The 144,179-nt window shown below is 37.9% G+C and overlaps 1 protein-coding gene across 9 annotated transcripts; it reads right to left on the bottom strand.

The window, feature by feature from the left end:
* Positions 1-2,539: 2,539 nt before the first annotated feature.
* CHRM2 (cholinergic receptor muscarinic 2) lies at positions 2,540-112,945 on the bottom strand. 9 transcript variants are annotated; one of them, XM_072039076.1, is made up of 6 exons: positions 112,090-112,944; positions 29,051-29,171; positions 14,774-14,995; positions 14,028-14,098; positions 10,006-11,441; positions 2,540-6,765 (listed from the first exon to the last, which is right to left on the bottom strand). In XM_072039076.1, the coding sequence occupies exons 5-6, from the start codon at positions 11,400-11,402 to the stop codon at positions 6,741-6,743; spliced, it is 1,422 nt and encodes a 473-aa protein (XP_071895177.1). In that variant the 5' UTR covers positions 11,403-11,441; positions 14,028-14,098; positions 14,774-14,995; positions 29,051-29,171; positions 112,090-112,944; the 3' UTR covers positions 2,540-6,740. The 9 variants fall into 9 exon arrangements, with proteins under 9 accessions (XP_071895177.1, XP_071895182.1, XP_038041952.1 ...); XM_072039081.1 differs by lacking the exons at positions 14,774-14,995; positions 29,051-29,171 and having other exon boundaries at positions 112,090-112,264; positions 112,574-112,944; XM_038186024.2 differs by lacking the exons at positions 14,774-14,995; positions 29,051-29,171 and having other exon boundaries at positions 112,090-112,264; positions 112,433-112,944.
* Between the last annotated feature and the right edge of the window lie 31,234 nt (positions 112,946-144,179).

Consider the following 144,179-nt stretch of genomic DNA (forward strand, 5'->3'; position numbering starts at 1 on the left):
GAGTCTATATTTTTAAAGAAAAAGGTAACCTCATCACAGCCCAGCAATGAAACAATTAACCTGAGTGACTTAGTCAGGGAGGTGAGCAGTTTGACACCAACTGTATCCCCTTTTCCTTGTGTGTGATGAGTTTTCAAAATATGTGTGGTCAATGCATCCGAACCTTCTCTGAGAAGACAAACAACAGCTTCAGTGCTCTGGGTTTGCATGTACTCTTATTGTAGGCTTTATGTAATTTTAAATGAATTTAAAGCCTACATACAAATAAAAATAAAAAATAACAAAAAAGTACATTTTGGAAAAAAGGTGGGGTTGGATACTGCCCTCCAAAACATATAAAGAAGGGATTTAAGTCTTGGCCTGTCATGCTGCATTTCAAATAGGATTGGCAACTCTACCCATTTGGAAGTTAACCCTCATATTTGCAGAAACCTCTTCCATCTGTTACAGCTCTCACCATCAGCATCTTGAGGCCCCCCTGAAGCCATATGTTGGCAATTATAGATGGTATAATGTGTGTGTGAGAAAATTATTTGGACCAGAGTGGTATACTGACAAATCAAGTTATGCATATGGTTCTGTGACATGCTGGTTAGCAAAGAAGGAACTGAAACTGGTAATCTGCTGGGTAGGAGATGGAATTGAATAGAAGAACTGGAATTGAACAGAAGAGATGATTCAGAATTAAATAAATGGTGGCTTGTAAAAAGAGTCCAAGTAATTATTTGTGTCTCTAGTTTGATCTTGACAAGTGTTTTCTGACCATTGGGATCTATGTGTGAAAGACCTGTAATAGTATTTTCCCACCTTGCAGCACTATCAGTAAAGTATATGGTTTGCAGAGTGCAAGAGATTTAAATACAAGAAAAGTGAATGAATATATTCAAACATAAATTTATCTGATTATTTTAAGAAAAACACAGATGAAAAAGTGGCTTTTCTGTCTTTCAGTGTAGAAAGATTATGGACAGCAAGATGGTGAAATGGCTGAACTTGAGCTTGGACTAAAGGAACAACAGAGGGAAGAGCAGTGGTGGGAAGTCTCAGACAGAGGGCAAAGATGGGTTTAAGGTCTTCATAAGATAGAAACAGTAAGAATATTAAAATATTTAAAAAGGATATATTTAAGAGGAGAATTGAACATCTTATTAAAATTAATTCTTTCTACTCTGGAGTTGATGAATTAATATCCCACCTGTAGCAGTTACCAAAGTCTGAAGTATCCTTACAGAGCTGATGTACCCACTATGCCCAAGAGACCCTCTCTTGATGACAGTCACAGAATCACAGAATTTCTAGGTTGGAAGAGACCTCAAGATCATCGAGTCCAACCTCTGACCTAACGCTAACAGTCCCCACTAAACCATATCCCTAAGCTCTACAGCTAAATGTCTTTTAAAGACTTCCAGGGATGGTGACTCCACCACTTCCCTGGGCAGCCTGTTCCAATGTCTAACAACCCTTTCGGTAAAGAAGTTCTTCCTAAGATCCAACCTAAAACTCCCCTGGCACAACTTAAGCCCATTCCCCCTCGTCCTGTCACCAGGCACGTGGGAGAATAGACCAACCCCCATCTCGCTACAGCCTCCTTTAAGGTATCTGTAAAGAGTAATAAGGTCGCCCCTGAGCCTCCTTTTCTCAAGGCTGAACAAGCCCAGCTCCCTCAGCCGCTCCTCATAGGACTTGCTCTCCAGGCCCCTCACCAGCTTCGTCGCCCTTCTCCTCTGGACCCGCTCAAGCACCTCGATGTCCTTCTTGTAGCGGGGGGCCCAAAACTGAACACAGTACTTGAGGTGCGGCCTCTCAAATCACTTGTCAAATTACCAGACTGACTGTCCACCAAAAGCCCAATTTAGCTGGGCTGGAATGGTTTCCAGTCATTACCACTGTTTTTTTCTTCTACATCCGAACCCTGTTTTGTCCCATGTTGGGGGTGAGAGAGTGTTCTGAGACCCTGAGGAGCTAAATATATGCAGCCTATGTGCTTTATCCTATTCCCAGATACTTGCTAGGATTGCCATGCAGCTAGGTTTGTATTCATAAAGTAACGGTAGATCAAAATATATTTGGGTGCTAGTGGTGCCATCTTCCCCCAAAATTCACTACAAACTTCTTTCATTTTGATTTCACAGGATGGGTACAAAAGAGTCATACCTATTCCCTTTCAATACTGTTAGATGGCAGAAATATTTGGAGGAATGTCACCTTAGAGATCCTCATCAGATTACTGAGGAGATCTTGCAGTTAAAGGTAAAAATCTTCTATGGGAAGCAGAGTCACCAGAAGAGGTGAAGTGTATGGGAAAGAGAGATGTGGACAAAACAAGGACAAGTTAAGTACTTCTCTAGACATCTCATGAACTTCACACTTGTCAAGAAGACCAATGGAAAAGAAAGTTAGAATTATTCTTTTAATTACTACAGTCATTCACTGCTGTGGCTAGTGTACGGAAACTATTTTTCTTCATTTGTTATGCCATTTTGCATTTCACAGGGTATTTCACTCAGTAAAAATAAAATAAAAGAAAACAAAACAGGGATTCCACATACAAAAACATTTTTATTATTGTTATAACTTGCTGTTTAATTTAATACTTAACTAGGAATACAACTCAGCAGAAGTACATACATATATATTGCATGTAATTTTAGTTGTGTCTTCAAGATATTTCAAACCTCTGTCCTTCATGAGTTGTTTTGGTGAAGCACCTTCTTCCTTCATCCTGCATAACATTTGAATGTTGCTGAATAAAACATATATTTTTCCTCCAAATGGAGTACAACATTACATCCAATTTCCCAGTTAATATGACTATCAAACTTTGCTTTCATTGTGTGAATGTTGTATATAATATGTATATATCTATACAGCATATAAATATATAATGTATATATATAGTCAAATTGGTCAGCTTTACACAGCTAACCATAAACTTGTGCTTATCTTATTTATATGAGATCAAATGTACAGCATCAAGAATTTGACCAGTCCCCGACTTGTAAGAACATCAGTTCCCAGTCTAACCATATGACTTTGGGTATCATATACATGCAATGCATTCCCTTCTTCTTTGCAGTATTTTTCACTTTTGAAGAAAAGAATGCAGTTATTTAAACTTTTTATTTTTAATATATATATATAAATGAATGACAAGTTTGCCATACCCTTAAGTTAAAAAAAAATCTCAAGAAGAGATGAGGTTCTTCCTCATACATAGAGCTTGAAGAATAATTGGACATTCATTGAAGATATATTTACATTATAACCTAATCTGAATAGTAGTACACATACTGTATTATTTCTGTACATAGACAAGATATGCTGTTGGTCATGTTAAAACACACTTTCTAAAGGTATTTACAAACTGCTAGTCTCTAACTTACCAACCATCTCTGCAAAGTGCCACCAAAATTAAGGGACAATGTATAAGAAGGTCTGTTTATTGGAAACCATGGCACTCTCTCCAGTATTGTTTTTATTATTACTACCACTACTACAATGCTGTGCTTCAGAGAAGGGCTGTGTTTAGGGTAGAGGTGTAACGACAGAGCCTATGGTGGAGAAATATCTTCCCTTCTCCTGCAGCCTACATGAGCCAGGAGGGGTGGAAAAAAAAGCAATCCAACCATGACCCATCTATTCTTTTACAAAATTAGGGCATGCACTTTCTTTTGAGCTGCCAGGTGAACCTGTCCAAAAGCTAAAAACTCAGTGAAATCCTTCCTTCCCAAGTCCACTGTAATCATGACCTTACTGTCTCATACACCATCCACAGCTGGTTCTCTCAGAGAGTAAGAGCACTTTGGGGCATCTAAAAGAAGAAAGTTGCTATGTGCTTCTTTGCAAGTACTGTCCAAAGAAACCAAATCAAACCACCCCCCCGACTATTCCCCAAAACAACAAAAAACAACAAAACAAAAAACCTACATAATAACTCTCTGTAAAAATAGGAAAAAGATGTAATTGCATCCCACCCAATTTCATCCCACCCAATTGCATTTTTGAGGTTAAAAAAAGCTTTGGAAGGGGAAAAGACACTTTTTTTTTTTTTTTTTTTTTTTTTTTTAATTCAGTTGATACTGGAATGAAATACGTCTAACAAATCTACCCAGTATCCTGAAATATGAAACCCAGGAGGACTGATATGCATGTGTAAGCCACTAGTTTCTGTGATGTAGAAAAAGGGGCCATAGCAAAGGAAGAAAGCAAAAGTAAAGGAGAAATAATTGCATCGGCTGTGGTAAATGATTGATGTCTAACTCAGTCTTGCTATAATTACTTTCTTAGGCATGGTTTCTGAGTGAACACTCTGCTAGTAAGCTTGGGAATAAAAAGGGATTCAGTGGAAGGGAAGATTGCCTTACCTTTGCACAAGGCATAAAATAAATCCATGCATGTTGCTTCTTGATATTCCACTATGAGAATATTCAGTCTTTGCTATCATCCACTGTTATTTCTCATACAGACATAATAAAACTGGGGAGGAAGAGAACTGAATTGGCTTTGCTTCATGTGAGGAATTTTCTTCTTTCCAAATCAAATCCCATGCAGAAAGAATTTATGAAACTTCTCACTCCACAGAGTATGTTGGACTTCAATGGAGAGAGATTTGCATGCTGGAGAAGGCAGTATTTTTGGTGGGATTAAATAATTTGAATACCAGCATTCACAGTGTCTTAAAAGTAAGAGAAACTGCACACCTGTAGCTAAAACACAGATGACAAATAGTAAAGAGAGGGAGAATGTAAGCATGTTTTTTTTTCAAGACTGTGTCAAAAGAGGAAAGAGGCAGGGCAATCAAAAAAGAAGCTACTGCAAATTGAGGACCATCTATCAGCTTCTCTCAGGGAAAGATTTTCTATAAATTAAAAAAAAAAAAAAGATTTCTTAGAAGTCTTTAATGATATGCAGGAAAGATAAATGGAATATTGTATAGAAATATATAATTTCATTAGCAAGTGTTTCTAGACAAGTTGTATAAAAGATCTGTAGATCCAGAGGGGAAAAAAGGGAAAAATCTTTTTAGCTGATCAGTTTCTACTCTTTACCTTGCTGTCAACTGTGAGTACAGAGTCATCCAGGAGGAGAGATTTAAAAATATCTAAGGCTACTAGACTCTAGACCTGTCGACAACCTCTCCCTCACTCCCCGACCCAGAGATGATTTTCCTGCTGTTTCTTTCACAATAGTTTGGCTTTGCACAGGAAGCATCCTGATTTGTCAAAAAAAAAAAAAAAAAGATGTTTAGGAATTTTTGTAAGGTTAGGGAAAGAAAACAATTCTTAGCATCATGTTTTCTGCCTCCCACCAACTGCATAATGCCAACCATGCATCATAATGTGGCTGTGAGGACGCTTTAGAAACTTGGTCCTGCAAGGCCAGTACCAGAAATGGTTTTGGTAACAGGAGTGGCCAGGTGAGGTGCTGTTTTCTGAGAAGAAAAACTCAGGTTTTTCTTGAAGTGTGCCACCTCAGTGACATTGGAGAAACCAGGTGTTCTCTACCCACGCAGCTGCCACATCAATAGGAATGCAGAGCAGCGATCAACATTAAAAAAAAAAATATCTGTGGAAGTGAGTTTAATAGCAAGCCTTACTGCAGCACAGGCAAGGGACGTGTTCAAATCCATCAGGAGATGAAACAAAACAAAGCAAAAAAGGGTCCATACTCTTCTGCCTCTTTCCGATTTGTGATGGTCAGGAGCAACTGTGACAACCGTTAAGTCTTCTTTCTCAATAGTGGGTGGGCTGTTCTCACTCCAACCACAAGAGGCCTCCTCTTGTCAACATGTTTTCTTCCACCAGAAAGATATAAAACAGAGGGATGATAGATTTAGCTGTTGCTTTTGTTCCCATTGCATTGTGGATAACAAACAACTGATCTCTGGGGTCCATTTGAAAACTCCTGCCCCCATGAGAATTTGAGAGGCAAACCAGAAAGAAAGAAAGACCTATAAGAAAGAAATGTGACCTATATAAATGTGTTTGTTGGCTTTGGACTATTTTTCATCAGGCAATGTTCAAACACTGCTGTCTCCAAATGAATCCCCATGATTTCTAATAAATCAAATGAAAAATCCAAACAAAACAGCTGACAAATTTTCCTCAGGTTTTGTACACACTGGAAAACAAATTTCTCAATATTGCTTCAGCTTCTTCTTTATCTCTCTCCCTTTTTGTTCTTCTTTTTCTTCTCTCTCTCATTCTCTCTCTTTTTTTTTTTTTTTCCTTTTTCTTTTTAACCACAGTCGTCTTTAAAACTCAGAGAAGGTACCAGTTGGACTGACACATCTCTAGGCTGTTGTTCTCTCCTGGACAGAGAAAGAAGGGATGGCCCATGACAGAATGGTTCACCCCCAGTGGGCTGCCAATGGGACAAACCCTGCTGCAGCACAGATACTGTGGAGGATTGGGCCTTTTTGGTTTTAGCTGCTTCTGGAAAAGATTAAGAGGATGATAAGGAGAGGGTGAGAAGTGTTTGCTGCAGTATTTTTTTTTTCTTTCATGATTCATCCTCACAGTTTTCTCAATTTCTATGTGAAACCAAAGTGGCCAGTGCAGCATACGGTGTAGATATGCTGCTGGGATCCTCTGGCCAAGCCCGGGATGAAGACGTGGCAGCACCAGCAGCGGAGCCACTAGGGGCCATAGGGTGGATGGGGCGCGGGTAACATCCAGGGAAGCCAGAAGAGGTACCCAGGGAGCGCTGCTCTTCGAAACCGACATCTACATCTTGCAGAACTATCTTTCAGAAGGGAAGTGAAACCTATTGAAGGTTGTTTGGGACAAAAAGCAAAGAGATGAGAGCTTGAGAGATGTTCAAAAGGACAATTTCTTCTGTGGTCCTGAAAGATTATTCTCTGTTTTATCTTACTGAGCTATGACCAGCTACAGACCTGAGAAGTTCCCAGGCTCTGCCATCCTCTCTACCTTCAGGACAGGATACAGAAAGTCATTAGTATGAGCTGGCTCTGCAAATCCCACCAGCTGCCATCAAGCACAACGTAGACACAATAATCACATACAACATCTTGAGAGTTAGATGATTATTTTCCACGTATATAAAACATGTTGGTGTGTCTTTGCATGCCTGTCTGTACATGTGTAAGTACATTATTTCATGTATTTTTACATTTTCAATCAGATGAAAATGTTGATGTACCATAGAACAAGGTGGAAACACACAGGATTATGTCTCTTGCAAACATTTAAATATGCAATAATACACACACAAAGAAAGAATTTTGCCTTTTCAAAAGGATCAAAAGTATCAAAAGTGGGGGTGATTCTAAGGAAAAATTCCAGAAAACTTCACACTTGTCTGTCACTCTTTGTTTCATGAATGTTGGCCCCAAAATAAATGTTTCTGCATGGTGTGTTGAGTGTCATAATATCACATTAATTTTACACTTAACCTGTAGAAGGGTCCTCAGCTGTTGGAAAAATTCATCATTTATGAAAAAGTGAAAGCTTCAATTGAGAGAATAAATCATTTACACACCTGCTGGGAAATGGAAGCTATAAGGTGAAATAATAATCAAAACATTTTTCCCATTTTATGTGTCTGTGCTATTAATATCTTCATTACATTCTGAAAGGAACAGGTGAGTTTCTTTTGTGAAAATTTCTAAAGAAATGAGATTTAGAAAATTAACTCCCCCCCTCACCTGGATTTTTAACTCTCTAAGAGAATGAATGATGTAGAAATGATCATGTAACTCTTTCTCTTGACCTGTCTATGTAAGCCTAGTGGATTGAGTTTTGAAAGACAAGTTGCACTCAATTTTGCAAACCTTACCACTGAGTATTTTCTCCTTACAAGCAATAAGTTGAAGTTTATGATAGCAAATGTGGCTCGATGTGAGTGAGGGTTGCAAAATTAGATCCTTGGCTGCATGGAGACACTTAGATGCATTAGGATGAAGTCACTAGATGTATAAAATCAATGAATGCATAGTAAGACGTATTACTCCTAAATTTAATGTGGCCTTAATTTACTGCAGTTTAATCGTCTTCATTTTCCATTTCTGCTAGGAACCTGTACTTTGAAACATTAAAATTGTCAGATTGCCAAAGTGCTTTAACACTCTCTTCCAATAAGCTTGTCAAATGTAAAACTTCAGCCTGCAAGATTAATTTTCCCACAATCTTGAATGCTTCTATTCTAAAGTGTATTTTGGAAGACTCTTATGTGTTAACATGAAATAACAAAATGCTTTAGTGTCTCAGTTGGTTGGTGGCTTTCACTCCAGAATACAATCTCTCAGAAGACTGTGTATGCAGCAAGCTACTTTTTGGATAACAGAACGTGTAGGTGTAACTTCACTAGTGCCTGGAAGTGAGAGTTACAAAGAAGGAGGTAATTGGAATATGTAACACTCACAGACAATATCTGTTTTCAGTAATCTGATATACTTTGACCTATCTACACAGTGCTCAGTTGTGCTACAATAAATGTCAAATATTGAAATAAAAAATTCTTTGTCAGGTAGAAAGAATCTGGGTTTGAGCTGGTACAGAGTAACAGATAATATTTCAACATGGCTCTTACCAGCCCCTCTTCCAGACTATTTCAGTATCTGTCTTTTAGTAATTTCTGATTTCTTCCCTGCCTTTTTATTAGTATTATCCCTTGGCATATGGTGAAAATATTGCTCCTAGCTGGTACAAAAGGTGAAATAGCTAATATCTTTTCCACAAAGTAAACATCTTGTCCAGGATACACCTAGATAGGACCCTGGTTTCACACTAAGGTCTTAGGCAGAGCATGATCTATGTGGGCCTATCAGTAAATCTCATTTTTTTCATCAGTAAGTGAATGAGAATCACCTTTTGGCTGGTCAAGAGCATAGTCATCTAATATCGACTATTCATTCTGTAGCACCTAAACATACATCCTCATCTGTACATCCAACTGTAAAGGATTTACATCCTTTAATCTCTATTTTCCTAGTAATAAGCTTGTTTCTATGCTTCAGCTGAGGCCCTTCATTTGGCCACCATTGTGGCTGATCTGATGAGACCTTTGAATTTACAACTTCTTTTGATATACAGTCTTTGCATCTTAAAGAAAGTACAAAAGAGAGGGGAAGGTTGATGGAGGTGAAAGACAAATCCATGGGCAGATTTCATATGACAAAAAAAGTGAACAAAATAGTCTCAGAAGCTTTGGTTTACATGGATGTTGAAACAATCCTGGGATTTAGCCATCTGGAAAGGATGTCTTTTTTCACTTTTATTTTTACTTGGTGGAGAGATCATGGGACAAAATCCCCTAGAAGGGGACAAGTAGCAGACTTTGATACAGATGTTAGGCAATGGTTACATGTTGAGCAGAATTATGCTTTCATAAAGGATGCAGTTTTGGAAATGGGAGCATCATAAACAACATAAAATATCTTTCAGCATGATTTACATAACATTAAGGTTTTCAGATAACATAGACAAAAACTTTAGACAACCTTGAGCTTTGGAAACTTTTTGTTATGATTTGGGTTATGTAAAGTTCTTTCAAGCCTATATACTTCTTCCACATAGTTATTTTAAAAGTTACCTCATTTCTTTTCCATATATGAATACCTCTTAAACACACAGAAAAAAAAATAGATATTTTACACACAATGACAAAAAACAAAACAAAACAAAAAACACATAGATTCTAAAGCCCTTCTGCAAAATACTCTCAGAAAGTAACTGTGCCTCCAGACCATATACTTGAATAACTCCTCAAAACATCCCCATGTCCTCAAGATTTATTGTCAATAATTAAAAAAAAAAAAAAAAAAAAAAAAAAACAACCCACACAAAACAGTTTTAAGTGTAGTTCTCAGGAGTGGAGCAGATGATGCCCCATCTCAATATTTCCACTAACATCCTGGATTGCACATTCCATAGTAGAGCATAAAGTGCTATGGCATTGTTATTTGTTTGCTTTATTATTTAATTTCAAAATTCTTCACCTTTTCTGTTATTCTTTTTATTCTTTTTATTATTTTATTATTTTTACCTTGTAGCTCCTATATTCTTGTAATGGCACATAAGAAGGTGCTTAAACGTCTTCTTGAAAGTAGCATTGCAGAGCGCATAACAAGCAGGGTTGATGGTGCTGTTGATATAACAGAGCCAGTAACCTATGGTCCATACAGTACCAGGGATGCAGGATGTGCAGAAACTGTTGATGAGCACCATCACGTTGTATGGGGTCCAGGTGATGATGAAGGCCAGCAGGATAGCCAGAATGGTCCTTGTTACTTTTTTCTCTCTAGAAGGAGGTGGTTTCTTTTTGGCAGGCTGCTTTGTCATCTTGACAATTTTCCGGGCTACACTATTCTGTTTTTCCTCTCCATTGGTGCCTACTATCTCCACGGTGGTGTTTGTGGGAGCACAACTGTCACCCTTTTGAGACTTCGTGACTATCCTGATGCATGTCAGCTTGGAGTTCTCCACTTTGAGATGGTCTTGGGAAGCAAAAGTCTGGCTGGCATCTTTGGCAGATTCATCCTCTTTCATGTTGGATGCAACCACACTGACTGAGGTGGAGTCATTGGAGCTGTCCTTCTCCTCCCCTTGAACACAGTTCTCCATCGCAGTTTCTCCAGTGGTTTTTCCGTTCTGAATTTTGTTGTGCTCCAATCCATCCCCACTGGTTGGGATGTTGTTATTGTTTGGTTTCACTATTTTACCTTGAACAAGGCTGGGGGAAACTGGATCCTGGTTTTGGGCAGCTTCTTTTTTCCCTTTCTTTATCCGACTCTTGCTGGCTCGAGAGATTTGCCAGTAAAGAACAGTCATGATGATAACAGGTAAATAGAAAGCTGCAATGGCAGTGCCAAAAGTGACAGCAGGGTTGGAAAAAAACTGGATATAGCAATCCTTGTCAGGGACAGTCCTTCCTCCTACTATGAACTGCCAGAAGAGAATTGCAGGGGCCCACAGGATGAAGGACAGCACCCACGCAGCTGCAATCATCATGCCTGCCATCTTAGTGGTCCGCTTTACAGGATATGTCAGAGGCTTGGTGACACAAAAGTATCTGTCAAAACTGATAATAAGGAGGTTCATTACAGAGGCATTGCTGACCACATAGTCAAGAGCCAGCCAGAGGTCACACACCACAGGCCCTAAGGGCCAGTAGCCTATCACAGTGTAGAGTGTATACAGGTTCATGGAAAAGATGCCAATGATCAAGTCTGCGCAGGCCAAGCTGAACAGGAAATAGTTGTTGACAGTCTGCAGGTGCCTGTTGACTTTGATTGACACCATGACCAGGATGTTCCCAATTATGGTGACTAAACTGAGAGATCCTGCTACCAGGACAATGAAGACCACCTCAACAGTTTTATAGGGGCTCTCCAGAGCCATCACATTTTCAGTGGAAGAGTTTATGTATGTTGAGTTATTCATTTCTGTGCTGCTAACAAGATACTCAATTATGACTTAATCCTGCAGAGGAAAGAAAAGAAAACATATACCATTATGAAATCAGTCCCTTTACCTTTAGGAAATGGATTCCAGGAAAACTACTTGGAAGGAATTTAAAGGTAGAAGATCGAGTGCAGAAGGATCATTTTTCTCGTGCTAATGAAAACACATTGCAACATATAATATCCCCTTTGGAATAACATAGAAAAAAGGATTTCTGTAGAAGTGTGACAAAAGCACTATATTTGAATCCATGTCTAGATTTTTAAGTTGTACCATCCATTTTTCTCTTTGCCTAGTTATAAAACTAGGAATGACTTGAAAATTTTGTAACAAGATCTGCCTATTGATTCCTTCCCTACTAATATAAAAATTCAGTTTGCTCATTTCAAACCACCTCCAAGTAAAAAAAAAAAATAAAATAAAGATAAATACAGCCCTGAAGTCCTTATTCTTATAACCCAAGGTGAAGATGTGATTTACCATGAGTTGAATCATGAGAAAGTGACTTATGGTTCCATCTTCCCTTCATGTTCCTGCTGGGTATGCTTTTTTAAGGTTCATGGAGCAAGTTTGTGTAATTTCTCTCTCTAATTTTCTTGCACTGTTGATACCTCTTTTTTTTTTTCTTTTTTTTTTCTTTTTTTTTTTTTTTTTCCCATAATTTGCAAAGATTTTACCATTATGCCAAACTGAAGTTATTAGTCTTTTGATAAACAAAAAAGGGGCAGATCTATTAAAGTCAGCAGAATTGGTAGACTGACCTCAGCTGTGGATCTGGCTGTCTAGATAGAGGTTTACAAATAATTTTTTCTTTTTCTTTCTCTCTCTTTTCTTTATTTTTTTTTTAGTGAAATCAAAATGGTTTTGTACAACCCCTTGGCATTTGTGCCTAGCAAAAGTTTTTTGTTTTTTTTTTTTTTTAAACATGATAAAATTCACAGAATCACAGACTCACAGAATCACAGAATTGTCTAGGTTAGAAGAGACCTCAAGATCATCGAGTCCAACCTCTGACCTAACACTAACAAGTCCTCCACTAAGCCATATCACTAAGTTCTACATCTAAATGTCTTTTAAAGAACTCCAGGGATGGTGACTCAACCACTTCCCTGGGAAGCCCATTCCAACCCTCTCAGTAAAGAAGTTCTTCCTAATATCCAACCTAAAAAACCCCTGGCACAACTTTAGCCCATTCCCCCTTGTCCTGTCACCAGGCACAAATTCTTGATGCTTGCTCACTTGTACTTGCCTCATTTATTTATTTATTTTAAATCACAATGTTTTTAATTTATATCACACAAAGCTATGACAAAAGGTATAAAATGGATAGCAGGGAAAAGGTAAAGAAAGAAACAGATAAAATCGGTTCTGTTCATACAGAACAACTCTTTTTGTGCCCTGTATACCTATCGGCAGTACTCAATAAATATTAATTAAAATACTAGCAATATATATTTGATAGAAGAACAACAAAACAGCAAATGCTTTTGCCTTAAGGATATGTACTATCCTTTTGTGCATCCCTTGGAAATCAATAGAATGCACTGGAATTGTACAGCCAGTCTCCTAGCTCTCATTATTTATGAGCTCTGCTCAAGGGATTATTGAGGCATGAAGGCCAGATGTGACAGAGAAGTTAGATTGTTTCTAATTGGAGTATTTTCCTTTTTTTTTTTTTTTTTTTTTTTTTCCCACCCATAGGTTATCACTTCTTTAAGACTGAGATTCTAGAAGTGGGAGTACAATCTAATGAAGCCTGGAAAAAAAAAACTATTATATTATGTTTGGCTCCTTTATACTTCAGGGAAATACTTCTCTGTTCTCTGTGACAAGCCTGTTGATGCACAGAAGTATATAATCCATGTCACTTGGAGCGAAGCATTTTCATTGTCATTTTAGAACTGCATACTTTCTTTCAGATGCAAAAGGAAAAAGATGATGTGAAATGTCAGCACAACAGCAAAAACCCTTGTGAACTCTAAGAAAAATAAGCAAGTCCATTTCTGTGGAAAAGTCAAGATGCTACACCAGGGTGAAGGTTCTCTGGTTGAGTGGACTTCATAATCTCACAATTTTTACCAAAAGAGATATGACTGACAGAAGATAAGGCTTATGCATTTGTCTTTACTTTTAAAACAGATGAGATTTTTTAGCCAGTTCCATGGTGAGGTGGGCACATGATAAATATAGGAACATAAGGCTAGACAGACATTTTTTCCTACTAGTTAATCACAGGTACATCCCTAAAATCCTTGGGATGAGTTTCAAGGAAACAAAAAGCTGTGAGGAGAAATGCTTATTTAAATATGTGATTTGCAAGGTAAGACATTCCAAGGGGAATGCAGCAGAATTTATTCTTGGTACAAAAAATAGACATGAGAATACCCCAGACATCTTTAATCTATAGGACTGTCAGTTCAGCAATTCACCATATACTTTTCAGCCCCAAACTCACAGCTGAGCAGCTGGCTATCCAGCCAGATGTGTAAGCTATCAATTTTTGGGGACTTCTTCCAAATGTTTATGACCATTTTTGACCAAAAGCATTTTTGATGAAAAGATGAAATAACCCACAAAAACGTATTGATTTCAAAAATATTTCACCTGAAAAGAGTTTGTGATCCAGGGTTCGGCAGCTACCTCTGGTGACAGAGTGAGAGAGAGAGCAAGAGAAGCTGGAAAAAGAAGGGAAGAGGGTCAGAGAGAATCTGAGTAGAAAAAAAAATAAGCTTTATGATAAGAAGACAGATGTTTCTCTACAATTTCATTGTGACAAAATGTTAAGAATTCTGTTTTTATTCTGCTGGAGCACTAAAATTCATTTTAAAACCTTGAAACTTGTGAAATCAAATTACTACCTCCCAGTTAACTTTATTCCTAAATTTTCTCAGCTGAATTTTTTACCCAGTTTCAATGGAAATATTGGTAATTCCCCTGATTTTATTATCTGGGGTGCAAGGAGCTGAATGAGAGCTAAAACCTAGTTTTACTTGTCAAGAATAGAATTTCACTGTATTCTTCTGAATGGAAGTAAAACAGAGGAATCCCTTTCCCAATTACTTCCTTTTGCATGAAGCTGTCCTGTCATAGGAAGACTGATGGTCCTGCACTGCAAATTAAATTGACTGCCATGGCTTTCCTAGGTATGGAAAAACACAGAGGTGAATTCTGCCATCACATATGACGGTAAAACATTTCTTTTCTTGTGTCAATATGTTTGTAAAGTGAATCACATTTTCCTGTGTATGCTCATGAGAACTTACAGAACATTTGATTTCAACCGACATCTCTCATCACTCTGTATAGAACTACCATTCTACACATATGAGCAGAGACAGGAATATTCTTACCTCCTAATGCAAGATGCCCTGAATCTGCTGGACTGTTTCCTGCTGGCCCCAGTAGGGTTTGAATCACACCTGTAAGGAGGTTTCTCTCCCTTACTGGGGCTGGGCCGCTTGCTCCCTCAGAACAGTACTGTAGAATATTTTTATTTTTGTCATGCCACGGAGTCCGTCTCTCATGCTGGAGAGGCAGTTGTTATGGGAACAGATGTTACTCATCAGGCAGACCTACAGGCAGAGGCATTTTAAGGTAATATGACCTCCCATTATGAGAAGTACCAGATCTTGTTCTTGAACAAACAGAGCTCTCTTCTGCAAGCCCATGGGTATTTCTATGAGTTGCACAATATGGCACTGACTCCCATGGGCTACCATAATTTATTCTTGTATACTAAGTGCATTCTTGCTAAACAGAGAATAGCCAGAAAAGGCAAGAAGCTTCTCTTGTGACCTGGAAAACAACCAAGTTCATTTTCTGAAATATATATTATAATATATGACTTTGTGGAATGTAAACACCATAATAATTGCATGGAAAATGTCCAAGGCAGAGAAATCCACATATAAAAAAATTAATTGTTTGATATTTGATAAGTGGTTGGGAAACATTCTCAGTACAGTAGTTTCTCTTCTCTAAAGAGCTTTTTTGCACTGCTGAAAATTATTCCTGTCCTTTCTGTGGTTGGGGCTGGGGACAGAATGGGGGGATTTGGTGGGTTTCACAGAGTGTACACTTTTGGCTGGTATGATGCCAGGTCTTTTTTACTGTTAGTGCCTTCCAGGACAGGCAGAAGCAGGGTACAGATGGTTTGACCTGGATCCCCATCCTCACTCAAAACACAGCCTAGGCTGGCACAGGCTGGAGTATACTTTCACAGAGCATGCTGGCAGCCATGGTCTGCTTCTCAGTCCTTCATTTATCTCCCTAGCAGTCACTGGGAACAGCAAAACAAAGGTCTAGTGCATAAATTTATTTCTGTAAACCTTTTCATTGGAAATATGAACTGTGGTAAGGGTGAGGAACCAAAATGACGCCATTGGGGGTATTCAGACTAAAAAAGGGAAGGCAAAGGGAAGTGGTAAAAGCTAGATATCACCCTTCAGATTGTGAACTGCACACAGAAGGTACTTATCAATTACATCCTGCCGACTTGACTGTTTTCCACTTGCCCTGACAGGATCCATTCCCTTTAGTGCAGATGTATCTTGATGCAATCATTATAATTTTTTGTTGAGAACAAATCATCAACATCTGTCACAAAACAGACTATGGAGTTGTTTACACTGAAAAAAAATGACTGATACGCTATGGCTGTCAAGGTTTGTTAGATAAATCCTTCCTTTATGTTATGTTATGTTGCCAAGTTAAATATCGTAAGGATTTAATGGCTTCTTTCAATCCTCTGAAAGTGTAAAAAGGTCAAGACATGAAAGAGGAAGCAAATAATCTATACCTGAAAATGATATTGAAGATTTAAATTGAATTATCCAGCAATCTATGTGTATTGTTACTTTAAACATTTTTCAGCATTCAACTCTCAAACAAAAATAAAATATTTTCTAACTGTTATTCCCCTTTGATCCAGTTTGTCTCCAATCCAAACACATGCAAAATGGATTTTATTTTTGCTGTAGCAAGAAGAAAGTTTTGTATATTTCCCTGAGTTGATTTTGATTCTGAACTGCACTGGTTTTGATTCTAAATTCATTCTTGACTCCATTTAAAGCCACAGTGTGAAAAAAGAGAGAAACAAAAACCCGAAGCCCATGACAAATATACTATGCACGTTTGTCAGAATTTATTACAGACTTCAAGAGAAATGATAGATCTTGTCTCGGTTATTGGTAAAAAATACATTTCAGAAAATCCCCAAATATAAGAAGACTAATATCTTCACTGCATGGGTTACCTTCTGCAATCCATCTAAAACTAGAAACTGCTTTGGAAAATACTACTGCTTCTGTGTGGTCCATCCTTCTAATTTTCATACACTTTTTTTTTTCCCCTCTCAATCAACAATCATCACATCCTAGCAGAAAAAAAAAAAAAAAAAAAAGATATTTTGTGGGACTGCCTGCATCTACTTTTCCCCATCTCATCCTAACGAGTGCTTAAGGGTGAAATAAAGTTTCTGTGCATATCTTTAAACAATAAGGAAATCAGAGTCATGGAGCATTAACAAAAGCAAACTAACATTTTGTCAGTAACACAAAATAGCATAAATACTCCCCCAAAAGCAGTAGGGAATTTTACTTGAGTAGGTGGCAGTGTTGGCATCAACATTGCTGCCTCAGTGCTATTGTCAGGGCCTGAAGATTTGTACAACACTTAAACACATCTTGCTCACTGCTGTTCCAAGAGTCTAAAACTGGTGAATATAATGTCATAGGCCCAACTGGTTTGTATTCAGAATCACACAATGGAAAGTATAGGTAGCATACACAAAAATACAATTGCTCTAGTTTCAGGAAACAACTAAAAAGAAGCAATTTTTCCTCAAAGATCTGGATAATTATGTATTTCTACTAAATTTGTGCTGTTGTTACTATTACTATTGTGCTGATAGTCACCCAATGGTACTAAGACAATTACTCTATTATCTTCCTATAAGTATAGTTTTGGCTGTAGGTATGGCTTTATTTTTCAGGGCCTGGATAATCAAGAGAGTATTTGTTTTCTGTCTTTGAGCAGCTGACATTACTTCACTTTAACTCCTGCAACTTAATGCACTGTGCAAACCTGAAAAATAAACTTCACAGTCATGTTTTTATCTAACAGTTTCTGATTCACAAAAAGGGATTTTTACTTCCTGGACTAAAGACAGAGAGCTGAAACAAGGAAGGTTCAGGCTGGATGTTAGCAAAAGGTTCTTCGCTGAGAGGGTAATTGGGCATGGACTGGAACAGACTTCCAGGGCAGAGCCTGCCAGAGTTCCAGAAGTGTTTGGACAACACTCTCAGACACTTGGTCTGATTTTGGGGTGTTCCTGTGTAGAGGCAGGAGTTGGACTCAATGGTCCTTGTGGGTCCCTTACAACTTGGGATATTCTATGATTCTGTGACTAGAAGTGCCGTCACTCAAGTGTCACCTTCTTCTTGCTAGGATTTTATATAAGTAATCCTTGGTCCCAAAGTGTGCAAAAAGCCAAGCCTTGTGGCAAAGATACAGCAAGGCTTTTCTCTGTGCTCCTGTGGAACTGTACCAAAGTACACATACATGTATATGATATGGTTGCCCATACAGTAAGAGGTACAGAGTACAGTAGTTCATTCCCTTTGAGTATCACCTTCAGTATTCTGCACCTCAACCTGGAAAAGCTATTTACACACTGGAGGGTATTTGCAGAAAAGCAACTGAAAAGACTTCAATTTGTATTTGCTACATTTCAGGCAAGTAAATAGTTCAGATCCCTTTAGCTTTGAAAACTAGAAGGGACTTTTTTTTTTTTTTCCAAGTAAGCTGGGGTGTGGGGAGCTGGAAATCTAGTTGTTGAGATCAATAGAAGTTTATAACACAGAAATCAGAGCACAAAGTCTCTGGAGTAAGAAAGACAATATGAATCTGTTTTTAAGGGGAAAGGAAGAGGTTACTGCTGCTATCCTCAGGTCCTTAACATTGTCTGGTTTCTGTGGCATTTCACCTGATGTTTACAGCAGTTGAAAATACAGTATCCTGGAACATGAGGCTGACACCTCAGTGCCTTCCAAATGGGTGTCACTACATGTCCAAAGTGAAGTAAGGAGTAAAAGAAGAAATGAAGAGAAGGAATGGGAAAACGTATTGGGAGCTTTATTAACATTATTTTCAGAACTCCTTTAGGGGGTTGGTTAGGCAAGAAAAAGCCCCTAGTGAACAGCCAGATGCCATGTCAACTGAGGATGGGGCAGGACTTGTAGGAATCTCACAACCCATAATGCTGGGCTGTGCAAAAAGAGATGCAGTTGTGTAACAATGATCTATAACTAAAAGCTATTTTTAAGCCCTCTCTGTATGATATCCATGCATAGCCTAGTCCACACCCCCAGTGCACATTGCCAATTAACCAGGGAACTGGGGTTCTCTACTTAAAGAGAGTGTTCAAAGTGTATCTGCAGCTGCAGAGAGCTACAGCTCTTTAACATACATTTATATATAGGCAGTGTAAAGCTGAAACTGTGAATTGTATAGATCTCAGAAAATGTTATCCATCATTTGAGAGGTGGTATAACATGAATAAAGCATCTGAAAGTGGTGACTTCTTCATCCTCCATATAAAAGCATTCAGCGAGACTGCCCCCTGCAGTGTCCTTGTACTAAGATGTCACCACTCATCTCTAATCACTGAGTAAGGAAGTAAAAATTGAAACATAACAAATAGCCTAAAGCTAAGAAATACGTCGATGTACCAGATGTCATATCAGCCAACTCCTGCAGTGGAAACTGTGCAATAACTCTGCTGATAATTGGCATCTTATGATAGTGAACCCCTCCTCTCCCATTCTCCTAGGTTCTGCCTGTTTGTGTTCATCATGTGCTTCAGGGTCTAGCTCAAAATGTGAATAGGAGACTAGAATATGCACTACACATAGACAATGAAACAAATACCTGGCATGGGGGGCTCATAAAGAAAAAAAAATAATAAAAAGATATTAACAAGTATCTGACAAATGTCAGAAAAAAAAATACATTATTTTTATTTTTTTTAATGTGGTCTGTCTACCTTCCTCATTTAATTTGTAACTTAAGCAGGTTTCTTCAAAGCAGCTGCCTACATTTGCTATCTACCTTTTGAAGCATCCCACTGCTCTCTCCAGAGGGTTGAGTTAAATGGGTAGGATCTCCACCTAGAGGCACACAAAGGCAGCTACCACGCAAAGCAGTCATTTCCATCAGTAGTATGGACTCGGTATGTGCTGAAAAATTAGATGTAACTGAAGTATCTCAGGTGGAGAAGCCCCACATTTCATTACAATTTACATTCTATTACAATTTAAATTCTATTACAATATATATTTTATTATAAATAAGGATCAGAGATATATTTTGATAAAATTGGGAAACTATTAGAGTTTGATTTATTGTTAGTAGCAAACAGGCTGACTACTGAGGTATAATTAGACTGTGGTACCCACTACACAGACATACATGCTCAGGCCTGCACTTATGCACTACAACCAGTTTTATTTAGTCATCACTTTGAGCATGATTCAACTGCAGAGTAGGCTATAAAGAGTCCAGAAGAATTATTTCTCTTTCCCTTCCTGCACTGTACTACTGTTGGAATTTGACTGAAGTTCCTTACACCAGTCAACGCAAGCAAGGAAAATTTTATCTGACTACTACTATCTTCTTCAAGCACTTTGTTAAAATATCCATACCAGAATTCAGCCTAAAATTATAAATATTCATAGTCCTGAGAAAGGTTCCCTCGGTAAAAGAGTTGTTTTCTGTTAAGATTGAACTGGAGTTCATTAGATTCCAGAATTTATTCTCTAAAGGAACAGAGCCATTATAGGTAAGCTTTCTCTCTGCAGCCCAGTTTGAACTGGAGGCACAGCAGTTCATTATCTTCATATCAGCTATCATGCCTGTACTTTTAAATAGAAAAACCTTATGAGAGCTACACAAAGTTTCTGGGTGACAAGCAGCAAAGCTAGGGAAGAGGTGAGGGTTCAGAAGGCTGAGAGAAACAAGCTCATAATTTGTTCTGAATACCTGGAGCTAATGCATAACAGAAACGAATCCCTCATTTAAAATTTATACATAAAAGAAAAGAAAAGAAAAGAAAAGAAAAGAAAAGAAAAGAAAAGAAAAGAAAAGAAAAGAAAAGAAAAGAAAAGAAAAGAAAAGAAAAGAAAAGAAAAGAAAGAAAAGAAAAGATTACACGCTCTTTATGTTTGTGGGTGTTTGTTTTTTTTTCCTAGTTTGAAAGAGTTTTTTTCTGCCAAAGCCTGCAAAAATATTGATAATGAAAAAATAGTAAAGAATGATAAGACAGTAAATGGGGTCTATCAAAGAACTGCTGATTAAACCCCTCATCCTGCCAGTGTGTCCAGTAAAGATACTGTGACTGTGATTTCAGTGAATCTCTGCAAATCTCTCCAAGGTTTGGAGGTCCTTGTGGGACCCTGAATAAACTTATTTTATGAGTCTTAACAGTGGGAGTGGACAGTGGAGACTCTTACTGTTTGCTGCAAATTTTGCAACATTCAGCAGTGTCTCTGTCAGGAATATTAATATATTGTGGGCCCAAAGAGACTCTTACTGAAGTTAAAAAAATACTAATAAATCTTTCTTTTTCCCTTGATTGGAAGTGGTGCTAGCATGCTGCTTTTATCAGTGATTTCCTTATTCACTCACTTAGATCTAGCAGGCTCACTTGTGAGATGTCTCTAGCTTATCCCAAAACCTTCTTTGGAAGTATCTTTGCTCAGCAAATGCCTTTTAGAGTTCTTATCAGTCCATTATGGTCACTCTTATATGAAGTACTCAAGAGCTTTAAAATCTAATCCCTTCAATTTCTGTGTCCATTAATCTAGGGCATTTTTACACATCTTCCATCTTACTTAACAGCTTACCTAAGACATAGATTAGAAGTATAGAGAAGAAAACTGACTCAAATATAAAAGGATTTGGCCCAAAATCTTTGCAAGAATTTAAGCATATATTGTATTCTAGTTCAAACTTGTTTCTTAGAGGACAACTAAATTTTTTATTTTTATTTTTTGGTCTGGATTTCTGCAGACCAATTTAAGGTAATGGTACTGAAATGGGAAAGTACATAATTAGTTCTATACCTTACCAGAAAAAAGTCATACTGAAATTCCCATAACAGAATCCATATTTCCATGTCCATTCTGCAGTCTGAGATTTTTTGTTTTGTTTTGTTTTTGTTTTGTGAAAGAGATATAAGATCCAATACATACACAAGTTTGTGTTCCTCTCCTTTCTGGAAATATGGTAACAGTACTTACACTCATAGAACACTTTAAAATCTCAGATGAAGTGCTTGATATAGCTAATTATAAACATAGTTGATCACAGCTATGCATGTTTACAGTGAGACTGCATGATCATCTCCCCTTTTGTGGACAGAGAACCTCAAAGATTAAATATTCTTTGCCAAGAGAGGCAATGTTTATTTAGAAATTTGTGTTTTTTTTTTTTTTGTTTTTTTTTTTTTGTTTGTTTGTTTGTTGTTGTTTGTTTTTTTTTTTTGTAGTTTTTTATGTTCAGTTACTACATTATTATAAGCTCTCTAAGTCTCCGACTGTGTCACATTTCACTAAATGACTGCTACCTACTTTAATTACACTGGCCTGTTGCAGACTAATTGAATTTTTGCTCCACTACAGGTTTAAGAAATCCGTGTCTAATTCTAGCTCTGATGCATGGCTCCAGATATTGGTCTCAACACACTGCAGTTACACTTAACAAGGTAAAATACCTTAGCTTTGCCTATTAATAATTCACCATGGCATTAACAGAAGCCCCTATCTTATGTTAAACAATAATGTAATGTTTAACAAGGTTAACTTAATAACAGGAAACTGGGGGACTCGTCTCTGACCATGTACCTTCTGTTAAAATTATATTTAGCATCACTGGGCCAGGAAGACTGGAATGCATAAGCAAATAGTCTCAAGCTCTCTACTTATTTTGATTTTTAGAGAGACATTACGAAGCTTGATCATTTCAAACTTTGACCTCTTACATGCTTTTAAAAACTAAAAAAAAAACAAAAAACAGGAACATTTGAAATGCAAGCTTTCAAAATTGCTAAATGTGACTATTTGAAAACAAAGTTATTCAAAGCCTGAGGGGTAATAACTAACACAGTATAGAGAAAAGCAGGCAATTATTGTGTAAATAGATTTGCAGATCTGCACTGTGAGGCATGAAAAGGTTGCACAGAAAACTATCCCCGTGTACTATGGCTTCAGCCTCTCTATCATGCAAAGCAGTAGTTTATGACTGCTAAGCCTGATACCCTATAACCCAGCCCCTGTCACAGGAGCTGCTTGGAAACAGGTATGTAGAAAAAAGTGATTTTCCACAGAGGATTTTGCACATTGCTCTTTTCACTTCAGAAAGGAAGACAAAGAGATACAGAGCTGCTACTGGGTCATGGTGATAAATGTAAATTATGTTCCTTCCACATCTCATTCTTATTCCAAGATGAGTTAAAAAAACAACCAACCAACCAACCAAACAAACAAAAACTTCTGACAAATTTTTTGATTTTGAAATTCAGGGATAGTGCTGTTATATTTTACTATAGGGCATACTTTACTTTCACGGCAGAAACACTATGTCAGCTTCACTAAGACTGTTGCTAGATTTACTTGACATGTATGAAGTCAATTGCTATCCCATTTCTGGTTTTGAGGATCTCAAACTGTTTTTATTAATATCCTGAAATTCCATAATTGTGCTGTAGGTTACTCACTCCTTTCCTTCAGCAGACTTATCTGCTGTTTTCTGCATGTTTGCCATCTCTGCTTCCTTACCTGAGATCAGCTTTCCACAGTGAACTTATCTGAGGAAGAAAAGACTACTCTTCTGCAATGTCACCACATGGCCCAGTTCATTCAATCTAATACCATCTTTCTTCAAAACTCTTTAAATCATTGCTTGATGGTAAAACAAGCTTATGGGAAATGAAATGCTCTCTAGATAGGAGTACCATCTTGTAATATTCTTAGGGAACAATGTCCTCCATCAAACTGCTGATTCCCTGGGGTGTCATGTCTGAGATTAAATCCCTCCCATTGTGCCATGCAGCAGCAGAAGAATTGCTCAGTAAGAACTGCTGCATTGCAACATACCTCTGTGCAGCACAACCATATTTGATGGGCCTAAAGAAAGACCTACCAGGAAGTGTGGAGGAAGAGAAAATAAATGAAATGAAAACAAGAAAGAAATTATAGAAAAAAAAAAAAAGCTGATGACCAGACTGAGCCGTGAATGCAGAAGAAGGGAAGTAAATGAAGAGAAAGCAAGAATGACTGCAAGAGAAATGAAGAGTTCTGCAAGAGTGTTCACCTGGGCTCTTTGAAAAATATGAATGTATTTCTACAACCTCTGGATGTAATGACAATTTACATGGTTTTCAGTTCTCCTGACACTTGCTATTTTTCAATGAAATAATTTTAATCTTTTCTGTTAGAACTGAAGTGAATAACAACACAAATGAATATTTCTAAAAATTTCTTTGAACACCAGTGCCCATTTTAACTCCTCACCTTCCTTTTCTCCAGAGAAAATAAAAGAAACCAAACAAACAGATAATGTAAACCTCCTAAATAAAATACCCTCAATTCAGGGTATTGAATCAGGCCAATTTTAATTTTGTTTTGAACTGCTTCTTTGAAGTAGTGGAACATTTCCACACAAGTCTTATGAGGAGTAGCTAAGAGAACTGGGCTTGTTCAGTCTGGAGAAGAGGAGGTTCAGGGGAGAACTTATTGCTCTGTACAACCGCCTGAAAGGAAGTTGTGGGGAGCTGGGCATAGACCAGGGAGGTGGTGGAGTCACCATCCCTGGGGGTGTTGAAGGAAAAGTTGGATCTGGTGCTTAGGAACATGGTCTAGTGGGTGATATTGGTGGTATGGGGATGGTTGGATCAGATGATCTTGGAGGTCTTTTCCAACCCTAACGATTCTATGGTTCTATGATTTCAAACAATAACAAAAATATTAAGAAAGTTTCACGCAGATTAAAAAAAAAACTTTTCTGCTTAGTTTCAGAAGCTGTCTGTGTTATTCCATGCCAGCCCATGGAGACATTGATGAGCAGTCCTTTATGTTTCTTGCTTATTGATCAAAAGTCTCAAAGCATTGAGTGACTTGAGGATCTGAAATCTCACCTCCAAAAGTCATTCAAACATTTCATTTCTTATATCCTGCTGTCATTTACTGAGACTTGATCACCATAATCTCTTTGGAGAATGAGGTTGAAATGATTTATTTAAAGTTAGACTTCATTCCCTAATTAGGAATAGTAATATATTCAGTTTTTCTATAGAGATGATTTTTCACTCTGTAGATTGCTATTGCTGTTTCCTATGCTGATATTTATGGTGTGGATATTAACTTACTTCCTTCTTTCCCTGTCATTCTTTTCTTGTTCAGTTCTGCAAAAAAGCCATGATTTTAGATCCAGGACCCCTGACAATCAATTCTGTGATGGGTCTGCCTCCAAAAGGTATGAGATTCAGATAATACCAGCAGGATTTAGGTATTTATGTCAAGGTAAAGCTTATTTCAGAGGGGCTGAAATCATTGCAAATTGCATTTTTTTAGGATTTCTGTATTCTTGCTTGTGATCCCTTGTGAATACAAGTCACGCAAACATACAATGGAAAGAAATTACATGAAGTAAACAGTGAAGGAGATGTGTTACTGAACTCCTGGGACCCCTGGAGCCTGGTGTCCAGAACACTATGTCTCTGCTGTCTCAGATGAGTTGGCAGAGGCACAGCTCAGCACCACGGAACAGCTGCAGCTTTCCATAGAGTCACGTCCTGGGGATTTGAGTTGTCTTTGTGTCTCCATCCCTTCCCTGCCTGCTGTATTACTAAGTGCTGCCCCCACATCTCCTCTCCTCTCCTTAACATGGACACTTCTCCCTCAGATATGACTGTAGCCTATGTTCTGAGACAGACCCACATCACTCTTTTCTTGTAGCTTCCTTTTTTTTTTTTTCCTTTCAGCCTAGTGCAGCACTTGGTTCCCCTTCAGCCTCTCTCACTTCTTCAGCCTCTCTCACTTTTCTCATCATATTCTTTACTATTCTGCAGTTCAGATCAGTCTGTCACACTGTCACATTTTCTTAGGTTACACTGTATTGTTTTCCTCATCTTCTCGTTTTTCTTTAGCTTCTTCTTTTTGCTGGCAGTGCCCAGCTCCCATTCCTCTGAATAATTCCAAATGCAGAAAGGTGAGAGGGCTCATGCAGTCTTACAGAAACCTCCTAGAGCGTCTAGCAGGAATTGATGCTGTGATGACACACTATGGTGCTATCCTCCCACTTGAAATAAATATTGGGTGATGATGAGGATAAGTTCTTCCATACAGCTTATAGAAACTATCCTAACCTTTATTTTTTTTTATGGTTTTTTTTTTTTTTTTTTTTTTTTTTTCTGAATTTTGCAAGAAACTGTTACTTCAGGACTGACTGTTCCAAAATCATGAGAGCCAGTTTTGCTCCTTGTTTGATGACAATTAATACTAGAGCACTGTACCCTATATATTACTACCCTGTATGTTATGTAAGAGAAGTAATGGAAATTGTTTTGAATGAGAAATGCATCAGATCTGTGAGTGGAGCATCACATGTAGCCAGTCAAGACTGAGGTGCTCTGCCAAAACTTGTGTTTGACTCTGAAGTGAATCAGATCCATCTGAGAAGAAATTCTATTTAGTAAGTAAAAAGAATGGTGTATTGTGAGGTTAGATTGAAGGGTTTAATAATAGAACAGCAGAGAAGTGGCAATATTCAGTATTAGAAATGACAGTGCTGAGGGGAAAATAAAGTGGTATCCTTACCTAATTTATGTATATATAGTAAATAATTATATTAAATATAGAATGTATGTAATATATGTTCATTTTTTTCTCATAAGCAAATTACACCAACATAGCTGCTGTGCTCATTAGCAGTGATATGACCGGATGGGAAGGTAGAAACCGAATGGGAGGAATGAGAAGAACATCTACCTAATTTTTCTTTACAGAAATTTTTGTTTCTCAGCTTCTCTAAGAGTCTGAGACTGAACAAAGCCTCAGTGACACCACACTGATTTGCAGATGTCAGGTACCCCAGTCATATATGCTTTGTGGTAATCTTTTAGAAGTGTATGGCTTGGCTCAAAGGCACATTTCACAGCTTCTTGTTCTCAGTTACTCACATGATAAGACTGTGACTTCAAAGGGACATCTAAAGGAAATGTTTGGAGAAAAAAAGAGAAAGAATGTCTATTGTGTTGTGTCACCCCCCACCTTATTTTATTTTATTTTTTTCCAGTTCATGATATAACAGGCTTAGGATACTTTGGTATAGCTGCTTCTCAGTAGGTTATTTTTTCCTTCTTACTTGACAAAGAACACACACACAAAATTGACAGTCAGGGAGAAAACTGTGTGATCCTAATCCACAGGCAGTCATCTTAAAGTGGCTTGTCAAAGTGCAGGCAGGTGACTTTCATAGTATAAGCAGGCTCCTTGGGACAAGCTGGAATGATGTCCAAGGTAGTGACTCTCAGGCTTTTTCACATCAGGACTCATAAAGTAAATAAAGTCTCTGAGAGTTGTTGGTGTCTTTCCAGTCTTTAGGCAACATCTCAGAGATGATGTTTCCTCCTATTTCTAGGTGCAAATGATGTTCAGTTCTAATTCAGTCAATTTCAAAATTTTCAAGTTGTTATCCGTAATACCAATGTCCTTCACTTAAATGAAGTCCTAAATGGCTTTCAGCTTTCATGAAATATCTCGAATATATATATATATAAATATAATATATATATATATATATTTTTTTTTTTTTTTTTTTTTTTGGGGGGGGGAGAGATAGGGGAAGGGGAAGACAGACAATATAAAAAACATACATACATTAGGATTAGATTTTTTATATATTTTTAATGAGTTTGGGATCTTTGTGTTTTAGTCTGAGAAATACCATACAATGATATTGAATGGTTGATACACAGAATGACACTGAATGGTTAAAACACAGACACTTTTGTTTGTAAGGAGAGGTAATAGAGAGGTTTACAGTCAGGTTAATGTTTAACCTCCAAGGCTTTCTAATGCTATGGTTAGAAAATGCCCTTTAAATTTAATTATCTGCTTCTTTACATTTACTATTTCACAAATGAACATTTTAAAATGTCAGTCATCTCTCTTTACAGACGTCTATAATAATTTTGTATCCACTCATAATGATGCTGGTCATCCTAAGTAAATGCCACTTAGCCCACCATGCCATTGACAGCATCATTTATTCTCTTCTTAATTGTCTGAGGTTTGCATAATTCAGACCATGTAATTCAAAGTATGCTTTCTTCTTTACCTCTCTACACATTATAAACAATTCAAATCTTAGCAGATTGTGATTTTTCATCTAAATGATGACCATTTTAATAAGCCAAGTAGTAAAACTCTTGGTAGCTATTTTATATTGTCCTGAGAAAATAATTATTCCAGAAAAAGATCTAAAGTAAAAGTTGATTCTATGCAGTTATTAATGTTTTGACAAATAGAAAAGAAATCTCCGGAAGTAACTTAGTTTGGATTCTGCATAAGATACAATATATTATCTGAATACCTCATCTTAATACCAGCTTAATAACCTGTTGCCAGTACATTTTCTATATTGTCATATCAGTTTCTTAGATATTTGGAAGAACATATAACATTATTATTATTACTATCATCATCATTATTGTTACTGTTGTTGTTGTTATTATTATTCCATGGGGGATTTTGTGAGGGTCTGCTGTTTCTGAAAACAGGTGCAACAGAAACATGAAAATGGCATTGGCTTGACTGTGTGATAAGGTTGGTCCTTACAGGAATAGATGGCAAGGAAATATTTATCAACACAGTATCCAATATTTATCAAAATGGTGTCCAACTTCCTGCTTCATGTTACCAGCTTACAGTCCATGCTGACTGTCATCATTAGTTAGGTGATCAATGGAGAATGACAGCACAACTAGGTAAAAAAAATGCATGTCTTCCTAATTCTCATACTCCTGCATGAGATGATTCCTGGGGGCCTGGGAACCCTCTGCTGAGATGGAAAGGAAAGAAAGACTGGTACCATGGCTGCTTTATTTGCTCCAATGGTCTTGCTTATGTTTCTAAGACTTCACACAAGAGATGTCTCATTTATTCACAGAAGTTGGAAACAGGCAAAGGACAAAAAAGGTAAGGGATGTGGAAAAATACAGCACAATTCCTTACTTACACATTACAAAGAACTGCATTAATTCTCTCTTTTATTACCTTCATGGTAGGTATTACAAATACATAATCCATTTAGATCAAAGATAGCATAGTTGTATTATATTACATGTGCAAATAAGGTCAAGCACCCAAAAGATGGCTTTCCCAAATAACACTATTATTCCTGGTAACAAGATAAATGTCTTTTCTAGCTACTCCTGTTGGGTCTTGTGATTTACTTTATTTATGCCCCATACTTTTACACAATCTGTTTATAATGAAACATGGCAACACAGTTTGTGATTATTTTCAACTACTGATTTGGCAAAAAGACAAAGAGAACTGAACTCTTACATTTTTCCTGGGAAAATCTCTCCTTGCTGCCTTATAGTCTTCACAGGTGAAGGTGGTTTGATGCTCTACATCAATGGCTCAGTGCTCCAGACAGTGAGAAACTGATGCAATTTGACCTGAACTAAACAGAACCAATATGCTTTAAATTCCTGTATAAATACACATGGACTTCAAACTCAAATAGAAGTTTGAGTTTGAGGCATTCCATTGAATTTTTTATGTCCCTGTTGCCCACAGATTGAGATACCTTCTGTTCTTTCAATACTGGGAACGAGGATGATTTCTGAGAACAAGTAAATAGCAATCCAACGTATTCTGATACAAAGAGTGTATTGGTATTTGGCTAGGAATAACGGCAACATAGTAAAAGGAGGAAAAGTTCATGGCTTTCATACTAATGTTTGTTTTTCATAGTTATGTTTTGCAGTCTCCTGTGGTCAGAAAGTGGTTTAATCTGCCCGTGTTTGCTATTGTTAGTATAAAAGTCAAGCTTATAAAGTAAATGTGGATGGGTGAGCCAAAAGCTTTTATTTTACAAGGACATCTACAGGAAGTGATGAGGTGTTTCAGATTTTACTTTCTGCAAATGAAGCTCAGAAAGCAATGTTTGGGGCTTATAATCAAGCTGACACAGGTATTGATGATAAGGAATAACAAGAAGCTTAGTGCTTCATTTTAGATAAACCGTTCATATTTAGGATATGCACATATGACTGTCTTAAGCCAATGAACTCAAGAGCGCTCACGGCAATGTGTCATTTCTTGTTCCTGAACAGCCAAGACATGCTGTTTGGGGCTTCACCTCTTTCATCCCCTTGGGGCCCAAGAAAGGCAAGTAGAAAGTCTCCTGGGAGAAAAAACAGATGAAAGTTTTCTTTCATATAGAACATAAAAGAAAACTTGAATGAGAGATTGTTGTGAATAAGCTATGCTTGTCTCCCCCTGTCCAGGCAGTTTAAAATCAGGACTGAGGTTTAAAAAGTGTTTTGAATGTTTGTGAGTATATTTCTAAATGCTTTTGTCAGCTATGAAAGAATCATCCCACATGATTTGGCCTCACCACTTTGAGTGGGTAACAGTGTTCTGACTCTGATAGGTCTGTTTCCTTCAGAGTGAGACATTGGTGATACAAGGCAAGTGCTTGCAGGTGAAATTTCCTTATTTATAGAAACCCTTTCTGTCTCCCTCACCAGGGCCAACAGGATCACTAACAAAGTCTGTTTCTGGCAGGCACCCTGCAGGGATATCTGTGGCCCAGAAGCTCTCTTGGTTTCCATGAAAATCACCCAAAAATGAACATCCATCTCCACCCAGGCACAGCCTTTCCTTGCCAGCTCAGTTCTTGAGACTGCAGTTAAGTACATCTCTCAGAATGTGGATTTACCCCTGTGTACTTTGCAACAGGAAGCCTTGGGGAAGGACCTCATTAACCAGATAGGCTCCTGTGTTCCATTCATTGAACTTCAAAGATTGGGTCTCATCCCTCCTGACATTAACATGGTTTGTCATTATCTTTGGGGCCAATGGGCACCTTCTGTCCTGTGGCTTTCTTTAGTACTTGCTAGCTTCTAATGCCTTAATTTGAACCAAGCATGGTATGATGAGCTACTGTGCAATTTCACTGAATTTATGAGTGAATTTCAGCTGGGATTGTCTCTTGTGCAGCTGGGCAGTGCCTTGCACAGCAAGTTCCTTACACTGTCTGAAGTCTCTTGCTATTACTGAAGTAACAATTAGAGAATAATAGTGTTCATAACTTGTAAGTCATAGCAAAGGTATACAAAGAGATGTAACCTACAAAAGAGTTTCATATGTACTTGTCTCAAACTACAAGTTTAATTATAGTTCTTAAAAACATCCATGACTTGTCTATTCAGAAGATACCCATGTGCCTGTTCCTCTCATAAGACACATGTAGAAAATCTGTGAACAAAGAGCAAATGCATCCTGATGTTAGAGATCTCTGGCATATATTTTTTTTGTTTGTTTGTGCTGTTGTTATTGTCATTGTTATTATTATTTATTTATTTATTTATTTTTCCCCACGTGGTGGGAAGATTCTTTCCTTCCTTCCTTCCTTCCTTCCTTCCTTCCTTCCTTCCTTCCTTCCTTCCTTCCTTCCTTCCTTCCTTCCTTCCTTCCTTCCTTCCTTCCTTCCTTCCTTCCTTCCTTCCTTCCTTCCTTCCTTCCTTCCTTCCTCTTACAGCCTTGTCATTTTTTTTCTTATTCTATTTTCTTGGCTATCTCCTCTTATCCATTTTTTTATTCAAAGACCTGCTATAACATCAATAGTGGCCATAGCTGCCCCAGAAAATACAAAAGGTGGTTACAGATAACAGCTATTAAAACAAATATTTTTCCTGCTTTCTTAAGAAGAACCTTTACAGCCAAAGATAGAAAATCAAAACCCCACAATTCCTGAAAAGTATGATCTGTCTATCTGTGCATGTGTTTGTATGGAATGCAAATTTATATTCTGCTGTAGTTTTATAATTTTATAATTCCTTTTTGTCCTCTACTGATATATTTATTGATATAGTTTATCTGTGATGCATTGTTTTACTGTTTATATGTCTTCTTGTCATAATGAACAGAAGGGGATTTGGACAGAATTGTGAATATTAGACAAAGGATAACAAATCCAATGTATTCCAAATTATACTGGCTAATTAACAATAACCAGTGTTTCCATCAGAAAGTGCACACTTGTTGAGTGTGAAGCATCTCTGATGTCTGTTTCTCTGTATTGTTTATTTTTGAGATTCAGAGAATTAATCTGAGTCCTGTCTGTACCTAACAAAGCTCTCTTCATGAAAAAAAATACACAGTATTTGCTTGCATTAGATTCACCTAATCTAATCTGCAAACATGCTATTTTTGTACAAGTTTGTATTCTTAAGAATGAGTTAAATATCAGGGTGATTATGAAAACAGCAGCTGACAGGAGAATACTACAGAAGTTTTGTGAAGTGAGTTGTGAATTTCTGCACATCAACATTGGCAATGAAAGCCTGCCTTGGAGAGTGCTGAGAGTAGGGGTCTACTGTATAGGCTACATTACTCATCCAAACACCAGTTTCAGAGTCTGAAGTCCCATGGTATATTGCCCTGAAAAAATCAATAAGTCAAAACCGCTGCGCATGCCAATAGCAAAACTTCTGTTGCTCTTGGTATGTTCAGGATTTTTCTACCAAAAAATAAACAAACGGACAAAGCAGAATCGGTATCTGTGGATAAGTTCGGGGTCATTGTTTTATTGGATCCAGAATTATATTCCTGTGTTCCTTACTGTAAACTACCCTGGGATCATGTTTTCTGTTCATCACTTAGTTAGGGGAAAAGTCTTTCTCTAGTACACTCTTTGTAACATTCATAGTGTTGAACCAAGCGCTTCCTGCTTCCGAAAGATAGCACTCCCCTTTCTCACCTTAGCATAAGGTCATACAAAACTACTGAGGGCCGTGACTGTTGTCAAGAAGTTGTCAGACATAAGTTCAGGCAAAACAAAACTGCAAAGCAGAAGGCTGGGTTGAGGGTTGAGGCTCAATGTGCTCCAGGGTATCCCAGAGCTGTAGATGCAGTCTACTTTGTAGGCTTCTTTTTTTCAAGGGTATTTACTGGACAATGCTTGCCCACTTTTAAGCACCTGTTGCAGATCACCTGGCTGGCAATTGCAGTTTGTTTATGGTCAAATGGATCTCTAAGTATATAATCATTTTAAGTCATAAAGCAACGTAGAATCCTTAGCTGATAAAAGCATTTTGTGAATGACAGAGGATAGCAAAAACACCATAACAAAGGACATAATAATAACAAGAACAGACGTGATAAGCAGCAGAACAACTAAGGAATAAAATTCCATCTTTGTAATTCACCTGTTCTATGGAGAAGACAGGGAGAACAGACGTGCTTTTATAAATTGGGAATTAAAACTGAGGAATTAGCTGCAAGGATCAGAGCTACTGGAATTAAATAGAAATTTCTCATTTACTGCAAACAGAAGTGAGAAAAATTGCATAACTACCATGGGTAAATGTTTCTCTGAATTAAAATAAATAAATAAATAAATACTGAGTGAATTGGACAAAAGAACAAATAAATAACAGGAAAATATTCTGAACTCCCTCACCTCCCTCCTCCCCCTCCCCCCCCCCCAAAAAAAAAAAAGGAGAAATAATATTCCCTGTAGTAGAAACAGATTCTGACTTTTCTTGTGTTCCTTTATGCTACCCCTGTGGTGTAAAGTAATGGAAAAGCTGCCAGGCAACTAAATATTCTTTCCCTGCTGGAAAATCTCTGGGTGGCATAGACCTGATGTTTAAAAAAAACACTTAAAAATATGAATAACTTCAAGATACCACAGGTGGCCACTTCTAATAGTTTAACACAAAGGGCACTAATTAAAGTCCTCTCTGTGTAAAAGGAAAGACACAAGGCAGTGGTATATATGTTTTACTCAAAATAAATGGAGACTACAGGAAATTTCTAAGACACTTGATGGATTGGAGATTGGGTCTTACACTTCAGTCACTGAACCCATACAAAGCAGCAGAGGTAATGTAATATTCCCAGGGGCAGCTGTGCTTTGCTCTGCATCTAGCAGAGATGTCTAGTCCAAAAATGTTTTTGTCCTGTGGGAGATGCATCTTAGAAAGTAATTTGAGAGCAAGCCATAGGTAGGTTAAAATCAGGAATGGAGGATATACCATTTGATATCCTGAAGAGCACAGCACATGAGGGAATGTTAAGGGGCTTGTTCAGCATAGAGGAGAGATGGCTTTAGGGTAACCTGATAGAAGCCTGCCAGTACCTACAGGAAAGTTACTGAAAAGATGGGGCCAGACTTTTTACAGTGGTGCATGGTGGGATAATGAGAAATTGGGATAAGGTTTTAATGGGATTTAAGGAGAAATTCTTTCATCATGAGGACAGTAAAGCAGTGTACCAAGTTGCCTTGAGATGTACAGCCTAATCTCTGGAGTTTTTCAAGCTTAAATGGGTAAAATCCTGAGCATCCTGGGCTGAGTGTGTCACTGACTTTGCTTTGAGCAGGAAGTAGGAAGTGGAGATCTCTAGATGCTTCTTCCACCTGAATTATTGCCTCTGTAGTTATGTGATTCTAAGATATGCTATGAAGCTCACAGGTACAATGAGTCAGGGAAGCAGGAACACATTTTGTCTTATTTAATATGGAGTCAGATAATACAAATGCAACCCACATGATTGTACATAAAACAGTCTAGGAATCTGACAAAAACATGCTACAGAGTAAAAATGAATCAGCATAATGCAGATCCTTGGCTTCTTACTCAGAGGGGACATAAAAATCAAGGCTCCCATAGTATTGGAGCTGCACTCTAACTGTTCCAGGGTTTTCTCAGAGGTACTTACCAGCCTTTAGCCTCCATTGCAGGATATATGCTAATTCCTAGGAGCTGAAGATAACAGATAGATCACAGAATCAGAAACAGTGTCTACTTGTCCTGATTTCCTTATCTCTGACCTGTTGTTGATTACCAGTTGCCTAGTGCAACCAGTCTGAAAGAAAGAGACCCTCAGGATGGATATAAAGGCCTATGGAGGGTGATTTTAAGGAGCACAGATCAGACTCACAGATCTGCCTCACTTCCAGAATTTTCCTGGTGCAAGACACCATATGAGTGGGATATCTACAATGGCAGTGAATCCTTATGCTGGTGATCCTCAGCCACAAGAGTAACTCCTCAGGTACAACAGCTCACATTAAAGTAAATTGTCTTTAAGCACAGGTGCAACAGACCCTACACTTGCCCTTAGCCCTTTTTTTCTTTCCTTGCCCTACTGCAAGTTAACATACATGTTGTAATAAAGCAAATGGGAAGTTTCTGAACTCTGCACTGTCTTCCAAACAAGCACTAGCTTATGTATAAACTACAGAAATGACTCATTTAACAGGCCTAATGGGCTTACAGAATACTGGTGAATAGAATCAAACAGCCAACCCTCTCCATCTCTATTATATTATGTGTATCTTTTCCCTCCCTTCCAAATTACTTTTATCAGTAGCAATGACAGCTGTCCATCTCTGGCCCCAAACATACAAGCCTTGAAGGACCAGCTGTTTCCTCTCTAAGTATAATGGCCTTGACATGAATGCACTCTGCAATGATCATTTAGCTTAGATGTATTTTCCAGTGCAAAGGCTCATCACAGAACCATTGAGGTTGGTCACATACAGCTCAGCCACGGAGGCTTGCAGGAAAGGAGCCAGACTTCTTGTATTATCATCTCAACTGTTAACATGATTCTTCCGATTTTTATCCATCAACAAATTGGAAGAGGGTATACAGATTCACTCAATTTATATTGTAGTCCAAAAATGTTACAGACGTTCAGGGAATAGATACCTCCATAATTAGTTCAGCTCTAGTTACACCAAGGGCAGATTAGAACTTTTTTTTTTTTTTTTTTTTTTTTTTTTACAGAAATATAACCTGTAAAATACTTCAGAATGAAAGAACTTGCAGGGTGTCAGGACAGAACCACTATATTAGAAGGGATGATGATTAGAAGGCATTGACTACAATGACATAAAGCTTTGAAGGAACAAGGATTTTGAAACAAAAACAAAGACAGGTTAAACTTGTCTGGAATTAGTTTCTGTCCCTGTTGGTTCAGCACATCACCTCTAAAACCAAAGTCACCTCAGGCACCTGAATACTAATGTCTATGGCAAGCAGCTTCTCCATTTCATTCCTCCTTTTGTCCATTTTATCTTTATCCCCCACTCTAAGTTTCTCTTGCAATTCAGACTTGAAAGATCTACAGGGCCTGGGTGGTTTCTCACTCAGAACTGCACAGTGCCAGGCAGAAGAGGTCTTCAAGACACTAGAACTTCATGGCATGCCACAGTTGAAGGTACTGGATGGAGTGGGAGGTATGTTCACTCTTTGTTTGTCTCTTTTCAGGCTTGACATCTAGTGAAATGGGCTTTCCTATTGATACACAAAGCCTCTGCTTGCTGAGATCTGGTGAGATTTTAGGACACATCTCTTATGGTAGGCATTACCATGCCTGCTTATGTAGGCATACATAACTTTTACTAAGGGAGGACAAAAATACTCAAAGATAAAGGAAAAAGCAGGGTTTGAGAAAGGAGTGAGGGAAGGTAAGAGGATTCATTTAACGCAGTGGAGCTGAGCTAAAACCTGGATCAAAGCCTTGAAATGATACAATGAAGTTGGTGTGAGTCTGGCAGAACTGGCTCAAGTAAGACTGTTAAATAAGAAGTGATTCATGCTTATCATTCTACTTCTCCTTCACCTTTATGAGTGAAAGGTAAGTGAGCCCTCATTCCATACTGCTATGTTCAGTGAAACAGTAAATAAGGAAGTGTTGAGCTTCACTTGTAATAACAAGAACTGGCAAGAGCCTGACAGATTTGCAATGTTTTCCCTACATGGCAACAAAAACCAAGAAGCCCCCTACTTCCATCTCCATAATCTCTTCAATCCTTACATACTAGTGCCTCACCTACTGTGAAATGAGAGACACAGGCACTTTGATAAATGGATTGTAAAGTTGTTGTTCTTCACTGTAGCTTCTTTAAACACCCTCGTATTCTTATCCAATATGCAGCTTTGTAACTTCTGCCTCAATTTAATTCCCAGTGAATCACCACAAGGGGAATTCAGTCCCCTGCAGAGAGGGTTGCTGCAGAGTTGTCTCTTTTCTCCCTGTCAGGGCAAAATTAGGCCAGTCACACAAAGTGTTTGATAAATTTACTGGAAGATAGAGCCTCACAAGTCTAGTTTTTAAAAATGAACTTCCAGCCTGTACCAGAGCTAGATTCTAGTATCTCTCAGCTTTTCTATGTGTTAGATATCTATTCTGCTTAAGCATTTCTGTAAGCACCATTGAATGATTACATACATTTTCAGATACATGTATAATTCAATAATATCTGGTCTTAAGCTTAAAAATAAACCTCGTGTCATCAGTGGATCTGCATATGATCAGAATCACATTTCAGACTGCCCCAAAGGACCTGTGTAACATATAGTATCTATAAAAGTGTAAAATGGACGTGTTCTGGGACATTTTCATTCAGTAAAAAAGCATTGAGGAAGGGCATCAGAGGGAAGGCAATTTGGGTAAAAAAAAAAAAAAAAAAAAAGACAGGAAAATTATCCTAGTTTTTCTAATCAGATTCTAAATGAAGACTTTTACCACATAACTGTGTTGTTTGTTTAATTCTCTTCTTAATATTTTAATTCATCTTTAAACTGTAGAACTAGCAAACAATATTTGCTTTCAGCTTTTTCTGAATAGCAAGAAAAGATTAATTTTGTGTATTTGCAGAAGAAGGCTAGTTAATTATTAAGTTTTAATTTTGAGGAGACATTTGAATATAATTGTAATAACAGACACTTGCAAACCCAGAGAAGATTTTTCTACCCGATGAAAACACATCTCTGACAGTGTTTTAAGAGGTCAGCTCATGACTCATCCAGAAGACAATTTACCTCATTACTTTATGCAAGACTTTTCAATACTTTTTTTTTTTTTAATGAATCCTCCATAACATAGCAATGATGAAAACAAAGATTTAAATCTTTTTTATTTTAATTGTGTATTCACAGCTAATTCTATATGTTGTACAGGTATTTTAAAATGTAGTTTATTCTTAAAGCTTTTCCACTGCACTTTCATCCTTTGTCAAAATCACTAATATGTATTTAAATAAATCTTATATTTCACTAAATACTTTTGAAATTGCCTGAGATATTCATATGAAGAATAAAAACAAACAAACAAACACTAAGGTACAACAATTGTATAAATTTTGATTTGAATGTTCCAGATAAGAAACTATAATGTTTTGCTATTCTGGTCCTGAAGAAAGGTAAAGATCATTGCCTCTAGAGGAACTGCACCTATCCATACGTAGACAGAAACATGCAAGGGTAACCACCACCCTTCACCACCCACAGTGTAAATGAATCTTGTCATACACTTCCACACCCCAGAAGGGGCTTATAGATTTAACACCTTGAAATCTTGATTTTGGATTTACCAGATCTCATTTATTTTGAGAAAGTGGCCTCTGCAGGGCATGTGCTGTGGGATAAAATATCTTTCTATAACCTTAAGTGTTATCTAGAATGACAGCTTGCACTGGTGACTTTCTTTCATAGGAAAGCATCATGTGATCATCATGTGATCATTTTACCTGGCTTGCCTCTGTACTTTTATCACTGAAATGTTTGATCATAAATTATATTTGTTTGGAATGGTCTGGTGTATACTGAAATCTTTTTTTTTTTTTTTTTTTTTTTTTTTAACCAATGTTTTTATGAAGTATTCCTCCACTGCCTTCCTGACAAAGTTAAGTTTTCAGCTGCTATGCATAGTGTATGTGTCAAGCAGCCACTGGTGATGAAAGAATAGCATAAAAGATGAAGACAGGAACCTGATGGAAAGAGTATGAAGAATGATTGTGTTTCTGTAGGGCAGAGAGAAGTTTGGGATGATTTAGTGCCAGATATGCAGTAAGGAGCCTGAACTTTCTGGAGGAGAGGAGCAAAGTTATGGTAAAGAGGTAAAGAGTGGTAATCTTGGCGTGAACAGAATAAAGAAATGGTAAGGAATATGCTAGATGACAGAAGAACCAAAGTAGGAATATAATAGAAGACAAAGAAATGAAAACAAAACAAAACAAAACAAAACCAAGAAATAGTGCAGTAAAGCAGAGCTGAAAGCTAGAGATGTTATGTTACATATAGCAGAAGAAACAGGTAGGGAAGAAAGTAAAGAGTGAGAAAAAGCTTTAAACTAGATTTTAAAACGATGTTATTTGTTTATGGCTAGTTCGTACAGCTAGCAGGGTATGCTGTTATTTTTGATTATAGAAAGGGTAGTGGATGATACTTGCACAGATAAACAAATGTTTAAGTCTTTCCCTTAAAATACAATAAAATAAAAATAATAAAAATGTTAATCCCAACCCCCTAAATTATGTTATTATTATCAAGATAGTACAGTCAATTAAATAAATTAAGTATTTCTGGAATCAAAGCTACTTTCACATCCTTAAAGCAGTCTATATGTAGACAGACACAGTGACATTGTGCTATGCAGGTTTCCAATATGTTTATACTGAGGAACAGAGCAAACCCAAGGGAGCAAAATTTAGGTATACTGGAACTAGTACTGGGACAATAGCTGGTATTTATGTAACAAAACTCTAGGTCTATATCCAGTATGATGCTTGCATGGTAGAGACTATCAGGACCTAACTTCTCATCATTACTCATTCACAACATTTGCTGTCTTTTAGAAAAGATATTGCGAAGCATAATGAGCCACACAGAAGGAGAACAAAAATATTGCAAGGAATTTCTACTTTTCTTGATCAATTATAATATGTTTTGACAACACTGGGTTAGTAGTTTTTAACACAGATACCAGCTAGACTGTGTCATCATTAACACCTCTCTTTTGCTTCAAAAGATCTAGCAGGGAACACAGTTATGGAAAAACTCCCATGAATGTCTATACATTCTAACTCATTAATTCATCCATTTTCATAACTGGTCCTCTGATGACATTTGAAATAACTACTGAAAATATTCTAAACACATTTGCTTCCCTAAAGATTGTTTTATGCAAACTGCAGTATGTTCCATCATTTGTACCCAGTAAGCTGTGCACTGACTCTCTGTTCTGTCATTTGCTATCCTCCCTGGAGATTAGCAAAGAAAACGTATTTAGCATTTGAAGACTCCACAGGGCTGCTTTCAAAGTAGGTTTTTTTTTTTTTTTTTTCTTTCTCATGGCCATTTTTTCTACTCACAAGAAAAATCTTTCCTTCTGGAGCAAACTTTTGAAACACATTCTGCATGATATTTGCCTTTCCTCTCAGTCTCTGCTTCCAATTTTGTAGACATTCAGGAAATTAAAAGGACAGTTCTGAGACCTGAATTACCGTGGTGGTTAAAAGATGTTTAAGAATTGTCTTATCACATAGTTAGTGTTCTCTGGTTTCAGAGAGTTTTCCTTGCATTTATCTACTATTTCTGCAAATATTTGTACAAACATTCTGAAGAGCTCTCTGAGTCCAGCAAAAAGACCCTAAAACCAAGAACTCCTGTCTGTCTCTTGTAACTGATAGATGCCGTGTCTCTAGTTCCAGTCCTCCATAATTAACTAATGAACTAATTCCAAAGAACTAAGGCAGCTTATTTATTTATTTATTTATTTTCAAAATGATACTTGTGCCTTATATTTGTTGAACTTTCACATCATACCAGTTCTTTTCAGTTTTTCTACCTGTTACTGAAACAAGTAAACTGAGGCACCAGAGGGAATCTATTACCTGCAACCCTCCATTATCTGCAAGCACATGGCTGCAGCATTCAGCAGTGCAAGTAGTGTTCTCTGATCACTGACCCACTCACTTAGATCTTTGTCGCATCAAATAAAAAATGCCTGGTAGAAAACCATTAGGCTATTTCCTCCTTCCACCTCTGCAAGCCTTTCAGGTATTGTATGAGCCAGGGCTCTACCATTCCTTGCTCTCCTGTTATTGCTTGCCAGTCTACCAGACTGTGCTGGGAGTCTACCGACTGAAATTCCTCAACAAATCCACTGTCTACTTCTCATGTTATCTACTACTTAATATGTCAGAAGGATTTTAAACAGGTTGCCTTATCAAAGTGCTCTTTCACTTCGTGTTACATGTTCACATGTTCAAAAAATATTTGATTTCTGCATGGAAAAAAACTTATTGCACTTTTGTTTTAAAATCTTTTTTTTTTTTTTTTTTTTTAAACACTTGGATTATTTCATTCCTTAACACTGTTATAAATACAAGAAATAGCAGAATATCAGGTTAACGTACATCTTAAATGGAGAAACTCACACCTTTACCTCATCCAGATACCTTTCTAGTAGCCTCACATGACTGTGTGACAGAGACTACTTTGTTTTGGTTAAAAGGATCTGGTGTAAGTGCAGCTTCAGAAGGAACATAAAATGCATCAGAAACTCAATGAAGCAAGGGAAAAAGATAGAAACTGGATCACCAGCCACCACAGTTTCTAATTTCATGGCAACACTGATGATGATATACTATGCGCAAGAGGGGAACATATATGGCAGGACATTGCAAGTGAGATGTGTGATGTATGTCAACTTAGAGATTTCCTTTCTGTTGGGAAGCATAACTAAGCCTACTACCTTTACCCTTTAAAATCACTTCTGCATTGAAGGTAACAGTGATGATAACTGCCTTATGGATATTTTCAAACTTGTGAAGGGTGAGAAATGAACAGTCTCCTTTTGTGATGTTTCATGAACCAACCCAGGGTTCTCTACTCTGGGATAATGAAAATAAATTATAAGAAATAAAGAAATAAAGAGTAAGGAAATTTGGAAGTTAAAGTGAAGAGAAATCCGGAAAAAGTCCTTGCCCATAGATAGAAATAAAAGCTATGCATGTGGAATGTAATCATGACAGAGGAACACAAGCCTAGATATGTCAGTACACAGTTCAATATCTGTCTGCTAGCAACAGTTACTGGTTAATTACTGGAGAACAACAGAAGGATGGAAGAGAGAGGTTTCATAACTAGACTGGCTGAGTTCGGTAGTGGTACCTAACTTAGCAACCTAATCTTCAGTTTTATAATGTATAAAGATAAAGAGGTCCTTTCACAGAGATTTGTACTTCAGAGCTCTCAATTAACACCCTAAAGCCTTTATCTCCTCTCTCTTAGGGTTCTAACCCAAGGACCTCAGCTAGGTGTCTGAAGATGTGAAGCATGAATCCCCACCATGCCAGAAAAATAATTACAGAATGGTAGAATGGCTTGGGTTGGAAGGGACCTTAAAAATCACCTAGTTCCAACAACCCTGCAATGGAGATAGATGCCACCCACTAGATCAGGTTGCCTAGGACCTCATACAACCTGGCCTTTAACACCTCCAGGGATGGGGCAGCCACAACTTCTCTTAGAAACCTGTTCCAGTGCCTCACTGGAGTGAAGCACATATGAGTGAAGAATTTCCTCTTAACATGTAATCTAAATCTCCCCTCTTTTACTTTAAAACCAATTCCCCTTGTCCTATCATTTTCTGCATGAGCAAAAAGTTTCTCTTCATCCTTTTTATAACCCCCCTTTAAGTATTGAAAGGCTTCAATGAGGTCTCCCCCGAACCTCCACTTCTTCAGACTGAACATCCCCAGATCTCTCAGCCTTTCTTCATAGAAAAGGCGCTCCAGCCCTCTGATCAACTCCATCCAGGCCCTCTTCTGGACCTGGTTTACATCCTTCTTGTTCTGGGGGCCCCAGACTATGTCATTTAGTCTTTGCTATCCAGTTGTATCCTAGGGAGCATTTCAGGCTCTCATCTTTGTCTCATCTTCCTTCAACGACTTATTGTGCAACATCATCTGGAAGAAACTGACAGTCAATCAAGTATGTTATAAATACTTTGAAATGAATGGTGTAAACAATATGGCAATGACACTGACCAGCCAGCCTCCCTTGTGAAATGCTTTTTATTATGTTCAGCTGCAAGTGTCATTTCTCTAATGCTGTCTTGTGCTGGCTTGCAAATCATATCTGCATGCACTCATGGTCTCTTGGGGATAGAGAGACCAGCTCATGGCAAATAAACTGTGTCATAAAACTGCAAGGGTTCCCCTGTAATTTATTCACCCAACTTTTTGTTTTGTTGCTATGGAGGAGACAACTGCAACTGGATGTTCCTCAAACACATTGCCTTGGCATGTCAGGCTGCCATGCATCACTTGTTTGAGATGCTAGAGCAGTAGCAGAGGGACTAAGGGTAGGGAATAAAAACTATAATATAATCCAAACAGTGTGCAGTGGTGCCATAGTTGAAGGTAGATATGGGAAAATGAGCTTTAACTGCTGCTTAAGAGAGCAGTGTAAATTTACTGGTATTCTATTAGTGTAGTAAGTTACACCAGGGAGGGAGAAAGGTATATTTGTGTGTTTTGTGAGGGGCAGGGGAACAAACAAATGAGAAAAATTCAAGGCAATGCTGTAGAGGATAACAGTAGAAATTTCTATGAAAGCAGTTGCTCAATTTCTCACTCTGAGTCAAACTGAGGCAAGAGGTCAGTGAACACAGTGATGGCAGCTGTGGTGACAACTTAGTGTCTATTTCAATAAGAAGCGAAGTGACTTTGACCTGTTCAGTCTTTTGACATGAAGAAAAAATGCCTTGATTTTTAGTATTTAAACAAGTGTCTAGTTCTAGAAAGGTCAATAAACCTTTCTGGATAATGTATTTCAGAAACCCAAATCAAGTCATCTGTTTAATCTCAAATTCTAAAACAGATACTTCTAAAACTTCACAATATTTATATCTTTTAATCCTGGCACTACAGCAGGCAGAGGGTTTTTCCTATTTACTATAGAAGCTTTCCTTCTTCTTGTCTGTCTTTTGAATCATGAAAAGTTCCCTGTGAGAAAAGATTCAAACATCCCTCATTTCATACCCTGATTGAATTATGGTTTTCACTACCTCAAAAGTTAGCTTAAAAGCTCCCTGTTGTACAACAAGTAAGTGATTAAATAAGAAAATAAGTAATTTAACTAGAAAGGAAAGAAAAACTGCACCACAATATTTACCACAAAGTACGCCAAACTATTGTTTCCAATCTATATAGTGGCTACACCAAGTTAATATACTTCTCTCTAAACATTCCAGATTGAAACGTTGTTCACCTCTTCTGCATCTACCAAGATTTATTTAGTTTACCTACTGAGAGATCAGAGACTGTCACTGTTTACCTTGGAGAAAAAAAAACTACACTGTTGTGTAGTGGTCACATGAAAGACACCCCGTGTCAGACAGAGGTCAAATTGAACATTTATTTTGCCCCATCCCTCCCAAACAGGGGGACTTTAGAGAAATTTGAAACTGCATGTATAAGAATGTGATACAAGAAGATGGATTTTCACATCCTGCACACACAGCTACAGAGCTCACTGACACAAGACAGGTTGAACATATGTGCTCGTAATAGGTATATGCTAAATGATCATAATACAAGGTTGCAATGTGAAGGAGGAGATGTCATGTTGGCCTTCTAACTCACTCACCCGTGAGTGGATTTCAAGTTTTAGGATAATTTCTAAGCATTCTAACTTACACAGAGTTTGTTTGTTTGTTTTTCATCTTTGTTTTATTTTGTTTTGTAATAGAAACTGTTCACCTCGGCATTTATTTAGGAGATTATGGTATCTCTGATAAGATTCTTTGAAGCACTATTGGACAGGACTAGAGAGAGGATTACAAAGTCATTGGGCAACACCTGTGTTCCCTTAGGCCAACAACACTGTTTGGCTAGCACAATGTGTGCTGGATCACCCATGACCATGCACATCTTTCAGCCTTCGTTACACCATTGGATCTCCCAAAGATGTAATTCTATGGAAAAAAATATACTTGCCCTCTGTATCCTTGAGTGCTCTAGGGACCTCAGATTGGTCTTACTATGAGGATGAGGAAAGAAGGCTTGAAGAAGGTAACGTACTGGCTTTGTAGCTAAGAGTACTTACACTGACATAATTGCAATTATCAAGAGCACTGAAAGGATGTGTCCAATATATAATTTGAGGTAATGTTTGGCAATTTCAGTAATATGAATCATGAATCATTCATTAACTGAATAATGCTTTTTATTAGTTAACATTAATTTTAAGATGTTCTCTGTTATTTTATTGTGTAATTTAAGGTCACCAGCTTTATTTTATGTATATGGTCTGTTCTGAAAGTAGTAGGACTGACTTTTTCCTGGGCGAACGGGCAGACGAGAGGTGGTCTGCACGCACAGGATCAGTGGAGGGGGATATTGGGAATGCTGGGAAAAATCGGCATTTGGCTGTCAGCCATTGAAGAGAGCAAGTTGCTTGTATTGTGAACACCTGTTGAAACGCCTCATCATGGAGAATCATGGAGCGTTTACTGGAGCAGTGATATGTGATCAAATTTTGTGTAAAGCTTGGTAAAACAGGCAAAGAGACTCACGACATGATTAAGGAGGACTACGGTGATGCAGCCATGGGTAGATTGGGTGTTTTTGAGCGGCACAAGCTGTTCCAAGAAGGTAGGGAAAGAGTGGAAGACGACGACCGCTCCAGACGCCCTTCGACCAGCAAGACCAATGAAAACGTGTCACAAGTGAAAAAGTTACTGAACCGTGATCACAGGATGAGTATCAGAATGATTGCTGATGACTTGAACATTCCTCAAACCCAAGTTTTTGAGATGGTGAAAGAAAACTTAGCCATGAGGAAAGTGTGCATGAAGTTTGTGCCATGAGTGTTGTCAGAGGAGCAAAAGGCCAACCGGAAAACAATCTGCCAGGATCTTCTTCATCATGTGAATGAGGAGCCCGACTTTTTGGACAATGTAGTGACTGGTGACGAGACGTGGGTGTTTGAATACGACCCGGAGAGTAAGCGGCAGAGCACAGAACGACACACCCCTGCTTCCCCATGCCCCAAGAAAGCATGAATGATCAAATCCAAGCAAAAGTCCATGCTCATTTGCTGTTTTGATCGGCATGGAATCATCCACAAAGAGTTTGTACCACCCGGACGAACAGTTAATGCAGTTTTTTACGTGGAAGTCCTCACAAGACTGCAAAAATGCATTGCTCATGTCCGCCCAGCCATCGCCAACAACTGGCGACTACACCATGACAATGCGCCAAGCCACACAGCGTTCCACGTAGTGGAGTATCTTGCCCAGCACAAGGTGGCAACACTGCCTCAGACCCCCTACAGCCCCAACTTGGCCCCGCCAGACTTCTTTCTATTCCCGAGAATAAAATCAATGCTCAATGGGAAACATCACGCATCAGTAGAGGCACTTCAAGAGGCCGTGATGAGGGAGCTAAACAGCATTCCGGTCCAGGCATTCCTGGAGGTGTATGAAAACTGGAAAACTCATTGGCAGCAGTGTGTAGATGCAGAAGGGTGCTACTTTGAAAAATTCTAATCGTTTGTTCTATTCTCATGAATATTAAAAAAAAATAAAAAATGAGTCCTACTACTTTCAGAACAGACCATGTATGTTATAATTACATTGAGATTTATATACAATTCTCACTAAACACAAATACATTATTTGCTTTAGTTCAAACTGTTTTTATACTTGAAAAAGAGCCTGTGGGAATTGTGGAGTCTTACTGGTGCAGCCTGTGATGTCTTCCTTGTTTTATATGAAGTACCATTCCTTTGCTCACAGATCTGAGAGACTGAAAGCTAAGATATCAGAGGATGCAAAGTGCAAAGAGGATGCAAAGTTATTGATACATCTGCCTGCTTGATGTTTCATACCCTCTTTGGCTGTAAATTGGCATGCTGCATTAAAGATAGTAGAGTCTTACTGGCTTTAAAAAAGGTGACAATCTGGCTTTAAGCGAGTCTCTATTCCCCAGTCAGTAAATTTCCAGGCTGTCAGCACTCCTCCAGACACTGATAACTTCAAATTAATTGCAGTTCTTGCTGGTTGCTCAATCAAAGATTCCAAAGATTATGTGGCCCCAGAATATGTTCTCATTGTGTTGTAGCACAGAACAGAGGGGCTCAGGCAGAGGGGCTGATCATTTCAGAAGTCTGAACAGAGTATCTTTTTTCTGCATTGACTTAATTTCTATTTCTCTTCCAGCATATCTAAATAAATAATTGAGAAAGTTCCCTCTATTTTGTATAGTCTCATAGTTTCCATTTTAGTTGTATGTGATCTCTCTTTCTCCAGAGATAGTCAAACCCACACTTTGTCAACAGAGGAATGAAGGCAAAACTCCAGCTTCTCAAGAGAGCACTAAGACATCTTTAACTGCATAATAATTGATGCTTTTATGGAGTTCCAGATCATTTACTGATATCGAACACTTCAGTGGCTTAATCCTTCCTCACACAATGTGGAGACAAATAATAGCTTGATAGACTTCATCATTCACGAAAGGCAGAGCAAGCAAACCAGCATGAAAATATTTTAATTATATTTTGTCAGAAGGATATCACAGAACATGGAAACACTTTTCCTTCACTACTTTCATTTGGGGAATTTATACAAGTCTAAATTTGTTTATTATTAAAAATTGCACTTGGGTTTAAGGAGCAGGACTTCTAGGTGCTAAGAAAAAGAAGCAGGATAGGATCAAGTATAAGAATGAAGACTGACAGAACACCACAGACTTCTGACAGCAATTCATTGTCTGAGATCAGGCTTAGAAAGAAAAACCTCTTAGAAAACAGTAAGTATTATTGGAAAGAAAATGTTATATTTCATTAGCTCTGTTTTGTGCAAAATTAATATAGACTAAGAGTGTGCAGTAACACTGGATGAATACCAGAGGAAACACTTTATTACAGCAAAACTTTACATTAATTGATATTATCCAGACATCTAGATTTTCTCCAGACTTTTCTCCCTAGATTTCCCAAAATACACTTCTAAACGACAAGCAGCCAGGGGTGCAAATATATGGCATCTGATATTGATTAAGAGTGCAGAGACACACACACAATATATATATATTTAACCAAAGAAAAAGGTTTGTCATAAATAAAATTTATTTGAGCTGAATGCGAGCTCTCTAAAGTCCACTGTGCTGCAATAGGTTTTGGACTGGGATCTTATGAACATTTGTATGATAAAATAAGGCATACTGCAAAACGAGTTTGCTGGTCATTAGAATGCTTAACTTTTGCTTCTGAACATATTATATATTTTTTTTTAATGTGGTATAACATAGCACTTGTTAAGGGTCGTAAAAACTACGTTGTCTCCAGTGAAAACCTAGTATTGTTTTTACGCATGAGAATTTGTTACTGGTTATCTTCTAACAGTGTGTCATGGTAAGTGTTGTGACAGAGAATCACCAATATTAAACTGGGGCAAAAAATATAAGCAATCTTTCTAATCTATCTTCCTTCCTTCCTTCCTTCCTTCCTTCCTTCCTTCCTTCCTTCCTTCCTTCCTTCCTTCCTTCCTTCCTTCCTTCCTTCCTTCCTTCCTTCCTTCCTTCCTTCCTTCCTTCCTTCCTTCCTTCCTTCCTTCCTTCCTTCCTTCCTTCCTTCCCTCTGTCTCTCCCTCTCTCTCTTTTTTTTTTCCTTGCCAGTTTGTGTTACAGACTGTAGAGTCCCTGTACTGTTGAAGTGGATTGTATTGAAGGAATAAAGATGAGAAGTACTTAGCTGGCATTTGGTGCATGCTGGAAAAGGTCAATAGTTTGTTTGCCACCTTGGTTGCCATTGAATGTCTCAGCCTGAGAATTAAATAAGGCATTTCCAAAAAGTGCTTAGAATTTGCTTTATTCTGTTGCCATGTAAAGCCTGTAACAAAGTACTCTTGGCATTTATAGTAGCACAGTGGTGGCAGGACAGTCTTGAAATTCTTCCCATGTTAAAAGCTCTCCACATACTTTACTGAAAAGTATGAAGCCCTAGGTTTCCAGCCTGGTACCTTGTTTGACAATGATATGTCTTCTGTAATCAGCCTATTTCCAAAACATAAGAATGTACATTCCACGCAATCCATACAAACACAATCCTTTTTTAAATCTTGCCAAGCTTTTAGTATCAGTAAAATCCCTCTGCAGTGAGAAGCTCCAATTTAATTAAATGTTGCATGAAACTGTATTTCTTTTCCCCCGTTGTACATTTGCTGCCTATTAATGCATCCTGTATTATTGAACTCAAGGTAAACAGCCATCTCTCTTTGGTGTTCTTTAGGCAATTCATTTGTTTTTATAACTCTATCATGACTGATAGAACTCTCCTTTTTAGAGTCAGCTCTCCCAGCCTCTTCAATTCTTTCTTATACTGATGTGTTCCCTCAGTGCTTGTAGACACTAGGCAGTAATGCCTCCTGTTTCTGTTTTTATTTTATTTTTTCATTTCCTAAGGGCAAGAAAACTGAAAGCAAAAGTGAGAGGGCTGAAAACACTGTTGATGAAACACTTCACATTATATTTTATTTATTTCCTCCCTCTTCAGTTTGTTGTTTCTTTTTTTGGACCACTCCTTGATAAAATGGACATCCTTAGTCATAAATTTCTTTCCCTAGCAAGGTTATTTTGATTTCAAAATCTGCCAATATACATGGACAGTCTCAGGTGGGTCTGTATTTAAAACCCTTGTATGTAATATAATTCATTTGGAGTACTTTGCAAACCTATGTATACTGTCTTCATTAACCTAATCATTGCCATCAGCTAATTTTGCCAACTTAACATTTCCCTTTAGCTTATTGATTTTTGGGGGGGTTCTTAATATCTGTAATTAATTAAGAGCAATTGATCCAGGAGGTAGTCTGACCTTATGCAGAGGTTCTATAATATTTTTATTTCTGTTGGCTTCCTGTCTTTTTGAGATTTTTCCTTAATGGGATGGGCTCTGGGCAGAGCTGAAAGACAGGTATGAGAAGTCCTTTGCTTATTCAGGACATACGTAAACCTAGTCTTAATGCAACATAAGGACATTTAGGTACTTCAAAGCCTGAATGCTGTAAAACTACACAGTGATCTGAATAGCTTCTCAGTCCGATAAATGTGGAAAATTAAGTTGTCTTCCTGTAAGGAATATTTATAATTTATTTTCAACCCACACTAGTGAAATTTTGACATCCTAACTATTTCCACATAAAAGAAAGTGGAAAACAATCTCAAATTGTAAATATTTCACTGCAAAATGTTTATTCTTTTGATCAAAGAGAAGAATATTAATCTCAAAATGTTGATGTGTTTGATATTCCAAAATACATACAATATTTCTGACAAAGGTAAATATATATATATTTCTAATTACACATAAGATTATTTTCTTTGATATGTTGTACTAGAAAAATCCTATAACTGTTGCTGTCAGAAAAACACCTTTTTTTTCAAAAATAAAAATAAAAATAAAAATAAAAATAAAAATAAAAATAAAAATAAAAATAAAAATAGAAATAGAAATGGAAGGAACATCTTTGAGAGGATTCTCACTTGGTTTGTTAAAGCTACAGAGAACATTCATGCAAGCACTTTTCCTACAGCATGCCATGGAAAGGACATTTGGAGGAGATTTCCATTACAGAAAAGCAAAATGTTTTTATACACTAACACAGAAATTCACTTGATTTTATTTAAGCATTATTTTGGGCTAGGAATTAATGCTGACACTTTGGTCAACACTTTTTCTTAATTTTATCTAGTTTTCATTTTCATTAAAATACTTCTGATAAGTTATGATTTGCTGTTGTTGTTAATTTAATGCTGGGGAAAAGAACTGAGAATAAAATTATATTTAGATGTGGAAATGGAACCTATTACCCTGGTAATAGGAACTAAAAATCTGGTTTTGAGTTCAGGTAAATATCTATAGAACTGGAGCATATTTATTTATTTATTTATTAAAAAAAAAGAGATTAAATTAAACATTTCAATTATATTGGTTTACATGGATGAGAGTTCTGCAGCAAAATAGGTGCCACCTTTTAGATTTCAAGCAAGCTTCGTCTCACTGCAGACACACAGTTTGCCGTGTACTAACTATTCAATGCAGGCTTGCCTACCTGGAGACATGCAGTAAGGCAAACTGAATCAGCTAACGCTGTGAATTAAAGTGTATTAAAAATCCTGGAGGTGTTCTCGTTCAAGTGTCAAGATGCTGTATGTCACCGCAGTTTAATCTTTCTCTGAGGAGGGCTTGTCCTCACTGAAGTGTTAACATAAGGTGCAACTTCAACATTGTTCTTGGCTGAACTTCTGCACACACAGAACAGACCCTACCATGAATTAAGCAGTGATTTAGATGCCTTTGCTGTGTTTTTCATTTGTGCTGGTGGATGAACTGTAGTGTCAGGTGTGTTACATATCTAGGTGTGACAGTTTGCTAATGGCTAGTGTGCAGTCTGCTGTACTGCAACAGAGTTGAATTAGCTTGTTTATCGCAGGCCTAGGCAAAAGGTTGAGTAATGCTTATTTGCAAAACAGCAAGGGAGAATTCACCCACTCACTGCTAATCCCTGCACAGAACATGTCACTAGCCAATCTGTCCCCACAGCTTCAATGTTTGCAGCGTGACCATGTTTGCCCAGGGAATGCAAGCTTCAGAAGAGTCAAGCTGCTTCTGAGGGTACATACACATGACTGCAATTGAGTTACTGAAGCTTAACAAGTTACCTCTAATCAGTTGATGAGCTGTAACTCAATAAGCCACAGAGATTTTATTGCTTTTAATTGCATGTCTCCATCTTTGGTAACCTGAATTAACCTTGCACTAGCAATATTCCCTGAGAAAACACAATAATATATGTACAGAGGGACATGAACAGAAGGAGGGGGATTCATTTCTCCCAATTTCTGTTGTGTGAATTAGCTGGCTCATCAATGCAGTATTGTTTAGAGTCAAGGAAAGAGGAGCTTCTGGGAGGTGGCTCTGAGCACATAAATTAGGCGCTTGTTCTTGGTCTTTCTACTTTAATCACAGAAGCCATAAAATCATAGAATTATTTAGGCTGGGAAAGACCTCTAAATCACCAAATCCAAATGTAAGAAGGAAGAACAGTCAACCAATTCAGGCATGAATTCTTCCTTTTGATGTCATGCCTACATGAAATGCAAAGGGGCTTTGGAAGACATTGCCATATAGATGTTCTCTGCCAACAAGAGCCAATTGAGTTTTCCCCCAGAATTTGGTGTCTGGTACCAGCCGAAGCTGTGTATCTATATATTCAATGGTTCTGGTTTAATTACACTGACCTATTGCAGATGTTAGAAATTTAATATTTTAATTAAATATTGTACTTCCTTCAAAATCTTATATATCTATCTATTTGTTGGTTTATTAATCAGTCTTTCTAAATCTAGCCTGTAAAAATCTTAGGTGTTCCATATTTATTTTGGTATCTAATATTGGGAGTGAATGTCCCCAGCTGAGGCACAGGGATTGCCCCACACTTGTGAGCAAGCAGAGCCCTCTGAGACAGAGGAAAGGGAGTTTTCATTTTGTAGTGATGAATTATAAATATTATGGAAATACAAAATATGTCAGATAAAGGAAAAAAGAATCGTATGTAACTGAAGAATTTGACCACAAAGTAAGTTATAATTACTTTTTTTTTTCTTTCTTTCAGCTGCAGTTATTGCACTTTTAGATATTACCAAACTGCACAGTGAAATAACTTCAAAGGGACATTTAATTTTGAAAATTAACATTGGCTTTTCACACCTTTCCATTCTCTTGGGTTACCAAACCCAGTATTACATGTGTTTGTCTGCCTTGCTTCCATCCCCTTTCATTGTTTGTGTAATTGGAAGGAATAAGTACAACTGTGCTTTTTGTGGTTTGGTCTTAGTTGTTCTTACTGCTGACTGGGTAGAATATTGCTGTATATTACAGCTTAGAAAATCACTTGTATACAAAAGTTTTTCACAAATATATATTCTAAAAGCTCTTCTGTAAGTGTGTGGGATAAATGTGTTTAAATTTTTACGTTTTGCAGCCAAGTTAAGGGAGGTTGGTGAAGGTTATAGAAATCCAGAATGGGTTAGAGGAATTTTAACAAGAACAGTGTAAGCATTTCCCTGCAAAGCTATACACACATGACATGTCTCTGACTGTTTCATAACATATTCAAAGCCTGATTCCTACCCATCATCTCTCATATCCATTTTATTTTATTATTTTATTTTATTTTATTTTATTTTATTTTATTTTATTTTATTTTATTTTATTTTATTTTATTTTATTTATTTATTTTTCCAAATATGGAGCCTGTTTTAAACAAACTATACTTTCTAGTGAAAACTAGGTGAAATATTTAGTTCCTTTCTTATGCTCTGGGACATTTAGCAATTATCTCAGAAACTGAAGTCATATTTAATACAAATAGACAAGTTTGCCATAGATTACAAATGAAAAAATTGTAGACTTTTACAATTCGAGTCCCAAAGCCTCATTTTTAGCTTTATCTTTGCGATAAAAAATCATATCTTTGAATATTTTGCCACTAGAGAAATGTCAGCTTTGTCAGCATAGGTAAAAAAGCTCCAGATACTTCAGAAACTAATGTCTCCCACTTCCCCCAATAAGAAATGAATTCATAATGTTTTATTATTACTACTATTTTTATGGTTCAAACTCAAGCTAAATTCTCCTTTATGGGAATTTTCTTGAGAGAAAACATTTTAAGTTGACCATCTATTGGGCTGCACAACTATTTTGTTCCCAAACCACAGTCTCCCCTGTTGCCTCTTTCTTTCCCACCTTCGAAAATTTCCACGTAGAACATTACAAATGATAAAAATGTAGCACTGAAACAACTTCTACACAGATACTCAACAGTATGCCCTGAGGAGACAGATTCTTCTTTGGAGGTAAGTCCCTTCAATTCTACTTCCAGTGCACACTTGTTTACTGGGAGTAGATGCTGGGATTCATGATTTCTCTCCACAGGTTATCCTCGCTCCACTTTTAAAACCTCAAGTGCTCTTCCGCAGATATAAGAGCCTCAGGCTTACTTGGTCTGAGCCACGGAGGAATCCTGATTATACAGAACCAGATATTATATGTCAACAACAGGTATGGTAGGATGGAGGTGTATTTTTAACAATGAGCTACTAAACCGGTAAAGACTTCTAATTGAATTGCTGAAATCCTGCAAGGGAAGGCTAGTCAGTACAACACATTTCCTTCCAAAGCTGTCTTTCTGATCCTGATATTGCTCTTTTTAAAACCCGTTTTCATTTTCCTGACAGCAGTTCTACCCTCTAACTCTATTACTGCAGTTTCTCTTCATCAGTTATTCGGATTAAGCAGTTTGATTAAAATTCTTTGCTGTTAAGCTCCTGAGCTTTCAGCTGTGTAAGTGGAGGGAATACTGAAAGAATGAGAAGCTATTTCAGCCTCTAAATAAGTACCCTCTGTCTCATCTTGCTTGTACAGAAAGCAATGCACGTTCATTTTTCTATCCAGCACTCTTCAACATCTGAACTCTCTTTTGTCAGAGACCATACTGGAAATAAATTTTTGCTGGTCCCATTTTCTATAGTGTAAGACTACAGTATCACAGCATTAGGTGGAGTGACTCCTACCTCCTAGCACCAATTGCTGCTCTGGTATGTGCTGTGAATACCTGTTGGAACCATGAGTGTCCCCAGTGGGCAGAAGGTGCCAAATTCCTAGAGGAAACCTAGAACTGGTATAAAGATATTCAGGCTCTAGAAGTGAACATCACTACAACTGTAGTCTGTCTTTGTGTCTATAGCATACAACATGTATTTTATATTGGTATTGTCTACATGAAAATAAAATACAATATAGCAACACAACACTGAAATAAAAGAGTGGTGAGCCAGGCTTCATACTTTGTAACTCAATTCACTCACATCTGCCCTTCAAGTATGTTTGTCTGTATGTATATATATCTACACTTGTATATACCGTGTGTGTTCGTGTTTTTGACTTTAGAGAGGAAATATATAGTTTATGAGTTTGAATACTTTATCCAGATAAAAATATGCTGAAGTTAAAGTTGGGATAATCTCTTTATACAAAATAATTATTTGTTATTTTTCTGTTGGGACCATTTGTTTGAGATGGGACCATAATCATTTTACCATACTTTCCTTTTTCCCTCTAGTTTAGGATGAGTCTCATTTTGTTCCTATATGACATGTTCATGTATCACCGGTAAAGATACCAGATAAGAGGATTAAAATATCTTTAATTTATAGTTCTTATATTTGAACAAAAAATACATTGTAAATATATAAATGTTAAAGACTGGTGTGAACTTAGGACACGAGCTTTAAAAAAAAATATTTGTAGAATCACAGAATAGTTGAAGTTGGAAAGGACCTCTGGAGTTCGCTTGGCACACCCACCCTACTCAAGTAAGGTCATGTAGAGCAGGCTGAACATGAACATGCAATTGCACCCCCCCCCCCCTTTTTTTTTTTGAGTTTGGGGGGTTTGGGGTTGAATTTGCAGGTTAACCTCAGAGCACTTAACTGAATTTATGTTGATGTTGACCACTTCTTGATATTTCTAAGAGTTCTTCCTCTGTTTTTAAAATAAATTCTGGTGAGAACAGTCATTATTTTGCTCTGCGGGTGTTTTTATGTATGGATAAATAACTAAGGGAAAAATGCACATATAAACTAAATCCTTTAATAATTGAAGATCAATGTAGTTTGAGCTTCAGGCTAATATTAAGTTTATTTCTCTTTTTGGATAAAACATTTATTCATTTCCACTGATCAAATGTCAATTTTTTATTAAGACAAAACCTAAACTGAATGTGATTTTTTTTAATTTTTTTTTTTTATTTTTATTTTTCCTCTGTAAGAAAAACTTTTCTGTGAGCCTTTCTTTTCCACAATTATTTTCTATGATTTCAGAAGGAGCTGCAATTCATTAATGTTTTGTATTCACAACCACAACTTTCTACAAGTTTCAGTTACTTACAGGTAACAAGTTCATAGCCAAACAATGATTCTAATAGAGAGTTTAATCTAAGCCCTGAATATATATAGACAGTACACTTGCTCCAAAAGTGAAGTAAGGTAGGGGAAAGGCATAGGAACTGACACTGTCTAGAAACTACATGATTGTCTTGACAGCGTTATTAACTTTTCAGAATCTAATGGAAGACAACAGGGTAAGGAGGTGCAGGATGACTGCAGATGATATTAAACACATCAAGAGTCTGGGAAGCACAGTTTTCAACATGTTGCTTGTCTAAACCGATGGTGTTACTTCTCATATCTGTTTCAGGACAAGTATCCCCTTCCTCTCTTTGGAATAAGAGATCTAGCAGGAGCAGGATATTTGAAGGGACAAAACAGCCATCCTTTAAGATTTTCAAGGCAAAATCATCAGCTAATACAAAGCAGTATAACTTTGTGTTTTTAATTCAGTTATGCATATATTACATTTTCTGAACACCTTGTCCTCGAATATTTGAAAAAAGAATCTTCACACAGATACACAGAATGGTATGTGTTGGAAGGGACCTCTGGAGGTCACCTGGTTCAACTCCTTGCTCCTGCAGGGCCACTCAGACCAGGTTGCCCAGGACCATGTCCAAACAGTTTATGAATATCTCCAAGGAGGCAGACTCCACAACTTCTCTGTGCAACTTGTTCTATTGCTTCCAATGCTTTCCTCTCCTAGTGAGTTTATCAGGGATGGAACAAAGGAAATATTACTGTCCTTAATAGAATTTACTTATTACAAGTAAAAAAGGGATAAAGTCATAGAGAGAGAGATTTTCTTCTTCACAATGCAATCTCTGTTGGGGAAAACAGCAGAGACGTGGTTACAGCACATGAATTAACATGGTTAGTCACAGACAAGTTGTATTTTAGCTTGCACTTGTCATCCCCTAAAGAACTTTCTGTGGCTGCAAGGCTGGCATAAAAGACATTTGTTGTATGTGTTTTCTCCTTGAAGTAGAGAAGGAAGGTGACAGATGCAAACTCCCATTGCAGTTAATTTGCACTGAGGAATTCCCTTTGGGTATGAGCAACAAGGACACAAGTCTTTTTCACAGGCAGTGTAAAGTAAAAGAAAAATAAGAAAACTTAGCTCTGAACTAAATTTTCCAAAGGAAAGCAGAGGAAGTTGATAACAGAATATGGTGTGGAGCCCAGTTTTGAAGATGAATCTAACATTCCTGCTCATGAAATTGGCCTTCCTCTTTATTGTATTTTTTATTATTTGCTCCTGGTTATGGGAGCACCCTTTCATTTCCCAAAACATTTTTTGTGCAAAATCAAAGAACACTTACAACATTTTGTCAGTCAAAAATCAACCAAAGCAAAAGGAACCAGATGTTGCAGGAATAAATCTTCAACACATTTAGAGATTTCTTAGCCACTACTATGTTTGTGCACAGATATTCTTCATTGCAGCTTCCTTTCAGTTTACAGGGACACAGATTTTAATTTCCACTGCATACTCTTCCTATCAATCTCTTGGCTTGTTTATGTCTGCTTGCATTTAAAAGGCTTAGACTCTTCTCTATGTAAATTCTTAAATTTCTTAGTTTCTCCTTTCCCCTCTAATTCCACTCTTTGACCTTGTTATCAGATCAAGTTACTTCATGCATTCTTTACAGCTATCTGAAATACCATCACTAAAACCAAGTTTTTAGTATTTCACTTCCATATAAGGTAGGTCCTACAACACTATTTGTGTTGAAACATATGGACTTATTGTAAAGTAGATGACTCTTTCTGAATTTTAGTTTACCTGTATCTATTTACTGTAAAAAAGGTTTTGTGTCAGTCATGTTATTTACCAGCTGTCATAAGGAAACCATTCAGTTTGAGGGAAGCTTTGAAGGTCTCGATACTGTCTCATTGTGCACTGAAACAGAACTAGGACTCTTCAAACATTCCTACAGAAGTGAAACAGTGCCAAGATAGCTATTATCAGACCAGGATGCCTTTGATTCAGGAAGCATGCTAAGCATATTAACTATTTTTTCCATTATAATCTTAGCTGATGAAATTATGGGGCTATTATGTGACTCTGTGGAGTCACAGATAAAACACATTGTGAGCCACAAGGTATACTCCTTTTCAAGTATGAATATGTATGAGAACTGCAAAGTTATTTCACCAGACTATCAGAACCACTCACTGTACTTTGCATAGGAAATGATAGTAACAACACCACTGGGAGCACTCTTTCTTGTCCAGAAAGGTAGATTGCCTTCCTGCTATAAACAGGGGAGGTCTTTGCCTATTAGTATGTTTCAAAAGATTTTGGTTCTTCATGTTGCAAAAATGACATGGCATCTAAGAAGTAACCTAGAGTCAAGTGGCAGTAGTTTGAGACTGCCAGAAGCTTGATCTGAGCTTAAATGGGGTGACGTAAGTACAGTTTTGTGTTATGTTTCATGCTGAAGGTGCCTCCCTGGGGCCAGGGTCAGGGACATTGCCAGAAAGCTTCCCAACCTGGTCTGCCCCTCTGACTATTATCCTCTTTTAATAGTCCAGGCTGGTAGTGATGACATTGAAGAGAGAAGCCTGAAGACCATCAAACGGGACTTTAGGGGACTAGAATGGTTAGTGGATGGAGTGGGAGTACAGGTGGTGTTTTTGTCCATCCTTATGGTGTCAGGAATGGGTACAGAGAGGACACGGAAAGCCCACCTGATAAACAAGTGGCTCAGAGGCTGGTGCCAACACAGAAATATTTTTTTTTTTGACCATGGGGCGCTTTATTCAGCACCCAGCCTGATGGCCACAGATGGGTCCCTATCTCTAAGGGGAAAATGGATCCTAGGCCAGGAGCTGGCAGGGCTTGTTGAGAGGGCTTTAAACTAGGTGAGAAGGGGGACAGGGCTGAAACAAGGCTTGTTAGAGCTCTGCCAGGGGGAACAATTTCAAGGCTGGGAGAGAAGGCAATGGGCCAACTGAAGTGCATCTACACTAATGCACGCAGCATGGGTAACAAACAGGAGGAGCTGGAAGCCATCGTGCAGCAGTCAGGCTACAACTTGGTTGCCATCACAGAAACATGGTGGGACCACTCTCATGACTGGAGTGCTGCAATGTCTGGCTATAGGCTCTTCAGAAGAGACAGGCAGCATGGAAGAAGTGGTGGTGTGGCTCTATATCAGAGAGAGTTTTGATGTCACGGAACTTGAGGCTGGTAATGATAAGGTTGGGTCCCTATGGGTTAGGATCAGCGGGAAGGGCAACAAGGGAAGCATCCTGGTGGGGGTCTGCTATAGACCGCTGAATGAGGATGAGGAGACTGATGAGGAGTTCTACAGGCAGCTGGCAGAAGTGGCAAAATCGTCAGCGCTTGTTCTTGTGGGGGACTTCAACTTCCCAGATATATCCTGGAAGCACAACACAGCCCAGAGAAAGCAGTCTACGAGGTTTCTGGAGAGTGTGGAAGACAGTTTCCTGACACAGATTAGTGAGCCTACCAGGAGAGGTGCCCCGCTGGACCTTCTGTTCACAAACAGAGAAGGACTGGTGGGAGATGCGGTGGTTGGAAACTGTCTTGGGCAGAGTGACCATGAAATGGTAGAGTTCTCCATTCTTAGAGAAGCCAGGAAGGGGACCAGTAAAAACGCTGTATTGGACTTCCGGAGGGCCAACTTTGAACTGTTCAGGACACTGGTTGGTAAAGTCCCTTTGGAGGCAGTTCTGAAGGGCAGAGGAGTCCAGGAAGGCTGGGTGCTCTTCAAGAAGGAAATCTTAGTGACGCAGGAACGGTCTGTCCCCATGTGCTCAAAGATGAGCTGGCGGGGAAGAGGACCGGCCTGGCTGAACGGAGAATTGTGGCTTGAGCTTAGCAGGAAAGAGAGGGTTTACAATCTTTGGAAAAGAGGGCGGGCCACTTGGGAGGACTATAAGGATGTTGCAAGGCAGTGCAGGGACAAAATTAAGAAGGCCAAAGCTCATTTGGAGCTCCATCTGGCTACTGCCGTCAAAGACAACAAAAAATGTTTTTACAAATACGTTAATGCAAAATGGAGGACTAAGGAGAATCTCCAGCTTTTACTAGATGCGGGTTGGGGGGGGGGGGGGGGGGGGGGAGAGGAAGGGGAGAGGAAAGATAGGAAAAGGTGGAGGTTCTTAATGCTTTCTTTGCCTCAGTCTTTAGCACCAAAACCAGTTACTCTCTGGATACCCAGTACCCTGAACTGGTGGAAGGGGATGGGGAGCAGAATGTGGCCCTCATTATCCATGAGGAAATGGTTGGTGACCTGCTATGGCACTTGGATGTATGCAAGTCAATGGGGCCAGATGGGATCCACCCAAGGATACTGAGAGAACTGGCGGAGAAGCTGCCCAAGCCACTTACCATCATTTATCAGCAGTCCTGGCTATCGGGGGAGGTCCCAGTCGACTGGCGACTAGCAAACATGATGCCCATCTACAAGAAGGGCCGGAGGGCAGACCCGGGGAACTATAGGCTTGTCAGTTTGACCTCAGTGCCAGGGAAGCTCATGGAGCAGATTATCTTGAGTGTCACCATGTGGCACTTGAAGAGCAACCAGGTGATCAGGCCCAGTCAGCATGGGTTTATGAAAGGCAGGTCCTGCTTGACGAACCTGATCTCCTTCTATGGCAAAGTGATGTGCTTGGTGGATGAGGAAAAGGCTGTGGATGTGGTCTACCTTGACTTCAGCAAGGCTTTTGACACTATTTCCCACAACATTCTCCTCAAGAAACTGTCTGCTCGTGGCTAGGACTGGTGTACGCTTTGTTGGGTTAAAAACTGGCTGGATAGCCGAGCCCAAAGAGTCATGGTGAATGGAGTAGAATCCAGCTGGAGGCCAGTCACTAGTGGCGTTCCCCGGGGTTTGGTACTGGAGCCAGTCCTCTTTAATATCTTTATTGATGATCTGGATGAGGGGGTGGAGTGCACCCTCAGTAAGTTTGCAGATGACACCATGTGTCGATCTGCTCCAGGGTAGGAAGACTCTGCAGGAGGATCTGGATAGGCTGCACCGATGGGCTGAGGCCAACTGTATGAAGTTCAACAAGACCAAGTACTGGGTCCTGCACCTGGGGCGCAACAACCCCAAGCAGAGCTACAGGCTGGGAGATGAGTGGTTGGAAAGCTGCCTGGCGGAGAAGGACCTGGGAGTACTGGTCAAGTCAGCTGAATATGAGCCAGCAGTGTGCTCAGGTGGCCAAGAAGGCCAACAGCATCCTGGTTTGCATAAGAAGCAGTGTGGCCAGAAGGTCTAGGGAAGTGATTGTCCCCCTGTACTTGGCTCTGGTGAGGCTGCACCTCGATTACTGTGTTCAGTTTTGGGCCCCTCGCTACAAGGACATTGAGGTGCTTGAGTGAGTCCAGAGAAGGGTGACGAAGCTGGTGAGGGGTCTGGAGAACAAGTCTTACAAAGAGCAGCTGAGGGAGCTGGGTTTGTTCTTCCTGGAGAAAAGGAGGCTCAGGGGCGACCTCATCGCTCTCTATAGGTACCTTAAAGGAGGCGGTAGAGAGGTGAGGGTTGGTCTATTCTCCCATGTGTCTGGTAACGGGATGAGGGGGAACGAGCTAAAGTTGCGCCAGGGGTGTTTTAGGTTAGATATTAGGAAGAACTTCTTTACTGAGAGGGTTGTAAGGCATTGGAATGGGCTGCCCAGGGAGGTGGTCACCATCCCTGGAGGTCTTTAAAAGACGTTTAGATGTAGAGCTTAGTGATATGGTTTAGTGGAGGACTTGTTAGTGTTAGGTCAGAGGTTGGACTCAATGATCTTGAGGTCTCTTCCAATCTATACAATTCTGTGATTCTGTGATTACAAAGAGAATGAGGAATGTGCAAGCCAAAATGTACAGAAATCCTATGGAAAATTGGATGTTCCAAGTTGCAGCATTCCCTAAAAGTGTTAGCAGAAATTTGGAAATTACAAAACCAAAGCCCTGGATGGCTTAAGGCCTGCATAAATTAAAACATTCTTTAGTTGCCTTCTACTTGTTTTAATGATGTACTTTCTGAAGGCCACCAGAGGAACACAGAATGAGACTCAAACCATGGACCTCTCTGGCCATATTTGATTCATATTCTTATTCATATTTACAGGGAAGGGAAGAGCTGTACCATTGTTCTCTGGTGGACTACGATGGAAGATGAAATATTCCCAAGAAGAATATGCCACCAGTTTGCAGTTGTTTCCCTGAGAAAGAAACCGTGGGGTCAATGAGATATCTCATTGCCTGATTTATCTGCCTATATCACTGCAAATATCTGTTAAACTGCCTTTAGTTAAGGAGAAATAAAGAGGACGGTAATAAGAAGGAACATTTCCAAGCTCAACAGCACAGATGATATAATAGCAGAGCATGTTAAAGAGTCTGATTAAGCAAACTGGGTTGGATGATTTACCTATAACCTACTCAGTGAAAATTTTATGTTTATGTGCATGAGACAATATTAAGGTTAATCATCTGCAGTGCCTGTCCATAGAAAACATTTTTTTTTTTTGCATAGATACTTACATGTCTGTTCTTTAAAATTAAGAAACTGTAGAGTACAATCAAGGAAGAAGAATGAAAGTTCAGACTCTGCATTATATATTCAATAAAAAAATAATTTTTAAAATTGGCACATGGTACTAATGAAACTGATAGAGTGTAAGGATGTAATCTCCTACACAAAGCTTGCATTTTACTCTAGGGCATATCTTTACTCATAAGAAGCTTTGTGATACCTAACTGAAAGGAATTTTATAAATCAAAAGTGTTTCTACAGTATTACACTGGTCATTACGGATGCAAAATACTGAGCTACTCTTCCAGACTTCTGGATTTTTTGAAATCAACAAGCTAGGCATTTATGGTTAGTGTCATATTACTCAAGAAAAATATGATCAGAGGAACTGGCACAAATCACTTAAATCATAAAATTCAGTACAAGGCCAGACACTGTATCTGGTCAAAAAGAACAAATATATTATTTGGATTCTTGACAGGGTTAGAGAAATCAAGAAGTTTCACACAGCCCACAATAATCTCATTGTTTATGACAATCCTCAAATTCATTTCCATCTTACAAAGGCTTAAGCATTTGGAATTAATTAAGTGTCTATAACTAGTTAAGAGATATTTTGCAGCTTCTCTTGTCTTCATAAAAATGAATTTAATTATTGATATTCCTGCATGATTAATATTCTTTTTAGAAGAACAGCTATCTTGCAATAATATTTGAAATATTATTGTCTTTTGAAATATTAATTTATTGTATTTGAAATACTCACTGTCTTTGAAATATTCATTAGACATTAAGAATCAAAGAACACAGGAATGTAAGAAGAAACAAAGAGAAACCTGTATATTGCTATTACGCATAATCATCTGAAACTTTCAAAAAATATTTTGAAGTAATTTTCATATAGGGGTTACTGAAGGGTTTAATTTAATGGTTTAAGTGTATGTATGTAGGAATAAACAGAATTATTATATAGATTCCTATCTTAAAATCGAAAGAAACCCCAAACAAAACAACAACAAAACACTTTTTGATTTAAAAGATATTTTAAAAAATATATATATATATTACGAACATATAAAGCAAAACTTCAGAGGAAAATCCACCACTGAATTTGATATAAATTAAAAACTCTTCTGTTTCTATTACATTTAAACTCTTCACCAAGACACAAAATTTAGGAATTTTTGTAATGCAGAATGATGACATTTGTTTTTCTTGTTAGGTCAGGGCATTTGAAGTCCCCTTCCAAACAATATATGAATAACAGAGAACTGTAAGAACACACGATGTATCATAATGTTCCCTGTGGAGGCTGTTTTTCCTGTATTACACAAATAATTTTTAACTGTTATGTCTTAAACACACATGCAGTGGTTGAACAGGAAGAAGTTATAAACGATAAACTACAAAAACAAGGAAGAAGTCAGGAACAATTTGTTCTTTAAGTCTTGTGCAACAGAATGTGACAGGATAGATGAATGTGGAGAAATTTGACAGCCAAGGATCCTTATACGGATTATGCCACATTTCAACCTCATTTAATGGACTTCTAGAAGCAGAGATTTGGTCCAACATACTAGTTTGTGTCACCCTCTCCATTACTGGCTTGTCTCTGAAATCATTAAGGGTGACCAGGCTGGTGTAGTTCAAAACAAGTTTCTGCCTGAGGTTTCTGGAATAACAGTGCTTCATTCCAGCTGAATTATGCAGAGGGGCTTCATCTAAGCTGTTAAACTTCGCTGCCTGCATGCAGGAGGCTGAAGGCCAACTTTATGCAAAGCTTTGCACACTAGGTGACAGAAAAGTGTTTGTACCACAATAGATATACTTTATATAAAGCTAAAGAAATAACCCTCTAAAGATGAGGTTTCATTATAAGCAAAGTGCAGTTCCTTTCTCCCTTTAGGTGTCTTCAAAAGTCATCAAAGAAAATGTGACTGTAATCAACACAAGCTTTAAGGATAGCAAAGAATTTCATTTTTAATGAATAATGACACCTGGAAAAAGTAGCTTTTAGCCATGCCCTAAGAGGGTGTTATGCTGCATCATAACTGAGCTCAATGTTTGTGGTCACAGACCCCTTTCTCAGGAAAGCTATGTGATTAAAGATCTAATTACATTGTTTTCCCTATACCTCAGCAGTATGCCCTGACCTGACATTAAAAGTCTAATTTGTTTAAGCAAATGAAAGATGTCTCTCCAAGCTAATTTATAATTGGCAACAGTGCTGGAGAATTTTTTCAAAGAAAGCATTGCTTTTCTCCTCTTGCCAGAGGCAGGTAAATGTGATGTGGGTGACAACCTGATTGTAGGTTGTGGGTTAAGAATGAGGTGGATGAGGCTAAGACATCATGAAAGCACAGGGGACAAAACAGCAGTAAGAAACATAAGAAACATCACAAACCCTGCACCACCAATGTCAATATTTCAGGGCTACATGAAATTCAAGGTAAAAGGTTATTAGGATGAGCTGAATGCGGAATTTGAATGCCTCTTCCCTGAAAAAGTGATTTTCGAAAAGAAAAGAAGTTTAGGGTTTTGTTTGAGAGATTATGAGTGATATGAAATCAGGTTGTATGGCTGGCTGTTTTCCTCCTCCCTTCTTCACTAACAATAAATACAAAGAAAGTTTGTTAAATTCCATCATGACTTCTCTCTAATTGTGGCAGCTTGAATGTCTGCCAAAACCTCTGTTGGCAAAACTCCACTACACAGTTGGAGAAATCCACTGGTTATATGAGCAAAAATCTTGGATCATAATCAGATATATTCAGTCATAAAAAGATGTAATTGCAGTTTCTGAGGTTTACCTAGGGTGAGGGAAGTTATCAAAGCATAGTAATGTTGCCATGTTGTTCAAAGAAATAATGTTGCCTTTTTAGGTAAGAGTTTTCATATCTTTTGCCTATTAAAACTTTGTGGAGGTGAATAAATAAATAAATATATGAAAGTCAGAAAAAAAAAAAAGTTTGTCCTTTTAATTTCATAAACTAGCACAGGACAAGGAGACCTTTCTGGAGGGAGAGAGAGGGAAATGTTAATTATTGTACTTAGAATTGGGAAATATCCCTCTTAAAAACAGAAATGTATGCATGAAAAAAAAGTCCTTCCATAATTTTGATATATGCTGAAAAGAAAAAAAAAAGAATTCTGTTTTAACTTAAGCTGAAATGCCAGCAATTATTTCAGCTGTACCATGAAGAAAATGTCTCATCTAGCTATATGGCATTTTTCAATATTAAAATTCAATAAAGAAAATGTTGGGTATCTGTAAATCGAAGGAGATAACGGGGATAAAAATATATTCCAAGTACTTTTTCTGCTATCCTTATATGACGTAACATCCTCTGAAAAGAAATAAACGTAAATAAGCGATATATTGTAGCTGTGTTTGCAGATGTAGAACCAAGTGTGTTTTGTTTGTTTTGTTTTGTTTTGTTTTTTTTTTGTTTTTAGGAAAATTTGGACTAGTTCTGTGCAAAGATACTTCGGAAGTTCTGACTGCATGACTACAATAAGACCCTGTTAGTGTCACTAAAAGGCACAGCACCTTGCACCAGCGTAAGACTGTTCCTGGAATGGTTATAATCATTTCACCTCCAGCTGATGATTTTCTGAATCATGTCAGCAACAGAAAAAGAGAAAAAAAAATCAAAGCATGCCTGACTGTTTAAGGAAGTTGCAAGCTTAGAAGTATAGAAGCACGTTCTCAGGTCTCACAGATTTTCCAAAGATTAATACTCCATGACTAAGGAATTGGGCTCATATGGAAATGTTACCCAAGTTTTGCACTAGAGTATAGCTGTTTTCCTTTAAACAGTAGTGTTAATCTAAAGAGGTTTCTAAAAGGAGAAAGTACAGCTAAGAATAGGCTCCAAAAAATGATATAACTGTATCACACCTCACTCCATGACACTTCTGAACTCTTTAGGACTGTGTTGCAGGCTGAGTTAGCTGCTGTGATAGTCATGCCCTGTCTAAGTAGGGATGTCCTCTGTACAATGCTTGAGCTACAGTAATGTTTTCTGGAGTAATTCAGTCAGATTATTTTGCTTCAGTATCTTTTAAAAATAAATAAATAAATAAATCACTGTTATACTCTTGTCTAACCAAAAGTCAAAACATATTTACCACACATCATCTACAAACCTAGGGAAAGAGATCACTTTTCCAAACATTGTTTGAAGTCTGTCTCTTGTATACAATGTTTTCTTCTATTTCCACCTCTTTTTTATTATTGACAACATCAGGCCAATATTTTTAAAGGGACCTTGTTTTGATCTGCCTAGCCTGAGACTGAACGAATGAACGTACCAAGTTTATCACTCTGAATCAACCATATGACTTTTGCATTAACTGACTGATGTTACTCGCTCAAACTTGAAAGGATGTTTCTCATCTAGACAGGCAACTCAATTAAAAGCCTCTTTCCTTGATAAATGTTTATGTGATTAAGACTCCTAAGAGAGGTTGTCCTTCAGCCTGTACTGTGGTTGTCTGCTTACTGGTGGGGGCATTCAGCATAGCTAATGAACATGCTTACATCCTTTCTGGTGAAGAGATTCAGAAAAGAAAGAGACAGAAAAGAATGCTGTGAAGATCAGCTGAAAGGGTGTATGAAGATTACAGACTGAAAGCATAAGAAGTGCCGTAGAATATCCCAAGAATCATAGAATATCCTGAGTTGAGAGGGACCCATAAGGATCATCGAGTCCAACTCCTGACGTGGCAGTGGTTCCTTGCATTAGCTGGAATAGAAGACCTGAGAGCTATAGCTTGGCTTTAGGGATTGTCCCTGAACTAGCATTTATACCATGATAGTCATGCAGTGCTGCTAAGCATGCAAAATCTTGTTATGCTGATAGTTATTTATGCCACGAGGCAGAGGATTTTGTTTCTTATTCAGCAGTCAAATAACTTTCATCAATACTAAACTACCTTGAAGAAGAAGTGCCTTTTCTTTAGTTAAAAATAAAAATAAAATAATTGTCACCTTCAGAATGTTAAAAGACAGTCAGTGTCTGCCTACTGAAGTCATCTTTTACAGGAGAAATGATGTGTCCTAGTCAGACAAACTATGGGGATCTGATCTTTTTTTATATCAAAACAATAGAGTGGAACTAGAAGCTCATAGAATGTTAAAGGCTATATAATGAATATATATACAATTGCAGTATAAAAATATTTTTTGTTGAAAGCCCCCTGTAGCTCCTGGAAGGGTTAAACTCAGGCTGTCCTGCAAAAAGTGGTACTTTATTCTGCAATTACATCTCTGGAAGTTTCTATGATTAATGAAACCTAACAGGAATCTGATGAGGTCACTGGTTGTGCCTTGATTGGTCTCCATCAGGGGTACAGACACTGAAATCACTGCGGGTCTCTGGGAGCACGGGATCTGAATTGCAATGAGTAGCTTTCCTATCCTGGCTGAATACTGGCATCTGAGTGCTTTTGCCTTGTAACTTGCTGGATGCCTCTAAGCTGTTTTGAGTACCTTCTGTGAAAACATATGTTCTTTCCCTATCTAAGGACTGAAACTTTCAGATAGAAGAGTGAAGGCAATGGGAAGAATATGATGGTAGAGAACTGAAAATGGAGAGAGAGGAAGAAAGCTAAAAGAGAAAAAGAAGAAAAAAGGAGAGGATGAAATACATGAAAAATGGAGATGAAAAGTGAAAACCAGGGAAAAAAAAAATAAAAAGGAAAATGAGATGTTCTGTAGCTTTTACAGACAAACATGTAGCACAAGCTTTCCTTGGAGGATTAGTCCAATTATTGTAGTTGGTGTTTAAAGCTTCAGAAGTCTCAGTCCATTTCTGGCCACACAGTATATGGAAGCAGTCTAAGATTAGTGAAATCCTTGTTCTTGTAATGTGAAGGAAGAAAGACTTCCACCTGTTCATAAAGGAAGCCTAATATGATTTTTTTTGTCCCTTTGCCATTTTTCAAACTAACAAAACTTTTTTTTTTTTTTTAAACAAAACAAAACAAAACAAAACTGTTATAAACACGTAATTAAATAACAGAGCTCTGTTATATATCTCTACTTTCATCAGATCAACATCAGTTCTACCTCAGGAAAGGTATACAGTAGATGTTGATAGAGGATATTGATGGAAGAATGAAATGCCATTAAAAACTTACTTTCTTTCTCTGCTTCAGGATGTTCTTGTTAATTCTAATGCTTTTAAGTACAATTGAGTGTAGTATCATTTTAACATCTGCTAACAACTCCAACAGAAGACTGCATCCTGCCCCCAGAGCACTTAGTAGAACTGTTTTCTATCTATAACTGATATGAACCAGCATATGACATACCATGCCACTGTGACACTGTGTTACACTACTATCCCTGCACTACACTGAGATGCAGTCCCATGGTGTTATCATGTTGTTTAGCTTAGTCCTGAAAATAAATGCTCTAAAGGTTACAGTTATAAATAGACCTGGTACTCTGCCTTATCATCTCTACAGCCTGAGCTGAGCCTGAGCATCTGGTGCTTACACTGGAATCAGACTGATTGCTTATTCCCAACCTGCTAAAGCGTATCACAGCACTGCCACCAGGGCCCTGTCTTTTGCCAGCTGTATTAGAATTTGCATGTTTCATGTTCTGGAATCTGGCTGGATCCTGCCTTTACTAGATGGTGATATTGTTTTAACCAGCTCTATATGCATCTAATAAGTGTTTAGTGATCAAACTCTTACGGACAGGTTCAGTGACAGGCAGAACCACCCACTGCCTGTACTGTCAGATAACTAGAGCATCAACACAGCTCAGGTTTTCTGCCTGCTTTGCCTATGCCACAAATATGGAAATCCCAGGTTGCTGATGCTGTGGGAAAAAATAAAAGACACCTAAAACCAGTTACTCCCATAGTGGCAGCTCTTGACAGAAGCAGTAGCTACTCCCACTTTCCCAAGGCTCTCACCCTTTTTCTCCCTCTCCTAGTCATACATTTTTTCTCCACTTCATCTTAGCCCCTGTACTAGAGTAACAAATTTTGGTCTTAACTGGGAAGCCATGTACATTGCCACCATGTAGTTACACAGTTTATTTAAGGAGTACCAGAGCCTTGTTTCAACATCTACAGGTGGGGAGGGTAAAAGGAAACAAAAAAGATTTTGTATTACTACTATATACTATTTATATTCACATTATTTGCCTGATCTGCATATTAATTTTGCATGTGATGTTCTTGGAGAAACAATATCAAATAATTTTCCAAAATGGAGGCATAAATTATTGCAGTATCTAAAATAGATTCCCACAAAATATTGCTCTCCCCAGAAGCACCACTTAAGTGATTTAAATATGAAGACTGTTGTCAATGGACTAAAGGGAGACAAAGGACTGCAAATAAAGATGACATTTCTGTGATGTCTGATATGTGGAGAGACATCATCTAATGTGGCTCCTAGGAGTGCTGCTTGATTTAATTTTATTTAACATATTTATTAATTCAAAAGCACAAATAGCTTAGAATGAAACAATGTGAAAATTGGAAATAACAGAGCAGATGGGAAAATAATGCAAGTAGGCTTGAGCTTTGATTTGGGAAAACACTCAAGCAGTTACTTATTCAGGAAAACACTTAAAGTTACATGTCAAATTTTAGGAAAATATCTCTCAAACTGGCAGTGAACAGGATCTTGATGGACAGCATTGTACAATGAGACAATTTTTTGTCATGTTTTCTGGTGTGTGCATTTCACCAAAGGAATGAGAGGACAGGAGGACTTATTTTCCCCTTAGCTATGAAATCTGACACTGTAAATTTGACTTAAAAGCCCAGATTACTATTAAGCATCTATTTAAACTCTTTCTTCAAGGGGATATTTTTTGTGAGCTTTATTCTCAGGACATCTGGAGCCAGAACAGGAGAAAAGCAATACCAGTTTTCAAGTTTGAAGAAAAAAATATTTTTCTACTTTGTTGTTGTTGTTGTTTGATACAAAAGCAGAAATAAAATGAGAAAAGAATATATTAAGAGAGGCCTGAGCATTAGGGAACATTAATGAGATAATATATTAAATTGTAATACAGATACTAAGGAACAGTGATTTAACACTCTCCTTAGAAAGATCAATTACAGAGGAAAAAGCAGTAGTAATTTTTCCACACTACTCTGAAGAATCCAACACTTGGACTTTCTGTTGGACTTCTTTCAGAGGGTCAGATGAAGTCAAACTACAGAGGGCTTCTCAAATATGACAATCCATCTATCCAAAGCCCTGGGAAATGCTAATGGCAATAGTCATATACTTATGACTATTTGTGGTGGTGTTCATCTCCTCTTACTATTATGAGGGATTAATTTTACCTCCTTCATAGGCCTTGATGACTAAGATGGATATCTATATGATGAAGTGGATCTTGTTCTGCGTGTGTCAGGGAAGGGGCTAGTATGACTAAAAGAAGGGAATGAGATGAAACCAAGAAAACTGAAAATGTGCATTCTTAGAGTCTGCTAAGAAGCCTTTGTGCCAAACTTGGAAGAGTGCATGAAATGGAACCTTTCATAGACCTCTCCTACATTGGACATATTTCAAATTATTTTTTTAGTGTTTTATATGTTAAAAGAGAAAGATCATTCACAGTCTTCAACAATATTAACAAGTGTATAAGAATGATAAACATCTAGAATAAGGATTAGAATTTAAAACAATCCAATACACTGAAAAAAAAAAAAAGTTTGAAATCAATAAGATAAAATTTAATAAAGACAAGGATGAAGTGTTATATAGAGGAAATGAAAAGCAGGTTCACAAATAGAAAATGGAGAATAATGGCCTTGTGGAGAAGATCTGAATATTAGTAAGACCAACATACAATGTTTCTATAAATAAATGAATTTAATTCTGTCCGTGAATGTGGTGGTAGTGGAGCAGTAAAAGTGAGAATAACAACAGCAAAAAAATATGGTGTAGCTGTGATCAAGTTTGTGATTCATGTTGACATAGTCTGAGGAAGTTATTCATGGCATCATTTTGATATTCTAAAAATTAACTTAAATGACTTGCAGTCATCGGAAAAAAAAACAACAACAACAACAAAAAAAAACTCTACACAGGGCTCCCCATAATTTCTGAGCTGCTGGAAATATTATGGGATAGCATCTTAGCAACAGCAAATTGTCATTCTATTGATTGTAATGGAGCTGTGTCATGTAACAGTTACTGAGACTGATATTAGGACTGGCTAAGGATATAAAGCCTTTTGACTTAAAGTGATTTCTACTTATAGTCATTTATCTTTAGATAAAATCTAGAAATACAAGCATTCATCTATTTATGTTTTTAAATCAAGTCACTTTGTACTTTTACTGCACTGCCTTAATGTTTTTGCCAATATCAAATAAAGAGTTAAATGGGTCAAAGAGTAAAAGAAAATAATGTAAAACTTGCATAGATCTTTGGAATCTAAAGCCAGTTGCCAGTTCCAATACTTGTAAAATGCCACAGGGCATAACAAAGGTGAGTTATGCCCTATGACTTTTTTGTTCTTGTTCTCTCTTTTTCTCTCTCTTTTTTTTTTTTTTCTTTTTTCTTTTTTTCTGACAGAACTTCTAAAATCATATTCATCTGGGCATTACACTCAAATATATGCCCATTTTGGAAAGGCTATCATGAATATAAGGAATTCAAAACAATCATTCACAACAGGAGAACTGTGAACTCCAGAAATTGTTAGTATACATACATTAAGACAGTACATGAAACTTAACTACACTAAAAAGTTAAATCTGTCTGGCTTTGTAAGATGGAACTCACTTATTTTGGAAAGGAAAAAGACATTTTTTAAGTTTTTGTAATTCTTCAGTATTTTATATTATAGCAATTTTCTTTCAAGATAAACTAAAATGGCATGGAGAAAATACAGTCTGAAGTCTTAGCACTGAGGCAAGCTTCAGTGTATTCAAGAGAAAAGATTGATAAAAATAGAGCTATACAAACTACTGGCCCAATTCAATAGCATTTAAAAAAAATCTGTAGCTTTTGAAAAGCCATTCCAAAAGGTCTTCCATCAGAAAAAGAAGTTAGAAATCTAAACTTCATTGCCAGAAATCATGTTCTTAGATGGATTTATTTTAAAATTAATATGTGATATATATTTATATATATTATTTAATAATTTGAAAGCTCACTTCTCGGTTGGAATAAATAACTCCTTAGACATATCAGACACTTTTATGCATAGATAAATATAGTTATATCTGATAAACAATGAAAATTCAAATGCAGCGTATCTTAATTTTATACAATAATGAGTTATGAAACAAAGTAAAAAAAAAAAAAAAGAAAAAGAAAAATGCAAAATAAAACCCAACCAAACAAGCAAACAAACAAACAAAAAACACTAACACCACATCTTCTTCCATCTTTCCATCTCCAGAAGATCAGTTTCCAAATTAAACATCTCAGAGGCACAGAGATCATTAAGTTGGAAAGGGGGTCTAAGATTACCAACAGCACAATCTCAGTTAGACATCAGTTATCTGCTTATTTCTGAAAATAATTTCCTTGTGGAGCTTTAATGTCCAGGGAACTAAGCTGTCTGGAGCTGAGCTGGAAGTGTCTGCTGGTTCAGCATCCAGAACAAGGGAAATTTTCTTTGGAACTTTGAATGCTCCTCTAGCAAGCACTGTGAATTAAACAGGAATTAGGTACAGCACTTTGGGTCATATCTTTATCTGATAGGGGGAATAAATAAATAAATAAATAAATAAATAAATAAATAAATAAATAAATAAAAGCTAATCCAAACATGCAGTTTCCTCTGTATCTTACAACTGAGACGGTACTTTAGCAAATACTGTGCAGGGTATTGGATATGTTCCAGGTTTAAGGCTCCAGTTTATAAACATTTTATTATTAATTTTTTTTTTTTTTCAGAAGCAGAAGTTACTGAAATGCTTGCCACTGTATAAATGTATAGCAAGTTCTTCATAGATACACCTAGACTTGCTGATAAAACTCCTGCAGAAATCAACTAATTTCCACTTAACACTTCTGCTGAAAAATTTAAAACCTCAAGAAATGTGGTGGGAAAAGAGAAGAACCAGCATGATCTCTTCTCTCCAAGTACCAAGGGAAAGATGTACATCCTGCACACCACCTGTTTCTTTGACAGTATCCTCTGGGAGCACTCCAACCTACCCGATAATAAAGTAAGCACTTGGCCTCACAAATTCCCGCTATCCATCATTATTTTCTGCTTAAGTTCTTCTCACAATTTAAGCAGTTAGGCAAGGCAAACCTTCCTCAGAAATCTATGTTTGCTGCCTAAAAGTGTATCCTTCTCTGTCAACATCCAAACAACAAAAATTCCTTACAGCTACTTGGGAATAAAATGTCTATAATGTAAACTCCAGTCCTAAAAAAAACAGATTGCTACGTCCCCAGTCTGCAAGCACAGAGACCTCTAAGGTGGAAGAGTTCTTTAGAAGTAAACCAGGCTTCTCCATTCCTATCAAAATCCATTCCTTTCTGAAGTAAGGAGACCTTCAGATGCCTGCAGGGACAAGCCATTAGAAAAAACAGCCTAACAAAGTTTCAGGGATGCAAGCCCTGTTATTTCCTTACTCTGTAAAGCTTGAGTTAATCATGCTAGCATTTACATGTTGACTTGATATGAGGCTTTTTGAAGGTACATAGAACAAATAGAAGCATTCACAAGAGATTTCAAGTCTTTTATCTCACACTAAAGATTGCTGGGTAAAATACAATGATGGATGGATATTCTGGCCTGATTTTTTGGTTTTTGAGCTGCCATTATTACCCATTGCCTGGTGGGCTAAAACCATCAGTATGTCTCAGTCAGTAAGGTATTATGCCTATCACTCCTTGTTCTTCATTCTTCATCACAAACCTTATATCAAGGGCTATGGGAAGGTACTGCTCTTCAGGTGAAACAAATATTCACTGGGGCTTAGGGCAGGAAAGAGAAGGCATGCGAAGCAGTCTGAAGACTGCAAAGTCAGAAGACTGCAAAGCAGACAAACCCTGGTGAGATATTATAGACTAGAAGCATAACTTTTATGTGGTCTATAACACCTAATGGATGTCTTATCTCCATAACTAAACTGGAGTACCTCACTGGACCAAGTATATTTCAGTTGTGAAACTTCCCACTACAATCAAAAGACACCATCACAACTCTGTTATGAAAGGCTTGGCATTTACTAAATAGTAAAGCTATTATTCATTTTCATTGACATTAGGAAGGGCTCTTAAAGTGCATAGAATTCTATGGCTATTATCAGGTAAAATGTCAATCCTCTATCCTGTGGTTAGAAAGCTTTCAAGCAAAAGGTTTTGTTTCCTTCTCAACATTACAAATGCAAGACAGAACTCACAGTTGGTGGCAATGAGATGAGAGGCAGCTCTAGAAACAAAGCACAGTTATAATAGGACTTTTTCTCCTCACTCAAAAGATTGGTAGTAACCACAATATCCACACTGTAAAAATAACAAGAGTAGGGTTCTAGTCCATATTTGCTGTTTTATGTGTAGTATTTGCTATAAACTTATTTGCTCAGAGTGCAAATAAAAAGACAGTCTGAGTGCTTGCAACCCCTGCAAACCCAGCCTCATGTCTAAAACCTCCTATAATAAGAGCACAGTGACTAAGATGTAGCTGACAATTTTGCTGATGGTGCATACATCAGAACAGAGCACAGCTCATTCTTTCAGATTGTAATAGCTCTGCATTGCTAACAATAGCAAATCTTGGTTTGGTCAGTAAATGAAGCAAAAGTCTTCAAGGACACATACATAATGTGGATGAAGAAATGTTGTTTTTTTTTTTTTTCACACTTTAGGTGCAGACTACATTTACTGTGTAGCATTATGTTTTGTTGTTCCTTTAGGGTAATGGTATTGCTCCATCACAGCCATCAAAAGCACTTGCTGAGGAATGCCTGTAATGAACATCTTTGAAACAGAGGAGTAACAAACCTCCTCTTGTACATCTTCAGGAAGGCAGCAGGCATGAGTAGACATGTATTAGCTAAGGCTGGGAATTTAATGCAGGATCTCTACTGTTACCTAACCTTTAAAAGAGCAATCTGTGTCATGGATTCTGTAATAAGAAGTAGAAAGGAGCATACATGAGCAGGAGCATAGTCACGGCTATTTTCTGAACAGAAAACACAGCAATAAGATGGCTACTTTTCTAATGCAACTATAGAAAGAAAGGCAGAGTAATAATCCAAATTGTGAATACATTCTCTTCCTATTTAAAACTGGCTTTTCATCTTACTGAAGTCCTTCAAAAAAGTGTTAATTTCCTTATCCAATAAAGTAATATTGAGCAACAAATAGAATTTTAATCTTCTCAGCAGTTCCAGCTGGAGGAAGAAGTCATTGCAGAGAACTCATCTTTATTTATGGTTTTTCTTTCCCTTCTGAAAATGATAATAATAATCCAGCATGAAAAAAAAAAAAAAATCTTTATAAATCAGATGCAAAATCTAGTACTGTCAGATCTTGCAATTTTAACATGAGTCATATATTCACTCTCCTCCTTTTCCTCCCCCCAAAAAAAAGTCCTAGATCTGTGAATCAGGTAATGATAGTATCTAATATTTTGAAAGGAAGTTTCCATTCTTCATTCTGCTGTATCAAAGCATTCTAACATCTGGAAGGAATTGAGAACCACCAAAATGTTTTATTTTAAAAGATGCTTAGTAAGGGACAATCTTCGGCAAAACTAATTTTGAGAGGTTTCCCAGGCTGAAGTTAGGCTGATTTCAAATCTGATGTTTGTAAGACGCAATCAGAAAAGACCCTACCAATGCTAATATAAAACATAAATATTGTGTAAAAGTTCCTGTGTTGTTGTTTATTTTCCCATGTGTGAAGTGGCTCATGCTTCTGGTGAAGAAAGACACTAAACCTTACTGTGGTGCTGGTTACATAACTTAAAACCTTTACTCTATAACCTGGAAGATGACAAGATTTCCTTCAGCTGATTCTACCTTTTCTTTCCATCTGTCTACAAGGAAAAGAGAGAAGAGAAAAAAAAAAGGAATTCTAACCACTATTAAAGTGCTTTTCTGCTATTATGTTGAAAAGATTTAGAAGCATACTTCTTGCACTATTAAATTGACTTAGTCTGATGGATCACTTTTACAGTTTGGTGTACCCAGCTTTATATGGATCAGTTTCAGACAGATGCTGTACTATTTATTCAACAGTACCAGAAAGGAAAGGATGGATTTATAAACCTTATAAAATCAGTGGGTTGAAAAGGGCAACTTGATTAGTCAGTTTTTAGTATGCATTACACTTTGCAAACTAAACATGCCAGCTGGAAATACATAGCCTGCTAACGAATGTCCGTATGCCATGTGATATCTTATAAACAATGAAAATGGTCATTTTTTTCCCCTTTAGTTAGAAATGTGATTTACTTTCTAAGTATGGTTACATTATTAACAGACCACTGCAATGAGACAGAGAGCAACTGGAGTTAAAGCTACAGCTATAACATGTGAATATCAGCTGTCATGGTGTATTGTAATTCAGCACAGTCTAAAAAAAAAAAACATAAATAAGTGGGGAAAAAAAGCCCCAAACCCATAAAAGTTAGAGCTGAGTTTCTTAAAGAAACCTGAGGGAGTAGGAATACATTTTCTTTAGAAGGCAAGAGAAAAACAGAGGCAATCATCGCACCCTCTTGCACGTGTCTAGACAGATGGATACAGACAGACCTGAGCCCCTCTGTCTCAGTAAGATTCCACTCTGCTCCAGAATTTGTCTGAGGACAATGAAAGAAACATCACTGGGTGAACATTATTTTCAAAGCATCAGGAATCTGCTTGAGCTCAATCCACTCACACAGCCAGAATTTAACACAATGCATGACAAAGCTCTTTTGAATAAGTGGGAGCACTCATTTGTTCTTGATTAAAATGACTGTTTAATAATGATCTGGTGACTGCTAGTCTAGAAAGTTTCCTTTATGACATTAGGTCACCGACAGAAAAGTGACACCCCATGTGCTTTTTTGCTCTCCAACTGTTGCTGGCAAGTGGAACTATTGTACATTGCTTGGAGAGGGCTCTTACCCCTCTGTCAGCTCAGCAGTATGCTAATAGGGCACTTGACAGTGAGGAATACACTGTCTCTATCTCCCTGGTTATCAGCTTCCCTCTCTTCCCAGTCATTACCAAGAGCTTTAAGGGCTTGGGTGAAATAATACAACAAATGGATACTCAGCTGTGTATCCCATAGCAATTCATAACACAAGGAACAGCCTTAGCAAAACACAGAGCAAGGTAGCTTGCAATTCCGTGGTAACTCGCAGCCATGTCACAATCAATACTGTATGATGCAGATGCATTGTTCATCTCTGAAAGTTTTTTTGTTTTGTTTTGTTTTGTGTGTTGTGTTTTTGTTTGTTTGTTTGTTTGTTTTCTCACTCCCCCTAAAGAAAAGAGGAAAGCCTTATGGAAAGCAAAAGGGGTCTAAAGGGGTCTGTGCAAAATCCATCACTTTTAAATTGCTCATCAGCAGCAGCCCAGATATATTTAAATTGCAGTTCAGTGCAGTATGCATACGGATACTTCCTGCTTTATAGGGTACAAACAAAGTTTTACCATTGATGATTCCTGAGTGCAACAGTGATTTGCTGTAGTTCATTGTCAACCTTCTTAACGTGCCTTAGTGCTCCCAGGGACAACATGTGAATGATTCAACAACACCAATGTCTTTGAACATCTGTCTTCTGCTCTGAGCTAATTCCCTTCTTCCAGAAAGACAACAACCGAGGAATCAGTATTGAACCAAACTAATGCGTATAAATATTTGCTACCATGCAGAAGGCATGATCCTCCATAGGTATGTCTACACAGCTAGTTGAGAAGAGGCTTCAAAAATAGATACAAGGATGCCTATGACTTCAGAATTTTCCATCCACACTGGTGTTTATAACTCAAATGTCCACTCTATATATGTAAAAAAATGTATTTCATATATCTTCTGGTGTTCTGGAAATGTAACATGCTCAGCCTCATCACATTCTGGTCTGTCTATATCACTTACACAAGAGTTTGAGTATGTCCAAAGGATGAGAATGAGTTTGGGCTCATTCACATATTAATCTAAATCTATAATTAGTCTAAAATCATAGATTAATCTACATATAGAGATCCTAACACCACTACAGGTAGCTGTGAATAGAAGGCAGGCATGGGCTTGAGAATAGGCTCATACCTGTTACTTTTTGATAGTGTAGGCATACCCTTTCAGAACATGCCAGATTTATTTGCTTTAGAAAAATATCCATATAATATTTTAATTTTGTCACAGAGGACATCATTTGCTCACTCAGCCTCTCCCTTTAACAGTGAATGGAAATTTACAACATTCACAGAAAAAAATCAAAGTCTATTTCAGAAGCAAGCATGCACGCATACACGTACATATGCTTGCTAACAATCTGGAAATTTCCTTATCTGTGTATCAGCTATATACATACATGTATGTCTATGTGTATTGATTGTATATTAGTCCTCAACAGAGAGATGGCTTGATCCTTCATGTCATTTGTAGAAAGCTTTTGTTTTTCTCCATGGGCAATTTCCTCCAAAATGTATGCAAACAATGCAGTCAGAAGTGCTCCAGAGGCAGACAGGGAAGTAACCTGGTAGCTGAGAAGATGTTATTGGCTTCCGCTGCTTGTGAACAGCTCAACAGCATGGAGTCCTCCAGGTTGGTGTATCTCTATAATCTTGACCCACCTGGAGATCCATGGTGTCGAACCATGAACTTATGAAGACAGCACTGCCTCCAGTGAGTGGGGGAGCTCCTCTTCATCCTCAGCATGCTGAAGAGTCCAGGACTTGATGAATCCTTTACCGTTTATTTTGTGACAGGCAAGCTTCTTTCTTTTACTAACCCTCTTCAAAGATTGTACAGCTTAATACATATGTGCAAGAAGTGTCATATGCCTTTCATTTCAGCGTATGATAAGTGGCAGTCACTTTACACTTTCCTTACTCAGTAGCTTCTCTGAAAATTGAAAAATCAAGGCAGAGACCCCCAGCAGGAATTACAACATTTCTGATTTCTTTCATGCGCTAAATGTATCTGAATAAATTTGATGGATGTCTGCTCTGCTTTACAGGGATGCTGAAGAAAGTAAGAAATAATTATGAAAGGTGTTCTTGGTTTACCAGGAAAGCTTTATAAAGGAAGAAGATTTCACAGTTTGTCTCAGAGATGGTCAGATTCTTGTCTATGTGTTGAGCAAGAATCGTTCCAAACCCAAATCATGTATTTATTTCCTAGGAGGATTAGATGCTGTGAGAGAATGATGATGACTATCCAGTATCATTTCTTACCATTGCCAAATATGCAACCACAATGTCATAAACTGTTCTTTTGTTCCACTGACTGTACTTCTTTTTTTGTGTCCCTAATGAGACTTCTCTCCCAAGGTAGGGCTATTGTTTTCAAGCTTTCTGGCTTGCCTATTTCTTTCCTACAGCTTAGTTTTGATGTATAAATAATAAATGGCCAGCATGATGACTATAGGAGCTTTATATATATATAAAAAAAAAATAATAAAAAAGTTAAATCTTCTTCCTGTAAAAGTTTAGATAAATTAATTCCACTTAAAGACCAAATTTTAGTTGACTGCTTGACATTAATTAGCTTAGCTTTACAAAACCCCTGCAAGGCATTATATGAATTTTACAACATGCTATGCATTTTACAGATGGGTATGCTGAAGTCCACAGAGAAACTAAATGCCACTTTACTATTTTATGCAAACAACTGACCGATGTGTTGATTAAATTGTGTGGTGATACACTCCTGGCAAGTCTTTAGCATGCTCCACCAGGGAGTGACAGCAGGACATTTTGAACAAATAGACATCTATTTTGGAACTCATCCCCCCCTACTGATTTTCAGCTTAAGTTTGTTAATTTTTCAGGCTGTGTGCAAAGGCAATCTGTTTAAGTTGTGCTCGTCTGTTAGTTTTTGTTTGTTTATTTGTTTGCTTAATGGGTAAAAGAAAATTAAAGAAAAATAATAACCCTACGGCTTAATTCCTGGAGACATCATGCCTCACAGATATCTTTTGTGGTTATGGATACATGAGTGGAGAAACAAACCTTGACAAGTAACCTTAGGATAAGTTGTACAGCTGTACACAAACAAGTTGACTACACATTGAAAAGCAGGCACTAGAAAGCCCTGATACATAAAAGTTGGCAAGTGGGTCAGCCATTCATTATTTTTTGACCTGAAACATCCTGAAACATATTATTATTATTATTATTATTATTATTATTATTATTATTATTATTATTATTATTATTATTATTATTATTATTATTATTATTATTATTATTATTATTATTATTATTATATTTTTTTCCTTTTTTCCCCCTTTTTGGTGAGAAAAAAGCAGTCACCATTCACTCTTTCTATATAAAGACAGTGTGACAACCCTTCCTGTTAGGCAGAGAAATGGAGACAAGACTCCTCACACCTGCCTCACCAAGCAACCTGTCACAGGGAAGAAGCACACACAGACTGCTCAGTCTGTAAAATACTAGAAAACTCAGGAAATTATTATGCTGATCTCTTCTCTCTGGTGACCAGCAACAGGACACAAGGGAACAGCATGAAGCTGCATCAGGGGAGGTTCAGGATGGATATTAGGAAAAGGTTCTTTACTGAGACAGTAACTGGGCACTGGGACAGGTTCCCCAGGGAAGTGGTCACAGCACCAAACCTGCTGGAGTTCAAGAAGTGTTTGGACAATGCTCTCAGGCATATGGTCTGATTTTTGGGTGATCCTGTACTGAGCCAGGAGTTGGACTCAATGATCCTTGTGGGTCCCTTCCAAATTGGAATATTCTATGATTCTATGAAAAGCTTAAGAGGAAATATTGTTTCCATTTAGATTCTTGTTCAATAACATAGTAAAAGTTACTCTCCTCATTTTTTTTTCCTAGATCTGTAGAAAAGTGTGTTATGTTATAATTACAAGAAACCAGGATTTAACATTTGGCTTATATTATAAAACTTAAATGTTCTGTCTTGGGAATAATATAAAGAAAATATTTATCTTTGGTTTCTGCTTGTGTCAAATGTCATGGCTGGGGATGTATTCCAAGATATGCCTAATTATTCCTTTAATATGCCTAATTAATATGCCATATTCCTTTAATATGCCTAATTATACATAGTAACTGCTAGCTGACTGATCACTGTCCATCTAAAATATTATGCAGAATTTGCTTCTATGGAAAAGGAGACAAAGGTCTTCTGTAGATCTCATAAGATAAACTCGTCTTAGTGTTTTTTCCCTCCTCAGAAGACAAACAAGAGTTTTAAGACAGTTTGCTCCTTCCAGAAGTATATTTTCTATTAGTGGGTTTTATTTTGGAGTAGAGAGTTCAGATGCACTAAATTCTCTTGTATTGCTGTAAAGTATCATCTGCAAAATACTAGGGCTCAACTATATATTATTGCAAAGTGTTTCAGTAATTGATTTAAAGTGATGTGAAGGACCTTCTCTAAAGAAGATTTTCTTTTATTTTTTTCTCTTATTCCTATAAATGGTTATGTTTTGGGTCTTTCTCTTTTAGCATTACACAGGCTGGATAAAACTGCCCCCAGAGACCACTAGTATCACCAGCAGTTAATTACCAGCAATTGTGTTTGACTTGGAAGTCTCTTCTCTCTAATGATAATGAGCTGGATTAAAGGAGATAAAAAACTGTTACCCTAATATAACTTGGGTAATTAAATTCCAATTTTTTAAATTCTACCTGGCATTGCAATGGGATACCATACTCTATTTTCTGTCCTTTGACAAAATGTAATTCTGCTAAATACTCTGAACCAGCTGGCATGTTTCAATCAAAAAGTGTACTGAATACAGTACAGTAGGGAGTTCCCAGTGTACTGAAATCCAATCATCTGGTAATATACTTTATTATTCCCTTAAGGTGATAGATAACATGAAAATATAAATCATTTCCAGCAGCATCCCACTAAACATAACAGAGCATCTAATTCAATTTTTGAAAGTGTTGAGCTCTAACAGTTCCAACTGAAGTCTATGAAAACAAGAGATTCCAAAATCTCATAAAATCAGCCCCATATGTTTCCCTAAAATGCTGCTGTGAAGACTCCTCTATAATTATTACCAGTATCATGAAGGATTGCAACACAGACAAGATAAAATTAGTGGTTAGGTTGTTTGTTTGTTTTTTAATAATCATTGCAGAAGTGAAAGTTACAGGGTGGATGTTACACATATAACATGAATGTTCTGTCAATTCAGGACATTTTCCACCTCTTTAGAGTAAGTAGTCCAAAGGACTTGTCAAATAAATTGGTTATCATTTTTTTATCATTGCTATTGAACTCTAATACAAAATTTCCATCAATATCTGTGGTGAACTTGCTGCAAAGAAGATATTTACTTTATAAAGACACAGATTCTTCACAAGAGGAAAAAGGTCCTGTATTTCATAGGAGCTCTGTAGGCATGTCTCTGCTTGTTCATTTTATTTTGGAGTAAACTGTTGACTAATACTACCTGTCTACATAAATGCTAGATGAGGCCACCAGAACTGAAAGGAGATCTACTTTGTGTAAACAAGGTTTCGCCCATGGAATCTACTTGTGACCTGAGATTTCTGCCTAATGGGCAAAGCCAGCCAGGATTTATTTGATATGAACTGCATACCTTGTACTATTGAACTAATGAATAGTTGCTGATGGATATTGTATCTAGAGGGTATTTCCCTCTGCTGAGTCATATAGTTTTTGCAGTATGTCTAAAATGAAGTCATTTTTCTAAGGGCCAATTTTTTTTTTTTTTTTTTTTGAAGGCCAATAATGACTAGCACGCAGCTAAAATCTTTTTAAGGAACAATACAATCCATCATTTCAGACATGATTTTGACATTTTCCAATAACAGCAACTGACCATGCAAACCGCCTGTCCCCAAATACTGACATGTGACCTCTTCCATTAAACAGTTATAACCAATACTGAAATGATGAATTGTTTGGTCCCATTGTTTTAATTGTCTTGTAAAACCAAGCAGCTATTTGGCAACATTGTGTCAGAAAACAAGAGAAAAGAGAGATCTGAAATAATTTCATGCACTCTGGGATGTGTAATTAAAGACCTCAGCATTGTGAAACAACTGCTTATCAAAAAGATCCATAGAAAGAGAAAAGAGAATTTAGGTCCTGAAGAGTACTAGATAGAGGGGTGTTCTAAAATATTACCAATGTGATTGTTATCCACAGAAAAATCAGAGGCTTCAGTCACGAGAGGAATTTGGGTGCAAAGAAGAGACTACTTATTTGTATCTAAGAGACAATATTGCTCCAGCCCATGGGTGGTCATTTCCTTTAGGGATTTAAATCAGACAACCTTTTGGAACAAAACAAAACAAAACAAAACAAAACAAAACAAAACAACACAAAGCAACAACAACAACAACAACTAGCTGTATCATTTTGTATTGAAAACAAATAACCTGCCTGGTAGGGATCAGTTTCAAAAGCCTAACTCTTTGATGAGTTTAGTTTCTGCTGTGAGAAACATGGAATGTTAAATCTTGATCAAGAGGGACAAGGAACACCACTGTGTCTCTGGCCTTTTCAAGAGACATTATCTTTCCTATTAAGATTTGTAACACTTTGCCAACCTCAACTTGCTTGTCATTTACTGAATTCAAGAAAATGATCCATCTCTGCGATTCTTGTATGGAAAAATTTCTAGCACAGCACAGGCCATTTTGCACACCAGAAGTCTGAACTTCAGATTTAAGGTAACTACAAGATATTTTAACAAAATGCACTCCATTACATGATCAAAAAAATTAACCTGGCAGAAAGAGTGCTTTTTTATAAACCTTCTATCGGAATACTACATTTTATAAATTTGTTTAGAGAGGACATCAATCCATATGCATAGACGACAATTTTTCACAGTAAAAAAGTGATGTTGTCGGAACAGCTAGCATTTCCACGAAGGTTCTGACCTCTTTTATAGAAAGTCATGATTTTGCCCAGAAAGCAAGTGGCTTTAACAATATGATTTTAATTGGTGGCTTTAGACTTCTGTTTATTGTGTTACTTTTGATTTTCTTAAATATTATTATTATTATTTATTATTATTATTGTCATTGTTACTGTTGTTGTTATCAAACTGTCCAAACAGATATGCTATCAGAAAGAAATTGGTGGAAGTGACAGGAAAGCAAGAGAACAGGTTACTCTCACTTGTGTCAGACTTGTGATTCTCCTATTTAGCCAAGCTCAGGAAATTAAGTTAATTTACAGAGGGGCATGCTGCTTCACCAGTGTCTGAAAGCTCCTAATTTCACCAAGTCTGCTATATATAATTCCTGACAGGTGGCAAAGAGAAAGAGCATTTCAGAAACAGAGGGTACCATCTTACTAGAACAAAGTCAACAAAACAAGGGGCAGTAGCTCTTTGAGTAAAAATAATATGCTGCTTACTACAGAATGCATGGAATGAAAAAATGGATGGGTAGAATATGGTGATCATTTTTCTTATTGATGGTACTGACCAAACAAAATAGAAAAATAAATACTTATCTAAAGAGAAATTTGTTCTTTCAAACAGAATTATTTCCAGCAAGTTGTTATTATTTAGTGGTGGTATTGTTTGGAGACTTAATTGAAAATCCAGCTTTGGTTTGGCATATTTTTATTTTGGTTTTCCTATTTTGTAAAAATTTTGCCTAAAGATAAAGGGAAAAGACAGGCAGGCAGAGAAATGCTGTAGTTAGGCAGAGGATAAACTGATTAAAATAGAGAAAATTAAATTACATTAAAGTGCTGTGATATGTTGCAGGACAAAAAGAAAAACAAAACAAAACTCGGGAAGAAGAAGGCATTTATTACTTTTTGCTTTGAGAAAAATTCGATCATTCTTCCTTGAAGATGAAACATTATTTTAACAGAACTAATTTTCCCAGTTAAACAGCTGGAAACTTGATTTCTTCTCTGACTGCTGAAGCTCCCAAGGAATATAATGGTTTTGGAATATGCTGTGAGAATATCAGAAGTAACTGGGTAGAACAGCCTGGTAGCACATTACATCCAGAAATTCAGAATACAACTCAGCTCAGTGTGCAACAACATAAAAAACAGACCACTGGTTCACTGATTCTATAACTACAATGTTAGTTCCTAGAACTGTGTTGCAGAGAGTTAAGTAGTACCATAAAATATTTTGCATCTCATCACAAAGCAGGTATAGGACATCAAGAAATTTCAAGGTAATGACCTGAAACAGCAAACTCTTCAAAGATATTTTGATTATTTTTGCTCTTGTGAGGCTTTTTAATATCACAGGCTTTAGTTATTTTCTGGACAGACCCATACTTTCTGCTTTAATAAGGAGCAGGATAACATGTCACACAGAAGCTCCATGTACTGGCTGTCAGATAATATCCCTAAATACCACAAAGCAATTCTGGTCAGCAGAGGGCTCTCTGGAAATCTGTGTAGGTGTTTATATTGCCCACAAACTCCAGGTATTCTGAGAACTATTTTCCTTCTTTAGGCAAAAGAACAAACTACTTCTTCAATAATTTTAGGATAAACTGGCAGAGTTGTTCTCACTCTTTTAGGATAAAATAAAGCTATCTATAAGTAGCCACAGAAAGCAGAAATATTTTTATTCAAACATTGTCAACAAGGAAAACTCTCTTGAAAAACACTAATTGTGCAGCAAGCAGGGCTTTACAATTAAACTTTTAATTTCTCCTATGACTTCCAGGACCTTCTTCAACAACAGTTGAAGAAAATCCACACACATATACAGAGGAAGAAAGAGAGGAGAGGAGAGGAGAGGAGAGGAGAGGAGAGGAGAGGAGAGGAGAGGAGAGGAGAGGAGAGGAGAGGAGAGGAGAGGAGAGGAGAGGAGAGGAGAGGAGAGGAGAAGGAGATAGGTTTTATTTCTCCTTTTCCCTCTCCCTTTCCCTTTGCATCTGCTTATAAATACACACAAAAATATCTTTTGTTGTATGGAACATTAAGGCTTTATTAGACAAAAAAAAAAAAAAAAAAAAAAAGACTGTGCTCTCCTTTATTTTCAAAGCAGCTTGGGATTTGAGAAGAACACCCCCATCTCAACAGCTTAAAAATGCTTCTTCTCACACCAGGATGGTGAAGACCATGACCAGGGAGGAATCACACTCTGTCAGCTCTGCAGTGGTAAAGTCTGAGCAGATAAGCCATTGATCTAAGTAGGCTAACACAGAAACACTCACAGAGGCAGCATGAGGTGGGTATAATATAAAAGGGCAGTCCAGAGAGCCTGGAAATACCCTGGACTCAAAAGCTTTGCTAAGGCAATGTGACATGAATGGAGCAGACACATATATGTTCCTATATATATGGATATATATATATAGGAACATATATATATATTCCAGGGCTCATTATAAAGTGCTTGATGTAGGAAACTTTTAAAGTCCTTCTGTCTAATTTAGTATTCACGGTATTGCTGCAATTGCAGCCACCACTGCAGAGTTGTTCTCTGGAGTTGTAAGGGTGTGGAAACAGACAGGAAAAGGTTGTTCATCTGGAATCTGATGTCCTTGAAATAATTGATGTTACTTTTAGCACATAATGTGATGGAGACAGATTGCTTTTACACTCTTCTCATGTAGAGATATTTCTAAAAGGAATACAAATAAAGTTCTATAACAGAGACTGCCACAACATCACAACCTCTGCTGTACAAATGACATGGTGAACCTGCACCTTGGAGGTTAATAACATTAGAGGATTGGAGACTGGACTGTCTTTTCCAGCATCTACCTGTGGGTATAATGGAAGGGCATGATATAAAGTACAAAGGTGGTACATCTTTTCTGGGAACCAAAAAAAAAACATAGTACTGGGATAAGTCTGTTTCAGTCGACTCATGTAGTAGGACCTGGAAAACTGAAAGGTTTGGTGGTGGTAGAAAAAAAAGGAAAACAAGAAAATGAAAAATAAGTTTGTATTGTACTTTCCAAAGTATATATTAAAAGTCAAAAATGCCAGCTACTTCATTCTGCCTTAGGACTCCTCATGTGACATTCATAACTTGCAAAAGATTAGGGGACAGGATCATGCTACTGTCTTCTATCTCATTCACTCTGCAAGATTGTTGCAGCTGAACCTACACCCATAGAGAAGATGTGAGGTAGGAAAGTAAAGAGAAAGTAGAGGGAGGAAAAAGGTGTAAAACTCCCTATGTATGAGTATAAAACAAAGCTCCTTAAAAAGTCTGGAAAAGAAACAGAAAACAGAGATGTAACAATGAAATAAAAAACAAAAAGGGCAGTCTTTAGTAACTCATGTAACACATGCAAACTACTCATGAACCAGTCAAAAATGTAAGCTAGTTTAAAGAAAGACAACTGGGGTAAACAGGAAGACAGCTGATGAGCAAATGACTGACATCTAAGCAAAAAGAGTTTAAGAGGCAAATCAGAGGTTGACCCAAAGCACTGGGATGTTTCCACCCCTAATCTATTTATTGAAGAAAACAAGCATAGCTTGCTAACATGTCCTCGTTTCATCCAGGATAGAGTTAATTTCCCTCATAGTAGCTGGTATGGTGATGTGTTTTGGATTTAGGGTAAGTGGTGTTTCAATTGTTGCAGAGCAGTGCTCACACAGAGCACTTTTCAGCTTCTTGTGCTGCTCTGCCAGAGAGGATGCTAGGGGTCTACAAGAAGCTGGGAGGGGACAGAGTCAGGAAAGCTGATTCAGACTGGCCCAAGGGATATTCCATGCCATATAATGTCATTCTGGACAATTAATATGGGGTGAGTGGCTAGAATGGTGGAGGACCGCTGCTTGGGGACAGGCTGGGCATCAGTCAGCAGGTGGTGGGAAGTTGCATTGTGTTTCACTTACTTTGTACATCCTATAATTATTATTAATATCATCATCGTCGTTATTATTTCCTTTCCTTTTCTGTCCTATCAAACTGTCTTTATCTCAACTCATGAGCTTTTACTTTTTTTCCTGATTCTGTCCGCCATTACACTGGGGTGGAGGAGATGTGCAAACAGCTGTGTGGTACTGAGCCTGGTTAAACCGCAACATAACACTGTTAATTTTCCGCTCACCTGGTTTGCCTGTGTGTTGTTGGAGCAATACAGTGGCTATCTCAAACTATGTCTTCTTAACGCATTCCTTTGTTTTCAAAATACATTCTCCATGAAATGATAGTGGGAAACATTTTGATGTTTCTATTTATTTTCCCATGATTTTTTTGCATAAAATCAAAATAAGAAAGGTGCCCCTTTCTCGTTTTAGCTCAGAACAAAATGACATAATTTATTGGTTTGGGATCAGGTTTAAAAAATAGTGTAGGCTAGATGACTTTTCTGGGACTATAATTTTATATATATATATATGGATGACCTTCTCTAGATCCTATAATGATTTTCTTTCAGCTGCAACTAGAAATTAGATTTTGAGACTGAGTTATTTCTTGAGAAAACAGAGTTGATTGTTTCAGGCTCTCTCCCATCTTTCTCCTACCTAACTCCTGCTATTCAAGAGCTAGTGAGTTAGTAGAAACCGTAGACCAGTGACCTCATTAATAATATTTTATCCTCCCCACACCATGTGGATGTCTTTGGTTTTTGTCTACCACCCCACTCCCCCCCCCCCCCCAAAAAAAAAAAAAAAAAGTCTCAGACTAATGTCTCCAGTTCTGTGGTCTGTTCTGTTCATCTTTTGTAATGACATGTTCCTATTGGTATTGTTGTAAGCCAGCAATTCCTTTTCTTTGCCCCATTTCTCCCTGACCATTATTCAAAATGCCACTTTCCAGAACAGCAACACTGTCATCTCTTTGTGTTTTCATGCCTGTACCAAGGTGGGCATGTCCCACACCCAGTCTGACAACTGGCTGCCTGCCCACACACTCTCACTAGGTTTAGTGTAAGTGATGGTTTGCCAGACTTCTGTTTTCTCCTGCATTCACTAGTCACTCTGACCGAAATATATCACTCACAGAAACCCTGCTGCAGACTGTCATTTGAGCCCATTATTTAAGCTCAGTAGGATATAAACAGTTAGGATGCATTTGCTAATGCTCATGGGGAAAGGGAAAACATCGTGTAAGAAAATAACCTCAAAACACTGCCACTCCACCCCATGAAGTCCCCATATGGTGAGAGAAACTGAACCAAAAGACTATTTGAAGATCATCCCAGAGAATAATTTCCTTGTATTCAAAACCCCAATACAGGCCATTGCAAACATCTGTGACAATGGTTCATCCTTCACAAGTACTTATGTTTTTGCACCACTATTAACAGAAAGCCAGTCAATCTGCAGAATTTTCAACAGGAAAAAATTGAACGAGTGTTGCTTTCAAATTTATATACCCACCTTGCACAATCATATGGACAGCTCCACAGAAGACTCAAAAAATTACTACTGCCCAAACTTAGACATACAGTTTTCAGGTTCAGGAAGTGTAGTTTTAGCCAATCAATTCAGTCTATTGTAGGAAAATCCCATGGCAGCCTATTCACACACACACACAATTAAATTACCTATTGTAGAGAAAATTACATGGCATTCTAAAAGTAAAAGAATCCAGGCAAATAAAGTATGTACTTTATTTTAGTAAAAATGATACTATTTTTTGGGTCACTTTCTTATTTTTTAGTAGGCTATAGCACAGAACTAACATGCATTTTTGTAAAATTGCCACTATCTCATAAAACATGTATGTTCTTATTATCTTCTGCTTTGCCTCCCCTAATTTGATCTCACACTGTGTTCGGTGTCTCCATATACACCTTGTACATTTTTGAGCTGGCACCAACATTTCTCAAAACAGTGTTAAACCAAAAAAGTGAGATTTAAAAATGTTATTAAGAAATTGAAGAAATTTAAATCAAGCAGCTGCAGCAAGAGGGAAAAAATGAGAAAATGAATAATTTTTAATTCTTAAGGAAAATAATAAGAATTTTTAAATCAATTGCTTTAATTAAGGCAGTTATTTTCTACTAGAATTTCTTAACTAATAGAAAATAAAATATTGTATTGAGAAGAGGTCTTTAAAAATAAATTTAGGAATAACTTTCCTGTGTTTTGGTGTTTTCCTTATTGATTTCTTATTAATACAAATAACTGTTACTTGTGCAGTTTAACTTTGATCTTTCTCTCCTATTAGGTGTTATCTAGTGCTTATACATCATAGTATATCTGAAAGGAAATAAAATCCCTCTGCTCTAAAATTCTTTCTTGTATGAGAGACAGCAGTAATTCTATAATAAATACAATAATAAGGAAGCATAATATGTAATGAAACACTAAAATGACTGAAAAAGAAAGAGACATACTGTAAAAAAGAAAGAAAGAAAGAAAAAAAGACCAAACCTGATGTGGGAAGCTGTGGCTCTAGCTCAGTCAGTGAGTAAAAAGAGAAAAGGAAAAAATATGGACTAAAAAAACCCTTTAAATTAAGATCTGGACACTTAGCAATGATAAACATAGCTGATATTCTACTTTTTAATTCCATGTGGAGAGTGAGAACACATCTCAGGCATTATGTACACCAAACCTGATGAATTTTTTTGACAGTCATTTTTACCATGAGCTCTGAGTGTGGATGGGTCTATTCAAGACAATTACCTGGTCAATGCCATGTGGTCCTAAAACAACATTGTATCACTGCCTTAAAGTATCAAGATTAGACCATTTTTTTCTTTTTTAAAATATGGAGTTAATATTTTGTGTTCCAATACTGGTTATTTAGTAAAAGTGCTATAACTAACAGGACTAGGAGACAAAACTTCAGCAACAGTGCAAGCCAGCGGAGGAGCTCTGTTAACTATAGTGCCACCACACAAATGAATAACTAACCTACCCAGTCTGTTCATTACCTGCCTTTACAGTAAGCTGACACTGAATGCTAGCTGATTTTCTCATGCTTGTGCATGTACATTTACACTATGCGTTTTCTAAAAATAATAATTCCTGTGCTATATCATTAAAAACCTTCCTTCACAGAGATGAAATATATAGGCGGGAAATGAGAATTGGATGTTGTTGTTTGGAGACAGGCACTGTTAATGCAAAGAAGCTCCTCATTCCCAGGTAAGGAGACAATCTCTGCAGTCCTCACTTAAACAAAGCTCTTAAACAAACTCCTGAAAATCTCCTACTGGCATCCGAGGGATACCTTGTGAGAGTTACAGTCTCAAAATTCTGTCAACAGGAGAAAAACATTCACTGTACTTCAGGCTAAGGATGCTGAAGCTGCTTTAAAAACTGCAGCTACTTGAAAAGTATAACCAGAAGCATTTTACTATTTGCAGATCACAGGGAGAATAAGTCTTCACACTAATTTGTGAGCTATACTGCAAATGTTGTTAAAATTATCTAAAGCTTCTAAATATCATGCACAAGTATACTGTGCAGGCTGTAGAAGCAGTGGGCCTAGAAGTTATAGCTGTTGTTAATATGAAGATCAATTACTGTTTTACACATAGGTATTAAAATAAATTTTAATATATATTTATTTTTATTTATTTGTTTGTTTGTTTTTAACTCAAAAAGGCACTGTGGAGGCTCTCAGTGAAAGTTCTTACCAAATAAAGGGCAGGCAATGAGGCAACCAGACTATTACTTTTTTTTTTTAACTCTTTATGTTCTAGGTATTTTGTTATTACCCTGTTGAAATCTGAATCTCACAGTGATAACTTGAAAACTTTCAGTTATCAAAACAAACAAACAAACAAAACAACAAACAATATTGTGGACACGATAAGAAAAAGTTATTTTTTAAATACTATCAAATGATGAAAGATATATTTAAAAATTCAGAACTGGAGTATTTTGACCACTCATATGATTTGTTATTCGTGTCCATATCTGACAGAAAAAAGAAGCAGTTGCCACTGAGAGCACAATGCATGGAAGTTCGCACCACAGTTTATCCTGCCTTTTGGCACAGGTAAATTTGTTCACACCTCCACATACATCAGTAGGAGCTCCTGTGCAACCCTCAACTTCTCTCTTGTCATTTTACAATAAAGATACACAAGTATAAAAATGTATTTTATGTGAAAAATGTGAAGACCTGTAAACATTAAATGCAAGTACAATGAGGAGATTTATAAAGAAAGTGGTTAGATGGTACTTATTTATTTCAGGTCAAGCTCTGCATCAGTCAGGCACTGGAAAATAAAAACAGCCTGTGACAGGCAATAACCTGTTCTGGTGGCACAATGGCCCTTATAATGAAGCTGCAATCACTCTTCTGATCTCCCACAGTTGTGTTTCTTTTTCTCCCTTTTTGAGGATCTGGCACTTCCAATCTATTCTAATTTTCATTATTCTAGGCTTTGATTTATGCTGCTTTGGATATTGTACATCTTGCCAGAGGAAGGAGGAGTCAAGGATTTGAGGTGGAGGATCTGACATTAGGGTGAGTTAACAGAAAATACCAGAGATTAAATTATTCTGATAGGTACACATTTAGCCTGTGTAACTCTGTAATTATACCTAATATTTCTCCCTCAGTTCTGTCTGATATAAAAAACAAGGGAAAAAATAATAGTAATAGTTATAATAAGAATAATAGCACTTTAGAATAACACATTTTATGTTTAGAATAACATGTTGTTATTTTTAGTGTTATATATGTTATTATTTTTATTATAAAATATAAAACATAACATGTTATTCTATAATAATAACAATAATAAATAATAATATTATAATTATACAATAATAATAAAAATAATTGTTAATATTGATACTTTTGTTGTTTTTGTTATAAAAACTCCATGCAAAAATATGGTCCAATACAAAGACCATGGTGCTGAATTTGTAGAGTTGGGACATCTGGGTTCTGGTCCATATGACATCAACATGACACCAGACAGTTTCTTCTTTATGTCTTTTGTTTATTCTGCTTTGTTAACAAAGTATACCAAAAGATAAACAGATTCATTAAAAGTTATCTCAATTAAAATTTCTCTAACTGGGCTGAGACACCATTCCATCAACTTACAGGTTGCTGGTGTCCTGTGTGTATCCCATACTCCTTTTGGTCATTAATTTGTAAGGCCAAGGCATTTTTTAAAGTCTCCATGTAGGCAGAGATCACTGATGCCCCTATCCATGACTGCAATAATTACACATACAACATATAGTAATTATTTATATTTCATGTTTCAAGAGAAAATCGTGCACTTTGCCCATCAATCATCTGTCTTTTCTTAAATGGAAGGATTCCTCTGAACTCTGACTTGGTAACTGGTGTAAAGGCAGACACACAGAGACTGGTATGAGCAGCAATTTTAGTCACAGATGGCATAGCAATATCTAGAGCTGATGTTTATTTTCATCTGACTGACCAACGCTTCTTAAAAGTGCTTTGCATTGCTTACTTCAGTAACTGCCCAGAGCCTGTCATCTAAGAACATAAAAGTCACTGAGTAAAATATCCCCTGTACACATTTTCAAATGTGCTGCTCTGTGTTTTCAGCATATGTGATTAAATGTTATGTTTGAGAGAAGAGGTATTAAGAAATCTAGGCAAAAGACATCACAAAAGATTTATCAGTCTTTGCTCAAACTGGATACTGTTTCATTCTGTCAGTGTTATACCAGATCTGGGAACCTTCACTCACAGGACAGAGCAGTTGATTTGGCAAATATTTCTGGGGCAACTCTTCAGTACAATATACTACTCAGTATGAGTAAAAGAGCAGTAGCATCTGGCCCACAATGAGCAGAAGAGACAGAAGGTGCATATAAACAGTGATGTTAAATCAGCAGAAATGTCCTGAGGCTGGTAACTCTTTGCTTACATTGCAGGTCCAAAGAATTCAAGCAAGGGTCTGACAGAGCAGCCAGATGCTGAAGTAAAGGAAACCACAAGAGAGAAAGTAACTTGCCAGGGAAGCCAGGCCTGTTTCAGGTTGGGTTCACATACATTGTCTTAGAAATGCACATAGGTAAGCAGGATTGGACTTTTGCAGTGGGATAAACCCGCTGTCAGTGTGGAGAAGATGCCACGCAACTTCTATCCTGTGTGGCAGTAGCCCTGGTGTAAGCAAAGAAAATATTTCCAAAGGCAGTTTCTGTTGCTGCCCACCATTGCCCATTACACAACATTGACCTGCAGCTGGTCTTAATGACTCTTGAGAATCATTTACTGTTAACTTTACATTTAAAAAGACAAATGGATGATGTGAAATAATGCCCTATCTACCCTTAAACTTTTGTATAATGTGAGCACTAGAGGTATTGAACCAAAAGATCTTGTTGCAAGCCAGCATCAGGAAGAAGCTGAGGTATGGAGTCAGACATTTGCAATAATTATCTAACGTGGAAAAAAGGGACAATAAATACAAAAAAATACAATAAATAATAAATACGACCTCTGTTGAACAGCCCATCCCTCTGTTTTTCTCCTTTCTCCAAGATCTGTCTGGTTTTATATCTGTCCCCTCGGCTATGCCACGCTTGTGCCCTTCCTAGCATAAAAAGGAACAGTTTCTGGACAGCTTAACTGTCTGTTCCACCATCTAGAGCACCTTTGGCTTTTGCTTATAAACACTGAGTCATAAATTAGAGGTGAGAAGCTTTGTCACATGAGTTAGGTGAACACTCACGTGCCAAAAATACCAAATTCTCAATGCTGAACACAAAAAAAATGACTGAATCTTTTGACCTTGACATGAACATTGAAACTATTAATTAGAGTGCTAAGCTTAGCCAGCACACTTGCAGATGGACAATTCAAAATTCAAAGGAAAAATATCCAGTGGACTAATTGTTGACAATTAACAAATTGTTCAGCACTGATTTTATTTTAATTTTTTTTTCAGGGATCTGAAAGCAGAAGAGAGCACGAGCTTTCTGATGGGAGCAGTGTCCAGTTATCACTCAGGACTGAGGGAACGCTTGTTCTCAGAAAAACCTGTCTTCACACAACTGTTTTGAGGCTATTAGAAAGCTTAAAAAAATCCTCCATCTTTTGGGAATCAATAATTTACTGCCATTTTCCCACATAGAAACCTACTAATTATGTCCCCATAATTACCATTTGTGTTGGCATTGCATTCCAGTACACCAAGCCTGATCAGATGACTTGCTTGCAAACAAATTTCTTCAGCATCACCCTGGAGAATGTCACAAGCTCAAAATGACCACACGGCAAGGCTGGGCAATGAGGACAGCAAGCTGGAATATAAGGAAAATGTTTGGTTTTGTCCCAGATCTATTCTTTACCTATACCCTGACAACTTTTTGTATCCTGCATTTCCTTAGACTTATAGGTCAGAAGTAACAACCAGACAACCCCATGAAAGAAGATGACTGAAAAAATGTTCAGAACAGTAACACTATACAATGAATGTGTATAGCAAAACAGTACCTGTTAATGTGACCAGGGTTTTTCAGGTGATCATGTCAATGTGTCATTTGACATGATACGTTGACGTGATCACCTAAACAACTTAAACATTGTGTCATTTGATGACTGTCTAATCTGTTTCTTTTCAAAGAATAAGAAGTGCATGGTGGAAGGAAGAGGTTTATGGAAGAGGGAGAACTAAGAAAGAACCTGAATAAAAGAATCCTCTGTTTACAGGTTTCATTTGGATAGCAGCTGAAATTAAAGAAAGACTGAAACACAAGAAAGAAATTTGGAGAAGCTTTCCTCTCTCTTCTTCCCATCCTTCACTCACTTTCACTCATCGGTTTTGGTTACCAAAGTGTTGCATTGCCTAAATTAATAAATCTTTTACTTATTTTTTTTAAACAAAACAAAACGAAAAATGAACAAATAAACAAACAACAACACTGTTTCTTACAGTTAGATGTTAAATTGCAGCATTGATGTATTATGAAAAAAAAAAAGTAAATGTGGAGCAACTTTAACAAAATCTACTCTTTGAAGAAACACTAAGAAAAGAATAATTTGATTTTCAGATTATTTCTTCAATTAAGCCCTTCATTCTTGTGTGTCAGATGGCATAATGAACTACGTATAAATAACAGTAATAGCAATTACATGACATGATCTGCTGTGTTGTGCAGAATGTGTTTTTATTTTTGTATGTGGACTTTTCTCTTTTCTCCTTGAGGGGCTGTAGGTAGTAATTGCAGCAAGTAACAAAAGAAAAAAAAAATAAAAATTACATATAGGTATTTGTCACAGTTTTAGCTGGGATAAAGTTAATTTTCTTCACAGAAGCTCATATGATGTGGTGTTTTGGATTTTTGATGAAAATAGTGGTGATAACACTGATGTTTCAGCAGTTGCAGAGCAGTGCTTACACAGAGCCAAAGACTCGTCAGCTTCTCATGCTGCCCCACCAGCGAGGAGACTAGGGGTGCACCAGGAGCTGGGAGGGGGCAGAGCCAGGACAGCTAGCCCTGGCTGGCCAGAAGGATATCCCACACCATGTGGTGTCATGCTCAGCAACAAAAGCTGGGATAAAGAAGGAGGAAGGGGGGGACATTTGGGGTGATGGCATTTTTCTTCCCAAGAAACTGTTCCATGTGCTGAGCCCTGCTTTCCTGGCAGTGGCTGAACTCCTTGGTTTGCTTTGCTTGTGCATGTGGCTTTTGCTTTACCTAATAAACTGTTCTTGTCTCAGCCCATGAGTTCTTACACTTTTACCTTTACAATTCTCTTCCCCAACCCACCTGGGGAGAGCGAGCAGCTGTGTGGTGCTCAGCTGCCTGTCAGTGTTAAGACACAACAGTATTGTATCAAATGCCAGGTATTCATGAGCTAAGCTGACTACAAAGGGTCTGGGCCCACACCTTTCAGCAAGCAGAACTGCGGGACTGAAATCAAAGCTGGGATGGCATATACATCATTTCCTATCAGAATGCAAATGACTATGTCATCATTTTTTAGATTTTCTTGGAGAGTGCTTACTTAAGTAAAGACCAGCTCTGGTTTTCTGTGCTGTGCAATTCACCTTGGAGTTTAAACTCAGCCCTTCTCCCTTTTCCTTTCAGTGCAAAGCAAAAGAAGTAATGTTCTTACCTTCTAGCTAAGCAATTCTTCACAAAAAAAGTGCAGGCATTCAAGTTGGGACCCTATCAGCAGCAGCACTGGAGAGACATCTTGGGTCTCTGCAACTGAGTGCAGATGGGTTTCTGGTGAGATCTTGCATTGTTTTAAAACATCTCCCACTCCTTTCATGCATTTCTCTTAAAGAACCTTTGAGACCCAGCTTGCCAGGCCCTGCTATCAGAGCAAACATGCTGCCAACTGACAAGGACTGGATTAGGCTGCTTCTGAGGCTGCACTTTAAGCACCCAGAGGGGTTGCTGTAGAGCAGCAAGAGGTCTGGCACTCAGGATACATATTAATCTTTTCACATCATGGCAGGGAGGTTCGGGCTGAGCAAAAGACAGTAGTCTTTAAAATGGCTGTTCCTGTACACACTAGGTGAGAACATGTGCTCTTTTAGTGTCCATAATGCAGCAAAATCAGAGTTGGGTGTGTGTAGCCTGAATATCTCCCTTACATACACCCATGGCTGATAGTTGCAGCATAGTAGAATGGGTTAAATCAGGATGCAGGAGAGAGTTGGCATGACGACTGCAGAAATCTTCTATGTGGCCTGTGCAATAACTAATCATTACACAATAAAGGGTAATAATTATTTCTTAATGCTGCAGTGCAGAAACGGGCTTCATAGCAAAGCACAGCAGGCTGAAGAGATGAGGTGCTCGCAAATTCAACAAAAATAAATTGGTTTGATCCCTATCACGGAAGTCTTAGTGGACCTTCAAAATGAATAAATGATTCATCTTTGCGTATTATTTCTTTTCTGTCTATGCAATCAAATGCAAAAATATCTCCCTTCCTGTCTGTTGTGTTTTTATTTGTCTTGCTTTCTGAAGGAGTAAAATGCAATAAGTGAAACATTTGTACTGAGCTCTTGTTAATAAATAAATAAATTAAATAAATATTAATTAAAACAACAACAAAAACAAAAAATAAAACTAAAAACAGGAGACCATTTCTGTTTTCCTCCTTGTTGTCATCTCTGTGTTTTGTTAACATTTAGAGGGTTAGGAAAAAAGCTACCACTGCTACCACTTCTACCACTGCTACCACATCCTTTGAAAGAAAGAGATGAAGATTGTTGTTGTTGTTATTCTATCTACCACAGCTGGAATAAAAGTTAAATTACACTTTTTAACCTGTTAAGACATGCAATCAGAAATATCTACTACTACTCTCTTACAGGCATACTCAACACAGCATCTAAATGCAGGGAATGCATTTCTCTTTTGCTTTTGTGCTGTATGTATTTTGCTATTATTCTTAGCATGGAATCACTACATCCCCTGCAGTGAAAAAAGTTTAAAATGTTACTTAAGCAATCACAAAAAAAAAAAAAAAAAAAAAAAGAGAGAGAGAGAGAGTGGTGGTGGTAGGGGTCTAGGGGTGTAAGGATTAGGGACTGGTTCTCTGGTTCTCATCCAAGTCACTAGCAAATCAAAAATCCTTTTGAGAGAGGAAGTGGCCAGCCAGGCTGTGATAAGAGCACATAAGAAGCAATGTTTGCAACAGCCTCTAATGAGAGTGAGTCTTCAGAAACTGCACCCTTTGTTCAAAGCACATGGAGCCAATGCTTCTCCCCAAATAGAGGTACATTTGCACAAAGAACCTCAGATCGCTCCTTTCTCAAATAATGAAGCGGTCCTTCAGCTCCAGAGAAGTCCAAGGAAAAATCCCACTGACTTCTAGGATGTCAGTATATTACCTTGTCACATTTTTCCATTATAACAAAACGCTGTTGCTGGTTTGCACAGCTGAGAGACTTTCTTCAAAATTTTGCAGCCTGCCTTTCCCTCATATCTCTGTACCATCCTACGCAGGCTGCTGGGACAATGTTTTCAGAGCCCCTGGGACAGTATTTTCCCCTCATTTCTCTTGCACTGTTAATCTCATGCTGCTATCCTCATCATCTTACACCTGCACACCCTGATGGCCTTCCTGTGGTCAGCTCTCATGGGCAGTAATAGTTACCAGCCTGAGAATCAGCCCTTTTCCCACACTTTCATTCCATTTTAGATAAAGTTTTTAGTTTAGGCAAGTGATGGAATAATGTGCACGTGAACATGAACAACTGACCATAGAGTCCCTGTCCCAATTAATGCACGCTCCAGTCAACACCATCAGTAAGCAGTGACAGCCTCCCAGGGGCTTGAGTAGGACCTGGTGAAAGCCAGACAGCTACTGTGGGAAAAGTGTGGTGGGGGGAACCAGGTGTTGCACATCAGAGGATGCCCTGCAGAGGTGTGAAAAGCCCAGTTACTCATCTTCCCGGCTAGCCACTGCTTGGAGAGCTTTCTTTTTCCCTTCTGTCTCTCTTCTTCCATTGTTCCCTAGTTTATTTTTCCCTGCTTTTTTTTTTTTTTTTTTTTCTTTTCACAGTTAGAGGCAATGAATGCCATCAGTAATGGACTCCTCTAGTAAATCTGCACATATGAACTATGTCAATATCAGTTTTGCAAAACAGCCACAGTGGGAAGGAATTTATAATATCTTAACATGCATCATGTGTTGTTTTACATTATTTATTTGGTTTATGTACTTATCAACAAATATGTGACAGTTTATGGGAATTGATAACTTACAGGCACGAAAGAATGTTAAACAGTGTTAAGCTGCTAGAAACAGTGTTTTCCTGGCAAAACAAGGATGCATGTCCCCAAACTTAGCTTCTTTCCCTTCTCTCTCTTTTTTTTTTTTTTTTTTTTTTCCAGATTGGCTTGGAGAGTGCCACTGAAATATTCATCAAGAGAAAAATCCCAACTCACTGGGGCCTGCCATAACAGTATATCACCTATCTATAAAGTTGCCCACTAGTTTCTAAAACCCACAAAAACTGCCTCCAGAACAAAATGCATTGCTAATTTTTGTGGTGTGGGCCTGGCTCTCCTTTGCCTTCAGTGTTTTTCAGTCATCTATATGTATATAAAATAGCTTTGAAGTGTAGCCCAAGCAGAGCTATAGTATTTTACAGCCTTGTGGGTAACAAGGGAAGAAATTAGGTTCCAGATAGAATGGAACCAAGACCACATTTTCCTTGAGATTTATTTTGTTTTGCTTGTTAGAGATTTTGGCTTAAAGTTAAAAATATTGCACTTAAACTTGGATTGCTAAAACTGTAGCCAAAACCACACAGTAACAGCTCTATTTTTCAAGCAAGTAAAGCACCTAGAAATATTTTTTTTTTACAATTATTTAGTAAGAAATGTGGGAGATTCTGCTATAATGAGTGGAAATCTTATTTTAACTCTGCTGTTGTGTGGGTTTCTTAATAAATGGAAAGCTTGACCTGCTCTTTTAAAGGTTGTTCAGCTTGCATTTAAGTTCATGCCTTTAGCTTGGCCCTTATTTGCAGTACAAAGCAATCCTGCATAGGTGGAAGAGCAATGTTGTGATTTGGATTGGACCGTGACCATGATGACAAAACCCTGACCTAGAATGCTTTGCAGTAATCCCCTGTCCCATTGCTTGCAGACATAAAAGACATTGACAAAGCAGAGATCATCTTCAGGAAGTGCCTCCTTTACCACATGTTCAGTCTTAGTTCTCTATGGTGTTTTTTTTTTTGTTTTTTTTTTGAGGACTCACTAGTTAAAAGACAATGGTCTAAATCCTGATATAGCACACAAAATGATACAGTTTTGAGGAAGGCTATGATTTTAGAGCTTTCAAGTGAAAAGGAAGAAGAAGAAATCATCTCTCTCTTTTGGCATTTGGGAGGCACAATTTCTTCTCTAACGAGATGAAAATTTATATACATGCAACTGCTGAAGGAGAATTTCTCTGTTATATTTATGGGGATGCAAAGGCCTCAGTGCCTGTCACATTCCTTATAATTTTTGGTGTATAAAGGCTGTTTGATCCATTTATTTTGTTGTTGTTGTTGTTGGAAAGAGCAAACTGAATGAGAAGAGAGATTAAAACCTGAGCAGCAGCCACGTTTTCCCTTTGCAGACCCTCTGTTCCCCTACAAAGGGAACACAAGGACATTAGGCTGAAAGAAGTGAGTCTGCAAGGAGGTTATCTCAGGCTGTTTTATCAGTTACAGACAGTGGAGTAGGAATGTGCACTCTGTGGCTAGCATTGAGATCTGCCTGGAAACCACATGTATATTAAAATTCTCCTACTGTTACAATGAACAAATAAAACAGTATTTTTGAATGTATTTGTAGAAGGTATTTCTGGGGAGTCAGGTTAATTAAACTAATCTCCAAAGTGTCTTATGGCTGTTTAGATAAGCACCTAGCCAAGAAGGCAACAAATTACTGGTGAGCAGCAAAAGTAAAACAGTTTGAACATTATCCAATGAAGACAGCTACACTGAAAACTTGAAGTGATTCTTTGAGTTCGAGAACAGCTGTCCCCAACCTGCTTGCCCATTGTCCTCTCTCAAAGGTGGCCTGCAGCAAAGAGCAGGATAAAAGAACAGGGATGCAGTGTTATCACCTCAGCATATTTTCCTTGGGTTAAAGCAATTAGAGGTATGAGGGGCTCTCTTTATTTGCATCACAGAGCTGTTAACAACATATTTTTTTCAGCACTCTGTCAAGTTTGAGAAAGAACTGTGTTAAGATAATTTTTATAAGTAATAAAAAGAAACCAAATGTTTGAAACGTTTATAATATGTTATATAAGTAAAAAATTATATATGTAATATAAGTAATAAAAATATAATTAAATTTGTAACATAAGTAATAAAAAGAAACCGAATGTTTGAAATATGTTACATCAATCATTCAATTCTTTCTATGGATGCTCAAATTTGGGTAAAGTTTCTCAGTGCAGACTGTTACATAGGTGTTGCCAAACTAAACAAAACTAAACATGGGCAGACAAAGTATATGAGAATGCAAACATTACTTTATACAATTTCTAGGTGAGAAGCTGAGTTTGTCCAAAGCCACATAATCAATCTGCAGTGAAACTAGGAATTCAGACTTCTCATGGTTGTCCAAAAGAGAAAATAACAATATTGTTCATCTCTTTCATTATATGTCATTCCCACTCCCCTCTTGGATTTTTAAGAAAGTTTAAAGGAAATAATGTGGACTAGCAATTGTCAAATTTACCACTCAAAAGAATGTCAACACTTGATTTGTCAGGGTTTTTCAAAACTGGATATTTTGCATTTCCTTGTGCTCCAAAGTATAGATGATATACAGTCTCACTCTGTGCTAAACAAAGAAAGATAGCTACAGTCTTTCTTCAGTCAAAGCAGACAAAATGGTTTTCCTCATCTTTGTTCTTTTGCCTTCATTGCTACTTTCCAATCATATACTTTTTTTTTTTCCTTTTTTTTTTTTTTTTTAGCCCTTTACTGAATTGCATTGCAAAATGTGAACAATGAATAATAACAGTAAGAGATTCCTTGTAGGGAACTGTTTCTGATGTCAAACCTTTCAGTAAAGATCCTTACATTTACTCCCAGTGGCTAAGATTGTGAAAATGACTTGCAGACATCAGACATTTTAAATGAGAATTTAACAATGAACCCTTCATATGTTCTTTCAGTGACAACTAAGTGTGCTGGCTATCACAAATGTCAAAAGCAGAAGGGTAACTTATGTTACCTTCCTTCTTCCCTGCTTTTTCTTATATTTGAGAGCTTTTTATGTTTGGTTAAAGGAATGAACTTTGAAGCTAAGATGCCATGTTCATATTCTCACTACTAGGGCTCAAGGTCAAGCATGATAAGACATGGTATTGCCAGGTTAAATATAGCACTTTGGTGATGGTCTCCCTCTTTATGTCACACATGTTCTGACAGATTTTGCCAGCTGAGAATTCACTGTTAGAAAAGTGAAATTAGTGTGGGTGAAACATACCAGCAACAGATCAGGAAATCAGTTTTCAGATTAATCTCAACATGGAAAAGCAGATAGCAGAGAAGACATCTTCCTGACTAGACACCTTCTCATATTCCTCCAACATCCATGTTGAACAACAGTTCCAAAGTTCAGTGACAGTAAAATTGTCCATATGCTTACTTGCAAGCCCTTCCCCAAGGTTACTAGCACCAGCCCTCATCTGCTTTCATTTCCCACACATATATTAATCCACTTTCATGCAATATTATGTATGAAATGGAGTAGACTGAATTTCCCACCATGGCAGAATGCTGCTAGAAACATAGGAAAGTGAGAGGGTGAGGCAACTATTTTTTATACATTATATGGCCTATGTATAAATCGAAGTGTGAATCTACCACAGTGATGATGATGGAAATACTCAAGGACCTTGGATAATGGTGGAGGAGAAAAGAGTAACATTCCTGTCCACATACATATGTTGCTCAGTTCACGTGCCCTGCTCTCAAAGTCCGCTAACTCTGTTTTATGTCAGAAATGTGTACTGAGCTAAGGGATATAAAGAGAACCAACAGGTCCATACTATTTTTTTTGTGAACAACTCTGATGCAATGTATGATCTGAATGAGTTCATGGCATTGTAAACCCCACTTTGGCAATTTTACACTTAACACTGACTATGCTGAAAACACAAAACTGAGAAAAGCCCCAGGACCACATCCAGCCATTAAACGTTACCTTCAATTTATTATTCTCTCTTCCCACCCTCACCTCAATACAATGAGAACTATTTTTTTCCCCTGTAAAACTGAACTTGTAAGTAACTTTATCGTTTTACTCCTCAACAAGATCTGAGGCAATTAGGAGCTTTGGTAATCTTTTATTGTAGGGATTCTGAACATTTTAATTTGTCCTCTGTTCTAAAGAGAAACTTTTTGGATAATCAGCTCCTAAAAGCTCAGATTTCCAACACCCCAATGCAAAGAAAGCCCCCGTGGATGGAGTCTGTCTGCTTCTGTTTTCATGTGGCAGTACCACTGCCTAAGCTCAGTACCTGACTGCAGCAAGTAAATCCTCACATTGTCATGAGATCAGGAAGACTTATTCTCCCTACTGCAGGAAGCTGAGCCAAAGCCTACCTAAAGATAACAAGAGCTGCTCTCTGAACCCAGCAGGCTTTGTGTCAGACCACTGGAACTTGAGAAAGGTCAGACAGGAGGTCTGTGGCATGGTCAGGAGCTTGTCTACTTGGTCTCAATCCAATGTGCGGAACATAAAGCTTAATTTAAAAAGAATACACATTTTTTAAATTAAATCCTGCATTAGCATACTTTGCCCAGGAAACATGTGGGATATTTAATTAATTGAACGGAAAGAGATCAAAAAGACAACTAAGTAAAAAAAAATATATATATATATAGTAATTCTGGTTAACTTCACCCACTTGTACAGTGGTAGGTCAACTGGTACAAATGGATTAGGAAAAAAATAATCTAGGTGATTTCTAGAATAACTGTAATACATAACAGTACACGTTCTTAACATAGGCTTAAGTAGCTGAAGAAGTGATGCAGTCAAGCCACCAAATAGTAATGAACTTATTACTATATTAAAAGAGCGATGTCAAAACTGAGATTAATTAGAGAATCATTTTAAAAAGTACTGTAGGTAGAAACGGAATAGGAAAAAAAAAAAGGAATAGTGGAAGAAAAAGTAAAGTGCATAAAATTCAAATCAACAGAGATATTAATGGAGTGTTTCTGATTCAAGGAAATCATGCAGAAAACAGACTGAAAGTAAAGAGAGGAAAAAAACAAAACTGTTTTGAAATGTTAAGATCCAATACATTGTTTGAACCAAGCAACGAGCTTTCAGGAAATTACACTTCAGCTCTGCTGAAGTCCCTGGCTAAGGGAGGGAAATCTAAATAATAAATAAATAAATAAATAAATAAATAAATAAATAAATAAATAAAGCCAGTTGTAAATGAAGATGGCAAAGGATGCATGGACAAGAGTTGGCATATGTATAGGGGCCGCTAGAGGATATTTTTTAAGGGTTTTAAATTCACACAGTTTGGGATGGAAACAATGAGACCTGTTAGACATACTTGTAACGGGAACAATTAATGGCCGAAAGGATGTTGCAGAAGTTCTAAATGATCCGTTTGGGTAAAGTATCCCCAAAACAGATACTGTGCCAATGTCCACACTGGACCTATTTTTTTTATTTTTTATTTTTTCAAGACAAGAAAGGACGAGAGCTGCCAGAATGTGAAATGTTGAAAGGGGAACAAACTGATAAACTAAACAGCAACGTGTCACAAAGACCTCATGGTTATATATGCAAGGGTTTGGAAGGCATTTGGAAATGAAGTGGATGAGTTGATAGCAAAAATGTGCAAGCTGTTATTGAAGTCAGATATACTACAGAAGGATTAGAGGGTGAGAGCTAGCATACCTATCTTTAGGACAAGAACTGAAGTGGTCATAGGTATTATATATGCAAAAGTCTTATTTCAATTCCAGATACATTTATTGAAACTAATAAAAACTGGAATTACCTACAGCAGAGGAAAAAAAAAAACAGTTTATTTCAATAAAATGTTGTGCCTTCTACACATTCTGTGAAGTATCAAGCTAATAGACCAGGAAATATAACCTGATAAATATATATGTATATATGTATGTATGTATGTATATGAGAAATTTCTTTTGAAGAAATTACATCATTGTAGAAATAGTTTATTACTACTTGTTGGAAATTGTCTAAGAGATACAAAGCAGGAACTACACATGAACAATCATTTTTCACTGTAAAAGATTAACAACTGGGTTGTCTATGATTCTATATCAGGTGTAATTTCTTTACTGAAATTGCTGCTGTTAGAAAAAGAGAGTAAAGATGGAAGCATTTCAGAATATGTTAATTAAGTTGGGTGAACTTGAGCATTCTGATAGCAAGTGGAAATAAGTGTCGGCTGATATAGAACACACACAAGTGGAGTAAAAAATAAGAAACTTTCCTAGATCCAAAACCATCTCTGACAATTCATGGAAGAATCTTGGTATAACTACAGACAACCCAGTTATAAATTTTTCTCAGTCACAATGGTAGTCAACAAAACAAAACAAAAATTAAAAAAAATAATATTTACTGTACAGATGGAGTAAAAAATAATAGTCCTCACACAGAAAATAATGTCCACTTTGGCCAATACACCACCAGAAATGGAGATGGAAGAATTGGCAGTATTTAAGACATGCAAAATGACAGAAAAGCTTGAAATTGTCTAGGTAAGAGAAGAAAAGAACAAGAGGGTTCGTGACTGAGGAAACGAATGGCACCTATACAATGAACTGGGTTCTGCTATTGGCATTTCCACATCATATAACAGAAAGATAAGGATAATATTGAAATATGACTAATTTAAATAGATCAAAGGTTATCTGAAGTGTGGTTTTCCCAAGAAAATGTGTAATTAACCTACTGAACTCTCTCCTACATGCTATCACTAAGGTAGCAAGATTGCTGGGAGGCAAAACCAGATTAGCTGTTTATCTGGCCAGTGAGAATATCTGCAGTTCATTCAGAACTGCTAGAGGTTTCCATTTGATGAGGAAGGTGGATATCTGTTTTCATGTGGAAGTGGTCTCTGGGCTGTGAGCAACCACAAACTGGTAGGTATTAAGATAGCATTTTAATTAAGGACAGTAAATTTATCTAGGGAAGCATTTCCTGCACCTTCTTCTGAGGTATGTCATAATAGGCACAGATACAGACATAATACTGGACAAGATAAAACACCCGCCTGATCCAATGCTGCAGTCATTATGTTCTAATATTCTTTAACTAGATGACTGATGCCTTTTTGAATAGGAAAATAATGAGTAATGATAACAAATAACACCATTTCCATTAATTATTCATGCTAACATTCATGAAACTTTAGAGATGTATGAACATTTTCATGAATAAATCATTGGTTACTTGCTTGCACGAAATGACCTCCATAGTAGAATGAGCTTGCTGCCACTATTCATGAACAAATTTGTGAATCATTTTTAATATATGACCACTTTACTTTCTAATTGACTAAATATGAGACAGATGAGTATAAAATAGACTTCAGTATTTGAAAATGCAACTGCTGACTGTAACAAAAACTACTGCTGGCTGCAACAGGAACTTATTGTTTCCTACTGATAAGTTTTGCTAATTTTTATTTCTTCCATACTGGAAAGAATTCAAGAAATGAAGGTTCTGATCTTCATAGTTTGAAGATCAAACTATGATCTTCATAGTTTGAAGATCAGACTGTCCCCCATGAAAGCAAAAGAGTTTTACATGTTCAGACTACCCGAGAATCCTGACCCAGAGAAATTACTAAGCAAGATAATTCTTTTAAATAACTAGGTTTATTTTATCTCCTTGGTTGCCAGCACTAATTGTCACAGTGATTCAGAAGAAAGATCTATGAAGATACTTTTGTGTTGTTCCACCTCTTTTTACCCACACCTGCCCATAGTTTACTCAGTGCTTTTTTTTAAGAGGGCGAGGAAAACCCTTGGAGTCTCTGGTTTACAGAAATTCTCACCTTTCTCTGTTGTGGCTTCTCTTACAGATCTTTATTGCCATCATTTTCAGAAGTGTTCCATCTTATTCCCAATGTCCATTATCACATTGCATATCCCTTTTGGCAATCAGACTCAGCTCTGTTCAATGAACAGCTGTCAAAACACTGGAATATTCTAATTACAACACTTACTATGTTTCTATGAAAGTCAGATTCTGAGCTCCATTGCACTAGAATAAAACAGAAGTAATTAAAGCCAAGGGAGTCACCCTTGATTTACAGGGATATAAATAAATCAGAGTCTAGGCCATGGAGTCGAAAGAGATGCTGGGATCAGAGGACCATCTCATCAAAAGGAAACAGGCAGAAAGCTTTCAGCAAAACAGCTGGCCCTAAATGATGGTACGCTTCATTTTTTTCATTATCATATTCTTAAAAAATGAATACATAAAGCACATGGACTACTGAAATCCCACTGTGCATTTAAGTTTCACTGGCAAGCATTCTGTAGGAAGTACTTGATAGAAATGAGATAAAACTCACTTCACTCTGCAACATTCTCTTGGGACTTAAAATCATGTTATATGAGAAATGTCTCTTTGAAACATCTGCTGATATGTATCTTTCTGTATAGGGAATAGACAGTGTCAGATATAGGTAATGATACAGCTTTAAAAGTAGGATAAACAGTCCAAAATAACTAGCAGCTCCACAGGCTAAAGCATTTTACTAGGAAACAAGCTCAGGGGTCATGGGAAATGGGCAAAGCCTTTTAAGACAATTCAAGGGGTGTCCTCATCTTTTAATTCTGTCCACTTGTTTAGGGAAATGTAGGAGGGCAGTGAGATAATTCACTAAGCATCCCTCACTCAGTGTGGTAGGGAGGGCTAGGTAATGCAATCTACTAAATACAGGAAGTTGGTGTTCAGCTGGTGGGATGAGGACAGCAGAGTAGTTAACTCTTGGTGTTTCTTGGACAGCGACAGCTCAAGCCCAAGAAATGCTTTGGAGATTTTGGGAAAACTTGGCAAAAGCTGTCTGTCAAAATATAGGATCTGGTAAAGATGTGTTAACTGTCTTATTTAGATACAATTTTTTTTTTTTTTTTTTTTTTTTTTTTTTTTTTTTCCAGTTCTCTGTGATCAGTCCTCCGTGTAGCCTGTTTCTTAGAGAAGGGAATCCACTTTTAGATTTAACAAGCATGGGCCCCTTCAGCTTTTCTTATCCTGATTACTATTACCCACCCATCCAAAGATCCCACAGAAGGTCATGGCAGCATTTTCACAAGTGGGTAATCCTTTTCCGTGCCTTCAAATCTCTGAAAATTAACTGCAAATTGCTGCAAGTTGTGAAGCTCAGTCAGAAAAGTCCAAAAACTGTGAATTAATGACTAGATATAGGCTCTAATTTCTTCCTACCAGTTTAACTCGTGTCATGGAACTTTCAGTGTTAGGCTGTGGGTGACTGAACCAGGATCAGCTGAATCCCAACATGCCTTCTTTTGCAGCTTGGGATTTAGAATAGGGAAGAGAAGGCTGGAAACAGACACTAGGTGGAATGTTCCTACCTCATACCACTCGTTTCTTTCTGTCCCCTCTAATTTTTATCAAGCCTTGCATCCCCTGTGCCCGCGGGTGGTCTCCCTTGCCTGCCTCTGGCACTAGAGGGCGTGGAGATCTGGGCTTTGGGCCAGAAATCCAACTCTCCACGGATCACTACTTTCCCTTAAATTGAACTCAACTTTCAAAGAGGTTTTGATTTCACAGAAGGGGAATCTGCTTCATTATTACTAGGTTGTCTGCCTTTCCCATGCTGCATTGCTATGGAAACGGGACCAGAATATAAGTCTTTTGCATGTAGGTCATGATATTACTGGAGAAGAGGAATCCTGGGTGAATGGGTGAGTGTGTTACAGGAGCAATATGGGGCAGAGTAAACATCTGGGACTATATCAACAACAGTAGGGGAGTTCATAGTAGATGTCCCGAGAAGACTACTGAATTAGACACATAAAGGGTGAAAGATCCAAGCATGCTGAGCAACTGAGAGACAGAAAACACACACAGGGACTCAGTCCAGAGGTGGAAAACAAAATGACAGAAGGACATGGGACTGAACATGCAGGCAAAATAATGCTTTTTTTTTTTTTTTTTTTTTTTTCATAGATACATTTATTCAGTGATGGCCATGGTTTCTCCCTTCTTCTATCTTGATCTCCCTCCCAGGCAGTAGCATGGCACAACACTGCTTCCTACCACCTCACCAGGAGACTGCTGACCACGGGTGGTCCAGATCTCCCCAGGTTCTGGCCAGATGCAGAGTTACAACTGTTTGGGTATGAGTTATCACCTAAGTTTTAGGTAGAAAACCATGACCTCTCATTTTTATTATTTTGTCCTCACCCCAAAACAACTGAACTGGGCCTAGCCCATACCCACTTGCCATGTACTAAGCCTCTTTCCCAGGTGGACTGCAATGCAGAAATCATGGGGTGACTTAGACCAGGGCAGAAAGAGTGCCTCAGCAGGGCATGTGCTTGCCAAATCAGTGAGCCCACAGCACATCTTTTTGCTCTCCTGATGCAAAAGCAAACAAGGCTGCTTTTGCAATCCAGAGGTCCTGCAAAGGGGAAGCTCAACCAAAGTTATAATCAAAAAGAGCCTAAAGGAGAGAGCATACTCTGCGCAGCATAACACGGTTTATAGACGAGTCATCGAAAGCGTCTGGTGTCATAAACTGTATAATTGAGGCTGGCATGTATTTAGACAGGAGCTGAGATTGCAGGCGATGCAATACCATAAAAGCAGACAGTGTGCCTACTTCTGATCTCCCCTATTAACCTTCCTCATTGCTGGTCTTTTTTTTTTTTTTTTTTTTTTTTTTTTTTTTTTTTCTTTTAGCTGCAAAAGCATGCTGTTAAACAGAGGTTGGCCCTTCTCCTTTATTCCCTTATGCAAAGAGAAGATCTTTTTCAAGTGAAGGAGCAACCGACATGCGAAAGCACACTGGCTGACACATAAGTGGGGAGACAAGCTATTTTGGCTAAATTCTCCTTTCTCTAAAGGAACTTTAACACATGAAAAAAAGTAGGATAAAAAATAGATCTTACAGGGTGAGGGGAGAGTCTTTCCTCCTTTCCCCACCGAAGGGATGGAGGACTCACCCGTCGGCCCGTGGGAAGGAGTTACAACCCGGCGGCTCCTGCGGGCTCCCCGGGTCCCTGACAGCGTCTCCGTGCAGCTGGCAGCGGGGCCGTGCTACGGGGAGAGAAGGCGCCCGCTGGGAGCACCTCTCCGGCGGGGCACGGGCCTTTGCAGCAGCCCGGAAAGAACTTTTCCCCCTCAGAGCCTCTGAAATGACTTGATTTGGATGGCGAGACCAGGACGTCGGTGCCCCGGAGCCGATTCTGGAAGGCAGTTGTTTTTTGTTTTTTGTTTTTTGTTTTTTGTTTTTTCTCCCGCTGCCTGAGCTGAGCTCGCTCCTTCTGGCCAACAGCACCCACCCGGAGCCGGAGGCACAGAAAAGGAGACGGGAGGCACGGCCGGGACCGGCTGAGCCCTACCAGCTGCTCAACCAGGCCGGGGGAACGGGGCGAGAAGGATCCGACCCTGGCATCCTCCCCGCCTCCCCCGGCGCCACCTGCCACTGGAGCCTAGGGGCACCGAATCAGAGAAACGGGGTCGGAACCGGGGAACCCCCCTGCCTTCCCCGCCTCCGGGGCCGTCCGAGCCCGTGCTCCCCCTCCCCAAGGCAGGAACAGAGACCTGAGGCCGCGGAGATGGGCGCTGAGCCCGGGCAGGTGCACGCTCCCCGGGAGGGATGCTGGGGGTGAGGGACCGCACTGACACGGCCGAAGCCCCCTTCCCTTACAGCCCTTACCCCGTATGGATCCCGGCAGGGCAGGGATGCCCCCGGCTCCGGCGCTGCCCTCCCACCCGCCCGCCAGCCCTCTCCGAGGGCAGGCTCGGCTCCCTGAGCACGGCTCCGCTCCGGGCGCCCGGGGACATTTTGCAGGAGTCGCCAACAAATATGTGACATCGGGATTTGGGAAGGGGAGCCCGGGAGACGTCCCTGTGTCGGAATGCAGCGTTTACACATAAAGCCCTTGGACAGCGCTTGGAAAATGTGAAGATCTCTCCAAATCAGGTTACTGCGTCTCTCCTTCCCCGCTATACCATGCTCTATACCATGCCTGCCTCGATTCCGGGATAAGTATCGCAACCGTAACTCAACAGAGGAAGTCTTTTTGCCTTCTCTCTTCTCGCTGCCATCCCCAGGTGACCCGCACCGCGATGGACCCTTTCAGCAAAAGTTTCCCCGCGTTTTGTTATGTTCTTTCTATCAGGAAGCAAAACGTAAGCTCGTTTCTTGGACATTATTTTCTTGGCGGGAGCTTTCCTCTGACAACAGCAGATGAAATCGTAGGTGCGGCGAAGAAGGGGAGGAGGGTGGAAGACGAGAAATAAAAGGGGGGGGGAAAGACTAAAAAAAAAAATTAAAAAAAAAAATATGGAAAGAACAAGAAAATGAAGGAAAAAAAAAAAGCGTCAATAAAAAAGCAAAGCTTTCCTACCTGTGCTCCAATCACCAGAAGTTGCATCCCATCCCGCTGCAAGCGGCTCGTTGCGAGCGGCGACTGCGGAGTGGCCCCGGCTCTGGCGGCGGAGGCATGCGGGCTGCGCGCATCAGAGCCCGGAGGCAGCCGCTTTATCTTTCTCTTCCATATCTTCCAAGAGGAGGGAGGGGGGCTGGGGTGGGGGAAAGACGGATTACTTGGTGCTGTGATAATGGGGGGAAAGAATAACAGTTGGAAAGCTTTAAACGAGAGGTGGCATTGTCCGGGTTGATGGAGTTTTTGTCGCTCCCTCGCTCGCTCTCTCCCTCCCACACGCCCAGGCACACACATATACACTCACACCCTCCGTGGCACCGGCCCCTGGGAGTCTCTGCTTCAGCTCAGCCAAGTTGAACTTTCAGATATATATATATACGCACACGTATGTATGCATATATATACGTAGAGCGACACTAAACCTATCTTAACGGCTTCGACAAACCTGGAAAAATTAAAAATAGCGGATGCTGGGACTCGTAAGTGAGTTGGTAATAATTCATACGTCCCCCAGCCCTCCTAAGGAAATGAGGACAAGCTGCCACCTTCATGGGGGTGGTGGCGAGGGAGGGGAACGGGGCGCCTAGGGGAGCATCTCGAGTGGATGTCCTCGCCGGGGGCAGCGGCTGTGGGTCTGCTCGCTGCCCACCGGTGCGTGGTGTGTGCGGGGAGGGGGGGTGAGCGCGAAGTGGGCTCGATTAGCTGCAATGGGCAGGCAATTTCTGCAGAGAACATTTACAATTTTCTTTCAATATGACAGGATTAGTTGCTGTTGAAGGCTCTCCTCCAATAAGATCGGCACTGCTCTCTGATTTGGTGGCTTTGCTGAATAGAAATTACTGGTTCTTGTTATCTCTCAACACACTCTCCCCTCTTCCTCATCAGACACTCCCCTCGTCCTCATCAGAAGTCTTTATCCACAATTTGCACATCAGAACTGATTTTTTTTTTTTTCGGTTACCTCTTCCACATCTTTCCCCGCAACGCCTTCTCAATTCCATGATAGCTGTAAGTCTCAAGCGATATATGGCAGCAGAAAGAGATACAGGTTTTACATTATTGCAGTTACTGGAGTCTCCCCTCACTGTGGAGAACACATTGCTACACTAAATCCAGTTTAGTTTTTTAAACTGATTATCGTGCTTAAATATTCATGGGATGTTGCTCCCCCGGCACAATGACAAACGAATTAGAGGAAAGAGAGACATTTTGCGAACAACAGTTAATTCTCCTCGGGTGTAAAACATTCCCTTTTAATTAATAGTCATTAGGCTGAGAAGTATTTACTTTGCTTAAGGGAACTTGCCAGTTTTAATGGAAATAATCTAGATATAAAGATCTTTTGGTTTGCTTAGTCTTTGTTTGCAGCTCTTCTGGACTGGAATTGATTTGTGGTCCGGGGTGGTGCTTTGTTCCTTGGAGTCAGGGCTGTCAGGGTGACAAACAGAATAGGGGTCTCAACTGATCTATTGTATGAAGAATAATAGGGGAGAAGTGGAGAAAGAAGAGGAGAGAAGGAGACACTTTATGAAGGTGACCCCAGCTTCTGCCTGGGTGCTGCGTGCCCTGCCTTCCCCAGCCCAGCTTCCTTCATGAAGGGTCACCGGATCCACTGCCCAATCACTCCCTTTCTCTTCAAAAGACACTTCACTTTGCAGAAGTTATTTCTTGGCCTGGGCTTCCCCCAGAGAGAAAAGCTGCCTATACTATTTGCATACATTCAGCTATTGTTCCTGGAAGGACCTCAAGGATGGTTTTACCCATGGGAGAGCGGTGTGCTTTCAGGGTAGCAGGACTCAGGTAGTAGTTTGCTGGGCCCTGGGATGAATATTTCTCCTGCCCTGGGTGGCAGAGCTAATTCATAGGCAAGGAGCTCTGAGTTTTGGAGGAGCACATGCTTCAGTGTTACAGAAGTCTGTGTTTCTCTGCCTGAGAGAACTTCCAGAAGGTATAGATGTTGGATCACTTATAGCTCTTCAGAAACATAGCAGAGCTGGCTCCTGACCTCTGCACCTATTTTTCTTATCTTTGCAGAATGTTTTGCCTGGAATTCACTGCTGTGGGGTTACCTTAGATGAGATTTCTGCCAGGAAGGGAACCTGGAATTGGCACTGGGAGGTTTGAAGCAAGCTGCAGGCAGGCTGAGGCCCTATGGGACTGCTCCTCCGGGGCAGAGTACGGCCACCCGCACAGCTCAGCCTCCCTTAAGCCTCCCACAGGCTGTCTCTGAGACCTTGGCACTTGAATGAATATTTTAACATTCATTAAGCAGGATCATCATCAGCTTTAAAAGGGACAATGTCCGCCTCCTCATCCCCTTGTTATTATTATTGTTCTTATTATTTTTCCCTCCCAGAGAAGTTGCTGGTGTTTGAGCAGGTTGATTCCCGGAGATTTAATTAGAGCTCAATAACAGCCTGCACGGGTCAGCCCCTCCCAGAGCGAGGAGAAGGGAGGGGCGGCAGCACACGGTGGCAGCACAAGCACCCTGGCAGCACACGGTGCCCTTTGGGACTGTCCCTCCTTTCGTCGCAAAGAGGGGGCACAAGGCTTCGGCACTGCCCTCTTCCAGCACCTCGCCGCTTCCCACGGTCGTAGGGCAGGCGGGAAGTAGCGTCGGGATGGGGATGGGGCAGGAGATGGGGATGGGGACAGGCACGGCTCTACCCAGCTGCAGGGGGCCCCCCAGTGCCACGCTGCTCAGAGTCGTGCGGGCTCTCGGCTGCAGAGCTGGAGGGCACCCTCCGCCGCTGCAAGCGTCTCCTACGCCGGGAAGCATCTCCCTTCCCCGTACGCATGCCCCCAACCTCCGTCCGCCAAAATCTCCCATGGGAATAAAAGGCTGGTGCTGAAAACCTTGCCGTGTGCCGCCCCCTCCCTTGCCTTGTCTGCAGCCCTCCTGGGGAGAATGAAAATTTCAGTCACCCTCCCGGAGAAGCGTGGTGTGCGCAGGGCTGCCTCCCTGCGCCCCCGGAGCCGTGCTCATAATCCCAGCAGCTACATCTTGATGGCACCCGGTGACTCCGTGGTAGGCAGCGCCTTTAAGTTTGACAAAGCATCTGTTACCGGCTCTTCGTTTTAGAGCACTAAGCGTTAGACACACCTCCTAAGGGAGAAAAAAAAAATGCTACTCCTAAGCTTAAAGAGTTTAAAACGCATATCCCACCCCGCTCATGCGAGTCTTTTACAGTCTGCTAAACAGCTGTAGAGATAAATCCATCGGAAAATCACTGAACAAAGCACTTAGCCCTTTGCTCTCAGAGAAAAAGGAAAGTGCATGAGGAAGTCAGTATTTGCTAATGATGATCCCCTTTTGCTGAGGGACCGAGAGACACTGCCTGGGAGGGGAAGCAAAGATAGCAGCTTTCAGCAAAGAGATTTCCAAAAGAAATTGCTTCCATATCCAGTGATGCCAAGGGATCCCTAGTGAGACTTAGCTGCAGGCCATGTCCCTGCCTTTAGCTCCACTTGTCGCAGAGAGCCCCTTTGCCAGGTGCAGAGCTGCCTCATAGTGGTAAACTCCTGGAGAACAAACACCGAGGGTGTCACAGTTTGGGTGGGTGAGGGGCAGACAGGATGGGTGTCCCCGGGGATCACTGGCACAGCGATCCTTTCTATTTTACTCGAGGGGTGTGGTACATCTTCTGTATGCCTGGAGACCAAAAAGACATCTTCAGAGCATCAAGGTCCCCTCAAGAGCCAGGGATGCTCCCGGGGGGCTGGGAACAAAACATCCAAGGCAAATCCCAAGGGAAAGAAGCAGTTCCAAGAGCACAGCAACAGGTCAGAACAACCCTTTTTTTTTTTTTTTTCCTGCTCCTCTAGGCAAGCAGTCACTGTCACATTTATTTGGGACACCATTTCCTTGGAGTTTTTGCCAACAGTTTCAGGCCAAGGGGATTGGGAAGAGCAGGGAGAAGCCCTAATCTCTCCATGAAATAGATGCCTGAAAGTGGCGACTTGACCCAAGGTAGTTAAAGGCCCAAAGTTAGAGCAGGAGAGAATGGCAGTCACCCAGCAGGGACCACAGCTGCTGTCCCTGACCCCTCCTGAGGACTTCAGTTTCAGCAGCACTCACCATGACCTGTCATGCTCTTCTGCTGCTATTTAGCCCTCTTTGGGGCTTCCACACTAATTTGCTTCCAGTATTGTAACAAACAGCTGATTTGAATGGTTTTGCACATGGGCGAGGCAGGCATATGACAGGTGATGAGCAAATGCTGGGGAGAAACACACCAGCCTAGCAAATAATTTTGACAGTGTGGACCACAGAGCTAGAAGTAAAGAAGTAAAAAGCCCAAACTGGGACAACAGCAAGCCAGGCTGCATGCAAATAAATCACCAATAGATGCTTACCAGCAGAAATTAAATGAGTTAAACAAACTGACGGTCAACCCTTTAACAGAAAAGGGCATGTAATCACTTAACTGTGTTCAAAGCAGTGAATCTGTAGGAGTATTATAAAACACAGTTAGGATCTGCCAGGGGAAGGCACTGAAACATTGACATATTGCAGCTTCAAGATCACTAGTGCTAGGGAGCTAAGAGCATCCTTGTTTCTCCTTCCCAGGAGAAACCTCTGCTCCCTTCAACACAGCTAGGAAGGAAGTGTGTTGTTTTCACAGTCCAGCAACATCAAGTACTGACGTACTAACAAAAAAACATCAAGGTCTTATTTCACTTTTCTCTGCACAATGATGGTGTTTTCTGAGCTCCTTTGAGTCTGAAAGCCTGACATACCAGGAATTATTTAGAACAGACCACTCTGATGAAATTGAAATTCCCTGCAGGTTGAGGCGAGGGTCAGAGTCTAATTTTCAAAGCCAAACTGATTCCCTCCCATGCAGGGCTGGTAGGTGGCAAACTGGAAAATCAAATCTACTGCTTTATTAAGGTTAAACACAGTATCTGGAAGAACATCCCGTTATGCATAATAAAGCTGAGGGGGCATATTTTAAGGTAAACATGCAAGTAATTTGTCTACCAATAAGGCCATAGAAATTGCAGATCTGCACTTTTGTGTGTAAGAATAAATGCTATTTGCAAAAGTTTCAGAATTCCAGGTGAGCGAGTAAGCTTATAGCTTAGACTGAAAGCTGTTTCAGAAAAATCTGCAAAATGTGTTTGCTGGTAATCTTTCTCATTTTTGTTCAGTCCTGGAAAGACAGCTACTGAAAATGAAGAGAGTATGTTCACAGCTGTTGGAAATACTTCCGATTATTGACAGATGTGTCGAAGGAGAAAGCAGACAACAAAGAAGTACATAAAAGTATATGACCTCAATTTATGATATGGGAGCTAAATAATATTAAAAAGGAGGCAATCAGTCGTACAATTATGTTTATAACAAGATATCCTTTATTGCAGTGACACAAGACTCTTAAAAGGTCAAGAGTTAAATGAAATACTCTCCGAAGTGTGTGCATGTGTGTGGGGAGGTGGATAGGGGAGCATCAACAGCATAAAAGTTTTCCTTGACCTTAAACATAAAAGAACAGAATGTACTTGAATGGAACCTCGGGGCTTTTTAGCTTGAATTGTCTCTGATTGGGAAAAAATGAAAATAAAAAAATCCTGCACCAGGCAGAACTGCGGGAGTCGCCCGAGGAGCACGGAGCCGCCTCCTGCAGCACCTTGGAGAGTGTCCGGCACGCCGCGAGAGGTGCCTGTGTCTGTGTGTCTGTGTGTCTGTGTGTCCGTGTGTCTGTGTGCCTGTGTGTCAGTGTGCACACACACACCCCTGTGTACATATGGCTGTTACTTGTGTACGTTTGCAGCTGTTTAAGTAAATGCAAACCAGCTATCAACTGCACATCTGGAGTGTTGTTCTTTGAGGTCCCATCTGCTGTTTTTAATGATGTATCCCTTGGAAGATGACTGCTTGCAGCAAGCTGGAGAGGGCTGCTTCCATGCATTGCATATACTCATTAGCTGTAACCAGTGGCTTGAACTGAGGAGAATTTCACTGTGTTCTTTACAAGTGTTAGGGAAGACTGAAAATACACCAATGAACACAGTAATCTGAACCTTGGGACTAATAGTTCCTTTCAGTCCAGGCTTCAAGTCAGTAGCTATGTAATTGCAAAACATATCAGTGGAACTTTTCTGCACAATCTGAGTCACTAGAAACCTGTCCACTTCACTCGCATTATACACAGGGATAGAGTATGCTCACAGGAAGGCAGGTGTCAGGCAGGCCTTGCACTTTTTATTTTAATTAGCTAGGAAAAGACCAAAGGGTATTGCAAATGCAAGCTTTTATCAGATAAGCTAGATCCTGCCAAAGTTATGTGTAGAACTCTGGGGACTCCTAGGAAGTGCTGAGGACTGCTGGACCTGTGTACAGTTTTAAAGAGGGTCACAGTTCTGCGGGAAATATTTACACAACAATATTATTTAATGAAGAAACTCAAGATTGCCTGTCTTCCCTAGGCATGAATTTGAGGGCTCTGGTTGCCCCTTTAAGTAGTTTAAGCCCAGGAACCAAGCTCTCCTGCAGTGTAAGTCTTTAGGTATTTCCCTTTTGTACTGGGACTCTGTCACAGAGCTTGCGCAAAGTAGCTCTAGTGCTGATAGTACTTACCCAAACACATGAAGAGTGAACGGCTGTTTGAAGTCCATCCAAAACCTAGGAATCCTGAAACAGAATTGCTGAAATTTGAGTTTCCAAATATATTATCCCACTACTTCTGTAGGTAGCTCAAACCCATCCTGCTGGAAAATACAAACAGGAAAATGAATGAAATTCTTCTGGGGTAGTGGGAATTGTAACTCACATATCCTAGGTTCACAATGAGCATTTTGCCTTGAGATGTTCATTTTCTTTGTATTTTTCCTCTTGAAACTGTTCTATTTTTTGCCTATTTTGTCACTTATTGAAGCAGTGACACTTATAGGAAACTTGAAACTTCATTGCTTGTTTAAATGGCTTAACTGCTTAGTGATCTCATATGCTCAGCTGGGATCAGAATTCAAATAATTATAATAATAAAGCTTATTTTAAAAGCAGACATAACTATAACCTTCTATTAGTTATGTCAGATAACACCTTCTTCTTAGTGCCTGATGAGCTGTTGATTTGAATCAGAGTGAAAGGAATCCCATTTGTCATATGTGCTGGGGCAAACGTCATGGTCAGGAACAATACCACACTGTCTTATACTTCTTTCAACCAATGGTAGTGACACAAGTGACACACTCACCAAAGCCTTGAGAGATGGAAGTGTTTCTGTAATGAAGCTCAGAATTGTCTAATTTGTTCTCCTATGGAGAAGGGCTTACTGGCTCAGATGAAGCTCTGTGTTGTTGTGGACGCTCTCCTTTCAGTACCCAAAATGGTATCTCCCCAGTCACTGGAGAGCATTGTGTGCTGTGCCAGATCTGAAAAAGTCAGCCTGGAAATTTCAGTATCACAGTCCACCACCCTCCTCTGTAGATGCGACCTTAGAAACAGATCTTTTTTTTTTTTTTTTTTTTTTTTTTTTTATCTTTGCTCTTCAGACTGAGTTCCACGTTTGTTGTCTCTACAATTTTCACTTCTTTTCCTTTACAGCTGGAATTTCTTTAAAAATCTTTGGTGCTATTCAGACTCACAGAGCTAAGGAAGTGAAAAAAAAATCCCAATCTGTAGACTGGCAATATAGCAGTCTTTCTCCAACAACGACAAGAATCAGGTGTTTCTATAGAAAGAGTAAAGTATTATCTACCATAAATGAGAGGTAATCTGTTTCCTCTATGAAGTCTCCTAATCACAGGGGTTTAGAGATGCATAAATTCTCCTGTATGTTTTTTGTTGTATTTTCTACTGTTTATCTTAGCATTAGCTACTATAGCTTAGAATATTGCAGATATGTCTAGAAATGCCCTGTTCTTCTCTGCACTTTGTGAAGTTTTCAGTCTCAAGGTCATCCTTGACTTGAGAACTACTGTGTAATTATATGTTCTACAGTTCAATTAACTTTGTGAAAAATGTATTTTCTGTTATCAGTTTTGAAGTTGATACCCTTTAATTCAACTGATGGCTGCCACTATGTTTTTGTATCTCAAGTGGCAAGAAAAACAATATCCCATCTACATATTGAGATTATTAATTGGATCTTTTCTTTACTTGTATTCTTTCCTATACATGGTCTTTCTTAGGATAAGGACTCCTTTTTCTCCTTCTTTTCTTTTCTTTTCTTTTCTTTTCTTTTCTTTTCTTTTCTTTTCTTTTCTTTTCTTTTCTTTTCTTTTCTTTTCTTTTCTTTTCTTTTCTTTTCTTTTCTTTTCTTTTCTTTTCTTTTCTTTTCTTTTCTTTTCTTTTCTTTTCTTTTCTTTTCTTTTCTTTTCTTTTCTTTTCTTTTCTTTTCTTTTCTTTTCTTTTCTTTTCTTTTCTTTTCTTTTCTTTTCTTTTCTTTTCTTTTCTTTTCTTTTCTTTTCTCCCTCTCTGTTCTACTGATGGTCTCTGTTGTGTTTTTGTTGTTTTCTCCATACTTCATGGTGATTATTTTTCCCTCTCTGATCCTCCTCTGTTACCTTTCTTGAGGCAAAGTTATTTTATAGCTTGCATAATTCCAGATGAAACCACACCAGTCAGATAGATGGTTCTAATACGTTCTAATATGATTACCTTATATTATTTCATAAACCACTGTAAACCTTTTTGTTTAAGATCCTTCTGCCTTATTTGTTTTATTGAACAATGAGTACATCTTTGCTAACCTGCCTGGAATTATATCCATGTCATTGGTATGTTTAACTGAAAAACTTCAGCAAATTATATCATCATATATCTTTTCTCTTCCCAAGCATCTACTTCTTTGTATTTATCATCAATGAGCTTCATTCATTGTGCTGTTGTTCAGCCACCAAGTTTATTAAATGTATACTTCTTTCTTCACTTTTACTGTTACTTCCAGTCCAATACAAAACACCTTCTCAATTCACTGAACTACTTTTTGAGTCTCCTTTGTCAGAAGTAATATGTAAACACTTTTATTACTAATGGTTAAGTGCTATATTCTAACTCTCATTTCCTTTATTGTAGTATATTATTCCTCTCTTATCTGCTTATTCTTTGAAAGAAAAATAAAACTCCACCAAACGCAGTTATTTAGTCTTTCCATTTTTCTTTCTTCTAGCACCTGCAAGAAGTACAACTAACCTGTAAGTTAGTTGTACTAACTTACCTGCTGTATAGCTACAGATTCTCAATCTTTAATTGAGAATCAAGAAAACATTGATAAGTTACCATCACATATTCCACAACTCACTTCTTTGCTCTTAAATGCTCTTCTATTTCTGTGCAATTTTAAATTGTAGTCAATAACAAATCCCCATAAAATTAAAAAATCTTTTTTTTTTTTTTCCCCCCCCCTCCATCTTCATTACTGTCACAGAAAGAACTTAAATATTGTCCTAAGAATGCTGGAGAATTTAATTTTGTACTTTATTGAAAACTGCACACTATTCCCATCTATCAGGGGTGAATTATGTCTAAGAGACAGGATAATAAGACATTCTTTGTTTCCTTATATTGTTTTAGGTTATTTCCTGACAATAAGATATGTTTAATAATGTAAAAATTAGTAAAAATGGCAAAATTAGTAAAAATAACAACAATTCCAAGTACAGTTTGAATCAGCAGACATAGAATGTATGGACCTTCTGGAACTATTTGCACTTCCTAAAATTACTTATTTTTACATATCTGCACAGCAACCCATTGGCTGAATTGCTTTGCAAGTAAAGGAACAGACTCTTGAGTAGATATGACAATAGCTTTGTAGCTCAGTCTGGTATTAATTCAAGCATAAGCAGCCTCTCTAATATGCCTTTTAAATTAGTAGTAAGGTCTTGGCTGAAATTCTATATTGCTGCAATGATTATTAAGAGCAATGAATCATGTGTGGCCAAGTTCAACCAGCAAACCAAATGAGCTCTGGAGCACTCCAGAAATGTGTCATAAATGGTACACTTTTGATATTGTTTGGTGACCTCGGAAGACTCTACATCACAATATATGGTAATCTTACACAGAAATGGAGGCCTGGATCTGACAATGTCCCATTACTGTATGAACCTTTAGAATGAGTAATAGCTAAAATCTACTTATTTTCATACATTCTTTCACCTTCTAAGTTATCAGTGTGGGTTTCTGCTAGGTCAAAACAGTGTTTTTTCTTCAAATCAACTTGTCTACAAGCAATATCAAATTACCATAATTTTCACACTTCCTCACTGTACCACACACATTTTAATGACTTAATACCTTTGCTAGGAGCAATTCCTTCTTGCACCGCTTGTAGACCCAAAAAATAATGTAGCAGATCTTTCTATAAGCTCTATGGGGAGTAGAAAGTATATGGGTTGGTTTGTTTGTTTGCTTTCTCCACAGCTGATAGAAAGAACCTTTTTGACACTAATGACAATTTTATGTTGAAGTAAATCTAATGGTATTTAATCATGGCTGACTCTGAATATTTGTGTCAGTGTTTTTCAGCACCTTTAAAAAAAAAGTCACTACCTGATGTAAACTTAAGAAAGTATGCAGACTACTAATATTATACTCCTGATTTGTCTCTTCAGGGAACAATGAAACTTAGCCCCTTGAACTGCCTAGCTCAGTGTGTTATTCCAAGTGATTGTATCTATTTAATTTTGCATGACTGCTTCTGAAACATTATAGCTACCATTAAAGTTAAACCTGTGCACAGCAACCGACCCAAGAAAAAAGGATACTTTTATAAGTTTTGGGGGAGAGTTTTTTTCTCTCCTATTTCTATATGAAAGACAATCCTAGGTCTGTGCATACTGATCACTTTTGTAACACCCAGGGAAGTTCTGTGATGATTCCCAACGGTCGAATCAGGATACCAGTGCAAGAAAACACTTAAGTGACTACTCAATGTTCAGCACAAAATTGTCAATTTAAAGGTTAAGAGTTCTTCAGTTGTTCTCCTGGAAGGCATGTTTAATTCTGAACTGGACCTCAGGGACTAAAGAACAAGTTCAGGAGTCAGGGTTATTGCTTTAATGAATCACTTAAACTCCAGTCTTCAAAACACTGCCTTCTAGAATAGGTATACAGTATCTAGGCTCCAAAGATAAGACTGCTCTGTTGAACTGTTGAATGTTTAAAATGAGTGTGACTGTCATGCAGTAGAGAATCAGGGCTTTTAAATTTCAAGTTAATTGTTAAAAAGCTGAAGCACTTACAAAATATAGACTACAACCTGTCTTGGCTTTGCTTTCTAATCTATAAAATCACTACTGTACTTACCTCCCTCAGAGAACAGTTATGAGACAGTATTAATTAAAGTCTGTCAAGTAACACATCAAAAGGTACAAGTGGAAAAGGTGCTGCAGCACAAATTATTAAGAAAGCAGAAACCAGGTAAATATCTATTTAATTTGATGCATGAGCTATTTGTTCCTCCTACTTATGCCACTGATTCAACAGTTAAACTTTATATACTTAAATATTCATGAAAGATCCAAGTTAGATTCAAGCACAATTAACAGTGCACCTCTGTGCTGGTATCTCATTGAATGAGGGTCCATGTACTGTACCAGTAACTAGAAAAATCAATAATGTTGCTTGGACTGTTCTTTAAAATCTATGAAACAAAACAAAAGAAAACAAAACAAAAACAAAACAAAAGAACAACAAAAACCAAAAAATATCTATAGTTTATCCTCTGTGTACTACTTTTTTTTTTTTTTTTCTTCCAAATATTTCTCTATATTAATGTATTTGTGAATATCAACATGTTTTATATATATATATATATATATATATTTTTTTTTTTTTCTGACTGTTTTCTACTTCTGGTCTATGTTGATCACAATCTCCTTCTGTGATAATGTCGTCTGCTTGGTGGATGAATGGAAAAAGTGGTTGCAATCTTTCTGGATTTTATGGATTTTAGTAAGGCTTTTGATATTGTCCTTCATGGTGATCTTATGGACAAATTATCCAGCTGTGAGATAAACAGGTTGACATTACACTGGGTAATGAACTAGCTCAGAGGTAGAGCTCAAAGCATTGTAGTGAATGGGGCTACTTCTTTCTATCAGACGGTCACTAGTGATGTTCCCCAGAGCTCAATTGTTCTGTTCAGCATTTTCATCAATGATTTTGATGCAGGAGTGGAATGCCCCATCAGCAAGTTTGCTGATACTAAACTGGGAGGTGTTGTTGATTCCCTAGAGGGATGAGAGACCTTGCAGTAGGATCTAAACATATTGGAATGTTGGGCAATCATCAATGTCATGAAGATCAACAATGGAAAATGTTGTTTGCTGCACTTAGGATGGATTATTGCCAGACACAGGTACTTACTGGGAAATGAGTGGCTGGAGAGCAGCTCAGCAGACAAGAATCTGGGGTTTCTAGTCAACAGCAGGCTCAATGTGAGCCAGCAGTGTATCCTGGCAGTCAAAAGGACAAAATTAATTGTGAGGTGTATTAAACATAGCATAGCCATCCTGTCAAAAGAGGTGGTATTCCTGTTATATTTAGCATTGGTGCAGCCTCATCTTGAATATTGTGTTCAGCTCTGGTTTCCACAATATACCTGAAAGATAAGATACTCAAAAATATCCAGAGGGGGCAACAGAGCTGGTAAAAGGGCTGGATAGCATGTCCTGTGAGAAGAGGCCAAGGACACTAGGGTTTTCTAGCCTGGAGAAGAGAAGGCTAGAGGCATCCTCATTGCTCTCTACAACTTCCTGAGGAGGGGAAGTGAAGAATGAGCTACAGGTCTCAGTAACCAATAGGACATGAAGGAATGGCACAAAGCTGTGACAGGAGAGGTTCATACTGGACATTAGGAAAAATTTATTTACTGTAAGGGTGATCAAACACTAGAACAGGCTTCCTAGAGAGGTGTTTGATGCCTCATGCCTGTCAGTGCTCAAGAGTCACTTGGACAATTCAGTCATTAATATGCTTTGACTTTTGATCCATTAGCCCTGAAGGGGTCAGGCAGTTGGACTGCATGATCTCTGAAAGTCACTTGCAATGGAACTATTGTATTCTAAATGATCTTTATATCAAACTCAGGATTTTATACACCTATTATTTGCACTAAGCCTAAACAAAATATGTTGGAGAACCAAGACTAAAATCTCTTTCTTTCCAGACAGGTAAACATATACAGAATAGGTAGAGCGGAAATTCTAATCTTAAATCAATTTCTGGGCCTCTGAAGGATAAACTGGCAGGTGTAATCCTGCAAAATAGACTGGTTTGTACCATATTAATTTGTGGACTGCATGGCCTTGAACCTGATACTTGGGCTTTTATGTAGAAGTTTAAGACCTAAGATTCACAGAAGATATTTCAGTCATCAGGCAGCTGTAGTAATTTTAATAAGAAACCATAGGAAGAATGACACATTGAGCTCATTCTTTCTGGCAATTTATATATCACTAGGTTAGGCTTTGGCATCCGTGTATGCCTATGGGTATGGATTTGGGACTTTATTTGTGTTAAAAATTCATTGTTGATATTTTAAAATCTAGCAAAAATTAAGTTCATAGAATCATAGAATCATAGAATATCCTGAGTTGGAAGGGACCCTTAAGGATCATCAAGTCCAACTCTTGACACCGCACAGGTCTACCCAAGTTCAGACCATGTGACTAAGTGCACAGTCCAATCTCTTCTTAAATTCAGTCAGGCTCGGTGCAGTGACCACTTCCCTGGGGATCCTGTTCCAGTGTGCAACCACTCTCTCTGTGAAGAACCCCTTCCTGATGTCCAGCCTAAACTTCCCCTGCCTCAGCTTAACCCCGTTCCCGCGGGTCCTGTCGCTGGTGTTAATGGAGAAAAGGTCTCCTGCCTCTCGACACCCCCTTACGAGGAAGTTGTAGACTGCGATGAGGTCTCCCCTCAGCCTCCTCTTCTCCAGGCTGAACAGGCCCAGTGCCCTCAGCCGTTCCTCGTACGTCTTCCCCTCCAGTTATAAGTTGTTATAAGACAGTGTTGTTCATCGAAGATTGCTGTCATTGAAAAAAATAAAGAGTAATATAGATTAGTTTTCTTTTGGACAAAATAGGTAAATGACACTGAAGCCATCTGAGGACATGTTAACAGTCTGTGGCAGCTCATGGAAGAATGGCTACATAGGGAGTCACAGTTAGATGAATTCAGAAAGGACTAGGCAACATTCATGTGTGAGTCTGTTGTAGAAATTAGAGCTGTTCAGAGAATGGTAATTTCATTTAACACCTATCAGTGTTCCATGACTTATTTCTGTTCTGCACTGGAAAGATGAAAACAATGAAAAAAAGTTTCTTATTCTGAGAGCCTTGTGTCAAAACATCAACTTGTGATTCTAAGAAGTCAGCCATTCAGGAGGAAGAGAGAGGAAGGCTTTTCTCCCTAATCAATAGAGACCAGAAAGATTTAGGTTCTCAAAACCATCTCCTTAATTTTATGGTGATCAGCTAACTGGCATCTTTTCAGCTACTTTTGTTCACAGAAGAAGTTAAATAATCTTCTTATCTGTCCAGTTCCTCTCATGCTGCATGATGAACATGGATGTGGGATGTTTTATATCTGACATATTTTTTGTGATCTGAACACTTATTCCCGTTTTGTCTTTTACAAGATTTATTCCACCTCTTTCCTCAACACAATGAATTTTCATGACCTCTTTGCTGAGTAGCATTTTTATCTGGACATCCTTTATTTAAGAACCCACCATCCAGGATTTAAAAAAGAATTTGCTGGTGGCATTGTTAGAGTCTCAAGATCCTTGTGCCTCTCTGGATCTCTGAATGACCAGCCTCCTCTTTTCTCTGGGATAAAGATTCTCAAAAACAATCAGGTTCAAGCATGGTTTCAAAGAACTATGCTAGAATGAACTAATTGACCCTGCCTGAATTAAATATTAGGCAGCTTGTGTTTGCATCTCCGCTATACTGGGCATAGAAACCATTTAAGTAATATTTGCTCCTAATTTTAACCCATTAGGCCATACAACTTCTCAAAATAGCAACCACAGAATGACATTTGCTCTGAGAACCATTGTCAACAAGCTGACTGGTTCCACAGTTAGTGACTGTATTATATCCCTGACCTTGCTAGTGCAGTGTGTACTGCTGTTTACTAAAGTTTACAACTGTTAGGCAGGCTACACAACACTTAGGCGGGAGCTACAAAGTAATTCAGCATCAAAACATCCACTACTAGTGCACTGAGAAAGGATATCATTCCCACAAACGTTTCCGAGAGAAAATGGTAATTCTGGAAAATACAGCACAGCACAGGGCAGCAATCACTTGAAGTGATAAAGCATTCTGTGCTTCCATGTGAGTATTTGGGAGTAGAGGCAGAACCCACCACTGATTTCCAACAGAGAGAACCTATTTATGAACATGTTCAGACCTATCCAGCCTGTTCTTCCTGTTGTATAGTTACTGTTTACCTCACTGAGTTACATCCTTTCTAACAGGCAGTATCATTACAGTGGCTCACTCTCATATACAGTGAAAGACAGCAAGAAACAATCACCTGTTGTTTTTATTAAGATCAGCTCAGCTCTGAGAGAGTAGCAGAGGAGGTATTATGTTCTCTGCCAGATCTAGTCAAACTGTCATATGGAACATTTTTTCTGCGTTGATATTTTTCTGTTTAACTATTATGGTCTGCTTTTTAGGTTACTAATAAAAATAACACTAATAACAGTAATAATGCTAACGTCCATGTCACTGTCTGCAACTTCAGTAACATGCCCCTACAGATGAAGAAACCAACACCCTCCACTCTGAAACTCTTAGGAATTTATTTATTATTTTTATTTTTTTATCCTAGGGGACTGTAAATCTACTAATTAAATGGGTAAATGGCATTGATTCAAGAACACAACTCTTTTTAAGAAAGAAAAAAAACTATGAAAATCAACAGTCTACTTAGTCACAGTACATTCAAACCTTATTAAATTGTTATTGTTGTAATAAGGACATGATAAACTTATGTATAGAATTCATTTGACAGAATGACTGAGAGATGTCCGTCTCTATTGTGAGAAATTACTGGATCTTCCTGCCTCCATCTGTATCCTTCCGCAGTTCCTCTTCCATGTATTGCTGAATGTCTGATGTCTAGATGTCTAGACTATAAGATTATAAGGCAGAAGTTTTCAAACTTTTGTATTTTATGTATCCTAAAAATAATAATAATAATAAAATCCTAATGGAACTGCAAATACAATACTAGTGAGAACAGATTCGGGTTTGAAGCTATATTTCTTGCATTCCATAGAAATAGCCAAAGTATCTCCAGGGGGGCTGTGGACCTAAACCTTAAAAACAGAGGCATAAAAGATGAGTTTTCTGTACCTTGAGACTACAGCCAAGAAAAATTTTGGTTGTTATCTGATCAGGAGAGATTTTGGGTTTGAGAAAGCTGTTCTGGTAGTATGAATGTAAGACTGTGGTAGCAAGATATATTTTGTAGAAGAGAGTAGATGCAGTCTGACACATAATGGAAAGAGAGAAAAACACTATTTTTATACTTAGGAGTGTAATAAGGCTTTTTTTTTTTTTTTTTTTTTTTTTTTTTTTTAAAGTTGGCAGTAGCAGGTCTCAATGTCTCAATGCAGACAATGGGCAAAAACATAATATACAAAGTTTCTTCTCTTTATTTTGAAGAGTAGAGACTAAGACTCTGCTGAAAGAAAAAGTACACTCTCCATTGTGACTCTCCCTTCAGAAAAATATAGGGTAGTTGAATGCATGCATGCATAGTATTTTAACAGGTTGCATGACTAACACTTGATTAATGTAGTGTGTATTCACTCTTAATTTTTTTATTTTTTTTTATATATATATTTACAGATCTCAGGAGGATATTAGTAACAACAGCAGCTTAGAAACAACTCAGTGACCGTATTGCCCTCAGAATATGGCTCTTTGCCATGGTGAAATAGATTTATGAAAAAGACAATATGTATTGTTCCTATTTTGGCATATGTCTGAATATAAAAAGGCATTACTTGCATTTGTTTTTCAGAAAGAGGCCACACTACAAGATTAAATATGACTACAGCTCAATGGAAATTAAAGATGAGATTGAGGTACTCAATCATTGTTTATATTTGAAATCAAATTTATATAAATAATTCTAGTCTTATTTAATAATGGCTTCAGAGGAGCAAATTAAAGCATTGATGGGTCCTTGGACAAAATCATTGTGGGATCTGTCTGTGGGTAGCCATACATATACAACTAGGTGTCTGCATGAAGAAGGAGACTATCTATCTATCTATCTATCTATCTACCTACCTACCTACCTACCTACCTACCTACCAATCATCTATCTATTTGTTTTCATCTAACAGTAAGTATATTTTGTGTCTTAAGGTCTTCTACACTTTTCCTAGTTCTGAATTGCTCTTGACTTTTCAGAACACATTTCTGAGGTTGGAACTTGTCTGAAGATCCCTTGTGAATTTCATAGGAAATTTAAAGTGTCCATGGGAAAGCAGTGCAAACAGTATGAACTTAAGGTAAAATGAAACAGTAGTGAGGACATGCAGTGACTGGCACGTTTTCAGAAGATACTATCTCCAGCTCTTATGGCATTGCTCAAAAATGCCATTTGGCATGCTGGATACTTCTAGAATAATTTTCTATGTGCCATATCCAATTCAGATATTGTAACAGCTCAGGTGAGTGAAGGGGAAAGACTTATTGAAGATTTATTCTTAACAAAAATGTTTCTTCATCTGCCAGAAAGATCTTTCCTACTGAACTGACCAGTCAACTCATAAAATCCTAAAGTAGCCCATGATTAACTAGTAGGATGCTCCCATTCATTGGAACAACTACAGTTTTGGATTAAAGTAGTTTAAATATTGTGCACCTGTCACGGGTTGCACAGAAATAAAATAAGAAAATAAATAAATAAATAAATAAATTAAAAGAAAATCTGCAGAGCACACATTCAGGAGTGTTCCAACTAAAATAGTGCTAAATTATATCTAATAAGGATTAGTCCTTTTCTTGCATCTTGCTAAAATACAAAAGGTATAGCCTCCCACAGTGAGTGAAAAACGTCATTGGGTTGCTGAAGAGGAAAGTGGTTTCCATATGAGAGATGTCATCTTTACTTTCATTTCTTTCTGTGTGGTAGAAATGAAAGCACACTAACAGAACTTCATGATCTACTGCCTTCTCCCTCTGTCTTAGCAGGTGATTTTAAAATGCTAAAGTGTCCAGTGATTTACTAGGTCCAGATGTCAGCCCTCAGAAAATAAAAATATTTCAACCAGCTGCAAGTTCTGCTGGAGGAATGCTGTTCCTAGGAGCATAGCCTTGATGGATGAACTGCTGCTGGCAATGGTGAATGGGTACAAAGCCCCTTAGGGAAGCACGCTACTGCTCATACCCTCACAGCAACTCTATGTCACAGAGGTATAATAGCTTCTATTTGGAAACTAATGGCTCCAGCTAGGATACACTTAAAATCTGTGCTTGAGGAAACAGTATCAACAGACACCATTTCAGTTATTTACCCTCAAGGTAAATCTCACAACAGTTCAGAAAATTTTGACTTTGCATACACAGACCAGAGACTGGGGGGTTTCTAGAACTCAGCAATTGCATGATCAGGAAAACTTTTGTGGCCTTTTCCCTAGGAGGAATGTGCTTTAATTTCAGGGGTCTACAGGCATCTTAAATAATATTTGCTTCACTGAATTAGATGTGCTAACAGAAACTTCCATGACACCTCCTAAGGAAGCAATGGGAAGGAATTTGAAAATTGACTGTTCATTAAAAGTAGTAAAGATGTTGTCCATGCCTACCGTGCATGCTTAATTACACTTGGCTTGAGCATACATGGCCATGATTAAGGTGCACTGGAACACTGGAATCAACTGTTTGATACATTTATAACAGTTTCCTGGGAATTCCAGAAAGGGCATCAACACTTCACCCCAAATGCAAAGGGTCAAAGTGGCCTTTTTTTTTTTTTCTTTCCTTTCTCTTTTAGGTTTTAATTATTTCTGGTATGTTAGATATTTATCTCCCAATGGATTAATTTGTTTGAAGCAGCTACTGAATGTTCCCAACGTCTTGCTGAGAATTCTCTGATGAATGAGTGTAAAACTTCTAAAGTTTGTACTAAAGGGCAGATCAATTTAAGAGGCTTTTAGCTGTGTGTCTGAGGAAATGTGTTGGGCCAATTTCATTCTAGTTTTTAAAACAGAATCAGAAATTGAAAGGAAATAAAACAATTTTATTATCAAAGAATGAAAGCAAACATACCAAGCATAATTTCTCTGCTAGTTGCACTGGTTTTGCTCCAGGGCAGCTCCATAATAATTTTAAATAAATTATTTTCAGTTATTGCTAGTATTAGTGAAAGAAGAATCATGAGCTTTTGTCTGAGAAGATTGTAATAAGAAGTGCTTAATACTTGCCATACAAAATATTTGATGTAGGTTCAAACAAATTCTTAAGACACACTTGGTTCCTCCATTTTAGATTCTTAATTGTATCCACTGTTACTTTGATTTGCAAGAACATTTTTGCAAATTGCAAACATCTTATGCAGGTTCATGAAAATAATTCTAACATACTGGACTGTACAATGGGAATTTACCCTTTTAGACTTTTACCCTTTTGAAAATTCTTTCACTTTGCCTCTTCATAAAAGCTCAATTCCTTCAAATACACAGGACAAAAATCACCGTATACAGTGATCATGTTTTTATTGAATATAAATCATAAGAAAGATAAATAATCAATGATTAAATAACAATAAAAACTGATGTACTGCTGAAAGTCTAATGTGTTTGGATAAATTCTTCAAATATATAGGTATATAATAGGGATAGTTCTGTGTGTTGAGAGATGTGTGTTTCTTGTACTTGCTGTCATATCATTACTTATATGGACAGCTAAACAGGGTCTACAGCATGGAAAGTCATTTGCAAGAGAGATGATCCCTGCACAAATTCAAAGCATTCCTGGAAATGAAACTGAAGGAAGGGGTATTCTGTTCAGAGAGAGAGAAAAACAAAACAAAACAAAACAAAACAAAACAAAACAAAACAAAACAAACAAAAAAACCCACAGTTGATCTGAAAAAATAATAATAATAGCAAACAATATTTGTTTGTCTGTTTGTTTTATTTTGCAGATACAGAGCAATATTTATCATACAGCAATAATGTGACAGACCTGTATCAACTTTTGGTGAATTTGTGATCAGATGGTCAAATCCTGTCTCAGTTAATGTGAATTGTAAAGGTGTCATTGATTTATATAGGGCCAGCTTCTTTTTTTTTTTTTTTTTTTTAATTATTATTATTATTTTTTAGTTTTGCAGCAAAAGATTACTTTTGGCTCTGTTTCCAAATACAAGAGATAAATAGTTTTCTTTAGTAACAGTATTTTTATATTTGTTTTGCATAGACATATTTTGGTACATAGAAAAAACAACTTTTCTATTTGTAATCCCACAGTGCATCATTCATACCAGGAGGGCTTAACATTTATATCTTTTTAGCAGCGTCACCATGTTTACTCTATTTTACTCAGAATATTGCTACAAACTTTTCATGGAATTTGACTCACATTTTCAGAGCAGTAAAGCCACCAAGGAAAGCTGTTCACTTTACTGTGAAAATAAATAAATAAATAAATAAATAAATAAATAAATATATATATAAATGCCACATTTTTAGAATTCTTTTATTTTGTGGGGGAAAAAAGAAAGAAAGAAAGAAAGAAAGAAAGAAAGAAACAAAAAAAACCTCTCCACTTTAGATTACTAATTAATCTTGTAAATCCAGGTATACTATGATAAAAGCTGGTCAAAAGTATTCGTATTACAGACATTACTCTTGAGTTTGTCTGGGAAAGAAACTGCAAGTGCTTACTAATCACAGTTCTCATTAAGTAGTTTCTAGCAGTAAATTTCAGTATATGGCAGCTCCACACATATCTGGCTTTATTTGCATATCATTTGTTCATAGTGTATGTGAATATTTTTTTAAGTCATGTGGTAAAGTTTCTTTTCCTTGATTAAATTAATGAACATGTTAGGTTTAGCAAATGATGCACAAGAAATAGGAAATAGGAGAGTGAACACTTTTGTTTGTATAAAAAGATCCTTTTTTCATGTTTGAATAGATATTTAAGCAATGCACAGCTAGAACTCAAGCATCCATGTGAAATGCATGAAGGACAAGAGAAGCAAATGTTACAGAACTCAGAAGCTTTTAATAAATAGATTGAATTATTTGGATGCTGTTTATATAGCCTGTGAACAGATCTGACACAGAGCTGCCTAGACCAAGAAAACAGAGTTAAGAACACTAGAAAGATCTCTTCTTATAGTTGCTGTTAACATATCTGGTGTCACAATATCCACACCTCTTCCCAAATATCAGAACTTTCCCTGAGGAAGTGGGATTTCTGTCATTGTTGGCGTAGAGCTGAAACTCTTATTTCCTTTAAGGAAATAAGCTCTTGAGAATGACTTTTGAGAGGCTGGGAGAATGCTGTAGAAAAGCATGAAGTTAAATAATGCTCATAATGTTGAAAAGGATGCGAGAGTTTCTATGGATGTTGGGTTATTTTAATATTTCAATATTTCAAGTAGGAGTCTGTGTCAAAATGCAAGATCTGCACATCCTTCGGTCTGAGATAAATACGGTTTTAGAGCCAAATATTGTTGCCAGGTCTTAGTGCCAGTCATCTAGGGTAGTGACTCATTATTAATATGCCCAGGGTAAATGAAGACTTTATAGAGGTGTGAGAATATTGATCCAGTACTTCCATGGCAGTACAGGTCCAGTACTGCCAATGGAATGACTCGCTCCCAAGAGTTTTAAATGAGACCATTCAAACTGGATTCCTGGGGATATAACTAATACCCCATTATATGCCTTGGGCCCTGCAGAAATGTAGCCTTCTGTCTACTTGATGAAGCACAGAGGTTTCTGACAGAAATATCTAACCTGATATTTGTATGTAGCTTAAATTCCAGTATCTACTTACAGTGAAATATGCTGGAAACTGAGCTATGTTCTTGGAGATATCTCAAACAGATCAGTGATACTGTAATGCCATTTGCTCATGCTTTGTATTTATTTATTTAAAAGGACACACTAAAACCTACCTCTTTAATAAAAGAGGTTGAAGCAGCAACCCATGGCATCAGGAAGGCAGGAGGTATTTGCAGAAAGTGCATCAACTTTGCTGTTTCTGTTTGGTATGCAAAAAACATATCCATAACACCAATATCTTCCAGCAGGAAAATAACTCAACAGAAAAACTATTTAAGAGAAAATTGTTAACAATTAATTGGATACCTCAGAGCTCAGGTTCCAGATGTGAGTATAATGGCATTGAAAGCTGAATTTACAGAAGCAAATAATTAAATCTGAAAGCTATTATTTTTAAAATGCACAAATAAAGATGCCAACATCAGAAAGACATGGAAAAAACAATAGTTGCCTCTGCTTTTTAGTCTACACTTCTCTACTGTAAGGGCTGCAAATAATTAAACACAGAATTTTTCAAAAGGACTCATCCATTTCTGGGGTGATGCTAGGTCATTTGATGAAGATTGTTGATCAAATGAATTACATATAAATATGTACCATAATTCTAAAATATGTAAAATATATAGAAATATAAGAGAACAAGATGAAAGAAGGAGTGGAGATGGACACAATTTCGTCATTAAAGAGCCATATTAAGGTTTAGGTCCTGACACTTTAATAAAAATATGTATATTGTTTTCTAAAGCATTTTAAAAGCTACCAATGAATACTGACACAGCAATAACTATTTTTAATAAAATAACTTGGAAGCACACTACTGAATTGTGAGGGCTTTATTAGCATTGATAATAAACAAGTCATTGACTTGTATGACTTCATAACAATTTATTATCCTTTAATAAACTATTTAGAAATAGTTTATTAACAAAACCATAACAGAATTGGACCTTAATGGAAAAATGCAACCAGTGAAATATTCAGACTACAAATTAAATGAAAAATAAAAACAAAATAAAAACACAAAATAAAAGAAATCATCAGATAGTAAGAATTAATCAGAGTCCATTTAAGTCAGGTGAGGTGGAGCAGTTAATGTCAGATGATTATGTACTTCTACAAATTTAAGTCTTCTGTCCTCTCATTAACTATATAAAAGCTAGAGATCTTAATGCACTGAACTGTACAAAACCTTTGCATAGTGAAAAATGCATTATTTTTTTTCTGGTATTACAAAAGGAATTTGGAGGTGTGAAGAGGTTAAGTGGTTTGTAAAGGTCATAAACCAAACAAGTGGCCAAGCCAGGAATAGATCTGGTATGTCATAACTCCTGTACGGTAACCACAGAACCATCTGGCTTGTCAGAATAAATTCACATTTAATTTTATGATGTTCTAAGGGCAAACAAAAATGTCAGCATAGGTTAAACGTCATCTAATAATTTGTCCTCATGGCAGTTCATCCGTAACGAGCAATTTTGTAGCTTTATTTCTTATTTGTTGCATCATTATTTCTGTTACATGATTCTTGAAACAAAACAAAACACCACCTTTGTACTTGAATGCAAATTCAGAAGGTGTAGTGCTGATTAGGCTGTGCTTTGTCTGGAGCCTTTTCTTGATCTGTTCCACTGCTGCCCAAGCAACACTGAATGTGAATATCAGATCACTTGCCCTTAAGGCTCTTTCATTTGTTAAATGAAAATTACCCTGGGAAAGAAAGCCCACCTGATTTTTATTGAAAACAGTTCTAACTTTAAGTTCTGTTGGGTTGGGCCCCTCTCCAGCACAGACATGAGTGAGTGAGACATGCTGTCTGTAGGAAACAGAACCACTCAACCACATCAGGACCCAGTACCGACCAACTCATAGGGATGTCTCTCATTTATCTTGGCTTTGTTTGGATTTGAGCTACAAATCCTAAACTCCTCTGTTAATAGCAGACTCTCTTTCCCCACCTCTTCCCTGTTGCTGTCTCCTCTCATGTTGCTCTCCAGCACCACTTAGTACAACTAGCTGGATCTTTTCACCAGCCCTTAGCTGAGGAGTCAGCTTTCATAGCTGGGTAACTCTTACAACTCTTACCCTCTCTACATTAAAACAATAAATCTCAGAGCATGTTTTGCTGAGATATCCTCTTTGGTTGTAATTTGGCCTTTTACTCCTTTTTACTTTGGCCTTTACTCCTACACTTTCCTCTCTATAAATGTTACCTTGATGTTATTATTATTTTTTTTTAACATATATATATTTTAAAATTCCCTGAGCACCTTAGAACATCTCATTGCAGAATATGAAAGTGGCCATAACACATTCTGTAATATTAACAGTGCAGGAAAGGCAGTAGATAAAATTAAGGGAGCAGAACTTCAGACATTGTGACTAAGTTACAGTAACGCAAAGTTACAATGACTTGCCCCAACTGAGGACCTGACTTACAATAAACAGTAACAGCGGGCCTCTGGATTAAGGTGACCTTACTTCTTTTTTATTGTGAAGCTTAGACAAAAACTGTATATGATTTCTCAAGGAAGGGAGAGAACTGCAGACTTTTGTTGAGACAAGTTATCCTCACATATGCCAATCACATCCTGCCCAAGTGATAATTACCATACAGTATGAAAATGTACCTGTAATCACAAAGTGAATTAAACATATAAATAAATTTCATGCAGGTAATTGCAGGCAAAATGAGAAAAAAAAGAGAGAGAGCACAAGAGAGAAACAGAAAGGCAAAATGAAAATTAGAAAATTAGAATTTGATGAAAGGTTTTGAAGATTTTCTACCTTAATTGATGACTTATATTCACAGTTATATAATTAGTGGAAAAAAAAAAAAAGAATTGGAATGGAAATGAAAATAATAATTTTTAAGATATATTTTTAAATTAGTCTTCCTGCCTACCTTTGCTGTAGCTTTGTAATTACTCATCTGGGTTTTTGCAGTTGACCAGAAGGACAAGATTCATTCTCAACTTTCATTCTCACCTGGAATTTTTTTTTTTTTTTATAAGACCTTTTGAAAATTTATTAAAGGCTTGGCACCATTTCCTGCTGTAGATAACTGTGCTGTGGCCAGCATTCTGGGCATAAAGTCTTCCAGGTAACTGTTATGCTTTGGAGACACTGGAACCTCCACCACATCTCCTAAATATGACTTTCAGGAAGAGGGAAAGGACTTGTCCTTCTCATCTGTTCCTTGGTGCTTATTTACAGAGTCCAACCTTCTAGGTCATTCAAATGAAGCCTGTGGTACTGCTATATCTGCAAGTTAACAAATCTCACTGCCAGAGCCTCCTGCTACTTTCTTCTTTCTTGTGCCCTGCAGTGTGACTATGCACTTTGATTCTGCCAGGCCATAAACCCCTTAGAATTACTTAACATTCTTTTTCCTATTTTCTTTGTGTGACCTCCATTTCAAGGCTTCATCTTTTCTTTGAGGCAGCTAGGACAGACTTGATTTCAGACTCTACCAAACACACAGATTTAGTAGCATGAAGTCATCACTGCTCAACTAATAAGAGGTACATGCTGTAAACTCTGATAAAAAACATTTCTAGGACACTTGGTGGGCTTTAGCAATCCAAAGAGAGCAATATAGGGAGTATGAAACAACCAAATTGTCTTAACTAGAAATTGAGTTGTTAAAATTTGCATTCTTCACAAGTGAGTTGAAATCAGAAAGTGTATGAATGTGTGGGTGTATGTATATTTTTCTATATTTTGACAAGTGATTTCTCCAAGGGGGCTACCAAAGGGAAGAAAATAAAATAAAATAAATAAAAGAAAAAAAAATAAAAGAAAAAAGAACATACATAGCTCTAGCACACGCTTAGCTTAACAGTCTATCAATAATGCAAGACAACTCTATTTTTTTTTTTGGAGCTTCCTTCTTATGAACTGTATCCCAAAATGCTTTACAAGTTTAAATAATACAAGACCACGGATATTACATTGTATGAATTACAGACAAACATGGCACAATATTGATGTCTGTAGAATACATTAAAGACAGATAAAGGCCAATAACAGAGAGAAGAGAGTGAAAGAAATTAAGAGGTGCAGGCAGGGGAATGGAGAGATGTTTGCAGATGAGATCCAAAAAGAGACAGAGAGTTGATGAGGCAGAGATACTGGAAGGTTGTTCCAGATGGTAAGAGATTGTAATCAGCGACAGAGACGAGGCTTGTTTTAAGCAAGCAGGGGGAAGAGGCAAATGAGAGGAACACAAGGTCTGGAATGCATTAATAAGGCAAGCACTTCACAGCCTGTGCCTGAGATGGATGGGAGGCTCGGGGATTCCTCTGGAAATGGAAGAGATATGAACCAGTAGGTTTGGTACAAGAAGTACAAGAGAGCGGACAGCATTTCCTTGGCAGCATTGCTGCCAAAAAATGCAAAAACCTGAGAGAAGATCTATATTTAAATAAAATAAATGTGGAATTTGATGGGAAAGAAAAAGCAATAGTCTGTCTTCAGATATAATTTATTTACTAGCTCCAGGTGCAGATCCAAAAGAGGTAGATACAAACAACAACTAATTCCCCTTAAATTTTAAAGGCTGTTCATCTGGTGTGGTTCTTCAAATTCCCTTGTTATCTCTGTTGTGCCTCTGGGCTACTCTTGTTAGTGGTTTCCCTATGATAGTGTGTTGCCTACTGGATAGTAAATGTATTCTGGACATTTAGTATTATATAAACAACTTGATAATTATCATCAGCATTTTAAAGGGCAACACATGTTGAATATATCAATCTAGGTGTGCACAAGGGACTTGCATTCACAAATATGACTAATATCTTCAGGCTTATGCTTTTCATTGACTGTTTCTGCAGGTGTAAAGCTAAAGAATGTTAAAAATTGGGTAGTGTTTTGTTTTTTTTTTTCTAACCTGTGAAGCCTGACCTCACTATGACTCCCAACTCCCCCTCCCTCCCCCTCCCCCCCTTCTCACCCTTTTATTTTATTTTTTTGGCTTATAATACTAACTGTTGTACATTTGATTTGATCTTCACTCTGTCCTGATGGGATTATATCTGAACACTAAAGAATATTTCAGCCCTGTGATCAAAGGGTAATGGTATGGCGTATCACAGAGTCTGAGGCTGAGATCTTAAGATTTTTTTTTTTTTTCCAGAAGTAGTGAGGTGCAAACATTCCTGTGCTACTTCCTTCAGTTCATCCTTACACCCAAGCTCAACAGGAGGTCATTTCTGTTCAAGAGAAGAACTTGAGAAGAGTTTAAAAGTGAATTAGTTTACCTAAGCAAATACTTAGAGAAATAGAATAGCTTCTCTGACAGCTGGTCTGGGTGCCAGTCTGGTGTTCACTAAGATCAAAGATGTTACTATTATGAAGCCAAAAGGCTTTAAATTAAGCCTTTGGTTTTGAATCAAAATAGAAAAGAAATCTTCTAACATTTAAGAAATTGTTAACAAAATACTCCCCAAATTTTCAGACAACAAACCAAACCTAGACTAACTGATCAACTTACTTGTTTTTCTACAGTAGGTTCAGAGATTACTCATCGGCTATTCTCAGACTGTTGTAAATGTAAAAGTAAGGCAAGGAATCATGTCAAAATGTACTGCAAGAAGATGAAAGTGAACAAAAGGAACAAGATTCCAACTGATCTTCAGGACCCCACCATGGCATTAGGTGCATGTAATCTGCACCAAAATGATTCTTTGTTTTGTCAGACACTTGAGCTTTAATGAGACTTTAGCTATACAGGTAAAACTGCTATTGCTGGGCCGGATACTTTTCAAGTGATTTTCCTAAAAAATATAGTAATTCTCTGGCAAAATTAATTTCCAAAGAAACAGCCAAAGTGTGGTAATCTTTTGAAAGTCTGTCTCCCTGTCTTCTTCCCTCCACTCCTCATACAGCAGTTGTCCATTTTATGGACAATTAGTTTTGTTTCCAAACCATGTGTAATAATTACTTCCAAAGTGTTAATGACTGACTCTTATTGAAGAAATCAGTAATACTAGCATTGATTTTTATCTAACAAAGAGAAAAAGAATAAACGTGCAATAGTCTATGTCATTTTTCCCGTATGTTTTAAAGCCAAACTGGTAAAAATAGAGGAGGTATCTGATGCAGGTTTCATGCATGTGCAGGGAAATATTTCAGGTAATATAGAGATGTAAATATCTATCAGGGACATGTCAGGGAATGTCCACCTTGCAAAACTATATTTGTGTTTGCTTTTCTTTAAAATGACTTGAATGTGAATCTAAAATAACAATTAGCTTGAATTCCCAGATCTACAAGCAGCACTCTGGCAAGAGCCATGCGCCTTGTAGTATTTCTTAAATAGTGTTTAACTTGGATTCTGTCAGGCAATGGGAAAGACAAATGGAAGAAATCAAATGAACCTTAGATGTTTGGCCACTAACTGAGGTTTCAGAATCCCTGATCAAGATGTGGAGGTCTTCTAATAATCAATTCTAAAAAGTAGAAGCAATGTCTGAAGTTACATAAATTAAATAAATCATTTTTTTTTTTTTGAAAAAGAAGGCTAGTATGGTTCTGATGTTTAATTGATTTGGCATAAACAAACTATCTAAGCCAAAAGCCTGGTATAGCTCTAAAAAGTCTTCAAGTGTTGTTGTGTATGGATAACATATTAATCTGAGCCTTTGGACAGCTGGTTTCCACTTATTAGTGGAATTATGGATAATGATGTGCAAACCAAGGCCATAGCCTGCTACTCAGAGGATATAGAGGATTACTTTGTCCTGATTTTTCTAGCATGATCACAGTAAGTTTAGGAAGAATATAAATTCTCCTTACTTGTGAATTTTACCTTACATAGACAACCCAGTAAATATCAATGCACGGCTTGAAGTGCACTTAGACTCTTAAAGTAGGATATAAACAAGACTTAATTGATATCTACATTATTTCATGAGGGACTACTAATTTTGTCAAGGTATGTATTGAATATTCTGAGATCATTCTTTTCAGAACTATTTCCACACAGGAGCATTACAGTGATGAAAATGTAAGGAAACTACTGCTAAGCAGAACAGGTTGGTACACTGGAGAAGAATTCAGAGGATCTACACAATATTGAGCAAATCACATTATTGCCCTCTTTTCCTTCCCATCTGAATGTCTATATTCTACAGGGATAATTAAACTGATCTGATATCTAAAGCACTTTGGAAAGCATTATCCAAAAACTCCATAACAAAAAGTGAATGTGATCACAAATGTTGAAAGTTGCATTTTGGGAAGAAAAAAATGTTTCAGACTTTAAATATAGACCCATAAATTACTAGGCAAGTATTTGCAGAATTTTCCATCAAGGTCTTCAAGTGCATTTATGCAAGGAATTGGTTTATTTTCAATGAGGTTGTCAGAAATAAGTGTCACAAATACTCAGGGAGACATTGTACAGTATCTCTGGGACAAAGTAACTGTTTGCTGCTGCCAAAATGAGAAGGTTCTACTCCATGCCCTGCATTTAATTGCTTCTCTCCCCCATCACACATTTTATTGTGGCAACTAATACTTGTGAGCTGCCTCAATTTGTAAAATAAAATAAAATAAAATAAAATAAAATAAAATAAAATAAAAAATTTTGCAAACTAACACACGAGAAAAACTCTTGAGCCTGGAGTGTTTTCTGCTGGATTAGTGTGTTTTTTTGAGATGAAATAAGGTCCAGCAAAGATCTAAAAATAGAACTATAAGTATGTTCTCATTAGTATAGGGAGGGGAGAGGCTAATTGTTTTTCTTTTTTATGGAGGTAGAGTTTCAGTTCAGCTTTCATCACATGACTTCATTCTTATTCACATCACAATGTAAAATGCTAGCCTTGTACATGGTGAAGCTGTAATTTTGAAACTTGTTCACAGACACAAGAAGGGTCTTATCACTGGTCACCAGAGAGCAGAGATCAGTGCCTGCTGAGATCATGCTCCCCTCATGAGGAAGCTGTAGGCTGCCATGAGGCCTCTCCTCAGTCTCCTCTTCTCTAGGCTGAACAGACTACTTCAGCTGATCCTCGTACATCTTCTCCTATGGACCCTTCACCATCTGTGTTATTCTCCTTTGGACACTCACTAATACTTTTACGTTACCTTCTGTTGTGGTACCCAAAACTGCACACACTGCTTGAGGTAAGTCTACACCAGTGGAAAAGCTGTGGCAGTGAGGTCCAGATGGATATTAGGAAGTTTCTTCACAGAGAGGGTGGTAGGGCACTGGGATAGGCTCCCTAGGGAAGTGGTCACAGCACCAAACCTGCCAGAATTCAAGAAGTGTTTGGACAATGGTCTCAGATTTATGGCTTAATTTTTAGGTAGTCCTGTGTAGAGCTAGGAGCTGGGCTTGATGATCCTTGTGTGTCCTTTCCAGCTCAGGATATTCTATGATTCTGTTAGTGCTGCTAGGAGACCAACAATCTTGTTGAATTCAATCTATCAGCTTTGTTTTTTCCTGTTTTTTTTTTTTTTTTTTTTTTCCTATTTTTTTTCCTGATATATCTATCCTCTTTGAGCCATTTGAAGTAGACCATACAGACCTGAAAATAAACAGCAGGGAGAAAAGCTAACTTGCAGGAAGATGGAAGAAGTACATCCATGTCTTCTATAGTCTCCACAGGAGTAGGCTGACTCAGAAGTGACACATTTTTGACTCAAGAATAGAATATTTACATTATGTGTTTCAAGGATATTATAAACATCAAACTAAAGGCAGACCAAGTCAGTCCATGTTAACACTCCTACCTGAACAGGATCCAGCTGTGAGGAACCTAGCTGACTGAATCATCATTAGCAACGGGAGCTCACAATGCTTCAGGGCAATGTTAAGCCTGGAAAAAGAGTGGCTTGACGTGGCAGAAAGAATTCCAACTCCAATCCTGAATTCGTGTCCATTAAAAGCAAATATTCAACCTTAAAACACAAATGAAGATCAAAAAGGAGACCAAACAAAAGCAGTAGCATCAACAGCTTCCCATAACCCTTTATAGCTCCCTGGAGTGATTACATCCTATTTACTTCCACTTCTTGCAGCTCTGTTATTATATTCTGCCACAGGGAGGAAAAACAACAACAGCAACAACAACAGCAACAAAAACTCCTTAATTATCCTTCCATGCTTTTTGCCAGCCAGGCCCCATGTCCTGGATTGAAATCAATGTTAATGGCTTTTTAGACTCCAGTATAGATATGTTTTTTAATTGATGTCTCCTCTTCCTCCTGCTGACCCAATTCTCATTTTCATTATATTCAAAAATACATTGATGATCCACTCAGATCTGATCAATTATTTTAGCTCCTTTCTGCAATAACTAAATTTAATAGTGCTTTGCTGGCACAATTTAATTACTGGCACAAACATCTGAAATTTGTGAACAACAGCTGAGCTGCAGTGACAGAAAGCAGGTGGTCTGGTGGCTGTTAGGATCCAAGTGGCAAGCAAACCAAAACAATGCAGGCTACTGGGTAGACTCATTACTACGACTCTGCTGTTTGAACCTTTTCCTTATCCATCAGCTGTAATCTTTATTTTGTCTGACAGAGCAATAATCATTACAGCCCGCCCCTGTGTGACTATTTATAGTTACGGAGAAGGCACATACTTAAGGAATTACCAGGCTAGGAAAGAAGGAATGGAGCAAAACTAGAATAGGTGTCTAGAATAACAGTAAAATGATTTGTGAAACTGGAGGTAAAACATACAGAGAACAGATGTACAAAGATTTCCCTGTAAACAGATAGTGAAGAAAGCACTCCAAGGGTCATTGCAGCTAAATAAGTTTCAATTTCTACTTCATTATGCTTTGTGACTATTTTCTGATGGCCATTGAGGGTGGAGCCTATGCTGCCATGATTTCATTCATTAAAGTGCCCTTTTTATAATTTTACCTTCTATGGAAACTGATGTTGGTAAGAACTGGATTGTTCTGTTGCCTCTCTTTTTTCATCAAGTTTGGTTGAAATTAATCAGTAGTTTCAATAGTAAATATATGGGGGGGGGGGTGAGGATGTGGAGATTGCTGGAAACCTATACAAAGCATGACTGAA

The sequence above is a fragment of the Anas platyrhynchos genome, chromosome 1 (assembly GCF_047663525.1).
Source record: "Anas platyrhynchos isolate ZD024472 breed Pekin duck chromosome 1, IASCAAS_PekinDuck_T2T, whole genome shotgun sequence".
Classification (NCBI taxonomy): domain Eukaryota; kingdom Metazoa; phylum Chordata; class Aves; order Anseriformes; family Anatidae; genus Anas; species Anas platyrhynchos.

Coding starts and splice junctions, on each gene's coding strand:
- CHRM2 (XM_072039099.1), bottom strand. CDS start 11,402: ATGAATAACTCAACATACATAAACTCTTCCACTGAAAATGTGATGGCT. Junction 6,766..10,005: donor AAGAATATAGGAGCTACAAG/GTAAAAATAATA, acceptor AACCTTCAATAG/GTTTCACTTCCCTTCTGAAA.